General features: G+C 36.0%; 5 protein-coding genes and 2 long non-coding RNA genes across 9 annotated transcripts; 4 read left to right on the forward strand and 3 right to left on the reverse strand.

Annotated features, from left to right (window-relative positions):
- Nucleotides 1-18,178: 18,178 nt before the first annotated feature.
- Nucleotides 18,179-71,842, reverse strand: LOC136809741 (phosphatidylinositol 4-kinase alpha-like). The gene is made up of 39 exons (XM_067066287.1): nt 71,688-71,842; nt 71,266-71,466; nt 70,669-70,858; nt 69,749-69,960; nt 69,318-69,383; nt 66,809-66,911; nt 65,869-66,039; nt 63,882-64,026; nt 63,461-63,557; nt 61,826-61,926; nt 61,253-61,431; nt 60,440-60,540; nt 58,534-58,637; nt 50,904-51,060; nt 49,982-50,269; nt 49,443-49,653; nt 48,190-48,385; nt 44,241-44,325; nt 41,586-41,759; nt 40,770-40,979; nt 39,819-39,993; nt 39,051-39,178; nt 38,401-38,628; nt 36,955-37,166; nt 35,855-36,068; nt 35,013-35,237; nt 28,421-28,521; nt 27,400-27,658; nt 26,758-26,874; nt 25,114-25,301; nt 24,731-24,954; nt 23,613-23,704; nt 22,323-22,553; nt 21,631-21,751; nt 20,987-21,104; nt 20,778-20,819; nt 20,017-20,106; nt 19,543-19,626; nt 18,179-18,819 (listed from the first exon to the last, which is right to left on the reverse strand). Exons 1-39 carry the CDS (start codon nt 71,784-71,786, stop codon nt 18,768-18,770), a joined length of 5,991 nt encoding a protein of 1,996 aa, XP_066922388.1. The 5' UTR covers nt 71,787-71,842; the 3' UTR covers nt 18,179-18,767.
- On the forward strand, nt 30,680-34,637 carry LOC136809743 (Duffy receptor-like). Its single transcript, XM_067066288.1, has 3 exons — nt 30,680-30,763; nt 32,432-32,929; nt 33,158-34,637. Exons 1-3 carry the CDS (start codon nt 30,695-30,697, stop codon nt 34,577-34,579), a joined length of 1,989 nt encoding a protein of 662 aa, XP_066922389.1. The 5' UTR covers nt 30,680-30,694; the 3' UTR covers nt 34,580-34,637.
- A 2,238-nt stretch (nt 71,843-74,080) lies between the features above and the next one.
- Nucleotides 74,081-76,351, reverse strand: LOC136809748 (uncharacterized). Its single transcript, XR_010847018.1, has 2 exons — nt 76,126-76,351; nt 74,081-74,386 (listed from the first exon to the last, which is right to left on the reverse strand). It is a non-coding gene; the product is annotated as an uncharacterized lncRNA (long non-coding RNA).
- A 4,443-nt stretch (nt 76,352-80,794) lies between these two features.
- Nucleotides 80,795-85,061, forward strand: LOC136809744 (uncharacterized). The gene is made up of 3 exons (XR_010847017.1): nt 80,795-80,897; nt 81,139-81,255; nt 84,881-85,061. It is a non-coding gene; the product is annotated as an uncharacterized lncRNA (long non-coding RNA).
- Nucleotides 85,062-91,688: 6,627 nt separating this feature from the next.
- Nucleotides 91,689-114,414, forward strand: LOC136809745 (uncharacterized). 2 transcript variants are annotated; one of them, XM_067066289.1, is made up of 12 exons: nt 91,689-92,648; nt 93,682-93,912; nt 94,805-95,018; nt 95,201-95,341; nt 95,837-96,066; nt 97,929-98,088; nt 99,425-99,716; nt 100,731-100,854; nt 102,253-102,384; nt 103,001-103,054; nt 112,212-112,307; nt 112,953-114,414. In XM_067066289.1, the coding sequence occupies exons 1-12, from the start codon at nt 91,739-91,741 to the stop codon at nt 113,219-113,221; spliced, it is 2,853 nt and encodes a 950-aa protein (XP_066922390.1). In that variant the 5' UTR covers nt 91,689-91,738; the 3' UTR covers nt 113,222-114,414. The 2 variants fall into 2 exon arrangements, with proteins under 2 accessions (XP_066922390.1, XP_066922391.1); XM_067066290.1 differs by lacking the exon at nt 112,953-114,414 and adding an exon at nt 112,713-112,776.
- LOC136809746 (uncharacterized) lies at nt 104,415-107,230 on the reverse strand. Of its 2 annotated transcripts, none has more exons than XM_067066292.1 (4): nt 106,976-107,230; nt 106,612-106,660; nt 105,502-105,633; nt 104,415-104,841 (listed from the first exon to the last, which is right to left on the reverse strand). In XM_067066292.1, the coding sequence occupies exons 1-4, from the start codon at nt 107,054-107,056 to the stop codon at nt 104,492-104,494; spliced, it is 612 nt and encodes a 203-aa protein (XP_066922393.1). In that variant the 5' UTR covers nt 107,057-107,230; the 3' UTR covers nt 104,415-104,491. The 2 variants fall into 2 exon arrangements, with proteins under 2 accessions (XP_066922393.1, XP_066922394.1); XM_067066293.1 differs by having other exon boundaries at nt 105,502-105,627; nt 106,976-107,229.
- A 135-nt stretch (nt 114,415-114,549) lies between the features above and the next one.
- Nucleotides 114,550-125,108, forward strand: LOC136809747 (alpha-1,3/1,6-mannosyltransferase ALG2-like; the record flags this gene model as incomplete). Its single annotated transcript, XM_067066294.1, is given in 5 exon segments — nt 114,550-115,078; nt 116,371-116,685; nt 117,355-117,620; nt 119,607-119,768; nt 124,401-125,108. Coding segments are annotated over 5 exon segments (1,407 nt in total). The 5' UTR covers nt 114,550-114,606.
- Nucleotides 125,109-128,691: the final 3,583 nt, after the last annotated feature.

Genomic DNA, 128,691 nt, shown 5'->3' on the forward strand with positions numbered 1-128,691 from the left:
ATATAATGGACATTTCAAGGCATGGCAAGGCGTGCCTTGGTAGGTTTAATTTTGTTTTGCTCTGATTGTACAGATTGGGAGTGTGGAAAGACTATAAAAAGGGAATCTAAAGCTAAATACTATAGGGACTGAGTTAGGTCCTGTATGCACATCGGCGTATAGTCATTTTTTCTTTTGATCATGAAAGTATGGTTCTTGAAAAGTCAGAAAACGTGTGTGGCGTTATTTGGATCAGGCTCAAATTTCCATAATGGCGGATTTTGGACAATAGACTTACGGTGGTTACGGAAGGGTTTTCGAGTTTGCAACAAGACGTTATATCTTCTTTGTTGGCTCCTCCTAGGAAGATTTGCTTCGAGCCAACATAAGTATCCTTCATCCATTCTATGAATGCTTGTTGTAATTGCATTTCGTTGTTAATGGAGCCCCAAAAACTTTTCATGTCTACTGGGAGAACTTGTTTAACTGATGCTGGCTTCAAGATAAAGGTCAAATACAATATCTATACGTTCACATACCGAGGACAGTGTTTGGAAACTTGACCATAAATGCTGAAACAGTTCTTCGTAAGTGCGCAACCTCGATTTTTTGACTGGCACTCTACGACAAAATGCCATGAAGTCGAAGATAATTGCAGAACGTAAATCGTTATTTGTAATCATTTTGATAACATCACTTTTACATCGTTTTTGAAGTTCTTTCGCGAATTCAAACTTCTGAGGCTTTCTCAAAAAGCCATCTTTAAGAATATAAAACGATGTACTAGTAATTTCATTACTAAGTAAAGAACGAAAATCATAACCCCGAGCTCTTGCAATTTCAATGATACGTAAAAACATAGTTTCTTTTTTTAAATCAGGCATTTTCATTAACGCATGGGATTCATTGTTGGAAATTTTGACGTTCGAAATTCTATCTAATAGCTTAACTGTTTTTTCTTCTAACGCGTTGCGTTTTGAAAGTTGTGTATTCTTTTTCTCCGATACACACCTTAGCAAATTGTTGACTAAATTTTTCTCTAGTTTTTTTCCAGTTGACAGGTTGAGAGGTAATTCTTGAACATCTGTAAAGGGATTACTACGTTCCTTAATGTGCTTTATTAAGGTGTCTACAGCGGTAGTATCTTCCTTCGTTCGATTTTCATTGAATTCGTGATGTCGGGTATATTCATTGTCGTCAACAATCCCGCAGAACTTCTCAAGACTTGTCGTGTACTTTGCTTTTTCGTGTTTTAGACTCAACGGTCGTAAGGGACTCATTTTCGGTTTTTTCAAAACTGCATGTAACTAGAGATTCAAATTAAAAATTAAAAGCATTTTAAATTGAAACTGTTTTGATTGTTTGCTGATGTAAACATTTTTTCGATTTTGTTTTCCAATTTTCTAATTTGTTTCATTTGTATACGTCTCTGGTCGAAATTTGAGCTCGAAATCTTTTTTCTACCTGAACTTATTCAAGTTTTTCTGTCAATGACGTTATCAAAATGGTGGCTTTTTCAGAGATTTTCCCAATTTTTTCGAGTTTGGTGCATCATGGGACATCTGACAGGACACATTCATGACGGCTAAATTAAGCTTCTCCAAAAAAGCCCAAAAAAAGGTATGTTTATGAGGTGGAAGTACATGCAGTTTTGAAAAAAAACGAAAATGAGCCCCTTACGGGCGTTGAGGAATGTTCCATTTGCAAACAGCTTCTTTTCTACGTGAGAACCCAAGTACTCCCGGACGTACTTTTAGCTGGTTTATTATACAATTGCTCTAAACGCTTGGTCCATGGGCAATTTACTCCGTTTTCTGTTAGTTAGAGTGACTACAAATCCTCCCTTTGTGAAACTTTCGCATATCTTCGGATACTTTGTTGGAAGAGCAAGACAATCTTCCAGATAAAGTGGTGACCACCTTCTATGAGTGCACCTATTGAAGGCGAAAAACAGTGGAATCGCTTTACGTAAAGCGGCAACATGAAGGACCCAGTCTCCCTCTCTGTGCGATTTATTGAGGTCGATAAAAGAGACAACGTCCTGAAGAAAAACATTCCAAAACTTAAATTGGTTGTTCTTTGAACAGCCCTCTTTGACGAATATGTCTAACTGCTCCAAAATGTCTCCCAACTCGTTCTCGAAGAAAGACCAATTTTTGTGTTCATCACGACAATTTACAATTTCTTGAACACTGATAATACATTGATGGCTTTATCTCCACTGGGAAAGAAGGAGCTTAAACTGAACGCTTCAATCTGAAGTTGCTGGAGAGCTTCGCTTAGAAGCACCATCCCTCTCTTACCCCGGTCATAATTTCCTCCCGATAAGGCGGTCAAGACAACACCAGATCCATAAATTTCATTTTCTGCAAAGACTTTGTGTATCCCTGTTTCTTTGAGATAGACACCACAGCACGGGATATTAATACCTAAAGACCTAGTTATGACCTATTATGCATTGCAGTTTGAGCACTCTTGTGACTCCACAATGCAACCCACAAAATGTGTAACCGTACATCCTGTGCAACCAATCGCACAAAATGTGTAACCGTACATCCCATCCAACCAATTGCACTTTTGGATTGGGTGGAGAGTCTTCATTTAAGACGCTCACTATTTGCATTATGCATTTGCTCGCTGCTCGCAGTTTGAGCACTCTTGTGACTCCACAATGCAACCCACAAAATGCGTAACCGTACATCCTGTGCAACCAATCGCACAAAATGTGTAACCGTACATCCCATCCAACCAATTGCACTCTTGGATTGGGTGGAGAGTCTTCATTTAAGACGCTCACTATTTGCATTATGCATTGCTCGCTGCTCGCAGTTTGAGCACTCCTGTGACTCCACAATGCAACCCACAAAATGTGTAACCGTACATCCTGTGCAACCAATCGCACAAAATGTGTAACCGTACATCCCATCCAACCAATTGCACTCTTGGATTGGGTGGAGAGTCTTCATTTAAGACGCTCACTATTTGCATTATGCATTGCTCGCTGCTCGCAGTTTGAGCACTCTTGTGACTCCACAATGCAACCCACAAAATGTGTAACCGTACATCCTGTGCCCAAGTTCAGGAGTTGCCATAAAGCCATTATGGTAATAACCGGGAGGGCACATTGCTATACATTGTACCTAAAGACCTAAAAAGATATCATCAAATTGTGTAGGATTTAGAAGTTGTTACTCTTTTGCAACCTTGTAAACACCCTCGTCACACCATAGCGGGCCATAATCCTGATCCTTTTGTCTCAAAACATCTTGAAAATGGTGTCATATTCAGTGGCTGGATATGGAATAATCGGTGTAAATGCGACACGTGTAATAGGACCTGCTGGGTTAGTAAGCAAACTGTTAATGGAGACAAAGGAAGGGACATTGGCAGGTCCAAAAACTTTAGAGCGGGCTGCACTCCAGATTCGAATATACTCCGTCGTTGAAGTATCCAGTCGTATTGAAATCTGAAGCTATTTCTCCCCTCTTCCCTATGTTGGTTGCTTTTTCCAGTGTTTGACATGGAAGGACTTTTCCAGTGTTTGACATGGAAGGACATGGTCCAGGGCTTCAACGTTTCTCGAATCAGCAGGCAAACGGGGTCTTGGTTGATCAACTTTGCTTGTTTCGTTAGACGGGTTCTGAAATAAGACGAGCACTGTATCATGACTTCCATCCTTTCCTATGAAAAAAGTGACATTCAGTGATTGAATATCGAAACATTTGTCAAGAGCCTACGTCAATTAGAAGAATACTAGCCGGTGCCCGGCGTCGCACGCCGGTTTAGCTGTTTGCTGAACGCATTTAAAATCCTTTGAGATGTTGGGAAGGTGGCTTCAACACGATGAAATCAAAGTTTGACTCTATCCCTCCCGGGTGACGTATCTTTTAACCATATTTTGAAAAAGATTTTTGTGGCAAAAATGATCAGAAAACAGAAAGGGCGTCATTCCCAAATGACACCATACCGGCGACCAGCGACGTCCGAGACGGCTCTGCAATTAGATTTTTTTCTCGCTTCGCTCGTGTTATATTTGCCGTAGTTCTTGATGTTTAGGAAAACTTTGATGTCAAGATAAGCGGAGTGAAATAATAGACATGACGCACGCGATTCGTCGAAAAAAGGCAGCCCGGGGAAGAAAGGTATGGGTATGGGTATGTGCCGGCCTTAAGGGTGCTTTTTTTGAAACATGGCAGTTTGAAAAATCGGAAGATCAAACTTCAGTCCCACTAAGAATTGGAAAAATAGGAACATTTCAACTTTTTACCCCCAGAAAGATAGAAATTTGGTCAAATTAGTTCCAAAAAGTGAATTAAAATTCACACAATTTCCCTTCTTTCTTCTCTTTATTCTGCTAAGGGTCCGAGGGGCAGCTGGGGCAGGGCCGAAAGTCAGCTCGCAACCATAGTCTCCCCGGAAGGCAGCTAGGACAGGCAGAGAAAAAATCGTGATAGCGCAATTTTATGTTGCTTTTTATAAAATAACTTCGTCATAACTTCAATAATTTTTCAAATTCAACAATGACTTGGCTTTACAGCAAAATAATAATCGACATACATGTTTAAAGGTCCCTTTTTACGAAGTAAGAATTCTAGTTTTTACCGCCTTTCGAATGTATTTTTAATGTTGCTGTTGTTCTAACAAACTTGTCTTGTGATTCTTGTGTTTTATTTTACATTTGTTCTTTTCTTTAACAGATTCTGTTTAAAAGATTTCTTTTGTTTTGAAAAGAATTCGAATGTCTCAAATCAAACAAGGTCGTTAATTACATTCGAAAACATAAAACAAAAGAAAAGAAAGAAAAAAAAGAAAAAAGTCTAATCTATCAATCAAAACAAAGTTTTCATAAAACGGCGCGAATCTGATTCAACACATTTGTGGAGCAAGAAGCAAAAGTCATCTTTTAAAAGAACATTGCTTGCGAAAACGAAAGTGACACACAAAAAACAAACAAAAAACAAACCAACAAAAAACAAACTGACATACAGACTACGGCTATTAATATATAGATTTAGATATTTGCCATTAATAATGAAGTGTGAAAAATAGTTACCTGAAAGCGTATTTTCTTCATGATCAAAGTTATCCATTGCACCGTTAGTTAAGTCATCGGAGTCGATCGACTCATCGACAGGTACTTGGTACTCTCCAGCAGTTTTAATGATGCGGTTTGCAGTATTGACATCAATATTCTCCATTGCTTTATAATTTATGCATAACCCGAGTCGATTTAGAATCTCAATTAGTTTCTTTGATTTTGTTAGGTCATGTAAAGTTTCCGCAATGAGAATGCTAAGAGGTGAAACTTTTGATGAATTGTGGACGGCGTTATATAAAACTTGGAAAATAACATCACGTTTCAAGACTGCCTTTCTTGTAACTCTCTAAACTAATTTCGATGTCTTCGGCATTCTTGAAAGATCCTTCTAGATCTTTAAATTCATACTGCTTACACTCCTCCCTTAGTTTCTTAGCACAGCTTTTAATAGGATCACTATCATGTACTGTAGTGACAACATCAGTCTTTTTGATCGAATTTAAAAAGAAAACTTGAGATTTTCTTTTATTCTTGGGATAGGCGAAACAAATTTTGTCTCCACAAAGTACTCAATCAAGTGTGGTTCTTCAATGCTCTTTTTGATAACGTAATATATGCTAGTGATAAAAAGATTGATAACATAAAAGGATTAGTGGAAAAGACTAGGTACGGCTAGGCAAAAATTACAAAATTGGAATTATGAAAGTTTAAAGAAAAGCTTAAAAGTTAAACACCAGTTCTAACCATTACTGAGAAAGATTTTCAATACCTTTGCCAGATGGGCGGAATAGTTCATTGACGTTATCACAGACACTTGATAAAGAGTAAGCATTATTTGCAAAATCCAATCCGTCGAGAGTCTCGTTTAACAATTTTCCAGTGTCCGAATCGGTGATCTTTGAAAAGTCGCTTTCTAACAGTTTTTCCACATCACGCTTAAATTTTAGTAAATAGGAGCTGTAGCAATTCTTATGATAATGATAATACACATCCTCAGCAAAAACATCACCCGGTGATTCGAATAATATACATCTAGTGTGTACATCATCTTTGAAGAAATTAATGGCTTGCAAGAATTCAAGAGCTCTCTCAACCTCACAAATCCTATGGGTCTAAAAATTATCCTATCTGGAGATACGAAGTACTTTCGTTTTCTCAAAAAATTGACGATATTGACTAAAAAATAAAAATAACGGGATAATATTAGTTTGTATAAACGACTGGAAGAATCCGGTGTTTCGGCCTTATAGAATCCTCGGCCAGCTATGCAGAAGCTTGCGTAGCGAGAAAACAAAGGGTTTTTTCTGAAAACAAAAGAAAGCTTTTCTCGGACGGGGGTGCTTCCGTAAGAATTTGGCGCGCGAAAGGTAAGGAGAAATTAATTTTTGATCAAGCAACAACAAACTCTCAAAACAAAATGAAAGACGAAAAAAAAAAAATCAACTCACATTTTTTTTTCAAGAAAAGTTTTTTTTGAGCGGAGAAAAAAATTATAATTGCAATAACCATAGACATGACACTTTTCTTTTGTTTGGAGTTAGTTCAAAACAAACCAGAAAGATTTTTCGAGAGATAAAATTGTTGTGTGTTCTGATTTCTCCTTTTATGTGTTTCGACCAACGGTGTGCGTCTCGATTGTTTTTTCTAAACCAATCAAATCGATTTACGAAATCAAAACAAACCGTTTTTTTCCGAACAAGCCCCCTAGATTTTTTTTTCATTAACAATAGCAAACCAATATTAATATGAAGCTTTTGGCTTGCACAAAGGTTTCTAGACGACTAAAATTTGTTCCCTCCATTACTTTTTGTTTTATTTATACTATATCTGAATTAGTCGTCTAGCTTGCTAGACTAACAAGTGTTTGGAAAAACTGAATCATAAAACTTGTCTGAGATTTTTGTAACTGTGACCACCATGCTTCAATTCGCTGGTTGTTGTATGATGTTCCATATATATGAGCTTTCATGCCAGAAAACACATCATCATGATTCCGTCTTAAGTAAGACTGCATGGCGGCAGCAATAACATTCTCTGTACCGCAATCTGTTCGAAGACGCCAGGGAACGAATCCATTTTCATGAATTTTACCTACTAAAATAGAAGCTATTCGTATCGGGTCATTGTTCGATGGAAGTAACCTTAGCCAGATCAGCTTTCGACTGTAACCATCTATGCATCCGTGAATTGGGAAACCAAAAGGCTTCAATTTGTCATATCCATCGAAATGCCAGCAACCATTTGATCTCCACCTGTCACAAATCGCAAAAATAATGCAAGATCTTTTTTGCTTAGTGTGTTCAAATATTTTGTTAAAAAACCATACACACGAACTTTATCTGCATTATCCTGTATTGCCTTTAAAGAATTTATTGCCCGGTTGTTGGCATTGTTGTTTGGTGTCAAACGGAATTTTTTTGAACTTCTTCAAAACTTCCCCCAGGCAATTCGCAATGTATCTAGGCTTTTGGATAAGCTCAGCATGAGCTATTTCAGTTAAAAGTTCAATGACATTCTCAGATAGAGCTTTCTGTTACNATTCACGCTTCCTGTAACGCGACTTGATAAACAGTTTTCTTATATTAACCGCGGACTTTAAGTCAGTAAAATAAATCTAATGACACTAACGAATGATCCGGAAAAACAACTCCGGGTAGGCTAAAAACAAGCTGCGACAAAAAAGACTCCGGAGCATACCCTGCGAGTGCATGTTTTGCAGGGGTGTCGCACCGCCCCTGCGGTATGCATATGTTATGCATAACCATATGTTATGCTCGAACTCTATATTCGTATTCTAATGAAAAACCGAACGAGCTTTCATTTGATCGTGGAGACGTGTTAAAAATTATCGATAAACCTGTTAGCGATTCTATCCACGGCTGGTGGCTCGCAGTTGATGAAAGTGGGAGGGAAGGGTTCGTGTCAAATACTTTTGTTAGGGAACTTGATAGTGTTGAAACGAAAGCAATCGAGGTATGTTTTAACTGTAAAAACAATCTGAAAAGCCCTTCAAAAGTGAACACAGCAAAAAGCACACACTCATACACGAATCCTGATTTAGTTCTTCTTGACAAGGCCACTGAACTTGATGAAAATTATCAATACCCAAGCTGCCCAGATGATGTGTTTTTAGATGAAGTTAAAAATCGAAATCGTAAGAGTTTAACGTATGCTGCTGCTGCTAAAAACAGTGACAATCAAGATCAACAATATCAAGATCTCCGTTGAAGAGCCTGATAGAAGTGATTCTTCCACATGATATTTATCAAAGAAGCGAAAGAGAAATGCGGGAGAAATTAGAAGAATTCAGTGTAAATTTATAAATCGCACCTAAATTACAGAAAAACAAGACGACTTGAAGTTGAAAATTTCGCCTAGAATTTGAACTGCATGGAAAAAACAAGAAGTAGAGATTGAAGCTAATCTGAAATCTACTTTACATCGAGCCTTAATGAAACAATTTTACACGAACAACGAGGCTTAAAATTGCTAAAAAAATTAAGACCGATTTAAGAACAATTGTTGTTTAATTTTTAAGAACTCTTATAAAGTATATGCTTATAGGAAAAATAAAATATGTACATATTGTGCGCCATCCCTTGTGTACTTTGTAAGAACTAATTACCGAAAGGTAAATCACCATCTATCAAGACTTATTGATTTGATTCTTATAAAGTAAATGCTTATAAGAAAAATAAATATGCTCATATTGTGCGCCGTCCCTTGTTTACTTTGTAAGAACTTATTACCGAAAGGTATGTCACCGTCTATCAAGAGTATTGATTTGATTCTTATAAGTAAATGCTTATAAAAAAATAATATGCTCATATTGCGCCATATCTTGTTTACTTCGTTTAAAAAACTGTTTAACAAGAGGTATAGAGTTTGATGATTCTTATAAAGTATATGCTTCTAAAAAAATAATATGCTATCTATGTCCCCGTTACTTGTAAGAACTATTACGGAAAGTAGTCACTGTCTATCAAGAGTTATTTATTGATTTATAAAGTATATGCTTATTGTGCGCCATCCCGGGTTGACTTTTGAAGAACTAATTACTGAAAAGTTGTCCAAAGGTATTGATTTATAAAGTATATCTTATAGAAAAATAAATATGCTTATATTGTGCGCCATCCCTTGTTTACTTTATAAGAACTAATTACCGAAAAGTATGTCACTGTCTATCAAGAGTTATTGATTTAATTCTTATAAAGTATATGCTTATAAGAAAAATAATTATGCTCATAGTGTGGGCCATCCCTTGTTTATTTTGTAAGAACTAATTACCGAAAGGTATATCCCCATATATAAAGAGTTATTGATTTCATTCTTATAAAGTATATGCTTCTAAGAAAAATAAATATGCTCATATTGTGCATCATCCCTTGTTTACTTTGAAAGATCTAATTACCGAAAGGTATATCACCGTCTATCAAGAGTTATTGATTTGAATCTTATAAAGTATATGCTTATAAGAAAATAAAATCAAAACTGTGAAGCTAAAGACACAAAGATATATGACGAAATCCAAAGAAAACGCGCGAAAATCGTGCGTGGTTATACGAGCGTGTAATTTGTAAATTAAATTTAGTGAGTTCGTCCACCGTATCAAGTACTTTCGTTTTCTAATTTTTCGTCCGATGACACCGCCGCTGAATGCCTATCGTAATACTTTCGCTAAGGCGAAATTAACAAAGAAACAGGGAAGATTCCTATACGAAAATTGAGCCGCAAAGATGCTGAAGCGACACTTAATGAGGAGAAGGAAGGTTCATATGTGGTGCACCAAAGTGTAAGCATGGTAAGGTTTTACACCTGTTATAATGCTCCAAATTATCTTTTCAACGGTATATATTTTGTTAGCATTGGTTCAAAAATAGCAAGCAAAACAAAGATTAGAATTTAGTGAATGATAGTACAATAACTAAGTGTTTGAGCATTCTACACTACTAAGTTATCTGGAAAATTTAGTGTTTTTTCAAAAAAACAATGTCAGCTGTTTAAAAACAAAGCAAAGAAAACAGAAGTCCAACCTTACCTGAGCCCTCGGAGGAGGGGTACAAAGTTTGCGAGATGACGAGTATGTCCGAGCCAAAGTTCAAAAATCGACCCTTAGACTTAGAGGGACTGAATTTTGAAAATTTTGTCCATCTTTTGACGTTTTTGCCACCCTTAGGTTTCCCAAAAACTCCAGTCAAAATTTCCAAGAATTTTTGACTCTTTGAGGGACCCTTATGGTTCGCACATACCCAGCAACCATTTTGCCTAAGTACAGCTGGAAAGTTTCTTACACATATTCCCAAAGAGTTCTAAATTAATTTAAAACACTTTGTCATGGTGCAATCTTTTTATAGCCTGGTGATCTCACTCTCTCGATAAAGCGTCAGGAACATGTTGGTCACATCTGGATTGGAAAAGCAGAAGGCAAATTCATATACAGTACACCCCGACGATTCAAAAATATTGAACAGCTCATTGAAAGTCACCAAAAAAAGAATCTAATGACAAAAGGAGGAAAAACTGTTCGACTGTCCGTCAAAGATGAAGATATGGCGAGCGAGGAAGTCAAGCGTGAGTATGATTCGTTCAAGAAGAAATCGTATTACGCGGGAAAGCTATCGCGACAAGATAGTGTCAAAAGACTGATTAAGGGGGTAGTCAGATGAGATTTTGAAAATTGGTGAAAAATTTATCAATTTCGGGATTTAAGGCTTTTTAGTATCCTTTATCCTTCCTGAACATACCCTGAAAATTTCAAGGCCGTAGCATAAATATCTGCCGATATATAGGGTTTCTTATGAGCCCTGGTATACAATTTTCTCCTTAGCAACGGTAAATCGCATCCGTTGCTAGGGCCTCATTTCCGTATGGCTGCTCTAAACATAGCATCATAACATACCAAATGAAAGCTCTTTTTACACCCTTTTTGGGCGTCTAAGTCAATACCGCCTTATTTCCCCGGGATTTCTAAATATGACGTAATTAAAGATGGTAACCGAAGAAGTGGTATTTTCAAAAACATTCACATTTGGGAGGGCAGTCAGCTGTGTTTTGACATGGAAAAGAGCTTAGTATTTTTTGGATGAATTATATTATTGAAGTTCATTTCATTTTCTCACATCGGGAAAGCTTGGAAGCCTATAATTGGTGAAAGCACAATTTGATTCCGCGAACTGATGTTTTCGAGCAGTAAAACTTGTACACCGAAAAAACTTTTTGTGATGGACTATAGACTATGAACCATGGTATGAATAAAGTTTGAAACAAGGAAACACATTCAATGATGTCATTATGAGTCTTAAACCAGTGGAAATCAGTCTTTGATGAATCGTGGCACCATGGCGCCAGGAGGCGATCCGGAAATTGAGTAAAACTTATGCATGATTGACGTTCACCTGAAGACACGTTTCCCGAAGATCAACACTGAATTCAACTGTAAATGTATAAACAGATTTGAGGGAGCACAAGGATGATATTTTGTTGGCAATATGTTTTTTGACGAGAAATGCATTTTATTGACTTAAAGGCCATGTTTCGCATGTACGCAGAGTTGACGCAAAACTTGGAAATTCCCAGTCCCCGAGCACGTGGAAGGGCATTTTTTCAAAAAACGGACTATTTAATATATTTCTAGTAACTTTTCAACATTAAAATAATGTGTCAATCCATTTTGGTCAACCACAGCAAAATTTTTAAACGGTCTATGTATCGCAGAAAAAATTGAGAAAACCTCTATTTAACTTTCTGCGCCGTTTTCTCAAACCGTTTTAGGGGGTTTCCCGCACCTTGTCAGCCTTTCTCAGATTGAGAAAGCTATGACTTGAAATTTTCAGGGTAGTGTTCCATTAGGAAGCCTCAGATGAATGAAGCAGTTTTCAAAAAATCATTTTTGACTTTTAACTGAAAAGTAAAATTTAGTTCCAGCCCCGGCTTGAAATTTTGAAAAATTTTTCAACATTCTGGAGACTTTCATAATCTAACCTTCACCAAAAAATTTTTTGACTAGCTTCTTAGCTTTTTAAAGGTTGACACAATATTTACAAATTACACGCTCGTATAACCACGGAAGGTTTTCTTTGGATTACGTCATTATATCTTTGTGTCTTTAGCTTCACAGTTTTGATTTTTCTTTATTTTCTTATAAGCATATACTTTAATAAGAATCAATCAATAACTCTTGTAAAGCGGTGAAATACCTTTCGGTAATCAGTTCTTACAAAGTAAACAAGGGATGGGGCACAATATGAGCATATTTATTTTTCTTATAAGCATTTACTTTATAAGAATCAAATCAATAACTCTTGATAGACGGTGATATACCTTCCGGTAATTAGTTCTTACTAAGTAAAAAAGGGATGGCGCACAATATGACCATATTTATTTTTGTTATAAGCATTTACTTTATAAGAATCAAATCAATAACTCTTGATAGACGGTGATATACCTTCCGGTAATTAGTTCTTACTAAGTAAACAAGGGATGGTGCAAAATAAGAGCATATTTATTTTTCTTATAAGCATATACTTTATAAGAATCAAATCAATAACTCTTGATAGACGGTGATATACCTTCCGGTAATTACTTCTTACTAAGTAAACAAGGGATGGTGCAAAATAAGAGCATATTTATTTTTCTTATAAGCATATACTTTATAAGAATCAAATCAATAACTCTTGATAGACGGTGATATACCTTTCGGTAATTAGTTCTTACAAAGTAAACAAGGGACGGCGCACAATATGAGCATATTTATTTTTCTTAAAAGCATTTACTTTATAAGAATCAAATCAATAACTCTTGATAGATGGTGATTGCCTTCCGGTAATTAGTTCATACAAAGTAAACAAGGGACGGCACACAATATGACCATATTTATTTTTCTTATAAGCATATACTTTATAAGAATCAAATCAATAACTCTTGATAGACGGAGATATACCTTTCGGTAATTAGTTCTTACAAAGTAAACAAGGGATGGCGCAAAATAAGAGCATATTTATTTTTCTTAAAAGCATTTACTTTATAAGAATCAAATCAATAGCTCCTGAAAGACGGTGATTGCTCCCGAAGGGAGCCTATGTTGCTTCACGAGGCCGTGCTGGGGATCGAGCTGGCGAAAAATTGTTCAAGAAAAAAAACGGGACGATGTAACCTAGTGACCGCATCTACTAAAAGATTGCCGTGTGGTGAGCTTTTAAGCTAGCTCGACCGCGCGAACAGATATTTTGCGTTTTTGGCGCTCCAAAGTCATAGCTTGGAATACAACAACACCGCGTGAACAGAAATTTAGCGTCTTTAGCGCTCCAAAGTCATAGCTTGGAATACAACAACAAAAAGCAACGAAAGCAACTTGGGCATTGGGCAGTTGGTTTCAGAAAGTAGAAGGTATAATCCCATATACTGTTCTGCAACTTTGATAGTAAGTATAATACTATTTTATCAAAAGTAATGTTTCAGATAGGATGTATGATTGAAAATTATTTTAAAGAATTTCTTTTTGCTTTGTATCCTTGTTGTATAATCAGGCATCAGTTACTTTACTGTTACTTTTGGGTAATTATTATCAGAAATTGGAAAAAAGTTCGCATACCACCATTAACGAACCTTCTGTTTACTCTCGGGTACCTAATAGCCGGGGGGTTTGGAATAAGCGGGGGGGTTGGAAAAAATCTCAAAACTCAATAAGCGGGGGGGTTGGAATAAAAATGTCCTGGGTGGAAAATTTTTGAAAAAGAGGCTAATACAGCAGAATTAGGACAAAAGAGAGAACTTTCAAAAACATTTTCCCAAAAATTAATAAGCGGGGGGGTTGGAATAAGAATGTCCTGGGTGGAAAATTTTCGAAAAATTAATTAGCGGGGGGGACGGCTATTAGGTACCCGAGAGTATCTCCATGCGATGTCAATTGAATTCAATTGATCCAAATTTTCGTAATTGAACTATCAAATTTTATCAAACAGAATCAAACTATAGGTGTTTGGTTACTGAACCTGATCGAAGACGACCCTGTCGAACGAAAGAAATATTTCTATCCCCAGACAAACAAATTGCGCTGCCAGATAAGTGAACCACCCGGCTGGATAAGTGAACGTGTTGTCACGAGTTAACGCACGGTCGACTAAGTTCGCATGAAAGCGGGCAGAATAGGGATGGCCATCCATATGGTGAAATTGACGCCCATGTGTGATCGCCCAATTGTTTAAGTACGTCTCGCAGACCACACGTTCAGTCCGGGGTAAGTCTCAAAAAGTAATGTTAAAATCCTCGGACACGCAACAAGAAAATCCCTGGAGTCCGGGGAATCGGCAGGGTCGTTCGAACATTCAACTTTACCAGAATCTTTTAATTTCGTGACTGTTCGATTTGGTTGCGGTAATCTAACACCTATCGTTTGATAATGTTAGATTAGATTGGTGCCCGTGAAAAAGGGTAATTTGCATCATTTGAGGGAAACTTTACATTGCCTCCAAACTGAACTGCCAGTTACATCAAAATGCCTCGAAAATGTCAATATGAAAATTGCGTAATCAGAGAACGTATGTCTCGCTCATTATAAAAAGGCCGAGACAAACTTTCAATAATTGGATTGTAACATCGAGTTAAGTCTCTTTTGTTAAGTCACCAGGGGGTAAATAAAACAGACCTTGATACATTTATCGTTCGTTTCAACTTGACGATTCGTTTAAAACTCAGCCTCCTAAATATTTGGGGTAGGTAAAATATGTACAAAGAAATTCATACTTTTCCAACCAGGCAAATCTTTAAAAAAGAAGCAAACAATAAAATATAATTACCCTTTCCAAATAAACCTCTTCGGTGGCGAGCGTAGTCTACTCTGACGTAATTGTAAAATTTATGTAATGGGAGTTTGACATAGTAATGTAATGTTGTTTGGGGAATTATGAAGTTCTCTGGAATTTCGATTGCATTTATTCAGGTTGATTTTTTATGACTTCTAATGGTACTTTTTCTAACGAGTTTGATTACTCTGTTCTCACACTTATGTCTTTTTTTTCACGTCCTTTTCGGTGATTACTTTTATTTTTATTTTTAAAGACAGGTAAGAAGGCATATTGATGTAACTGACTGCAGACTTTTCTTGGTACCCTTTTTCACGGTAATCAAACAGTCTGATTGACATCACCTGGATATTTATTACAAATTATCTATTGACAGTTTCTTCTTCTCTATTCCTATTTCAGCTTTATGGTTTTGCCTTCCAGCCTTCGTTCATTCACCATGACAAATACCATATTAACCATTAAAGTAGTTTTACACGTTGGATGTACCGTCAACTGCTTTAAAGCCAGATTGACATTATATGTTTTTACGAGATCTGAATCGCTGCTTCAAATACGCTGAGTTTGCACAAAGATAGCAGTTGTTCAACCAATCATCAAACTTCATTTTAATATAACATTTTAATGACAAGAGAGGTTTGACTTCAAAATGTTGAACAAGAATTGGAATGAATTGTCTGCGTTTTTAATGGAGCTGTGCAATGTTTGTGCAATGGGACACCAAAACAGCAACCATTTTAACCGAACCTCCACAGAATCATCTTTTTTGTACTGTCCATTAAACATGGAAATCTGTTTGTTGTTGAAGAGGATGTGACGATAGAGAGAAAAAGCTGACCAGAAAGCAGTATGTCCCATGTTATCTCAAGTAATCCCATTTTAGAGCAGTTGACAGGACACAAACTTGACATTAACACTCCTTTTGTTGGGGAAATTCCTGAAGGATATTTCATGTTATGTTCCTGTTGTTTGGTTGTATTTTGAATCATTTTGGTTTTGGAATGCTTCTGTACAGTACCCACTGTATTCTTTACAAAACAATATTACATTACGATATAGACAACAACTTAGCTGAAAATTATATCATTGTCAAAATATAGTCTTGGAAATTATAAATTCATGTTTTGATATGTTTGTTATTTTTATTTTTGTTATTGTTATTTCAAAGAAAATGCTTTTGAGAAAAAAGTCATTCTAAATATTTCCTGAAGATTATTCCAAGACCCTGCCTATAAAACATGAAAAGCTTTGTAATTCAAGCTTTATAAGGTATCTATTAAAGGTGGCATGTTTAGTGCAAGCTATGGCTGAGAAAAATTGAATACTTCGCAATATCACTGTATTTCTGACAAAAATAAACACGGCATTTCGCCTTTTCTGAATTTCAATCAATCACTGTCAAATGCCTGTCATCGGGAGCATCATAGCGAAAGCTACTTGCTAGTATACCTTTCGGTAATTAGTTCTTACAAAGTAAACAAGGGACGGCACACAATATGACCATATTTATTTTTCTTATAAGCATATACTTTATAAGAATCAAATCAATAACTCTTGATAGACGGTGATATACAGTGCCGTAGGAAGCATTTTCATATTGGGGGGGCTGAAGTTTAGTGACACCGCGAGGGCCAACCATGGTTTGGCCCGAGGGGGAAAATTTTGAAAATTTGAGCTATAGATTGCTTAAAAATACACTCAAAACATGCACAATAAAGACAATTATGACAAATTAAAAAAGAAAAACTTTGCATTTTGCAAAATAACCATTTTTGAAAAAATTATTGGGGGGGCATAGCCCCCCCTTGCCCCCCCAGTTGCTACGGCACTGATATACCTTTCGGTAATTAGTTCTTACAAAGTAAACAAGGGACGGCGCACAATATGAGCATATTTATTTTTCTTAAAAGCATTTACTTTATAAGAATCAAATCAATAACTCTTGATAGATGGTGATTGCCTTCCGGTAATTAGTTCTTACAAAGTAAACAAGGGACGGCACTCAATATGACCATATTTATTTTTCTTATAAGCATATACTTTATAAGAATCAAATCAATAACTCTTGATAGACGGTGATATACCTTTCGGTAATTAGTTCTTACAAAGTAAACAAGGGATGGCGCAAAATAAGAGCATATTTATTTTTCTTATAAGCATTTACTTTATAAGAATCAAATCAATAGCTCCTGATAGACGGTGATATACCTTTCGGTAATTAGTTCTTACAAAGTAAACAAGGGACGGCGCACAATATGAGTATATTTATTTTTGTTATAAGCATTTACTTTATAAGAATCAAATCAATAACTCTTGATAGACGGTGATATACCTTTCGGTAATTAGTTCTTACAAGGTAAACAAGGATTGGGGTACAATATGAGCATATTTATTTTTGTTATAAGCATTTACTTTATAAGAATCAAATCAATAACTCTTGATAGACGGTGATATACCTTCCGGTAATTAGTTCTTACAAAGAAAACAAGGGACGGTGCACAATATGAGCATATTTATTTTTCTTATAAGCATTTACTTTATAAGAATCAAATCAATAACTCTTGATAGATGGTGATATACCTTTCGGTACTTAGTTCTTACAAAGTAAACAAGGGATGGCGTGCAATAAGAGCATATCAATTTTTTATAAGCATATACTTTATGAGAATTTTTAAAAATTAAACAGCAATTGTTCTTAAATTGGTCTTATTTTTTTAGCGATTTTAAGCCTCGTTGTTCTTGTTGTAAAATTGTTTCATCAAGGCTCGATGTAAAGTAGATTTCAGATTAGCTTCATCTACTTCTTGTTTTTCCCATGTAGTTCAAACTCTAGGCGAAATTTTCGACTTCAAGTCGTCTTGTTGATTTTACTACACTCTTCTCGAGATGCATAAATTTATTGTTGTCCTCGTTTTCAAACAGATTTCATTGCTATAAAATTACATATTCACAATGATAATTGTGTTGTTTACACCTCATGAGACATTTTGAATTTCAAGTACTTTAGTTTTAGAGTTAATGTTTGCCTTTTGGGAATTTAAATTGGTTTAAATGTATAATTTCATAGGAATGAGATCTTTTTGAAAACGAGGACAAAAATAAATTTATGCATCTCGAGATGTGTCTTGAACTTGCGTTGAGAAATTAGTTTGTTTTGCTCACTTTTTGATCATGTGATTAAATCTTAAACCGCAATCCCAAGAAGGAATACTTGGTAACGTGATCAAAAATCAAGCAAATCGATATTAACAAAGGAAAAAGGTAACAAAAAGTTAAAACAAAGCTCTCAGACCAGGGTTTTTATACGGATTATGATAGGGTTGATAAAAAAAGATGAGATTATTGGTGAGTCTACAGTATCTTGAATGGTAAATAATTATCTTCTAATTTTAGGAGGTGCATAATTTAATGAAATTACTCAAAAAAAAATTCTAAATTCTAAAATAAATTAAAAATCATTAGCTCACGATTTATACTTAAAAAACTAAAACCTAAACCGAATAAATCCATGAAATTACACAAAGGGCGTGAGTATGACAAAATTTGACCTTCTTTTCAAGAGCTAAATGATCAAAATACGATTGACATAGTACGAAATAACAATGGACAATTTCAATAAATTAATGAATCATATAATACAAAAACAGAAACTGAAAGTAAAAGTTTGCAATTTATTCAAACAAGGTCTCTGTACGCAAAGAATACTTGGTCTGTAAAATTGCCCTGCTTTCACAATGTTTTACTGAATCAAAATATTGAAGACTATTTATGATGTAGCTTTTCATACGGAAGTACCCAAAAAAGACAAGATGTTACAATAAGATGCTTCAATGTCATGAATATGATGTCAGCTTCTATGACGTTTTCTGGATTTACCACCACCAGATGACTTCGCACAAGAGGACTAAATCGATTTGTTTGTTGAATGTTGCCATGGTGTTACCATAACTTCAACATGGGATTTCGTTTTGAACAAGTTGAATAATATCATAAGCTCTTGCTCTGAAAAATGGATTAGAAGAAATGATAAACAGATTGTTGCTAGAGGATGAACTTTATTGGATGGACTTAATTTGGTTGTTATATTTTTGGACAGAAGTCAATATCAAATGAGCAAAAAATATGTGTTAAGTTCTGAAAAGGCACAAATTTAGAAAAATACACAAAATTAAATTTGGCCAAAAAAAAATAAATTCGCCAAATTTTCATCCCGCCAAAATTTATTCCTTTGAGGTACATACCACTTATAAAGCTTTGACATGAAATGTTCTGATCAGTGCATAATCTTATTCAAAATCGAACGGGGAATCTTATATTTGTTCGAATTACAGAGAGAAACGAATTATAGAATGTGTTTTAAGAGGGTTTCTCATTGCCGGTCCCTTGACGGGGACTGAGAACAAGTTCGAATTATAAAAAGGTTCGAATAAGCCAGAGTTTACTGTAAGTGTTCAACATAAAACCCGGTAAATCACAGTGGGGTAAATCATCCAAAATTTTTAATTTAAGTTCTCAGTTAAAGAAGGGTTGATATGACCTAGAGATCTGGTGATGAAGGAAAAGAGAGAGCGCAGGCGTACGGGAATAGCAAACACTGACAGCACAGCAGAATTTATTAAAATTCATATTTTGACACAGCCGACAGAAAAAAAGGATCATTTCACCATCAAACCCGTACACCTTTCCCCAAAGAGGGGGATAGAATAAGAGATATAACCATATTACCGTTTGTTGAGGTAGGAATCTTTGATGATTTGAATCATGTATTCTGATGCTTGGCGTTCAGTAAGAGTTGGTGCAAAACGTTGTCTGGCAATGGAAAGAAAGTAGGAAGAAAAATGTAAGAAAAAATCCATTGGGGGCTTGTACATTAGGATGTAAAATAGATCGAGCAATCACTATAAGTTGTTGTCTTTTTACGTTGAAGTTGTTTGTATAATACCTTAGTCTGAATCGCAAACCTTTGTGATATACTTCCTATGTAGGTCTGCTTAATTAGTGTATTGCTTGCCTGCTACGGTTGCTCATTATGGTGGCCGATTATTCTTTTTTGGCGAGTTGCAAATTTTTTGGTTTTAGAAATTCAATTTCTATGAAAAACCTTTTCGCTAGAGGATGAGCAGAAGCCTATAGAAGCTAATAATAATAATAGCTCTTCTAGACACTAAATCAACAGGGATGAGGGGTTGAACTTCATACCTGAGCCGTTTCAACGTCTCTCCTCTGAAGCATGGAAGTCCTGTATCCAACATCAATGCTACCAAAGATACAAAGGCTTCCGTGTATGGTCTGACAGAGAAAGTGAGTGATTGAAATATCTTTCCAACGAAGGGTAATCAATGTTAAAACAATAAGGTTTTTTAAGATAATGGGCTTTTCCAGAAAAAAACCGTATACCCCCTGTTGAGGAGGTCCATTTCCGTTCCAAGGGTTGATATGTGGCGGAATTTCATAGGGAGATACAAAAATCTGTCAAAAATAACTGGAATTCCAATAAGGTTTTTTAAGATAATGGGCTTTTCCAGAAAAAAGACGTATACCCCCTGTTGAGGAGGTCCATTTCCGTTCCAAGGGTTGATATGTGGCGGAATTCCATAGGGAGATACAAAAATCTGTCAAAAATAACTGGAATTCCATGGGGGTAGCTTTTAAATCCTACTAAAATTCAGAATTCCAGAGGGGTTTACACCTGAGATTGCCTGGAATTCCAGGGAGTTACAGTATTTCCAGCCACAGAGGGATGGACCTCCTCAATGATTTTTGCAGCTTTAAACGACATCATTTAACATATCTTTTACCATTTGCTTACACATCATTTTTAAAGAAAAAGCTTTCTTTGATTAAAAAATGAACAACTTTTCCGTTTTTCAGCGCCGCAGGAGCACAAATTAATCAATGTTAAAACAAGAAGATTTTAAAGATAACGAATGGGCGTGTAGAAAAAAAAACGAAACACTTACCGGACTGCAAGGTAAGCTCGGACACATAGCTCCATGAACCATCTAAAATAATAATAAAATATTTTACACTTCTTTACATGAGGCTCAAATCTAACAAATATAGTTTAATTCAAATAAATCAAAATATTTTTGAGATTTGGGATTTGAAATTTTCATGTGTGCATATATAGATTCTCTTTGCACGGAAAGAAATCCCAAAAAAAATCTACCTGAAACTAGGGGCGTCAAGATTTCCGCCAATCAGATTTACCCAATCGGGCGTTAACTTCATGTCTGGTTCGAAACCAAGGTTACCACCAGGCGATGATTCGAACATGAAACCGAAATCTGAAAAATGAAATCAGCCAGTATGAAATCCATTCAGTAAATTCAAAAAAAGTTATGATTTTGGGAATATTCAATAGTGAGGTTAAGTAAATCGGCAAAAATCACGACGACGAACGAAAATTTAACAGGCTAGTGAGTTTCAACCAATCAAATTTCGTATTTTTACAATCCTGTTACATTTTTCGTCCGTCGTCGTGATTATCCTGGTATGCTTAACCTCAGTAATGACCTTTACAAACCATTGACAAAGCTATATCCGCCATCTTTGATCACAATTTCTTTTTAAAAGTAGTATCCACAAAGAAGAACAAAAACATACAATTTCATAGAAAATTAGACCGAAATACTAACAAAGTGTTGAAAATAAAAACACTTCAAGTATATTTCATGCTTAAAAAAAACAACAAAAAGTTAAATACATTCAAAGGCTCAAGAACTTTTTGACGTTTTTTTAAAAAGGTGTATGGACATTATTAAAAATACGTCGTTTTAGCGTTCTGTGCAAGCCCCGTAAACAAAAACTCACCTATGTGAATGACGAACCCATCTTTATTGATCATGATATTTCCATTATGGCGATCTTTAATTTGTAACAAGAAGCTTATGACTGAATAAGCTGCCATGCTTCGTATGAAATTCTCCCTCGCCTAGTAAAAAAAAAAGAGAAAAATAAGAATGACTACAATGTGTCCCAAAGAAAAATGGACAAATTTTCATATAAAGTAAAATCGTCTCGTTATCTAAATTGGACACCACAAGCGATTATGCGTTATGCGTTCTGGTGATGACAGCAGTCTATGCTCGCTTACCAGAGCTGCACTGATGAGTCCTGGGAAGGACGAAACACGTGTCTGCAGATAGATAAACAATAACTAGAACAATAAATTGGCCTTTACAGTTTTCAAATCTGATTAACATGCACGAGTTTAATTTCGCGTTGAAAATAAAACTCACCAAATCGCATGATGTGGCTTACGTGAAATTAAATCCTCGCAAAATTTGTTAAAATCAGATTTCAGTTTAAATATAGTCCGTAAATATTTTATTACAGGGCTACTTCCAACAATTTTTTTCAATAAGCCGAATGGCAAAAATGAATCCAGTAAATTTCGCAATTTTCTCGGCGAAAATAAATCCAATTAAAATCGCCATTCAGTAGTAACAAAATCCGTTCTATTTTTGATAGTCTCCACTTTGAATGGCGGATAGGCATCTTACCTCTTGGAAAGGCAGAGTCCGTTCATCCCCATACGTGCTTTTAAAGTAAGCAAATAAATCCACTTCCGTTTGCCTTCCAAGCTGATCCCGTGATTTTGCATCAGGTACACATTCGATGACCCCACAACCCGGCGACGTCGCTACGACGCGGTACGGCGACAGATAAAGATCCACACCCACTTTATCGAATATTTTCTTGAATAGCGATATAACTTGAAGCGCGAGCATGTCCTGGAATATTGAAGAAGAGAATAAGTATTATCTATTTCTCTATTTCGAGCTAAACATTCTTATACCAGGAACTTTTGTGAGCTCTCTACAATCGGCGCCGAAATATTTGGCACAAAGTGCTTTGAAGTACGGTTTGAAAGTAGAGTTTTAACATTAGACATAAGACTCCCAAATCGAAAAAATCCCCTGAAAGAAAGTGGAAGTACTGAAACTGCAATTCTCACCCGATCTTTAAATTCTGAAAAACGTTAAAATTGCCAAAATTGCCAATATATTTCGGCGCCTATTGTAGTTTTATCTATATCTCGAACCAGAATCCAAGATAATCATTTCTCTTAGGCTTCTGTTCTTCCACTAGCAAAAAAAAGTTTCCTATAGAAATTGTGTCTATAGAGGTCTGCTATTCAGATTACATTCCTATTTGTATCTCGAGAAAAAAATAAAAGGAGATCGAATGTAATCCGTTATTACCTGTAGGTTTAGTAGTTAAAGTCTATTCACGATAAGTGCGCACTCTTTTTTCTTTTACCTATAACTTTTGAAGGAATTCTTCAATTTTTATAAATTTGGTATCGTTGGAGAGATATTTGTGAGTGGAACAATTTGAAATGAAAAAATCTTCAAAATAATTCCAAAAATAAAGATGAAAATGAAGAAAAAAAAATGAAGATCTTGTAGAAAAGTGGTGTAACTATAATTTTCACTGAAGTGAATCCTTGATCATCGAACGCCATCACTGTGAAAAATTTCTCAATAGTAATCATTCAGTCAAAAGATATCAAACAAAGTTTTAAGCTGATTGACGTCAAAAAAACCCTGTTTTCTGCTGTTTTCTGCTGTTTTTTTGGGTCAATCACTTATTAACACGTATCGTGAACAGACTTTAGATATCTCAACCTTTGCAACTAGCTGATTATCACTTTAATGTAAATCGAAAAGATTTTTAGGTTCGAGATAGATGGAAGCCGGAGCTGAGAAATCTGTAATCTTTAGCCGTCAGAAAATAATTTTTGAGTTCACTGGGTGGCTATGTAATAAAATAGAGAACGTGTTACCAACCTGCCTGACGTCATCGCCAACTTTGAAGATACAGCCGAGGGTGTATGTTTCACCGTGCTCCACATTCTGGTCTGATAAGTTATCCGTCTCGTCTGAAAATGAGGAAAACTACAAATTCAAGCATGGTAATGATAAGGAGAGAAAGTCAGAGTGGTCAAAGGCGTTAAAGATACAGTAGAGTCTCTTCAAACTCAAAACTCTTTAAATCGAGCAAGTTTTCTAGTCTCTTCAGTTAACAATCCCTTATAAACCTAACTCTATAACTCCACATTCTGGTCAGATAAGAGGTTATATCCGTTTCGTCTGAAAAAGGTGGAGGAATTTAAATCAAAAATTGCTATGAGAATGAGCAATAACCAAGTGGTCAAATTTGTTAAAAGCTCCAGAAAAAGAAAAAAAACGTTCCCGGTTCGAATCCCCGCTCCTTCAAATGATCCGTTGGGTTGATAGATAGTCGAGCCGGCTGGCCATGGCCAGAGTGCAAAGAAAAAAACTGTCTAAAAGTCCTTGATTAAGGCGAGAACAATTTAATTTGTTGTTCTACGGGCCCGACCGACCCTATTTTCGCCAAAATCAAAAAAACTATAATATTGAATTTCCACTACAATATATTTTAAACTACAAACTTATTTGTAAGAATCAAATTTGAATAAAGCTGAAAATTAAATCAAGAAATTGAAAAATTTAGAAAATCAAGCATTCCATACACTAAGATTTTATTATGATCTTCATCAAACATAAAAAAAAGTGAATTTTTGAACCAGATATTTTTTGGAAAACATTTTCGGTACTTTACCAACCCTGATAAATGAAAAATTTATTCTTATTTCACCGACCGACCGACGCATATTTTGCTAACGATCTGCCCGGAGAACAACAAATTAAATTGGTCTCGCCTAATTTGAAGTTTTTGGTTATCCCAACTCCATTGGTCTTGGGAACTATTGAAATTTCAAGATAATATTGTAATCTGTTGTAATGCCTCAATTTGTTCGTAAGATTAAACATCGAAAATGAAAGTTTCAAATTCGGTTGGAAATACAGGTTTTAAATTGTTCAAACCCTCAGTTATTCCAACTTCCTTAATTAACCGTAATCTAAGGATAAAAATAATTTACCAGACGTATTCAGATCCTCCAACTCTTGTATCCCGCATTTCCGGACTTGGAATCTCGCCAGGAATGGAGCCTTTGCTGCACTTTGCATCGGTATACCGGAGGTGTAATCTATACCGGTCACGGTTCCTTCCGGGTTACTCGGCAAATATACACCGGGTAGGACTTGGATTTTGCGGAGTGCTTCTTGGCACGCCTTTTTACGTTCGGCACCTTTCGGGTAGGGCCTGAGTAATAAAAAAAATGAATAAAAAATCACTAATCTATCATCGCTGATTTATATGTGCTTGTTCAGATAATTTTTCGAGTGGAAATTTAACACTGATATGTAATATTAATCTTAATCAAAACATATCAGAGGGGATGCGTGCAGCCTATTTACTAACCTGATTTCGCCGGAGATATTTGTGACACGATTAAAGAAATCGAATTCGCGTTCATAGAATTTGAGAGCTGGGCCTGATAGTGATGACGTAATCATTTCGATCAACTTCTCAAGTTTGTCACCGATCTGTGGGTCTTTGTTTTTAGAGTCTTCGTCAGTGAAAATGTTCGTTTTCATGTTCCAGATTATCTGAGAATAGAAAAGAAAGAAGATTTTCAAATTTAAATGTGAAAGATAGACTTCTTGAAAAATACTTAAATAATTTTGGTCATAAAAAGTTTTCCCGGACCTAATCCGCGTCCTCCCTCTCAAAAATATCTTGTAATATTCTGTTCTTTGGAATAGACTAAAAATGGCTAGGCCGTAAAAAAGATGTCACGGGACCCCAGGCTTGGCCCCCTACTAAAATGCTCAAGCTTAAAGAATATCGTGATATAGGAGTGGAGGTAGAGGGTCTATCACGATATTCTTTAAGCTTGAGCATTATAGTAGGGGGCCAAGCCTGGGGTCCCGTGACATCTTTTTTACGATATTCCCTAACACCCTCTCCAGAAGGGCTTGGGATTCGAACACAGTCCATTGCGGTACAAGTCAGTGATCGAAACTTTCACACTAACAATCAGCAGAATGTTAGTGAGACACAGTGATAGCCTTATCCAGATGGATAAAGTATCTTGATTTAAAAACTGACGTAACCCAGCTGGTAAACAGCGTTGTTTCAGCGTTTATCTAATGCTCACGACGTCCATATAACGTTAGATGAACGTTGGGACAACGCTGTGTGCCCGCTGTGTGCCAGCTGGGAAAGACAATAAGTACTAGTAATAACATGATTTGGAGTGTGATTTGGGATTTATGTCCCCGAAGTTCGTTAAAAATATCTCGAACATACTTCTATTCTTTTTCAATGAAACGAGGTGGTATTTGGTATCTAATAATATTCATGTCAGACATAAATAGGCATACTGCTCAAAACGTTCGGCTCTTTTGGTTCGAACAAAAAACGCAAGCTCTTCTCTACGGGAAATCTCGAAAACCCGCCGACCTGTCTAAGAGGACGGTCATGCAAAGATTTCTATGTCGAGGTGCACCAAATTGGTTTCGTCTGTTTGTTCCAAACTCTACCACCACTTTTTTTCCCGTAAACCGCCATGATGGCTGTAAAATCTGCACATGTTTTTTTCTCGCGTATACTATCCCTCTCCTCTAACGGACGATAGCATCATCTACGTCCGCTATGTTTAAAGGTGTTTTTACATAAGTGTTCCCCTTTCATATCAGACACATATTTTGTGTCAGGACAGTGTCTTCCTATTGTTGTTTATTAGGTTGATATAAGCAAAAAATGTTTTTCTTTTCCTCTTACTGGCCAATCTTGCTTCACCTCCGTGTCAATTCAATGTGAAAAAGCTTGCGAATTAAAAGTGATGAGTAAGCAAATAATATCACTTATTTAAAAACAAAGCCTTTAAAAATAGCGGACAAAAACGATGCTACCGTCCGTTAGAGGGGTAGTAAAAGCGAGAAGAAAATATGCGCAGATTTTACAGTCATCACGGCGGTTTACGGGAAAAAGCAGCGCTCGCAAGTGGATATTTAAGAACCCATTTTTAGCATGTAACCCACCTTGTTAAGCTGATCTTACCTGATGTGCAATAAGTTGGGATTGTTTGCACGCCCACAAGATATAATTCTCGACGTATCCAAGTTGATCGTAGCGCAATGCTTGCACCAATTGAGGGATATAGAATAACATCGTTGACTGAAAGAAAAATATGAAGTAAAAAAACGCTTAATGGGTTTTCACCGTAATTTTGGTCCCAAGAGCAAATTACAGTGGAGTCTCTATAACTCGAACCTCTATAACTCAAATGTCTCCTTAACTCGAACAATTCCGATGTTAACTTTACCTCATAAACCTTACTAGTTCATAACTCGTAGTATTTTTGAGTCTAAATCATAAAAAAAGAATTAGTTCTACCGTAAAACAAGAACCAGATACACCTTTACGACTGTAGTCGCGTGGTCTGGCGCGTGCCACTTAATTATTTAATTATCCCCCTAAATTAGATCCAATCCTTTTTTACATATTTTTCTATTGTCTATGGGTGCGAAAAAAGGACTGGGACGGTTTTAGTGGGATAAAGCGGACAAAAAATGTTTGAGCGGCAATCGGCGACTACGGTCGAAAAGGTGTATTGAAGGCAAAAAGGAGCAGTCGGACCTCAATAAAAAATTACTGGATTTTTTTAAAAGTCGAAGAAAGATAGAAACAACAGATCCTTACCGGCGAATAAGACTGTAATACGCGTACTGCATACTGCGCGGTCAGCGGGTGCGGTGGAAATTGTTGTGAGAAGAAGGAGATTGCTGTGACGGGCGGGACAAGAGCCCATGTCAGGATATGTGAAAGTTCTGGTTTATTTTGTTTGATGGTTGCTTCATCAATGAGGAATTGGAGTGCGTCCGGATCGTCCGATACAACGTGAGGATTTGAGTGCACTAGACGCGTCAATTCGCGCCATAGAATCGCCACTTCTCGGAACCTAAGAAAAAAGTTCTAAAAAGTTCAGCCAAAATGAAAGAGAAGCCCTGAGGGCTAAAAGTGAATCTCATAGGTAGGATTTGAAGCCATTAAATCCTACCTTAATTGTGTGGCATAGATTTAACTCAAATGCCGAATTAAAACTAAAATTTACCGCAAGATTTTCAAGAAAGTACCACTCGAAAATAAAGAAATCACTAGATTCAATCCGTCATAAAAAATACGGCGCACATTTTTCTTGCCTGAGAAAGGTTAAAGATTCGCTTTTAGCCCTTCGGCCTTCTATTTCATTGGTTCAGCGTCTATCTCTTTTGATCACTTTTTTTGAAAGGTTGAGAAAAAAGCTGTGTCTGTCTGGTACAAACAGGTAAGAAGGTTATGGACATGTTTTAAAACGTCGTCTGCTAATTCATGATATGTCCCATTGCAATGTCTTTCACGGACCCAACTGCTGATTGGTTGAAAGTGACGTATTGACTGATTTTACGTCACTCTTACAACCAAACAGCTATTGGGTCCGTGATGTAAAGTCAGAAGACATTGCAATGGTGCATACCATGAATTCCCTGAGTCACCAACTTCTATATTTTAAGAAGATTAGTTCGGCAGTTAAGGAAAATATAATCTTCCGAGGAAATTTTAGTTGTGGCACTCCAGCTCAGTATTCGATCTCCCAAGTCTAGCGCAACTAGAAAAAGGGATAGACTCCCCTGAACTTTTTTTAAGAAGCTATTGAAACCCCGATTGAGAATAAAGGAATTACCTGAGCGTTATATGAACAGCGGCGTGCGGACAAACAGACCACGCTGTACGTATACATTCCTTCCATGTTTTCTCCGACATCGGCATCTGTGTTAACCAACCCTGAACGTAAGGAAAATAAATGAGGTATTCCCATCCGGCACACAACGTTGTTTCAACGTTCATATAACGTTATATGGACGCTGTGAGCATTAGATAAACGTTAAAACAACCTTGTTTGCCAGATGGGTTGAGTCTCCTCAACTCAACTTCTATACTTTAGTCTAAGACGAATCACTATCTAAGAAAAAAAACCCCAAAGCCGAAGAAAATCCACAAAATATTTTTTTTTTGTCGAAAAAGGTTTACAGCCGGTAGAGTTTGCCAGTCATCGAAGCTCTTCCGCCTACCGCCATAACGGCTGTAAAATTTCGCGTGTTTTATATTTTCCCACCTTTACTATCACTGTAACGGACGATAACATCGTCTACTTCTATACAATTCGAATGTCTTCTTAGTTCGAACAAGTTCGCAGATCTCACCAGTTAAAAAAAACTTCTTAGACTGTAGTCGTTTAAAATCCGTGTAATCCAGTACACTTTTTTTAAAGAAACACACTTTTAAGAAACATGAGGCTCAGAATGCCTAAAAACTAAGAAACATCTAAGAAACATGCTGAAAATAACATTTTTTAATTTGTTTTTTTTTTAAGAACCTTCCTGTATAAACTTTATAATTATTTGCTACTACTTATTTTCTACTACCTTAATGGAAGAAATTTTGGCGGGAACTTAATTTATTCCGTCATCCGCCAAATTAAATTCCCGCAAAATTTAAATTGTTTTATTTATTTCTATTTAAATGTGTGTTATTTCAGGCTTTAAAAAAAGTTTTTCCTTTTTTAACGGCGTTTTTCGGACAAAAATGTCCTTCATCCGCCAAATCAAATTCCCGCCAAATTTAATTTTTCAAGTTAACCGCCAAATTAAATTCCCTCTGAAAAACTTTTTCGGCCATCCGCCAAATTAAAATCCCGCCAAATTTCTTCCTTTAATGTATGTCTTTATTGTTGTCGTCTAACATGCTAGACTACGAACTCTTTTAATCCAGCCTCCATAACTCGAATAAATTTGAGCTCTTTGTGCCTGTTCGAGTAATTCATGATATGCACCACTGCAATGTCTTCTGACATTACATCACGGAACCAATCGCTCATTGGTTGTAAGTGACGTAAATTCAGTCAATACGTCACTTTCAACCAATCAGCTATTGGGTGGAATGGAAGACATTGCAATGGTGCATATCATGAATAGAAACTCTACTGCAGTAAATTTGGACTGCAGTCGGAGATGTGCCGAAGGCGGGAAGGGCGCCACCAGTGCTCCGTTTTATTCATCGAAATTGAGACGGGTTGTGAAAATTGCGAATTAGAAAGCGGTAGTTAATCGACTCCGAAGGAAATAAAAGGAAGCAAATTTACATAGTAAAAAATTAACAAATTTGCTGGTGGAAATTGTTGTGAGAAGAAGGAGATTACTGTGACGGGTGGGAATTTGGAAGAAAGCGTTTCGGAAATTACTGCGAAATATTGTTGAATTTTGGGGCCAAATCAGAAGAGGCAAAGATTTCGAGGCTACCATTTTGATTTTTAAAAAAATCGAATAAATAATTGATTATATTAATTATTCAAATTATTTTAATAAATAATTAATAAAAAATCGAGGAGCATTGACGTCAAATATTTATGCCTCGTCATTTGGCGTCAGATATTTTGATGACGTCAATTAAAAGTTGACTACATGAGGACTTTAACAGAACATGGCATCTTAGTTCCAGATTCAAGCAATCAGAAAAAGGAAGTGTCAAATAACCAAGAAGTCTACGAGAAGCAAAAAAAGCAACCTTAGCAGATATCAACAATACGCAGCATCAACAGGCAGTTAGGAAAGTATATCTAGTTTAGCCAGCAAGTATCTTCGCCGTCAATACAAAATACAAAAAGAAGACATAGTAAGTAGGCAACAAGACTAAGATGTCTGCGGCCGAGGCAGACATCTCGAAAGAGGCTGTCGGCGAGTCGGGAAATTTACCAAATACCAAGATCGAAGCAAATGCGGTTGTTAAAGCAAGCGCTGCATCAATTAAGTCGTCTGCTGAGTTAGAAACGACAAGAGGAGCTTGCAAACCACACAAACTGGTAGAAAAGCCCCAAACTGGTAGAAGCAAACACCAGTTGAATGGAGGAACCAAACCCAAATCCTCAACATTGGAACTTCATAAAGCAATCTCTAAAAACATGAAGTCCAACAAGAAGCGCTTACCTAAGAACTTCAATTTTGAGAAAGGATACTTCGAACTTATGGAGGTATGAAAAACTTAGCGATAGCCCAGCTGGCACACAACGTTGTTTCAACGTTCATTTAACGTTATATGGGCGTTGTGAACATTAGATGGACGGTGAAACAACGTTGTGTGCCAGCTGGGAGCAAAGATTTTATTAGTTCATTTCTATTTCTATTTGGTTGAGTTGCAGAAGGCTTTGCAGCCTATTTTCTAAAACTCTAGACACTTTCAATGAGCGCGCCGTCCTGCCTTGGACTGACTACCCAATTCACTCCATATGGTATTGCTTGACCCCTTGCCCCAAGCGAGGGTTTGTTCACTGTCAAGTGAACCGTTGCGTCTGGGAATCGAACCGTTGTCGCCTGCCTAGCAAACAAGAATAATAACCAATATGCCGTAATACCTTGATAAAATTTGTTTATTATCACAACCATCTTTAAATTCTAGAATTCATGTAGCGTTCTGATAGAGAAAACTATTAAGTGTTACTTTACGAATCTTGTTAATCTATTACCAGGAATGATAAATGATAATACACGTTTTTTTTTTATTAGAACCTAGTTTATAAGAACATATAGGCTGAAATTCGTCGAAAAATTAAGAACATCTTAAGAACATGCCCAGCCTCAGTTTGGAAAAAAATGACAAGAAACTACAATGTTTTCCTCTTTTTAACCAGTTTTAACCGAATTTAGGGGTGGATCTTCAAAAGTCGAGAGTCAAATATTGTCCAAATTTTGCCAAATTTAAGTGCTCTTTATTTTGTATCATATTGTCGATTTAGAGTAGTCTGAAAAATTAAGAACGCATTTAAGAACATTTTAGGCTGAAAATTGCTAAAAAAATAAGCACATCCAGGCTCAGCCAAATTTTAGGTGTTCTAATAAAAAAAAAACGTGTAGCCAATTCGATTCCTGGGAAATTCCCCTAATTTCCAAGCAGATTCTGATTACTCCTTGTATAGCAATTATCAACTCTAAGGATGTGGCTCTGTAAGAGTGTCTGCCCACATTGACATTTTCCATGCAGATTTTGGATGAATATCAGTAAGTAAGTCTGCGGTCGCAGTCGGAGGCGACCAGAAGGGGCCTCTTTCGATAGTCATCTACCCGAAGGTAGAGGAAGGGCGCCACTCTTTCTCCCTAGACTATAAAGTGAGCTTTTGAACGTCAATGAAATTGAAATCTGATAACTTTTTCCTTTTCGTTCTCAACCAAAAAACAAACCCGGTTTGTCTAAGTACCCTAAACCCTATGGTGATCCTTGCTTGGGACTTTAAACTTGGTCTTTATTTAGACTTTCTGTCAAAAAAAAGAAGGCACAAAGCAGGAAGTCATTTTAGGGCTTAGGTTACCCCAGAAAATCTACTGATTTCTAATTATATTGGTTTTCTAGCAATATATTAGGTTAGGGCTTAGGTCACCTTGGAAAGTTTACTGACTTCTAATGATATTCTTTTTCTAGCAATATAATAGGCTAGGGCTTGTAGGTCATCCCGGAAAAATCCATTTCGAATCATGTTCTTTTTAGGGCGATTTGAAAGGCTAAGGCCTAGGATATAGGCCTTAGCCTTAGCCATCCCCAGAATAACCACTGATTTCTAATTATATTCTTTTTCTAGTAATATAATAGGCTATGGCTTAGGTCACCCCAGAAAATCCACTGATTTCTAATTATATTCTTTTTCTAGCAATTTAATATGAAGGAAAAAGAACACAAGTTCCTTTTGGAAACTGTGGGTCAGCTATCCTCAGAGAAGGAAGACCTGCAGGTAAACTCTCAGCTATTGGTCATCGCCAATAACCAATCTATTGATCGATTGAACGCGCTCACCGACGAACGACCGGAAGCTGAGAAAGTTGATAACTTAACCCGAATGCTCCAGGAGCGCGATTTCGTGATCCAAGAGCACGAGATTAAAAAAATCCAAGATGGAGAGGAAATCACGAAACTTCAAAAGGAGATCGGAATTTGCCGAAACACAATAGACCTCATCAAAGGCCAGAGTAAAGGTCGAGAGGCCGAACTCTTGACGAAAGATGCAAGAATTGCCGACTTAGAAGAACAGTTGGAAGAATACAAGCGTAACAGTCTGATTCGTTTGCGAGAATCAAATAATAAAACTTTAGGTTTGAGTATAACATTACAACACCTTGTAAAATCTCATGACGAAACCTTAGCAAAAAAGGTAAGCAAAACGATTCCTAAAGAGAGTGCCTAAAATCAAAAGTTTCTTTTCGCGCTAAGTCTCTACGTATTACAAACTCATTAGAAAAGCTAACGTTGAGTAGAATAACAGCGATATGTAATCGTTATTAAGAGGAACGTAAAACACAAAAACTAAACCTTTGTTTGTGTGACAAAACCTTCAAGCAAAATGCCTATACTTCTATGAAAATCTTTATCCTTTTTTTAGGATGTTCGCATGGCACAATTGAAAAATGTCAATGAAGAACTATCAACTTTAAAAACAGCGTTAACCAAGGAGAATGGAGTCTTAAAAGAGACAAACACCGAGTTGGAACACAAAATTTCCGAGTTGAACCGAGTTAACCGAAACTGTAATATTGAAATTACAGACAATCTGGAAACGATCGATATTCTCAAAAACGATGTTGTTCGATATAAAAACAAAACATTTGGGCGGAGAGTTAAAAGGTTGTTCAGTTGCCGTGGCTCGAGAGCGGAAAAGGCGGAATATTCCAATCGCCCTCTTAACAAATCTGGAGCTGACAGCGTTCCAGTGTCGTCAGGAAAAGATCCTTGTACTATACAAACGATTGCTTCTACAGCTGGTGTAACGACAGAAAAAGCTAGCCAGAGTGGTTGTGTTAAATCAAAAGATCCCATCAAGAAGAAGACAGATGTGAGTGCCGATAATAAGGGCGGGAATGGGTGTGTCGACGCTAAATTGACTGATAAGATTGACAATAACGTCAAGCAGCCAGCAGAGGCGAGTGGCCCTGAGGCCAAACTGCCAGCAGAGACGAGTGGTAATAATGATAATAAGTCGGCCGAGATGAGCGGCCCTAACGACAGACAGTCGACCCAGGGGAGTGGCCCTGGTGACAAAAAGTCGTCCAAGACGAGCGGCCCTGGTGACAAACAGTCAGCCAAGACGAGCGGCCCTGACGACAGACAGTCAGCCGAGGCGAGCGGCCCGAACGACAAAGAGTCGGTCAAGACGAGCGGCCCTAACGACGGACAGTCGGCCGAAGCGAGTGGCCTTAACAACAGACAGTCGGCCGCGGCGAGCGGCCCTAACGACAGACAGTCGGCCGAGGCGAGCGGCCCTAACGACAGACAGTCGGCCGAAGCGAGCGGCCCTAACGACAGACAGTCGGCCGAAGCGAGTGGCCTTAATAACAGACAGTCGGCAGAGGCGAGCGGCCCTAACGATAAACAGTCGGCTGAGACGAGTGGCACTGACACCAAGCATTCAGTAGAGGTGAGTGACACTACTGTTGATATCTCAATCAACGCAGCTTGTACTGACGCCAATAAACTAGCGGAAGTGATTGGTGGAGAAATCTATAAAGCAAGCGGCACCGATACTGACGAACAAGTCGAGCCAGATGTGGCCAGCTCTAGGCAATCCCAAACAGAAACAACAGGACCTAGTGAAACCGTTTCTGAATCAGAAACCAGTACTACAGATACTGAAACTATCAATAAGAAGAACCTTGATCCGTGCACACAACCAACAAGCGTTAAAAACGCCATCGCCTTGTTTGAACGTAACTCTGTGGTTGGAGAATTTGGTGAAAGCACTGGAATCGATGACCGGGCAGACCCTGGATCTGACGGACAAGCCGTGCTCCAACCACCGGATGTCTAAATTTCTGATTTTTGAGCAACTTTTGCAGTATATAACAGGGCCATTCTCTTCTTGGTTATTTTACACACTTATACATTTTCAATATTTATTTAAAAAATCGAAATAAAAAAAATAAAAAATTCAAATCTAAGTTTTCTTTTGATTTTCAAACTAACTAGCTTTGATGATCCGTAGGAAGAATGTTTCAATGGGGTAATCCAAGCAGAAGTTCTAGGGGGTCGGAGATATTTTTCTTTTTTCGAGGAGGTCAAAACTTATTACAGGGTGTAAAAGACTGATTTTAGTTTTTCCACCCTCACTTTAAAGTACGAAAAATAATTTTGCTATTTTCCAGGAGGTATCCACACATTCTCAGGAATTATTTTTAACTTGATTTGAAAAGGTTCGAAAACCCAATTAAAGAAAGAAAAAGCGAAACTAATAAACATCTTACCTGTACAATATCTTCTCCAGGGATTCGCAACTCAGTCAAATTCTTGGGATTCCGCCAAATGGAGAGGCGTTCAATTTCACGCCTCAGTACCGCCAAGATGAGTATACGCTTTTTCATCAGTTCCTTGGTGACGGCTCCGGAACCCTCCCGTTGACTTCCAGATCGCGGATAGGATTTTTTGGACACCCCTCCACCCATTGATGCTTTGTGAAGATTAAGCCAACCCTGTGTCAAAATAACAAAATGAAAATAGTTATTTCTTCCTAATTCGAACTTCTTTGATTAGAATCTTTCTGAAATCCGAAGTAAAACATTGGTCCCTACAGCTGACAAGTGGTATAAAAATTCATCTGTACGAATCTCGAAAGGGAAGTTCGAACCGCAGAGAGAGAGAGTCATTCAAATCATAGAGAGTATCTTGATAATAGAAGTTCGAATGAGCTTGAGTCAATTACATGTATAAAAGCAAACCCTATATAAGCTTCGCTCTCATTGATAGGGTTTTAACATTTGCTAGCCCCAGGTAGGTTTTCACTTAAAGGAAATGAAATCTTTTTCTTAAAATCTGTCAAGAAATTAAAAATTTGATAAAATTATTCAAAAAAATTTGTTAAAGGTTGCTAAATGAAATTACTGCCTTCTTCCCCCAATCAAAATTTTTAGCAACTAGGTTTTATGAATCTAAACGATAATCATAATCAATACTTGAATTTGTAGGTTATTTGACCAGGACCCTCTTACTGGAAGTTGCGTGTTTTTATCTTAACTGGACAGATTTCTGCCTACATACGGAAAAGTTGCAACACTGCATAAAAAGTGAAAAATAATGGAAGACTTCTCACATTAGTTATGGTGTCTCCGTACGAGCGATCAGCCGCTCCTCCGGTGAAGGCGGTCGCGCGTTCAGGTGTTTCTAGAACGCTATCCAAGGATGACGAAACAACGAATGACTTCAGGTGTTTTTTATCAGCATTGATGGTGTTCCAAAAGTTCACTAACACTGTAATGTCTTCACCAAGGGCATCGATCGAAGGTTTCGGCCAACCTGCTGGTACACTAGAAAGAATAGATCTTATCGGAGTTTTCTATTTTTCTAAAAAAAGCGCTGCATTGTGGGATTGTTTCGGAGTATTACAATAGAAATCTTATAGGAATTCCTCGAGGAAATTCTATTGTAATACTCCCGAAACAATCCCACAATGCATCGCTTTTTTTAGAAAAATAAAAAACTCCGATAAGATCTATTTGAAAGAAAGAAAGAAAGAAAGAAACGTTGCCTTTTTTACACCGGTGAAAGCTTAAACGATATCGCCAGCTTGTTTCGCAATATTTCAACGCAGCCAGAGGGATTATTTAAGAAAGTAGGTTCCTTTTATAATAGAACACCTTTTGCCTAATCCGTACAAAAAATATTGTATGGACCATTCAAATAACATTAGATGAATGTTAGAACAACATTGTGTACCGGTTGGGATCAGCTGATAAAAACTTCATATACACTTTTCTCGAAATGCATGAATATGATTGCGAGCCTCGTTCTCAAAGGCTTGTTGCTAAGATACTTCAACGACGTCAGACATAATTAATGTTTGCTCTTTTGGGAATACATGAACTAATCATTTGTAAACGAGGCTCGCAATGCTGTTGATTTATCTTGAGAAGTGTGTATTTGATCTAGGGCCTAGAAGTTTTTGAAAGGGACCAAGGACAAAGGGACCAAGCATTTGCTCTTGGGCCTGAAAAGCAAAATCTAGTATCAAACCAGTCCTTCATAGTCTGGGAAGAGAAAGGAGATAACAGGTGCCAAAAAAATTACATGACATGAAATTCTAACATTTCTTCAAAATTCTTATTTAGATCTCTGTGCAAAATTTCAGGGAGATAATTTTTATGCGCCTTAAATCATGTAAATTTTTTTCTCCCAAGCCACCCGGTATTTTACCTGAAGTAATCCAATACGCTATGATATATTTTCTCTCTTAAGCTACTTCTCACGATTGGTGGGATAACGTCAGAACTTTCTTGTAATATCGTTAACCCAAGGTCGACAAGTCTGAACCGGGTACGCATCCATACTATGTTGTGCGAGAGTTTACTGTCTTTACCGAGTGCACATGGCAACGAGTCTGTTAGCAACCCAACAAACATGGTAGCCTAATTAAAGAAATGGTATGAAACTGAGAGTTTGAACAACAGGTAGAGAATATATGAGAAATTCCATACTCTAAAAATTACACGTTTCTTTATAACAACAAACTATACATAAGGCTTCGACGGCCGAAATGTTAAGAACAACTTAAGAACATTTTAAGGCTTTGCAGACTCTAACACCCGAGTTCTTAGGAAAATGGACAAAAATGCTCGAAAATTTGTAAAAATAAGAACATGATAAGAACATTTTTAGGCTTAAAACTCAAAAAAGTTAAGGAGGCTTAAAAAAATTTTGGATGCTCTTATAAAAAAACGTATACATGAATTTTAATCTACAGTCAACTCTCTCTAAATCGAATCTCTATTATTCAAATATTTCTGTATAATTTGAATTCAAATATAAGACCATGTTCAGACGTTACAGTTCCGTTCCGTTCCGTTCCGAAACGAAACGGTTCATAAAGAAGTGTGAACGTCAAAATTCGAAACGTCAAAAAAGAAGACATTACAAAGCAAAACAGATCGAAACGGTTTCGCTCCACTTTTTTCATCAGAACGGAACTGCTCCATTTTCTTGCTCCGAAACGTTCCGAAACCAATATGAACACACTCGATCCATACCGGAGCGAAACGGAACAGTAACGTGTGAACATGGTCTAAGGGTCCTCTTAGTTGAAATGTGGTTTAATATATCCGTAATCTGAATTTTTTTTTAATTCGGAAAAAAACGCGGCCCCATGAATATCGAATTAGAGAAAGAGTCAATTGTATTTATATGTTAGCTTCGACTTTATTCTTCATTCAAAAGTAAATTAGAAATTTAGGAATTGGAAGAAGAACTGGACATTTTGGCTGTTCAATAGCAAAGAAACTCAACCCCCGGGGGGATTGTACTAGGGTTGCGAGTTGACGGTTATGTGCCGCCCGACTTTTGAACCTCGGACCCTTAGTGGGACTAAAAAGGAGAAAAATAGGAAAATTTTGCGATTTTTACGACCCTTATTGGGACTAATTTGACCAAATTTCGATCTTTCAAGGAGCAAAAAGTTGAAATTTTCCTTTTTTTCCAACCCTTAAAGGGACTAGGTCCCAAAAAGGCACCGTTAAGACGGCACATACCCGTACCCTTCACTTGCCTAAGTACCCCCCTCCCCCAGGGAACTCAACCTGATATCGCAAAACGTTACAATTTCTTTGACATCTTAAAGGCAGAGCATCACAGAGAAACAACTTTTACCTGTTCCTTGCTATAGTATCGGACAGCTTTGTATCTCTTGGTCAAAAACTGTAACCAAACATCTTGTAAAGTCTCTCCGTCGGAGGGCCCTGACTGTGTTTCACTCTCTCCTCCTTCGATGCTCTCGTCATTGGCCAGTAAAGGGTTGGAAGGTTTTTGATCGATTTGAAAAATACCGAGCTGATGGTTGACAGTGTACATCCAAGAAGCTATGATCTCATGCTGGATCTGAGTAAAGAAATGATGTCATATAAAAATTTCAGGACGGCCAAATTCTAGCAGCCAGATTTAATGAAGCTGAAATATGACACTTTAAGTTTCTGTATCTACTACACACTTTTTTATAAGAATGTACAGGTCAAAATTGGCCACAAAATTATTGAGAATATGCTAAGAATATCACCAACATGGAATTTAGCAACTGAATCATTACACCATTATAGCTAGTAAAGAAGGAGGGTGTCTTAGGCCGCCATCATCCCTTTGATTTGTTCTGTTATAAGGGATGCCTAAAAAAATCACATCCGCTTATCTAAGGATTTTTTTCCGGTGGACGTGGTGTAAACTGCAGTGAGAAAGTATTTTATGAATTACAAAAATTTGCTCATTGAAAATTCACTAAGCGTGCATAAGGTGTATTTAAGGCTAACTTTTTCCTCGATGTCTGTTCGCGTGGTCAACAACCATTCCCAGCATGCAATTGCAACTTCGATCGCTTTCTTCGTGAACAAACGAGCCGGTGTCCAAAACAAATCGTGTAAAAGAGATTGGTGACAACCTATAAGGTGTGAAAAAAACAAAAAGATATTTAGATTTCAAATGTCAACAAGCTAGATGCTGTATGGACCTACCTGATGATGAAAGTTAAATAGCAATAAGGATAAAGATAAAAACAAACAGTCAGAAAATATAGCGTGTAGCGAAAATGCATAACGGAGGGACGGACGGACGAACATCGGTTAATTTAAAGGACCTCCGAGGTAGGTCTAAAAAGGTCTTTGTCATTCTTATCCTGAAATTAGAGGTCAAGCTCGTTGTCCGGGGGGTTAAAATCCTTTGTCCGGATGTACTTCATACTCAAATCATGGTAAAGCACCAGAGGCTGGCCCCACAATTAGACAAACACATTCAGTGACAGCGTGAAAATATTATTCTTAAATTTACAGAACACCAGAAAAACCCGTTGATGGTTCTCTTTTTTTTTATAGATAGGCTGTTACTTTATCAGCTTTAGGGTCTTTAGAATTCTGACTCCCTGGATAAAGTATTTTCACTCTCCGGACAAAGAATCTTCCTCAGACAATACATCAACCACCCCCATGTAGGAGCTTTTTCTAGAAGAGCTCATTTACACTTTTCTGGGGGTAAAAAACCCTGAATACTAAAAATGGATGAAAAACTTCTCTCGAAAATCTTACCTTTCGAGGAAACAAGACAAGCAGCTGCTTTATGCATGACGTGGAAAAATTGATCTCCGTCCTGGACCACTGATTGTAATTCTTTACGAATATGCTGAATCAGCATTTTTTCGATGGCATTTTCGTCGTCGATGCCTGTCGCATAACTTTTCAAGGCTTCACGAAGACCATTGATCTGTGGTAAAGATAAATCATAGTCTGCGTCACAGATATCACATCATATTTTACACACTAGATAGGCTGACCACTCGCAGATTTCCCGTGGAAATGTGTCCAGATTTGAAGTAGGCTAGTCCGCCATGTTGCTTTTTGATTTACCTTAGTTTCCAAAGAAACGTTCGAATTTTAAAACATTCGAATCGCGTTGTTTACGACCAGAATGAAAAACAAGATGGCGGACAAGCCGGCACTAAAACTGGACAGTTTTCATTTTATATCGCCCAATCCAGTTAAGAAGCTAAACATCAGAGGTCTGCAGAAATTTAAAAAACCTCATTCGTTTATTAACAATTTAAGCCTTTATGAATTTTGTCCTTATGTATTACAATGAAGTGAGTAGTCGCTCTCATTTGGACCTTGTTTTTGCTATTTGTAATTGGACTTCAGAGAGGATAAGCAAAATAAAACGAACTACTAACTACATATTAAATTATACTTAAATTATATAATATCTATCAACCCTTTAATACAGCGTGGTCGATGAATTTACAAGAAATTTGTCAATTTTGTTTAACTCTAACAATAAAGTTCCATCTAGTGTTTTATATGAGATATCTGTGACTACGCATGTTATTTCATTCAAAACAATCGTCGAAAATAATTTTTTCTTGTATTTTCGTTACCAGTCCTTTCAAAAGCTGACCGCGCCGCTAAGGGTGGATAGGTGTTAATGCAATCAAAAAAATTTGACCGGGGTTGGGTCTCCTCAAGCTGACGGATGTACTCTCTTACCTCGCCTAGATATTTCGACCGTGTTTTAACACCAAAAGTAAATAAACTAGCTCCATCGACTTTTGGTGTTGAATCAGCATTCAGGCTAGTGAAAGATGGTGTCGTTGTTGCCAAGATACCATTGTTTGTTTCAGATTTGAGCAGCAGTTCGGTAAACAAGGCGATGCCATAATGGACGCAGGAGGTTTGCGATTTTTCTTCAAGGTATTCCTATGTTAAGTAAATGTAAATTATATTTTCTTCAAGTTGTAGAATCTTGCGCATCGTAACCTATAAAATTTTGAGGTATTTTACGAAAGTTTTTTTTACTTGGACCACAGAAACTGTAAAAACATTCATTTTAAATATGTCTCGCTTGCCCCTGAAGTGCTTTTGAATAATAAACTTTACTGAGACAAGATTTTGAGGTATTTTACGAAAAATCTTTTTACTTGAACCACAGAAACTGTAAAAACATTCATTTTAAATATGTCTCGCTTGCCCCTGACTAATTTAAGTGCTTTTGAATAATAAACTTTACTCAGACAAGATTTTGGGGTATTTTTACGAAAGTTTTTTTAACCTGAACCACAGAAACTGACTTTAAAAAAAAAGCTCCTTGCAAAAAGTCCATTCTAAATTCATTTGCCTCGCTTGCCCCTGTCGAATTTTAAGTGTCTTTGTAAACTTTACTTAGCTAAAAACTTTTTTTGCCTAAGGTACAAAAACTGTCGATGTTGGAGCCCATTTAAGAGCTCCTTGCAAAACGTCCATTTTAAATCTGTCTCGCTTGCCTTGACAAAATTTACAGGCATTTGTACGAAAATTTCTCTTTACCTGAAGCACAGAAACTGTAGATGTTGGAGCCCATTTAAGAGCTCCTTGCAAAACGTCCGTACATCTTGAAGTGAAATCTTTCACGATTTGTATCCGAGTATCCTTATCGTCGGAAAGCGTTAAAATGAAAGTAGTATTTGGGATACGGATTTCCGTGGATACGAGTTTGTTTTTCTAAAACGAAAAAAAACAAGTACATGAGACTTCTCTAATTCGATCTTCAAGAGACCAGGGATTTTCTTCTGATTAGAAAAAGATTTGAATTACAGAAAGTATTTCACGCTAATTTCTAGCTGAAGGGACAAATATTTTAGCTCGAATTATAAAAAGATAGACAACCTGTCCGGTTGTTCAGAGGATTAGTAGTGAATTGGTAGTGAATGTACAAGGAAAACTATAACCATATGAAATTACGAGCAGATTTTGAATACTCAACGCGTGGCTTTTATTCACTCTAAAGGTCATGGCTCCGTAGGAGAATCTGCTGGTGGACCACTTTGATTTTTCATTTATATTTAAAGCCAGCAAGTCGCTTTCGTTTTCGTTTTCGTTTTCGTTTTCGTTTTCGCTTTCGTTTTCGTTTTCAAGCAAAAAGTGACATGGTTTTAAATGTTTTGGCTGAACAACAAGGTCAGGTAGTCACACTCGCTACAACCATGAACATATAAACGAATGGACATCTATCTTTTATTGTCTCTTTGAAGCGAGCTTCGTTGCCGCCTGTATTTCAAAATTGGTATGAAAAATCCGACAATATTCCGTAATAATTTTATTTCTTTGAATTATTTAAGTAAAAGGATTGATAGAGCTTGAACATTACTCCTAATGCACAAAAAAATTATTTTCGAATTTTTTAACAAGTTTGCAATATATTTTATCAACATTTTCAACTCTGAAATGCAAAATTTCAACTGCGTGTATACTTTTGAATCCCTTTTGTCTCTCCAATAATTTTTTTTATGACTTGAAAAAAGTAGCTTGCCAAAGTTGAGAGCCTGTGTCATAAGAATATCTAAATTAGAATGTGACACTTTCTAAAATTATTAGACACTTTTAAGTCAAAATTTAGAAATATTAGTCGGAGTTTTGACAAGCTGACGATGATTTTGCCTCTGTTATCTTTGCTATGATATAGATAAAAGACTTGAGAAGAGTAGAACAAAAGAGACTTTTGTCGAAGTTTTGACGTTGTTAGCAAGGTATTCCCAAGTGGTATATCATCAAAATCTATTGTTTCATTTTATGCTTTTAACGAGGCGGCAACGAAGCTAGGAGCCCTTTCTACAAAAAGACAAAGGAGATAGATGTCCAGTCGTTTATATGTTCATGCTACAACTCTTTAGAGCAGAGCGTGATGTGAGCAAATTGGATGATCTGTTTTAAAATTAATTTTTTTCAAAGTTTCCGATAAGGAAAATTATACCAGGAGTTTAGCCTAGTTAACTAAGCCCGTATTCACAAGGCTAAGACACACGGCTAATGGCAATATAGCGTTTTCGGCGTTTAAAGATTTTTCATATTTACGGATTTTAAGTTTTCCTTTGAATACTGTTATTCAGTCACAACTTTTAACATCAGATTTATCCTAGTGACTGAATCAAACTAGCTTAGATTTCTAGGCTACCAGGAGTTGGCAGTTTTCAACCAATACTTAGAACCAAATTCACGTGAGAAAAGCAAATTCTCAGTGGGGGTATTACCAAGTTTTTGACCACAAAAAAATATTCAGTAGGCGTATCGATTTGAAATTTTTTTTGTGACCATATCACTACTAGGTAAAAAAACATTGATTAGGCCCATGTTCAATGTATTTCATCGACTGTCAATTGTAAATTATTGACAACAAATTGTTTGCATTGACCATCCATATTTCTTTTCTTACAGCCAATGATTTATATTGACTGTCAATATTGACAGCCAGTATATTCTTTTGGTTTTCAAGACAATTGATTGACAGTCAGTGTTAGGTAATTTTTGTCAATAATTTGATTTTGACAGTCAATAAAACTTGCTGACAGTCAATGAAAAGCATTGAACATAGGCCTAATCAATGTTTTTTGACCTAGTAGTGTATGGAAGTGTAGAGAGGTGATAAAAATTACCTGTTCCCGTGGCACATCCCTAGGACTTTATGTTCTATATACCAAAGTAGAGACATATCTAAAGTACATTTCAAATTAGCTGGCAGTAAATTTTCAATTGCGTATTACTTTTGATAGATTTCGAATTAGATAGCGATTTTATACTTTTTGGAAAGGCAATCCGGAGTGGAATATTATGCGTATAAAATTTTTCTAAAATTTTCAAACACGAAGATGAAAAACGAAAAAGGAAAAAAATCAGCTTTTCATCTAGCAATGCTATAACCACCATTATTGGACTTAAGAAACTTCAATCTTTGCAATTGAATTCGATAAAAAAAATTTAGTCAAGTAATATTGGACACGAAAGGAGGCTAGGTAGGCTTTTCCAACGTTTTCCACTCCGGATTGCCTTTCCAAAAAGTATAAAATCGCTATCTAATTCGAAATCTATCAAAAGTAATACGCAATTGAAAATGTACTGCCAGCTAATTTGAAATGTACTTTAACATACTTCGATGATGGAAATCATGAACAGATCTCCACTGAAATAATATTTGTTTCTTAAACTTACCATTTCGTTTGTTTTCGAGGTGAGAAGGTGGAGAATATCAAGCATGGTGATTAAAACTCGTTTGTTCCATAACAAGTGCCCAAACCTGTCAACAACAAAAGAAAAGTTGAACGAGCTGAAAAATAGTCTATCTGCTCGTGTATTTTGTAGAGTGCTTAACCAACCGGAATCAGGAGCATGATATGATAGTGAAAATTATTGTATCAATACTGACAGGTTCATGTTTTATTCAAACAATCCTCAGTTGCAAATAAAATTTCTAAGTATAAACTATACCTTCAACTCATTTCATGGTGCACTTCTGCACCGTGGAAAATATGGGAAATACGAATTAATAAGGGTTTCCTACCTGAAGAGACCAGAAGACCTTTAAGAATTAAAAATACATTCGATTTATAGAGGTTCGAGTTATGGAGACCCTTTCTCAGGCATATTTCCAATCTCAATCTTCAGTCGAGTTTTGAAACTCAAACTTCATGCCAATACGTTATCTGAGTAGAATTGTTTATTAATTTCGCATAGCGAAAGTATTAAGATAGTCTTTCTATGTGTGTGTGTGTGTGTGGCGAGAAAATTTTGGGGCGCAAATTATGGCGTGGGCGTTTGGCTGCGGGCGTACTACGGCCAATGTTCTAAAAGTGGACTCACTCACAAAAATAAAAAACGGCGCTTTTGTCAATAATCAAAATACGCTAGTGCAAGAAGTGTAACCAAGCCTTTGTAAACATTTATTTTTATCATGAGAATTTTTTAATGGCTGCTTGATTGCACGTATGATTTTGAAACTTGACCTGTATAAATTTTTATCATGTTTTCTGGTCTTTCGTAGAGTATTTAGAGGTTTATTATTCGTTTACTACTAAGTATTTTATGTTTGTGTAGTTAGTGAATACACCAATAAATTGATAATGCTCAGTAAGTAGTACAAAAAGAGTTAATTTTACACAACAACAACAACACTCACACATAAAACCCACTAAAACCCTCTTCTTTACTGAAACTACAAACAGCACAGGTCTTTTTTGATCTTTTTTTCCTTTTTTCACCAGATAGTTATGTGTTAAATATTAACCAGTTGTGACAAACAGTCTGGTTTAGCAAGTTTTTCCATGTATTTCCTAGACAAAATCAAACGATTTATTAGCTGTTCTTCGATTACTGAGCCTAATTTGGTAAGACAACTTTTTGATTAGTTTGATTATATAAGTTTGATGACAGTTTTTTATCTGATGAAGTTTGATTGTTTGATTGGTCTTAGATGAGTTTGGTTTACGTAAAGGTTCCAGCTTTTCCTCCAGGCGATGATCAGCCAAACCCTATCAAACCGATTTTGGTTTGGTAATTGAACCATTTCATCGAACAAAATCGAACGATAGGTGTTCGATTATCGAACCTAATCTAACAGTAATCGAACTTTACCTGAAAATCTTCAGTTTGATGTTTGATTAAAGTTTGATTACTTACATTGCAGTTCGATTTTTGCAGTGCAATGCAGTGTTTTTGTAGCTCAAATGATTCCAGTTATTGCTAGCGCAACAGCTCAATCAAACACATCGTACATCAATCAAACTAACCGGAATTTCTTGGTTCGATGACTGTTCGATTTGGTTCGGTAATCAAACAGTTCGATTGACATCGCTTGACCGATGGGATGATAGATATTGGCCTGCTCTTTAAGCTTTAGCGTGAGTGTCTACTAATAAGCCAACAGAGTGTAAAAAGAATGGGCAACCAAGGTAATAAATCAAACTAATTGAACTTCAATCAAACTTCATCGATCTTGATACCTCTTTGGCTAATCAGAATTTTCATTTTGAATCATTAAAAACTCCAGTGGTACCGTTGTTTTGTATGAGATTCCCATTTCCGCACTAAGATTCTTGATACTTTTCTGGAATCTCTCCTCTATATATATATTTTACGGGATAACCAGCAAGAGATTGGGGAAGGTTTGTTTTAATGAGATGCAGTTAGAGCATAAAGGATTCTTTGTTGTGATTTTCTAGAAGGGCCATTAATCAATTACGTATAATATTGATTCTTTTACTTTTTTTAGCACTTACTACTTTCACTGGTGTGTAAACATTTATTTTATGATTTTGAAAGATTTACCGTCAACCTAGAAATAATTAATTTTAAAGGTCTATTATAGCATCAGAAAATTATTGAAAATTGAAAATAATTGCATCACTTTTGGTTAGGTTTAGTCAATTTAGTATGTGGTGGGAAAATTTGAGTGACAGGTGGTTAATAAGCTCTAGTTTAGACGGCCGACTTTCTGCCCTGCCTATTCTAATTGTTAGAGTAGGCAAAAAGAGGGCACAAAGTTGGTTGTTAAAATCTTTGCTTGGAAAGGTTTGAAAGAAGACATTGCATTGACGTCAAAAGAGGGCTATGCATCACTTTAGACAGCGAACTAACTGCCCTCTTTAATTCATAATTAGAATAGGCAGGGCAAAAAGTGGGCCGTATAAACTAGAGCTAAATCCCCATATTCTATCTTGACCGAAGTCTGTATCCTTAGTTAATATATTTTTATATGGATTTTTGTGTTGAAATTTGGGAAAATTTTAATCTCAAGGAGTATTATTTCTTTAAAGCTTAAAGTTGGCTAGATTTTACCCTGCCATTTTCTAGTTCAGAAGCTTGATCTCGACTACTTAACTGCTTTTTGCCTTTAATGGCCTCTTCCAGAAAATGCCTATATATATGGGGGGGGGGGGTGTTTGGAGAATATAGTGTCCAGGGGGAGGGGGGTTAGTGAAAAATCTACAAATTTGCCTTGTCCGGTGGGTGGGTAAACTTGCTCTGTTTGGGGTAATTTTGCTCTGTTTCAGGGTAGTTTTGATTGTCCATGGAGTCAACTGATGCTTGTCAGAGGGTTAGACCTGCTGTCTGTGGGTCAAAAGTCACAGGGTAAATTTCAAAAAAATGTTATATCCTCCAACCCCCCCCCTACAATATTCTGCAATATTCAATTTTTTTTCTGGAAAAGCCCAATAATTTTGATGGTGGTGCGCCATCATACATACCAGAAAGCGAAGATAGTACACAACAGATTTTTCTGACTACTGTAGCTATTTTCTCAATTTTAGAAAATTCTTTTGTTTATAGAAAGAAGTTGATATAAACTTTGCGCAAGTGAAAGAATTTTAAGTCTTATCACAAACAAGTGACTTGTTATCAAAGCACAAAATGAAGTTTCTTTTTTTTTATTCTTCATTTTCAAAAAATTTTAAAATTATTTTTCTCAAGTATATTGCAGTTCTCTGATTTATTCTGAACCCAATTTTAAAAAGATCTTTTTTACGCTTATAAAAAGGAATTTTTTAGCCGCATTTTTTAGGAATCTTTTTGTTTAATGTAGTAAGATTTTTCATAAGAAAACAGGGTATCTACGACCTTTGTGTACAATACAATGTGTATATTTTGTGTAACGCTTTAAAATTCAAAATCCATAATGCTGCAGGAGTCACGTTTCACGCGTCTTCGTCGTTGATGTTCAAATATTATGCGAAATTTTCGATTTTAAGTCGTCTTGTTTTTTTTTAATTTGAGTAGTCTTTTATGTCTTTGAGTATACGATATTCTAGCGCTTTATTCTACAAGAAAGCAAAATTTTCTGCGACTTCACCTCCTATACCCCCACCAGTTCTCTGTCCTGGACACCACACAGACACCTAACTGCTTTTCATCGTGCCTACGGCACATTTGAAACTCAATCTTCTACTCAAAAACGGACAAGTCATTGCGTGGACATTTTGCAGACCCGAGTATGAATGGTGTAAATTACAGACCGAATTTTGGTTATTCAAAAGTCGTGATTCGCAAATAATCTCATATGTCTATGACAATGTAACGCTACTGGGGTGTGAAAGGAGATCCACGGCGGTGACAAAAACGGTGACAGCCACAAATCCTGGAAATTCGCCTGCTTCTGTTTACTTACTTATCGACCAACAGTGACAAATATTTGTCAGCCAATCGTCTGATTTTTTCTTGCATGTGATTGAATTTGACCAATAGGAATTGAGCATCTCGTTCCAGTTCTTTCTCTTTCTCAATGTCCAACGTCTTGGAGTCGACCAGGTTTAAAACTTTATTGAAAATGTTGTCGAACACGAATCGCATACAACGCCAAATATCTGAAGAAAAAAAACCCGAATCTATCGTCACTTTCAAGTCTTTCAAAGCCAAATTTCATTTTCTTTCAATAATCAATTTTTATCATTCTGTTTTTCTCATTCTCGTTCCCAATTTTGTTAAGTTACTATTCTGTTCTGTTTGTGGCCCTTCGTGGAAACAATTCCTCGACTTCTTAAAAGAAGCTGTTGAATTTTTCGAAGCATACTACGCAAAATATTTGTTATTAAGGTTTGATGGGCTAGTTTTGTTTGACAGTTTTCCAAGATGAAAAGTTTCTACAAGATTTTCTTGATTTTTAACTGCTTGTATTTCGTTCGTTTCGTTCTTTTAGTTCGCTTTCGACCACGAGTTAACTTGTAGTAGAGGGGGCAAAATACTGGTAGGACTTCAAAGGGTCTTAACATTTGATAAAGAAACTTTTTCTTGTCACAGGAGCCTCTGGAAATCAAAATTCGATGAAATTCCAAGAGATTAAATTAAATTTTTCGATTTCTGAAAAGGGATCGGCAGTGAACGTATGTTAATAGTAACAAGATTCGAACATTTCCAGGCTTGAAAGCTGTCAATACTCATAGTTTCGTAACGTAAGATTAAGCTTAAACCAGCCTTTCTTAACACATTAAGTGCGATCAAGCCGTAACTTCGCGTTTTCAAATATTTTTCATTTCAAATGCGCGTTCACAACTAAGAAAAAAGATGCCACTCTCGAATTTCATTTGATTTTATTAGACCGCGGGGTAAAAAATGGTATGCGGCACTCTTAGGTTCACATCTAAGTACAAGTACAAGACCGAAAAAATTGAACGATCTCATATATGATGTTAGTTGCACTTAATGGGTTAAAGTTGTTTTAGAGATCCGAGTCTCAAATCATTTTTGCCAATATCGTATGTACTAACCTTTTTTATCTTTCTGGATAGCTCTACAATACCGGTACAAGACCGAAAAAATGAGTGATCTCATTATTGGTTCCAGTGGTACTTAATGTTGTTTCTGAGATCTGAGTGTCAGATTTTCTTGATTTGTATTCGTAAAAAGCGTTTGAATCGTACTAACCATTTTTATCTTTCTGGATAGCTCTATCTTCTAAATAATAAAACAGCATCGGAATCAGATGAGTGTTTGACGTCAACCTCAAACTTTCCAATTGGTAAACACTATATAGATAAGCCATTGGTCCAAACAACATTTTGTTGATAAGAGGCAAGATGTCGTTAACCTGACCTAAGGTCTCAAGCAATGACATTCGAAGTTGATTCAAGTCAACCTATCATAAAAAAAGAAGTAATATACAAAAGACTCATATAACACTTTCCGGGGTGCTGAGAGCACAGGAATCACACAGAAATAGGGCAAAAACCGCGCCTTATAAATAGGTTTCATAGATCGCCGTAACCTCTAAAATAATTTTAAGATGTCCTTGCTTTCGGAAACAAAATCCCTTTTAGATGTATTTTTAGATTTTGAAAAAAAAGACCAGGAAAATTACTGGCGAACATTCAGCTAAGAAAGCAAGGATAAAACACAAAGCTGAAAAAGTTTTAGTGTGTCGACAACTAGCAAAAAGTTGATTGAAAGTAAACTTAAAACTATACCTGAGACACTTCATCGTTTTTCAAAGCCAATCCATACATCAACTCGCGGAGATGCTCTGAACTAAGGAGTGTCGGAGATTTAGTCGCAATATATCTCACAGCTTCAAACCAATCTTTGGGCCAGTAACTGGACCCTTCGACGCCAAAACCAAACAAGACCACATAGAGCCAGAAGTCACGGAATAGTTTTTGTAATCTTGCAGTAGGGTTTGAGATAAGATCGAAATGTTTCATAAGGGTTGCTATGACGGGTAGCAAAACCCCAAGATTACCGGCACTCGATGAAGCCTATAAAAATAAAATAATTGAAGTAAAATTTTACTTTCCTTTTCCTTTTTTGTAGGTTTGATATCAAGACAATGAGTCATTTTGTTTTTCAAAACTCTTTTGATAACTGAAAAGAGCAGGCGGTCAAGTGTTCGGATCAAGTATGTTGGTTTGCCGAATTCTTTTGATTATAGAAAGGAAGTAGAGGGTCAATAGCAACAAAGAAAGTCCATACACATCTTTATGGAGTCAGGAATTTAAGAATTCATAGAAGATTGATTTACTACATGTTTTGTGTTTTCACAGACCTGGTACCATTAAAAATTACAGCGAGTTTATATGTCTTCCCTTTGGAGGATAGGCAAGTGTGTGAAACGATTTGGAATAGTCCATAGTTTTGACCCGAGAAAGCTAGGACGGCAAAAGCGCTAATTTACTGTCGTCATAGACAGGATCAAAAGCTAACCGTCTATGACGCAGAAAACACGACATATTTAAACTCGCTCTTGATTAAAGACGTAAAACCTCTTTTCTTCTCTACAAAGGACAAGGGAAAATATCTTTATTGTAGAAATCAGGGTTGAAATTGTACTCTATAGGTCAACATTTTACGAGCTGATGATTTGAAAGATTTGTGTGTTGTGTGTTCACTGACCTTAGAATGTGTCTTTTCACTGATCTTACGAGCTTGCAATCCCAACTGAACGAAGATCTCCAACAAGTGAATCAAGAAATCATCTTTCAAAGGGTTATTAGAGTCCAGCTCCTCAGCTATCTTTTGCAGTGAATTAATGACGGCCAAGGATGAATGTCTAGAATAAATAAATAGTAGAAAGATATTGCCAATTAGTTTTGTTATTAAAGGTCACTTAAAGGTTTTTAAATAAAAGTGATGTCGTTTGCTTCATAGTGGGCAGCACCCCTCCAACCCCCACCTGAATAAAGTCACCCCCACCTGCATAGGGTAACCCCCACCTGAAAAATGCTACCGACCCAACCCCCACCTTCTTGGACCACCCCCACCTAAATTCTGAAAAGTTTCCAACCCCCACCTGAAAAAGGTTTTTGACTGTTTTAACAATTTTGAGGGTAAGCAAGGTTAATCACTTGAAAATAATTTCTATGCTTTTTATACTTCATACATCTTTTGTTATAATTATTAGACTTGGGAAGAAATAGATTTTTACTGTCAATGTATATGTTTATGATGAGCAGGGTTGAAAGAAAGTTTTTGAGTCAAAATAAGAAAACTAGTAAATAAACTCTCCAACCCCCACCTGAAAAAAGTCACCCCCACCTGTATAGGGTAACCCCCACCTAAGATTTGTGAGCAGGCTAACCCCCACCTGCTTAAATTTTTCTGAAAACCTCCAACCCCCCCCTAAAGTTAGGGGGGGGGTTCCTCATCAATTTTAATCATTCGATGATATTGAAAGTCTCTGAGTAAACTCTCATAAACGCCACTCTACTATTTGATACTCTCCTTTATTACCGACCCAAAAAAATATCAGCGTTTTGATTGGTCGAGAGCATCGAGATATTTGTGATAGTTCATATTTCTTTAGTCTGGAAATATGACCGCGTTGACTTTTGGGGGACTGGGTAAGCGGCGGGAGAAAAATAAAAACAAAACAGCCGAAAAGAACTGACTTTCGAAGAAACTGACTGGGGAATCAAACATCAAAGGGGGAAACGCAACAAAAATATGTTCAGATTAACTTTTACTTTGGAGTTCTTCCATAAAAGAAACTAAAATCAAATCTGATGAACTAAGAATTTATTATAGAACTACTTGACACCACCCAAATATTTTCAACTTGTGGCAAATTTGTCCGTGTGAAAACCAAACAGTTTTTTATCAATGCATACAAAAAAACTTGAGATTCTTGAATATTTGCCAATAAAATTTCTCATAACATAACAAGGAAAGTGTAATGTCTTGTATTTAACCAAATGGCGAGTGATTTTTATAAAAGTTCTCTCCTAATTCTCGTTCTCGACAAAAACATACGTCCTTGACTTTTCAACACAACAATCATTATACATCTTCCTTCTAAAATTCGAAACATTTAGAGCTTGACGATAATCAAGAAAGTATCCAAATTGTTTTGCTGTTGAAAAAATGTTGTTCTTTAACCATTTTTACAAGCATACATTTCCATCGTGGGACTCCTTTCCTCTGCTATTCTTTCCCATGGCCATGTCATCGAAACAAAAACATAGAAAAAGACTGAATGTTATCAGTCTGATTAGTCCAATGATGGAGGGTTTCTTCTCTGTCGAAACCATACTGTACATCATCTGCATTTTGAATTATCAATCTAGAAACTTTCAAATACATCTCTGAAAAATCTGCAACTCTTCAAAACAAAACTTCTGGATCGAAAATGATCGAAAAATGTTTCTCTATTTTGTTTTTGTGTGAATATTTTCGGCGGGAAGTTATCGAATGTTATTTTGTTCGAATCTAACGTTCGAATTAGATTTTCGAATAAAAACATTCGAAACTACACAGAAGCAGAAGAAGGCGGAAGTAAGTTTTAAAACAAAAAGAGGACATTTTTTTTGAGTCGACAATAAATTAGTTATCACATGACTTCTCGTGCAATACTCGATATTTTACTCGTTTCCAGATTTTACCGATATTTTTCCTCGCCTAAAGGCTCGAAAAAATATTACGGAAAAATCTCGGAACTCGTAAAATATTTCTCGTATTGCACTCGAAGTCATGCGATAACTAATTTATTGTCGACTCAAAAAAATTGTCCTCTTTTTGTTTTAAAACTTACTTCCGCCTTCTTCTGCTTCTGTGTACTTTCGAATGTTTTTATTCGAAAATCTAATTCGAACGTTTGATTCGAACAAAATAACATTCGATAACTTCCCGCCGAAAATATTCACACAAAAACAAAATAGAGAAACATTTTTCGATCATTTTCGATCCAGAAGTTTTGTTTTGAAGAGTTGCAGATTTTTCAGAGATGTATTTGAAAGTTTCTAGATTGATAATTCAAAATGCAGATGATGTACAGTATGGTTTCGACAGAGAAGAAACCCTCCATCATTGGATTAATCAGACTGATAACATTCAGTCTTTTTCTATGTTTTTGTTTCGATGACATGGCCATGGGAAAGAATAGCAGAGGAAAGGAGTCCCACGATGGAAATGTATGCTTGTAAAAATGGTTAAAGAACAACATTTTTTCAACAGCAAAACAATTTGGATACTTTCTTGATTATCGTCAAGCTCTAAATGTTTCGAATTTTAGAAGGAAGATGTATAATAATGATTGTTGTGTTGAAAAGTCAAGGACGTATGTTTTTGTCGAGAACGAGAATTAGGAGAGAACTTTTATAAAAATCACTCGCCATTTGGTTTAATACAAGACATTACACTTTCCCTGTTATGTTATGAGAAATTTTATTGGCAAATATTCAAGAATCTCAAGTTTTTTGTATGCATTGATAAAAAACTGTTTGGTTTTCACACGGACAAATTTGCCACAAGTTGGAAATATTTGGGTGGTGTCAAGTAGTTCTATAATTATTATTATAATGTAACAAAGTTCTAGGCGCACGAGGGCCTCTGGAACTGATCGTGATTATACGTATTTTACAATTGTCTTGTGTTGAATCTTTTCGGGTGTTTACTCCATGCAGTGTTGAGTCTTTCTTTGAAGACTTTGACTGTCTTTGCCTCAGCGACATCTTTTGGCAATTTATTCCAGGTTGGTATAGTTCGATAAAAGAAGGAATTCGTTTGTACACCACGGAGTCCATCGCTTCCAAAGTTTGGAATCATCTCAAAGTTGTGCCTTCTGTTTGGTCGCGTTCGACGGGCTATCTTGTTTGGGATGGTATCTTTTTCGTAATAGTTGATGTGCTTGTAAAGTTGGACCATGTCACAAAAGTGTCTTCTAAACTCGAGCGTAGGAAGATCTAATTCACGCAATCGTTCTTCATAAGACATATCACGACATTTTTGAACAAGTTTTGTTGCCCGTCTTTGTACTCCTTCAATCAGATTTACGTGTTTACGTAGAAACGGAGACCATACTGACTGAGCGTACTCCAGATGCGGGCGAACAAACGCACAATACAATGTTTTAAATGTACTTGTACTCATATTTACAAATCCTCGATTGATTATGCCAAGTATCGCGTTTGCTTTTTTGACTTGCTTTGCAATGTGTTCTTCAAATGTAAGTTCTGAGTCAATGAGGATTCCAAGATCTTTTTCTTCAAAGACGTGTTCCAATTGGCGTCCATCTAGGGAATATGGATGAGCATGTTTGATGTTTCCAAACTTTCCTAGCGTCAGAACGTGACACTTTTCAGGATGGAATAGTAATAGCCAGTCTTTCGACCATTCTACAAGTGTGTCTATATCATTCTGAAGGGAAACAGAGTCTTCGATGCAATTGACTTCTTTGAAGATTTTGGTATCATCAGCAAACAGTAGGATCAATGAGATGACCTTTTCAGGAAGATCATTGATGTATAGCACGAACAGCATTGGTCCCAGTACACTACCCTGTGGAATACCACTCACTACAGGGTCTGTAGTCGAGAAGGACTGGTTCACTTTTACTGATTGAGTTCGACCTGTTAGAAATGACGTTATCCATTTTAAGATTGAACCGTTGATGCCATATGCTGATAGTTTCTTGCATAGTCGACGGTGGGGTACAGTGTCGAAAGCCTTCGCAAAATCGAAGTAGACACTATCAACAACGTTTCCTTTAGAGATGCTCTCATAAAATTTATCCAGATAGTACAAAAGCTGTGTCACGGTTGAACGGTTGTTAATGAAGCCATATTGTTTGTTCGATAAAAGATTATGATCAGAAAGGTGCTTCATGATATGTTTCCTCAGTATTGATTCCATTAATTTGCACACTACTGATGTCAAACTAACAGGTCGATAATTGACTGCCAAATTCTGAGGTCCCTTGCTTTTGTAAATAGGTGTGACATGTGCTACCTTCCAATCTTGTGGTAATGAGCCTTCAACTAAAGATTTGTTCATGATTACAGCCAAGGGTAGAGACAGATAGTCAGATAATTCCGCTAGTATCCTAGGGTGTATTTCGTCTGGACCGAATGACTTATTATGGTTGAGCTCTTTCAATCGATTCTGTACCATCTCCTCAGAGATATGAATATCTCTGATGGATGAATCAGTTCTCTTTTCAAATGCAGGAAGCTCACCTACTGCTTCTTTTGTGAATACACTGCAGAACTGTCGTTGAAGTATATTAGCTTTTTCGTGATCTTCATGCTTTAATGAGGTTTTGACATTTGGTGATTCAAGTAGTGATGAAACTGTACTAGAAGATTTCATCTTGTTACGCACATGTGACCAGAAGATCTTCGGTTTGGTCTTTGCGTTATCACAAATTCTTTGTTCGTAGTTCCTGTGAGCTTGTCTCATCAATTTGCTCACTCTGTTTCTTACAGGGGTGTATTTTGCTCGATTGTATTCTTTTTCTTCGGGCGATGATTTCATCCATTTCCGATGGAGGCGTCTCTTCTCTGCTATTTCTTTCCGAAGTTGAACTCCAATAGGTATTTTACCTTTCTTCTTCCAGTTTTGACCACCGATGATCTTTATGGGTACAAAACGGTTTCGTATATCCAAAATCTTCTTTCGGAAAAGCTGCCAAAGCTCCTCGGTTGACTTAGAATCAGCCATCTCCGGGAATTGCTTGTACCAATCATCAGAGTTGAGATCTTGTTTCATTGCTTCAAAGTCTGCGTCCTCGTACTTGTATCTTTCTGATTTAGGTTTCAATACAGCATCACATTTGATAGTGAAGGTCAAGCAACTATGATCGCTTAAACACAAAGGACTGAGATACTCTAGACATAGAGCTTGGTTAGCTTCACCTGTTAGAATGAGATCGACTAAAGATGGGTCGTCAGTCCCACGGCACCTGGTTGGCTTCTTCTACACTTTGGTGGAGAAAGGAGTCGCGAAGGGCATCAAGAAATTTTTCTTCTTTACTTTCCTCGAGATGTGGCGTCGTCCAATTTTTCCAATTGATTGTTGGGAAGTTAAAGTCCCCGACAAAGCATTTATGAGAGTATTTGTTGTTTGATGCGATATCTTTGATTAGATGATTCAACTTGTTGTTATTTTCAGCTGACGTGTCATTGTTCGTAGGGGAGCGATAGATACAGGAGAAGACCAGGAGATCGTTTCCGGATAGACGAATTTCGATTGTGGATACTTCATTGAAATTGACTTGGTTCATTGATTGGTTGACATCGGTGACCAAATGTTTGATCGATGAATGAGCAAGAATAATTATCCCGCGACCGATGCCAGTGGTCATGTTCGTATGACTGACACATTTATAATGTTTAAGCTCGTGTTCGTGTAGCTCTCGCAGTCCACCGTGCTTTGGTTTCACCTCACATATCGCAATGATGTGGGGATGATGTTTCTCTACATCAAGCACCAGTTGTCGCTTCTTCTCAGGTGTTAGCGTGTCGGCGTTGCAATAAATGATCCTGATTTCGTTGATCTTTATTTCAACATCATCTACTTGATTTACGTTATGGTTTTCTTGAATTATTGTTCTCCGATTGTTTTCGTTTGAGCAAGATTCTTGGCGAATACTACATTCTTCGTGTCTGTCTTCTTTGTTTGGGATCTGATTTTGACCTTGATGATGTCGAATCCGTTTTTTGAGTCCCCTCGAACTCTCCATTTATAGATATCAGAGTTATCATTCTCATTTCTAGTTTTAGCTTTGAACGATAGTTCCCTTACGTTCTTTCTTTCATCTGGTGTTAGATCTTCAGTTATACTCGTTGTCTTGTATTTTTGGATGCCCTTGAGAGAAGGAAGGTTCCGAGAAGTGAAAATTTTTCCTTTTCGCTAGATAGACAGATTAATAAAGGGCGCTTCTTTTCCTGGGATGGTTTTCCGAGGCGACTGACACGTTTGATAGTAGCGAGTGTGTGAGTGTCTTTAACAAGACCTTCGGCCCATGAACTGTCATCTTCTTGTTCTTGTTCTGCTAAGCCATGGATGACGACGTTGCGAGATCTTTTGATTTTGTCATTTTCTTCTGCTTCTTCTACACGCCATGCATCCCTAATAGCTTCTCTGATAGTTGTTTGCTTGGCAGATACCTCAGAGGTCTTTGTAGCGTCAGCGTAAGACTTTTCCGACAATGTCTTCATTTCTGTTTTGATAAGTTCTTGCATGCTGTGCTTGAATTTCTCCATGTTTATTTCAATCTTTTGTTCAACGTATTCCAAAGTGTGGAGTGCTGGATTGTTAATAAATAATAAATTCTTAGTTCATCAGATTTGATTTTAGTGTCTTTTATGGAAGAATTCCAAAGTAAAAGTTAATCTGAACATATTTTTGTTGCGTTTCCCCCTTTGATGTTTGATTCCCCAGTCAGTTTCTTCGAAAGTCAGTTCTTTTCGGCTGTTTTTTTTTTATTTTTCTCCCGCCGCTTACCCAGTCCCCCAAAAGTCAACGCGGTCATATTTCCAGACTAAAGAAATATGAAATATCGCAAATATCTCGATGCTCTCGACCAATCAAAACGCTGATATTTTTTTGGGTCGACAATAAATTAGTTATCGCATGACTTCGAGTGCAATACTCGATATTTTACTCGTTCGCAGATTTTACCGATATTTTTTCTCGCCTAAAGGCTCGAAAAAATATTACGGAAAAATCTCGGAACTCGTAAAATATTTCTCGTATTGCACTCGAAGTCAGGCGAGAAAAAATATCGGTAAAATCTCGGAACTCGTAAAATATTTCTCGTATTGCACTCGAAGTCATGCGATAACTAGTACATATTCGATAAAAATCCAAATTTCTCTTGAAAATGATCAAATTAGAGAGCGTCACCTGTATTTGTTATTGCTACAAAATAGAGAATATCTTTAAAGGTTTTGTTTTTAAATAAGAGTGATGTCGTTTGCTTACTCATCAATTTTAATTTACAAGCCTTTTGATATTGGATTGACACGGATGTGGAGCAAGATTGGTCAGATAGAGTAACACATTTATTTCCTTATATCAGCATAATATAACAATAGGCAGACATTGATACGAAATTTGTGTCTGATATGAAACGGGAATACTTATGTAAAAATAAATCCTTAAAGTTGTCATTCATTCCAATAGGAACACTTTCATATATTTGCAAATCGGGGAAAACGGACATAAATCTATCAACAAAGTAAGTAAAGACAGCAATTGATTCTCCGAAATCGAAAATATTTTCGGGGAAATCGGGTAAAATACTAACTTGTAGGTTTGCTCATAGTCGGTACTTCCAACAGAGTAAGTGACTGCGCTTGATTCCCTTGTGATTTTTACAAACATGTCCATGATCGGTTGGTACGTGTTGTTCTAGAATCAAAAAAGTCAGAGGTCTTATTTTAGCCCGGCAAATGCCGAATTTCACGGGTCCAAACCACAAGAAATATTATAATTCGCAAGTCAGCGCTAGTCTAAAAATCCATATTCGCCCTAATCGATACTTGCTAAGAATTCGCCGGCCTAGGATCTAGAATTTGCCAGAGTTAACTTTTCATTCACTATCCTGTCAAAAACAAAGCAAAACCCATGTAAGTTACTGTATTTCTGTATAGTCTACACAAAAGACAGCTCCAGGCTTTTAAGCCTAAATCTTGGTCTATAGGCACTGCTATAGGCGGACACTAGTAACCCCCACCGGGAATCGCTTATTAATAGGTTTAAACATTATAGACAATTTTCACATAAGATGTTTATCAATAGGGCTCTATAAAATAAAAACACAGCTGATTGGCTTAGGTTTCGAAACTCTCTATTGTATCATTAAAACCTCAGTGCGCATGCGATTTATCCAGAGAATTTCAATATTCAAAGAGCAGTGCTCATATCCCGAAGAGTAGGAGTTTTACGCTCGAAATGAAGGAAGGTATGACGTAGCCTAGTATTTCTGGCGCTCTTAAAAAAACAAAACAAAAAACACCATATTCGCACAAGGAATCACCTCTTCCATTATGGCAAATAAGTCTGGAAAACCTCAATTACACCATAATTGGTAACGCTCGATTTTGATCTGTTTTGACAAGCCAATCTTGTCGGCAAAAAGGGTTTTTTGAAAATTAGGGATTTTTCAGGCATTTCATGTCAAATTACTCAAAAAATTCCCAAAACTCAGGGAATAGCGGTAATTTTCAAACTTGACGATTGAAAAACCATTCGAAAGACGGCTAAAAGCTTAGGTGTAAACTCTTTTTTTCTTTTTGATTTTTGTCACCAACAAAATTTTGTTTTCTTTTTTACTATATACTAGCCGGTACCCGGCGTCGCACGCCGGTTAAGCTGTAGCTGAACGCACTAAAAGTCCTTTGGATGTTGAAGCTGGCTTAAAAAAATGATCAAATGAACAAAAAGATATCTTCAAAGTTTGACTCTAACCCTCCCCAGGAGATCTTTTTCTCGCTTCGCTCGCATTAAATACGCCGTCCAGTTTTCGACAACTTGAGAAAATGTCATGGTAAAGAGGAGTGAAATGTAAAAATGACAATTCTTTAGGAAAAAGCGGGGAAGCCACAAAGAATAGTGCAACTTTGTTTTTATCCCCGTTTTTATCAGATTTGAAAAGATAAATAAGTCAATTCTAAATTACTTTTTTTAAACCCTTGTCATAACTTTTCGAATTTAAACATGCAATAAAATGACGTACACAGTTTTTAACAGTATCAACCACTTGAATGTTTTTATATGAAGAAAGAGATGGACTTATTTCTTCTCTTGCTTTTTATCGCCCTTTGAATGCTGTTATTGTTCGAACGGACAAACTTTTTAATTTTTATGTTTTGATTTACATTTGAAATGTTCTTTTCTATAATAAAAAAAACTTGTTTTGTTTTGAAAAGAATTCGAATGTCATTAATAAATACGATCGTTAAATACATTCGAAAACATTTCAAACAAAAGAAAAGAGAAAAACAGGATCAGGCAAAGCTGGGCAGAAATTAAAATTACTAAATGTAGATGGGCCTTAAATTTCAAAACAAAGGCTGAATAAAGTCTAAACCAGGCTCTATCCGATCTGTCAATCAAAACAAATAGAGAACAAAATGACATATGCGTTATACTAATAATATATAGATTAGTAAAAGTTGAAGTCTACAAAAAATATCCTTTTAAGCACTTACCACACCAGTGAGAAGAATGTCAGCAAATTGACCAGCGATGATAGCATCTAATGGAGATGGTGGATGATGAAATCGTTGTTGGAGAATCGTCAAAGCTGAACCTGAAAACAAAAACAATAAGTTTTATATATTGAAATCATTACATCACGGACCTAACAGCTGATTGGTTGTAAGTGACGTAAAATCAGTCAATACGTCACTTTCAACCAATCAGCTGTTGGGTCCGTGGAAAATATTGCATAAGTGCATATCATGAAAACCTTATCGTTAGAAAAATTGTTAACAAAAAAATTCGCCGACTTTAAAAATTCGTCGGTGAAAAATTCCGCCACCAAGTGATTTTTTCTTCACTTTTTTACCGACCAATTTTCTACCGATGAGGTATCCCGCAATTGCGGTAAATAAAATCAAAATAGACTAACTTTCGAAACAATACACAATATTTTGTGAAAGGAGTTTACAACAATGATAAACAGAGTCTAACAAAGAAACTGGCAATTGATGGAGCATTGGTTCAAATTATCGCAATTCAAATATTTCGTTCAGTTCACAAATGACTGAGCTGGCTTGCCGTGCACCCAGTGTAAAAAATGAAAAAGTGTAAACAATAAAAAGTGTAAACAATGAAAAAGTGTAAATAATAAAAAAAATGTAAACAATAAAAAAGTGTAAACAATGAAAAAGTGTAAACAATAAAAAAGTGTAAACAATGGAAAAGTGTAAACAATAAAAAAGTCCTAAACGAGTGGCCTATACGCGTAGAAGATCGACTGTATTTTGCTCTATAACATCAAAAGTTTATCAGAAAATTACCTGAAACTTCTTCTACTTCTTTCAAAGAGCACGCGACGTGTCCGATTGCTTGAACGGCGTTCTTTTGTCGTAGCTCATCATATTGGTCTGAAGAATTTTTTTGATAAAGCATGTTCGCCATTGAGTTCAGAAAAGCATTGATCAGATTCGAGTCAAGTCGGTAACCACTGCGCAAACACCTGAAATTGGAAGAAATAATGGAAATCTACCAGAAAAATCTGTACTCAATAAAAAGAGGAAATGATTTGATAGCGTATTTTCCACTAGAGTTTGGAAAAGGGTTGATCAAACACCTTGAGTTGGAGGGAAAGACAGGGTCAATTTTTCGAGAAAAGAAATGGACAAAAACCTAACAAAATAAACTCTGATAAAGCTAATGAGTAGAAGCAGGCCAGATTTTAAAAAGGCAAGGCAGCGTTCGTTGGTGGCCAAAAAGGGCACTTTTTCCAGTGCTTTTCCTCTAAAAAGGCTGTTTATACCAATATTTTAGTAATTTCAAAAGGGGCAGCGTCCGATAACCGGCCGCTTAAAGGGTATGAAAAATGGCCTGAGAAGACAGAAAGTAACATTTACCTGACGCAATTTTTGAGAGCTACCATAACAATTTCATCACAGACGGAACTTGTAATTGTGTTGTCTTTTCTATCAGAGGTATTCAACGGCGATGAGAAGACCTGAAAAAAAAACACAACCAATATCAAGGACCTTCATACACTTCACACACAATATATACTATGGCCAGCTCGATTCACAAGGGTGATTGTTCACAGAAAAACAACATTGTCGAATATTGATTGCTAATAATATTGCATAGTCTAAGTAGTCCTTTAAGCTGACACGACATTAGAACTACTATCCATTAGAATGATTCAGGTTTACCAGGACTCAAACTAAAATTGTGCTCAATTTCACCGTTTAGAGATGCAATTTATATATATCATAGTGTCAGCCTGGGTTTAGGTCCTACGCAAAATTTAGGTAGTCTCAGTTGAGTTTTTAGTAGTCCCCCCCCAAACATTCATGACATTTTTGATAGCCCCCAGGGCTTTCGACCCTGGACACTTTTAAAATTTTGTTCCGCGAAAAAGGGTTATTCAATGTAAATTGTGTTGCAGTTCGAAGGTTAAGATAAAATATTTAGCTTATTTTTTAATGTTTTCAGCTTCATGAGCTTTAACCCAAAAAATTAAAACTTTTGATAACTTTTGAAATCTTTATTTAATTGACTTGAAATTTTGAAAGTCTGCACCAAATTATGAATTGCTGTCATCAAGATTTCGGCATCATTCGTCATCGTCTTTTGAAAATGCCAGGTTGAAAGTGACGTATTGACTGATTTTACGTCACTTACAACCAATGAGCTATTGGGTGGAATGGAAGACATTGCAGTGGTGCATATCATGTATAGGACCCCCTCTAAATTTTCTTCACTTTTTTTTTGCTCAAATTTTGTGAAGCAACTCCACATGACATGTATTTTTGGGGCAGAGGGTCAATTTTTTTTGCCACCTGTTGGTACCGTGTATTTTACAGACCAGCCCTAAATTGCCCTTTCTTGCTTATAAAGCCCTAGGATACTGTATCTAGTGATTGGAAATGCAATTGACATGAAATTTTGACAAATGTTAGGTATTGATAATACAAGCTTGCAGCCAAAATTTCAGCAAAATCGGACGAGTGGTTATCCTGAAAGTGAGCATTTTAGGTAAAAGACAAACCGGTCTTAAAATACCAACCACTCACGTGGCTAAATTGAAATTTTGCACACTGTCTTAAATGGCAGGTGGTCAACGTGTATTTTACAGACCAGTCTGCAAAGTACAAAATACTAATGGGAACGAATTTTTCCTGTTACTTATGTCTCTTTTATTTGACAAAACAGCCTTCCGGAACAAATTTCAGTCAATATTATATACATGATTTTTGTCAAGTTTTCATTCTGGTCTGCAAAGTACCAAATACTTAGGGGAACGAAATTTTGTAAATCATATTTGATTATCCATATCTACCACTGGTCAATTTCAAGGTCGTAGCACTTGTCAATCTTGAAGCTAACCCACCTTTTTGGGGCTTTTTAGAGGGTGTAACCCCTCCCCCCCCAACTATTAGGGGGGGGGCTAACGCTATGTTAATTTAAAGAAAACACATTGTCTACATGTAGCAAGACTTTCTTACCAAAGAAAGGCAACAACTGTTTCAATCTTATACCTTGTTATACATTTGCTGTCGATCTTTGAACTGATGAAATCCTCTCAAAACATGTGATGGTTTCGTTAGAAAGTTCATCAATAACTCCAAGACTTGACTGAAAAAAATATAAAATGAAAAATATGATGAGCAAAAGACAATGCTATTCTAAAATATTTTTTTATGCGAATATCCAAGTTTTTTGAAGTCTTCGAATGATGTTCTTAACTTTTTGAGATTTTTTTTTTATTAATGTTCTTATTTTCACCTTTTTACAATAATTTTTGTGCGATTCCCTAAGAAATAGGATGTTGTAGAGTCCATAAAGCCTTATATTATCATAAAAAAAAACACGGGTATCATCGTTCGTGACAATCGTTTAAGTCCAGGAAGTCAATTCTTACCCAAACGAAGATACTGAAATCAACTACAAGCAACTTACCTTGAAGCGAAAGGGAATCTTTCAGCAATGGTTCCCAGGCCTTCCAAACAGCAAGTAACCAGGGGAGTATAGGAGTACAAGAGCTTTGCATCTTCCTTTAAGGCACTGATTTGATCAATGAAAAACTGACATGTCTTGTCTGCCTCTGTTTAACAAAAATGATAAAAGTCAGAAAAGCTAAGGAGTGTACAAGGGGACCAAGTGCAGTGCTCAGCAGTGGCAATATACGTTACCTCGAGGGTAAAGCTCGAAATTTAAATCCGTTTTACAGTAGTACAAGTGCGAAACTGATCAGAAACTTATGTTTCAACTCAACATACCCTTTAACTATCTAAGTGATAACAATTTCTCCAAACCCCTCCATAGGAAGCACACCCACTAAGCTTAAGTCTTTTATAGACGCTAGGCATAGTAGCTAGGCTTCTTTGTAGGTGTCACTTTAAAAAAAACAAGCTAGATGCTGAATGGACCTACCTGATGATGAAAGTTAGATAGCAATGCAAGGAGAAAAATGAAAAAAAATCAGTCAGAAAACACTAGCGTTTAGCGAAAATGCATAACGCAAGAAATTCATCATTGATTGATGGTAGGGGGAGAGGGAAGGGTTGTAGGGAAAAAATAAATAGAAAGTTCTGGTCGCAAAAATCAGTTTTATTGACAATTTAATCATGCTTGATGGTGAGCATTGTTATCAATAATGTTTTTGTGTGAAAAACATAGAATTATAAGGTGATTTCCGGAATTTTCAACCGGAAAAAATTTTTTCTCAAAAATCGAACTCGGCCATGTTTTGAGCATTGCGAATACGCATCTTTCTGCAAAAAATCAGAAAAATTGAAAATAAATATTCGAGAAAATGTCAAAAAACCGGTTTTCCGGCATATTTCCGGCATTTTCGGCCGGAAAAAAATGTTTTTCGAAAATCGGGCTCCGTCACATTTTAGGTATTGTCATATTGCGTCAGTGTGCAAAATTTCATAAAAAAATATAAAGTACAGCTCGAGAAATTCAAGAAATACTGTCTTTCCGGCGAAAATAGGTTGTTCCGGCGACTTTTAAAATAGTTCCGGCTTCAAAAATCAATTTTATTGAAAATTGAAACATGCTTGATGGTGGGCATTGTTATTAGTAATGTTTTTAAATGAAAAAACAACCAATTTTAAGGAAAAAGTCCAATGAAAATCAAGAAAAACGGCGATTTCCGGCATATTTCAGGCATTTTCTGCCGGGAAATTTTTTTTCTCAAAAATCGGACTCGTCCATGTTTTGGACATTGTTAATACGCATCTTTGAGCAAAAAATCAGAAAAAACTAATGATAAAATCTCGAGAAAATGCCAAAAAAACAGTTTTTCCGGCATATTTCCGGGATTTTCGGCCGAAAATGAATTTTTTTCGAAAATCGGGCTTCGTCACAATATAGGTATTGACATTTTGCATCAGTGTGCAAAATTTCATGAAAAAATTTAAAGTACAGCTCAAGAAATTCAAGAAATACCGTTTTTCCGGCGAAAATCGGCTGTTCCGGCGATTTTTAGAAAGTTCCGACTTCAAAAATCAGTTTTATTGACAATTGAATCAAGCTTGATCGTGGACATTGCTATTGATAATGTTTTTGTGTGAAAAAACAACGAAATATAAGGAAAAAGTCCGATGAAAATCTGCAAAAACGGCGATTTCCGGCATATTTCCGGCATTTTCAACCGAAAAAGATTTTTTCTCAAAAATCAGACTCAGTCAAGTTTTGGGCATTGCTAATACGCATCTTTGTGCAAAAAATCAGAAAAAACTAATGAGCCAATTTCGAGAAAAGCTGGTAACGGACGGACGGACGGACGGACGGACGAACAGACAGAGGTTAATTCATAGGACCTCCACCAGGGCACCCGGAGGTAGGTCCAAAAAGATGATAAGATGGCGGATGAAGCTTTGTTTGGGGCTTATATAAAGTTCAGTGGCCACATTAAGAAATCTGTAATAACATTTACCAGAATCATCAACGACAGACCATGCCATCGTGTCGCAAGCAGCAACCAAAGTATTCCAACTTTCCACATCATCTTGTTTAGGATCTACTTTCAAGTTATTGTAACAGCTACCAAACATTTCCTTGCTCCACATGTAAATTTGTTGCAGTTCCTTGTTCAATTTGCCTGAGTCTGAAATGGAGAAACAAGACCGTAGCTTATTGGGACAGTTTTAAGCAGTAAAATCGTTATTTTCCTTTCGACAGAAAATGTACTTTAAAGATCAGCACAAATACTTAAGACTCAATTGCAATTTGCTAAATTTGGAAGTAGATAATTGGAAAATACACCTAAACTTCATTGAGACGCATGGATGGATGGATGTCAAAAACACGTAATCGATTTACACTGTCTTTTGAAAGTTAACCATTTAAAATTAACAATTTGGAGTACATTAAAAATGAGACCGGTCTTAATGCGGACAGATCGATAAAATGTGCGGCAAAAAGATTACCATGCGGTAAAATGATACCTTTGTATCGACCAGAAATTATACAAAAATCTTTCCTAAAAATTCCATTCAAACGCACTTGATCGGTCACTAAAGAGCACTGATTAGAATAAGTGCGGTATTCAGTGTGGTGCATGATGCAGACATTTTGTTGTTGTTGTTTTGCTTGTTTGAACTCGAGACTGAAATTCTTACAGCAACCGAAAGAAGTATAAACAAACGGCGGGGACCACACCATTGTCCGCTTTCGTCGGTGTTTTGTCCACACGGACCATACGGTGCTTTTTCAGTTTTTAGTCGCACAATTAACCAGTCCAAAAGCGGCGGAAGCACGACCGCACCAATACTAGTCTCATTTTAAATTTACTCCAAATCATTTGGGAAGTGTCACATAATATGCAAATATATGTAAACTTTTTCATTCAAAATTCAGATGGAAATTCTACTTACCAGAGTCAACACTTTTGACGATTCTTCTTATGATGTTGACAGCTCCACTGGACATATTGCTCATCCAAAACTTCAAGTATTTTGTATGCTGGATGACGTGTTCCTTTAATTGATTAACAAGTGATACTTTTATAGACCTACCTGGTTATGCATTTAACACATATATAATTGATATCTACATAAGCGTGACCATTAAACAATCATTAAGAACACAAATAGTGACGATCTATTAAAATTAGTCGTTTGTTTCTTATAAAAAAACACGTTTAGAAACCAAAATTTCATGCTCTTGAAATAAACTTTCATATTCAAGACTTCGAGAGCAAAAAAACATATCTTTTTACAAAAATCTGCTTGAGCCATCTTTTACCTACTTTCATGCAAAAAGTCCAAAAAACCCTTTTTTAGCCGTTTTTTAGCTGAAATTTACCCCAAAATTGTTTTTCCAAAAATCGAGCTCCGTCACATTCGAGGGTTTATAGTTATACATCTTTGTGCAAAAAATCATAAAGAATGAAAGAGCCAATCTCGAGAAAAGCTAATACCTAAGTAATTGATAGTGTGCTTATAAAAAAATATCGAATTTGGCCAGTTTTTCTATAAAAATAAGACAAGCAACCAAAATTTCTTTAAAAGTAAGCCCTCATGAGCAAAAAAACATCTATTTCATAAAAAAAATTGAGTAATTTGACTATGAACATTGATGTATGCTTATTAATAGTCGAACGTGCGCAACGCACTGGGCTCAACTTCAGTGGCTTCAAATTATTCATAGGCCCAATTGTAGACCAGATATTCACCCAAGGAACAAGTGTGCAAAAGTTCAGCCAAATCAAACAATTTTTAAAGTCTCCAGGCTGCCCTAGAGTTTTTGTGACAGACAGACAGACAGACAGACAGACATTGTCAGATTGTAGCTCAACTGAAGTTGAGAATAGTGATTCTTATAGATAAACATGCGTTTTTTTGAGCCAACAAAATTTTTTCGCGAAAATCTGCTTGAACCATCTTTAACCTATGATGGTACCTTACTTTCCTGCAAAAAATCAGAAAAAGTTAATGATCCAATTTTTCACAAAGTCCAAAAAACCCATTTTTTAGCCGTTTTTTGGCCCAAATTTGCCAAAATTAAATCGGGCTCCGTCACATGCATCTTTGTTCAAAAAATGGTAAAGAATGAAAGAGCCAATCTCGAGAAAAGCTAATACCTAAGTAATTGATAAAGTGCTTATAAAAAAATATCGAATTTAGCCAGTTTTTCTATTAAAATACGCCAAGCAACCAAAATTTCATGTCGAAACACATATTCTTTAAAAGTAAGCCCTCCTGAGCAAAAAAAAACATCTCATAAAAAAATTGAGTAATTTGACTAAGAACATTGATGTATGCTTAATAATAGTGATTCTTATAGATAAACATGCGTTTTTTGAGCCAACAAAATTTTTTTGCAAAAATCTGCTTAAGCCATCTTTTACCTACGATGGTACCCTACTTTCATGCAAAAAATCAGAAAAAATTAACGACCTAATTTTTCACAAAGTCCAAAAAACCCGTTTTTTAGCCGTTTTTTGGCACAAATTTGCCCCAGAATTTTTTTTTTTTGAAAATCCGTCACATTCGAGGGTTTATAGTTATGCATCTATGTGCAAAAAATCAGAAAAAACTAACGAGCCAATCATGAGGAAAGCTAATAACGAACGAAGGAACGAATGGACGAACGGACAAAGGTTAATTTATAGGACCTCCACCGGGGTAAGTCCAAAAATCAAACATTAGGCGAGGCGAGGCCAATTCAATTTTTTATTTTACTGGCCAAACTACCCACAAAAGAGGGTCGGTTGGTTGGCGAAAAAATTAAAGTAAAAGACAGCAAAAACTACTACATTTACATCTAGACAAAAATTCGAAATAGAAAATAAAAACACACAAAATTCTCGAATCATGGATAAAATGAAAAATTGAACATAAAATTCTCCTTGGAAAAACTACCAAAATTTTTAAAATCTGGCAGTCTGTAAAGTAATCAAAATAAAAATGTACTGATTTTGTTTTTTCTTCAATTTTTGGAATAATTTGGTCGGGTCCATAAAACAACTAATGAAATTGATCTCGCCTTAACAGCATAAATTTTTGCCCATTGCATATTGCATTCCAGTTAAACCTGTCTCACAGCCCTTTTGTAACTTTTTTCTTGGAGAGGATGAAAGTTTCTATAAATTTATTTTAATGGAATAGAACCGTAGAGTAATTTCCCAGTGGGGTGGAAATTTTAGGGTATTCTTTTCACCAGGAAAAAATTTTGGCCAATTTTTCTGGTAGGGCTAGGGGTCCATTTGTATCTTTTTCTTTCAGATCAATAGACAAGAATTTATTCCAACTTTTTCTGTGATTATTAAAGCTAAAAAATAAGCAATTCCTTAGACAATATCCCAAATAATTTAGATAGTAATTTCACAATAACAGAAGTTAATAAGTCTATAAAAAATGAGTCAATAAAAAGCAGACTTACAGAAACTAGATCATGTTTTCGTTTGTCAATAGCATTCAAACAAGCCAATGATACTGATGAAGAGACCTAGAGAAAACAAAGCGAGAATGAAAATTACAAACCCTCGGAAAAAAGACTTTATGTATATGACTGAAGTAGAATCTACTATTTTTCTTTATCAAATTTATCAGTTTTGCAAATTGTCCCCATTCTTTATTAAGAATTACATTTGGAATTAAGTCAGTCAAATGTATAAATTTCTTATCTGGGACAAAAATTTCGTTGAAACCCGAAAAAAAATCCCTAAAAATAAATTGAAGAAATTAAAGGAAGCAAAAATAAGTCAAGTAAAAAATACTCCATAATTAAGTAACTTAGGGTTGCTAGGTTGACATATCTGAGAAATCTTTAATTCTTTTTTTTTGTAATAAGATAAATAAAGACATTTTTACCATTTGGAAAACTTTCAACATCTGTTCGTTAGTCATATCTAAGACAACTTCATTCTTCATTAGCACAGAAATATCAACATCATCTTTTTTTGAATGTCTCTTGCAAGAGGTTCGCGGAACCAAGAATTCTGTCAGCTGTTTCTCGTCCAGGGTGCAACAGAAGGCTTTCAGAAACCCCATCATACTTGGAAGAGTGTTGTGGAAAAATAGCACTAAAAGAAAGAAAAGAAAGGAAATGCGTATAGAAAGAAACTATATTTTGGAGATTACACCTAACAAGTGTACACTCAAAGGGTATTTGCTTTGAGTTGCATATGATGTTAAAACGTCTTTATCTTTGTGTAGGATAATGTAATGCCTTAAGACTGCAAAGACTGCAAAGCATTATCCATAGGTTATCGGGGTGATCCATTTAATTGTCTACCCAAATATTGTGCTAGAACATTAGCAGCCTCTAGATCTTTATGACGGAATTGTGCCAATCAAAAGGCTGAATATACATGGCTAGATTATGAAATGTTAGATTTGCTTTTGATTGCTGTGTATTGGACAAAAAGAAAAGATACTGGAATCAAAAAAGACTTATGTATGTTTGACATAATATTGGATTTCTGAATTGCTCCAGCCAAATTATACATTATTTGAAGAAGTAAAATTAAACGTTTTTCTTATTATAAAAACATCCAAAATTTTTCAATTATTCAAATGTAAAATTAACTTTTTGAGCTTTAACAAGCCTAAAATTTTCCTAAAAACGTTCTTATTTCACCATTTGGTGAGTATTTTTGTGTGGTTTCCTGAAAATCTTTTTGTTTTAAAATGACCATGAAGCCTGAAATATGTTTTACATAACTTTGTTCTTAAAATATTTTGGCCATCGAAGCCTCAATCAAAGCTTGTTGTTATAAAAAAACGTGTACCAGTCTCATTCTCAGGTAAATCATTGAAAGAATTCAGTTCCTCCACCATCAGTCCAATCATTTGGATTTGGAATTCCACTATCTCATTTTTCTTCAACTCAATTTTGTTGCCGATGAATGAGATGACCGATGTGAGAAGATAAATGAATTTCTGGATTTCTTGCTCCTGAGCTGTGTCACGCTCATCAGGCTGCAAAACAAAATAGAATATGTGACGGTATTAATTAGGTTTTTAAAAGAAATAATCATATGGTTTGAGGTTTTTTGCCATAATCCTGAGCAAAACCTCCCAATCCAGTCAAGATATTCAATGAACAAATTTATGACTGTTAGCAAGAAAACAATATAATTTTAACGTGACGTGAGAACTGTGTTAGAACCTGTTAGAACCTATTTTAAAAGATTTCAAATTGTCATATTTTAACTTTATAAAAGAATTTGACAAAAATATTCGGACGAAGGTAATTTCTGAAATGCTAATTTTCCTTCAACTTTACATCACTATTACACACTATTGTTGAAAAAAAAAATCTCCCTTGTGAATTCCTCACAAGCCAACTGATCTGTTTTTAATAAGGATTGATAAGAGTGTAATACCTTAAGATGCCACTTGACAGAGGTTAAGCTCATCTTCAACACATCCAAAAGATATGGTAAAATCTGATCTAAATGTTGCTGATTTGATTTTAATAGATAATAACATAAACATAAGACAGCATCCGAACCACGATGATTGATAGATAATTTTTCTGTTGGGTTGGATGGAACCGCAGGGCAAAAATGTAGCAGCTTTTGAACCTAAAAAAATGGGTGCATACTTTAGAGATGAGGATCTCTATGGATTGGGTTGTCACATTTGGTAATTTTAAAAATATAAAGAGATTTCAATTAGTAAAACAAATGAAATATATACATTGGTGTACGCTTTATAGCTTTATAAGTGCAACAATTATTTATCATGTTGAAGAAATTATCGAAAATACAAACATGAATATTTTCACGAAATGACTGCAACGTACCTTTTCCCAAGGTTGCTTTTGTAAGGACAAAACTCTTGCTAACGACAACAATGTCATAGAAGAAGAGTTATTACGCGGGGTCCAGCTGTAATCAGTCATGTTTGTCTCTTTGTTTACAGATATTCTCTAGTACAAAATTAATCAATGAGTTGCCTATCTAATTTTAACATATGAAGCATCAAAAACTATGAACAGTGTCAGTTTGCAGTGGTCAAACCAAAGTTGTTTTATCTCAGACCAGCTCAGAAAGAAATGGACTTTCAACAACATATTAAATAAAACAGATTCTTCAAATTTTGCAGAACTTGAAGACAAAAGAACAAAAAAAGCCTCTTTGTGTATCTTGTCGAGACAGAAAAACTATGTGTACTGAGTTTGACACAAAAATAAATATTGCCAGATATTTAATCAATCGCTATAAAGATTAGAGAGGAATGAAACAGCTATAAAAAAACCTTTAATCTTTGCCAAATTAGATCTTTTGCCAGTCAGGATGTCATGTTGAATAATTAAAAACTCCAGCATAATAACAACAATATAAAAAAGTTAATGCACTCTTTTTATTAATAATTAACAACAAGTATTTGACCAATAAAGGTTTCCAAGTCTCTCTAAAAACACACTTAGGATGACGTTCAACTTTAAGTTCACCTCTTTTCATGCTAATGAAACAATGGTCACTGAGACCAATCATGAACTTGGCAGTTTTTTAAAGCATGATCGCTATTGAACACAATCAGATCAATCAAAGTGGCAGATGTTTTAGTGATTCTTGTAGGAACTTCAACGAATTGGAAGAGATCCCTGGCTTTACATAGATCATTGATATTATCAAAGTAAGAGTCTATTTTTTGTAACATATTACAATTGAAATCACCAAGAATGAAAATCTCAGAATTTTTTGGTAATTTGTTGCTACATGACGTTAAAGGGCCATTAAAGTAGTAAAATGTAAACATTGCGCGAACCACATGTCATTAAAGAGAACAATTAAAATCGTGTGTCCAAAACAAACTTGTAAAACAATTTAACAATCAAAATTAGCCATATTTGGTTTGATTTTTTATTTTTACATGTGACATTTGTTTTGATTTTGTATTCGCTGCATACAGTTTGCTTACAAATTTTGCAAGTACTGTTATGTCCCTTTAAAAAAGATTTCTATATCGTTCAACGACATCAAGATTCTGTCATCTGACAGATGGACAATACACAGCACAAACTTGGACTTTTTCCTTTTAATCTCTACCCAGAGAGTTGTGTTTGATTTCTTTGAGACATGCAAGGCAAGAGTTTCTTCCTCAGAAGGTGGTTGCCAGCAAAAAAAAAAAGGACTCCTCTGCCATGGCTAGTTCAATCTTGCCTGTATATGACATATCCAGGTATAAGAAAGTCGGGAACCATGGAATCAATTTTGGTCTCATTAAGACACATAATGTCAAATTTGTGCTGAAAAAATCTCTAAAGAAGGTTGTTGAAATTAGAAGAGGGATGTCGACATTAGACCAACTTATGGTAAATGGTAACTGAGCGCTAACACAACTTTGGCACATGAAAGGGACCCTATTCTATTGCTATATTTTGATTGAAGCAATCATATTGAACTTTTGTAATGTCTGTGTGAGTCAGATGATACCTATTCAACACACATTACGAGATGCTGGTATTTTAGTAATTACACAAAAACCAGTGGGAAACAAGCCCGAATGCTTTCCCCTCTAGAATTTATGTTACCAATGACATGTTTCAGAAACTGACTGAATATAATGTTAAATTGCTTAATAAGAGCCTAGGGAACTGTCATCATTGACAATAAAACAAACGATTTTCTGTCAAGAGCCTTGTAAACATTCCAACAACTTCCATCAAAATGATCAATCACAGCTCAGTCTACCATTTTTAGCGTGGTCCAAGGATTGAGCCGAGAACCCTCGCAAAACGCCTGGGAGCTCCCGTGTGGATGAAAAACTTGTATTTTTTACTGCCCTATTCACATACTGAATTTGAAAGATCTTTTATGTGGCGTTTTTTTGCAAACTTCAAAAAACTTATTTTTGTCTGGCGTTTGCAGGACTTTCGCTTAAACAGTGTTGCTCGAATCCCTCAGATCCTTGGTTAGAAAAAGCTATACCTGTTTACTTTTTTCTTGCCAGATTCAACAAGCCATCAACCAAAAAAATTAATACTGACATCAAAGAATTCGCACAACCTTTCCACTAGACACTTCTAAATTATCTGCCATATGAAGATGTTCTGAAATTAACCAATCGGGTTTACAATCGGGTTTACAATCGGAATTCCTCTGGGAGTTAGTGAGTTGGGAAATGTAAAGTTACGTAATAGGTAATACATAATTTTTCCGGGGGTTAAACGTATAAATAAAATTGAAATGGTTTGTTTTTTTCTTCCTTATATATTTAAGTTTCCATTATCAAAATTCTAGAAATGCTAGTTTGTAGACCATATTTTAGAAAATGGTTATATATTTTGCAAAATAAACACTTACAAAAGCTATTACTCACTATTTTTACCCCCGCTTTTTAAACAGCGTCTTCTGTGGGCGTGATATCAGGCGGAGACAAAACGCCCTCATCGTAAGATTCTCGGGTCGTCTTATTGTTTGTTCCTTTTGTCGAGTCTCTTGGTCCTATTGTTCATGCTAAATCCATACACGATGACGTCAACGTTTGGCGGCATACCTGAAAATAAAAACAAAAAGATTATCATATTATTTTTGCATGAATTACGCTACCTTATACGTCATTATAAAATTATACAAAACGAAAGCAAATCTAGGCCGCCCGCCTAGAGCACAGGCCCTAATATTTTTTTCTCTTGCGGTCTTCAGGGGAAAACGAAAGTGATCGATATTCTTTAAAGGAAGAATTTGCCAAACAAACCCCAAGACAAAAAGATGTATTTTGAGGTTGGGAATGGATCCTGCGAAGATGAAAAAATTTTTACTAGGCGTTTTTTTGGCAAAGCCAAAAACTCTAATTTTTTTCTTCCCTCAAGCTGAAAAGGTTACGGGTTTTGGGCAATGGAGGCAAAAATCAGCAAAAAGCTGGTCTTTTCCGAAATCTGAGAATCGCGATAAGATCCTCACTGTTAAGTGCTTGCGTGCAGCATAGGGTACAAAGTCTCCAAACATGCGTTTCCCGTAATTTTTACATGAAAGAGTTAGGTCCATACTGCCAGAAGTTTGTTATTGTATGACTTTTCTGGGTTCAAAGTCGTTCAGTCGCCAACTAGACCAGTCACCAACTAGACCGGTCGCCAACTGGGCAGGGGACTCTATTTCAGGAGTATTATCATTAATATTTGACCTCCTCAAACAGAAACAGCCCCCCCCCCCGCCACCCCCACCCCTAGAGTACGAATAGGGCTGGTTTAGTTTCACTTTCCTAATAAGAAAAATTTTCTTTATTAAAACTTTCCTAATTAGGCAAAAACTCCTGACTGACATGTTGTTTTTTCTGAAGAAAGCTTGATTTATTTCCTATTAGTAGTGTGACTAATAAACTGGTGGCATCGTCCTCTCTGAAGTCTAAAGTGATGTGGATGGGATTGGAAAGTAGGACAGCATCTTTTGAGGTTTAATAGGCTTTTTTTCCAAATACAAACAACCAACACCAAAAGAATCAAACAACTAAACAGAAGCGGCTAAATCCTGAGTTGACGCAGCTCTTGATTTCCCCGAATTTCCCGATTTCCCTATTTGCGTCATCTCAGGATTTAGGTATAGTACGGGTGTAACGTTAAATTAAATTATGAGGTGATGCATCGGTTATCATCAGTTAGGGTCAGGGTTGGAGCTCGAGAGTCACAATAAAGGACCAAAGGTCCTCATAGGGGCACTTGTACCCTGTGACTTAACTTAGGATCCTGAAGGGATCCTTCTTGTAGCACAAGTGTTACGCGAAAGCCAAATCGCGTATCACGAACAACTTCTAAATTGCCGGGTACAGGAGAAAAAAAATCAAAATTCAAAATGGCGGCCAAGCCCAAGCTGATAACTATCAAAAATCTTTGTTTTTCAATCAGCTATTGCAACTCACTAAATCAATGAAATAACTTGAAATAAAAAGTAAACAAACTTTGAACCTTTCATGAATCCAAATAATAAAGTATTCATCAAAAGTGAAGATTACATTTCAAAATAAAACGATTTCCAAACCAATCTAAAGTCAGTGCCTGCCAAGTAAAAATTTCTCTGCGGAGTCACTGGCAAGGAGTTACGACTTCAGACTTTAGATTCTAATTCTTATATACATAGGCTGCAACTACACTCCCAAATGATCTGTATTACAAATACTTCCAAATGGGTCAATAAGTTAAGAAAATGAAATTATCATCTAGCACGGGGGTTTTGTTTTTAAAAACAAACTTCAAAATAAAACTGTTAATGAACTTGTTACTTAAAATATCACTTACTTACATAATTTAGTTATGTTATAACACCCCTTTCTTAAGTAAATGGCCTCAAAGTCTTTTATGTTTGCCGCAAGAAAGGAGAAACATTTAATTTGACCCCGGGTTTCTTCTCTCTTTTTCTAGCTAATTCCCGCGTGTTAGTGTAGACACAACTTTAATCCGGGGAAATGAAGCATTCTCATTGGTCTAAAATCACGGATGGTCACGTGACCAGAATTTTTATCCAGGGAAATACTAGGGTGCGCACTCGTCGGGATTTTTTGCGCGGAACGAGGAAGAATTTCAAAAAATAAACTTCAATGCATTAGTACTTACCTTTAAATCATCCAAATCTGTTTATTCTTTTTTTTAAATCAATCAGGAATTATCAGGGAAACAAGTAAAAAAAACTGCATCCAGGTATCTATTTTCTTTCCAAAGATATTCATGTTTTTCGACGTCAAGGTGAAAACGCGATTTAGCGCTGACCACGACGGCACCGGAAAATTCTCGACCCACATTGAAACAAATGGCTGTCGCTATTGAGCTGGTTTATCTTTTCAATCGCGTTTTTTTTAGTAAACCCAGGGTAAGATTAGGCTACAATCTATCACAAAGTGCTTTATTTGAAAATCTACAGGTCGTCTGGAATTTCGAAAAATAAGAATAAGAAGAAATTGCAATACCCGATGAAAGTTCCCATTTCTCAATGCTCTTTATTTCTACTTGGCCTTCACATCCCTATCTCATCAAATGGAAATTTAAGGTAGTTAAAAGGCTAACTGTACCGAAATTCTCACGTCCATTTTAAGTAAAAATTACATCAAAATGTAAAAACATCGAAACATTATAAAGATATTTTTTACAACTTGAACTCAAAGGAAAATCAAACTAAACTCGCTAAAAAGTGGAAAGTTTCACCCCTTTACCCGGTGGTAATAAGCGTCACTGAGACAATATGAGACAATATGATGTACCGTTTCCCCGCTCTTCCCGTATTCATTAAAAACTCTTTAACAGACATACGGGACATTGAGACAGGGGTGTGTTTTTTTCGTAAAAGTAGCCAAAAACTATATCATCGTATAGGCCAATAAAAGCCATAAATAAAAAGTCTCACCTGTCGTTCATAATGGACATAATTCTGTAACTTTTTTGTTACATTGTCTTAATTGATTTTTAGTTCATTTATTCCCAAGATAATTACTTCGCACTTTTAACGACTTTAAAATCAACAATCATCGTTCGTTACAATTCATTGCACATCGTGTCTTAGACGATTCCAATTTCAGATAACTTGAGCTCCACCGCACAGGGCTCGAAATAACAATATTTAGGTGGTCGGACACATTGTCTGATCAAAAATTGATTTGGGTCGGACATGTCCTAAGGCTTTTAAAGTAAATTGGGTCGGACATGTCCTAAGGCTTTTAAAGTAAATTGGGTCGGACATGTCCGATTGATTTTTATGTGGGGTCGGACATTCGTCTTTCAACTTAAAAGCAAAAGGTTTCTGTACGTAGCTAGTATAATGAATCATCTCAGGCATAATTGAATTTAAAGAGCCATTTTTTTTTTAAATCTTCAGAATAAAGAAAGTCTGATACCTCTTAGATTTTGCTGAAATTTAGACCAAATGATCTATCACACTAGAAAATAGGACTCTGAAAATTTCACCTTGATATCTCAAGTAGTTTTGCAGATACAGTGTCTCAAAGATAGGCTACTAAGCGAAAATTGACCCCTAAAAATCATGAACTCTTGTGGGGAGCAGATTTTGAAAGCCAATGAATTTTTATTCAAGTACATTAGAGAGCTGAATTACAGTGGATTTCAAGAACTTTTTGTAGGGAATCAGAAAAGATCAAATTGAGTCTCCAAAATTTTCCCCGAAAATCTCTAGCACCTCCTGTAGAGGGCTTCAAACTTTGCGTAATCTGGGTTTGGAAGCACTTTTAGCTGGCTGCTGATGGTCCTTGGGACTTTTTTGAAGCAAACTTTTGACCCGGAGTGGTTTACTGGTGGGTTTTGGCCACAAAAATAACATTTTCAGGATTTCCAACTTTGCGTAACCGTCAAAAATGGCCGAAAAAATTGCTATTTTGGCAGACCTGGAGCAAAATTCAAGATGGCGTATCTTTTTAAGGCAACACTAAATTTTTTTGGACAGTCTAAAGCTAATCACAACTCTTGTGGGGAGCAGATTTTGAAAGCCAATGAATATTTATTCAAGTACATTAGAAAGCTGAATTACAGTGGATTTCAAGAACTTTTTGTAGGGAATCAGAAAAAATCAAATTGAGTCTTTCAAATTTTCCCCGAAAATCTCTAGCTCCTCCTGTAGAGGGCTTCAAACTTTGCGTAATCTGGGTTTGGAAGCACTTTTAGCTGGCTGCTGATGGTCCTTGGGACTTTTTTGAAGTAAACTTTTGACCCGGAGTGGTTTACTGGTGGGTTTTGGCCACAAAAATAACATTTTCAGGATTTCCATCTTTGCGTAACCGTCAAAAATGGCCGAAAAAATTGCTATTTTGGCAGACCTGGAGTTAAATTCAAGATGGCGTATCTTTTGCTTCCAAACCCAGATTACGCAAAATCAATTCATGATTTTTAGGGGTCAATTTTCGCTTAGTAGCCTATCTTTGAGACGCTGTATCTTCAAAACTACTTGAGATATCAAGGTGAAATTTTCAGGGTCTTATTTTCTTGTGTGATAGATCATTTGGTCTAAATTTCAGCAAAATCCAAGAGGGTGAGGTATCACACCCTGAAGAAGACTCTTACAAAAACCATGATCGTGATCATATAAATACTCAAGAATGCTTGAAATACTAAATTTCCTTATAAGGAAAATCAAACAAACGATCGCGATTTATTTGAGTGAAAAAGGAAAAAAGCAGGTGCCCTATTTTGTTTTTGTGAGCTTGAGTAATCTTTACTTGAATGAAAATACACCTGACAGACTGCACTTACTTCCGAATCTATATACTTCAAGTCTAACACAAGCTTCTGATAGAATTTCACATTGATTACAAAGCTAAACAAATGCCAATTAATGGTCAGAAGCTTATGGTTTTTACTTGAAGCATGCTTTCATCTTGTTGAGAAAAAGCATCACACAAAATGAATATCTAACACTAATGATCGCAACTTTGGGAGTTTTTGTGTGTAAATAAAGAGGTTACTAATTCTATGTTAATTAACGACCCTGCCTATGCCCCGGACAGTCCGGGGCAAATGTCTGGGGTCTGAAAAAAATAACTTTTTCCCCGGAACTACGTCCCCGGGGCTCCAATTTTTGCGCCATAAATTTACCCCGGACGTAAAGAAAAAAGCCCGCGCGGTCAGCGATTCTATAAAAAGCGACCGCGCGGGCTGTCTGGGGCATCCGGGGTAGTCTCTCAAAAACAAATAATACGGACCCCGGGCACGCATCAAAAAAACCCCGGACTGTCCGGGGCATAGGCAGGGTCGTGTTAATTATAATTACTTTTGGAAATTTCACAACGCATCTGACAAATTTTTTGAAGGCACCAAAAGTAATTGGGTCGGACATGATGTCCGACTAGAATCGATTTGGGTGGGACATTTCAGCAATTGGGTCGGACGTGTAATGTCCGATGTCCGACCGTTATTTCGAGCCCTGCCGCAGATGATTGAAAAAGCCAATTCTTCGAGTGCTTCAACTTCACAAACTTCGCCAATCCTGGTGGTCATAAAATTTACATGAGAGAGATCGTCACGAAAAGCGCGAATAACTTATCGAAAAATGGAGATTCCCAAGATTGGCGAAGGTATCTTAAATCTTAGTCTAAAAAAATCTCTTTGATCTTTCTATTTTTTCTTTTGTTAATTGCTTACGTCATTGATGACTTGCGAGATATTTCTCATAATGAAAACACACGGATTTTACCAAGCTGCTAGAATAAATACCGTGGCGGCAATGTTTTGCTTTAGTGAGATTGACCATATTGTTATTTTGATTTGAGCGGGCGAAACTTTTGTACAAACCAAAATATGGCTTCGTTGGAATACTGGTTGAAACACTTGTGGTAGGGGCACCGCCACCGGTTGACCGGTAGCGGTAGGGTTGGGGAGTTTCGTCTATAGATATAATAAAGAGATTTGTCCGTTCAAAGTTCTTTTAAATTGCGGAATCTGGCATGCGACGATGGCTCAGTGAATAGAGTGCTGGCTTCCGGATCTGAAGGTCTTTATTTGGCGAGGGTTCGAACCCCCCTACGCTACGCCCTACCTACCTTACGGCGGTGCGATGATTTGATTGAACGAAAAATATGATTGACAGATCAAAACTTAGAAAACTTAGATAGTTAGAAAATAAGAAACGAAGTCTCAGACAGTCAGAAAGCGAAAGTAAAAGTAAAAGGTGCGTCAACTCAGGATTTAGCCGCTTCTCAAGGTCCACCGCCTGACCGCTTCTCAACTAAACTTCTATAAACTTGAACCTCCCAAAATTCTTGTGCCCATTTTGCCTGCTTTCGCTGCAAGTGTCTAGCATCTTGAATCTCAATTGTAGTCCGCTTGCTTGCGCTCACTCTGTTAAAGCCGTAAAGTCTGATCTACATGATGGAGAGAAATTACCTAGCGAAAATAAGGTAAAACTTCACTGCTAGTGAAGATACAGCTTTTACTATGAAAAGAACAACAGACAAGCAGACAGCGAGATAAATTTTCCAAGAAAACATGGCATGCATAGCTCATATCATCCATTTAATCATGTTTAAATCATCCAGTCATCGTGATATACGTTTGAACTTTCTTATCAGCTTATGAACTGTATGTCTTGGATATTTTAACTTATTTAAATTCTTTAAAAATTATACAGCATACATACTGTATTACAACAGGTGAAATTTTCCCTTTCTGACACAGTTTTTATCATTTATTATTGTCACAATAGAGGAAATCAAGCTTCAGAAAAAACAACACCAGGTCATCAGATCGTCTAAACTTAAACTCCTATATCAGGATTAGAAACTAGGCTAGTCTTACCGCTCTTTTATCTTTTCCTTTACAGGGACATTCATCTGATTTTCCTGGAGAAGACTAACTTCAACAAAATGAAAAATGTCCACAAAAAGTAACAATCTCAAACTGGATTGCCCCTTGATCTCCAATCTCACGTAAGAACATCGTAAGAATACTTTATACTTGTTTTTAATTTTCTCATATTTTCCTATTTTCTCATATTTTCTTTTATTTTACATTTGACTTTAATTTAAGGCCCTTGTATGTATTACTGCTCTGTCTGCCACAAGCCTGTAAGCGACAACTCAAATTCTATACAATGTGATGTCTGCAATCTCTGGGTCCATCATAAAAAGTGCTCTGGCCTAAGTCGTGAAGAATTCCTAACTCTGTGTGAACCAAACAATAATGACAACTGGTACTGCCCATGCTGTATCAATAATGCTCTCCCCCTACCCCCTGATGAAAATCCTCAAAATCCTGATAATACTGGCTCTAATCTCAATGAAAATATTAAATCTATCCTTTCTGATCTCAACAACATAGTTTCAGATTTAACAACCAATGATGACGACGAAAACTTTGATGAAATACAATTTCAATCTAATTCCTGCTCTTATGTAACTTGTGAAGAATTTAATTCACTTCTCTCTCCTAAATCTGAAGGTCTCTCTGCTTTCCATCTTAACATCTCCTCCATGTCTAAACACTATGATGCGCTCCATATACACTTTTAAATCAACTTAAGATTGACTTTAATTTTATAGGTATCTCAGAATCTAGAAACACAATCGACGAGGAGAACCTCGCTCCCTCTACCGAGAGGGAACAAGATTTTCCACTAACAAATTACAAAAAATTCTTTACTCCAACTGAATCCTCAGCTGGTGGAGTGTCTTTATATATTTCTAAATCTCTCGTTCCTATACCAAGAAAGGATCTAGATAGCATCTGCTATCTAGCAAAGAATCTTGAATCTATTTTTGTTGAAATTCCCAGACCAGCCGAAACAAACCTAGTTGTTGGTACCATTTACCGACATCCATGCATGTCGATAGACTCTTTTAACGCTGACTTTCTGAAGCCTCTCATCCACAAACTCTCGAAAGAAAAAAAACAAATCCTTCTCCTTGGTGACTTCAATATCAACCTTTTGAAATGTGACGAAGAACCAGTAAACTCTTTCTTTGATATTCTTGGCTCTAGCCTTTTACTTCCTCAAATTCTACTTCCCACAAGAGTGACAAATCAATCTAAAACCCTTATTGACAACATTCTCTCAGGCCCTGCCACTTCTATGACTATCTCTGGTAACCTTTGCTATTCTATTTCTGACCATTTACCCCAGTTTTGTCTTTTCCCCGAACTCAACTACAACAAAATCAAGGATTCTGGTCCTTTTTTTAAACAAAACTGGTCTAAATTTGATAAAGATAACTTTATCAAAGATTACACCTCAATCAACTGGGATTCCCTATTCGATAGGTTTGACTTGGATCCTAACACATGCTTCAATATTTTCAATGATAAAATGAAGGTACTTGTAGATCGACACGTTCCCACAGTCAGGCTTACCAAGAGAGAGGTTGAATCTAAACTTAAGCCTTGGATAACGCCTGGCATAGTTAAATCAATGTCAAAGAGGGACTTCTTTCAGAGGAAATCTCTCAAATCAAAAAATCAAGCAACTGCAAATCACTTTGGCAGCCTTTACAGGACCTACCGAAACCAAATAGTCAATCTATCCAAATTAAGCAAGAAAAATTACTACACAAGCTTTTTTCAAAGATATTCCAATAATATGAAAAAAGTCTGGTCCGGGATCCGTGACATTATTTCATCAAAAACTCAAACTAATTCCAATATCTCCATATCAATCGATGGTCAGATTCAATCGAAGCCTGACAAAGTTGCTAACCATTTTAACAATTTTTTCACTTCCATTGCTGATGACATCAGGGAGAAGATCCCCCCCTCTTATCAACACTTCTCTTCTTTCCTCAAACACAAAAATCAAAACTCCATTTTTCTCAGACCCACATCACCTGATGAAGTCGCAAAAATAATTGGATCATTTTCCTCCTCAAAGTCATCTGGACCAAACAGTATCCCCATAAAAATCCTCAAAATCCTTCAAGATAAGATCTCAAAACCCCTTTCGATTCTAATCAATCAATCCTATCATACAGGGGTATTTCCTGAAGTACTAAAAATCTCGAAGGTTATTCCAGTCTTCAAAAACAAAGGCTCCCCGCTCGATGTCTCAAACTATCGCCCAATTTCTCTCTTATCTAATATAGAAAAGATCTATGAAAAAATTATGTATTCGCGGGTCGTGGAATTTTTAAACCAGTTCAATCAAATTTACTCTAGACAATTTGGTTTTCGTAAAGGTCATTCAACAACACATACCCTCATGAACATCTTAGAACGTATTAGAGAACACCTTGATGATGGTGGGGTTGCTTGTGGTGTATTTGTCGATCTACAAAAGGCCTTTGACACTGTGGATCATGAAATACTAATATCTAAGCTAGACCACTATGGCATCCGAGGAAACACTAAAGCCTGGTTCAAGTCATATCTCTCGGGTAGGTCCCAATATGTTTCAATCTCGGGAACAAAATCAAAACATCAATTAATCAAACACAGTGTACCCCAGGGCTCTGTCCTGGGTCCATTATTATTTCTTGTATACATTAATGATCTCCATTACTGTATTAAAACTTCAGAAACCTACCACTTTGCCGACGACACTCATCTACTAAATCTCTCCCAAACTGTCTGTTCTCTGTGCGGAAGAGTGAACTCTGACCTCAGAGTTCTTGTCAGCTGGCTGAATGCTAACAAAATATCGCTTAACGCTAGTAAGACCGAATTTATCATCTTTAGGTCCAATAGGCGCCGTCTTGATACAATTCAAAAAATCAAAATCTCGGGTAAGCGCTTAACCCCAAGTAAAACCATTAAATATTTAGGTGTCTATCTTGATGAACACCTCTCTTGGAAACAACATGTTGCTGTTGTTGCTGTAAAACTTCGTCGTGCAAATGGGGCTCTAAACTCCGTCACTATCTCCCTCTTCCAAACCTTATCAATGTCTACCATGCTATCTTCTCCTCTCACATTCGCTATGCTTGTCAAACTTGGGGCCTCTGTGATAACACTGTCACTCACAGAATCCAAGTCCTACAAAACACTGCCATCAGGATTATGACTTTCCAAGAACCAAGGGCTTCTGTCACTCCCACCTATAATGAACTTAAAATCTTAAAATTCTTTGATCTCGTTGAAACACTCAACATTATGTTCATATACCTGAACAGATACCTTCCTTCTGACTGTCTTTCTACTTTTACCTTTTCTACAATTCCTCATGACATTGGGACTAGAGCCAACCATATCAGCCTCTTTGTCAGGAACGTCAATACAACCACCTTTGGCCTCCACTCTCTCACACAGCTAGCTTCACGTCAATGGAATAATTTACAAGAGCATCTTGATGACAAAAATCTACAAATCATTGAACCACTAGATTTATTATCACATATTCAAAAATTTTACCTCAACAAATACACCCCTCAGGAACCCCCTCGGCAACAGTAATTTCATACCAGAGTCTTATTATTGTTTTTAACTGTATATATTTCATGAAAAAAAAAATGTGAATACAAAAAGATTTATTTAGGATATATATGATACTTTAAAACTTTATTACTGTGTTATTCTATCATGTTATATTTTATATTATTTTATTTTATTTTACTTAAAACTTTTCATTTTTTTATTAGGTTGCACCATTTGTAATTAGGCTTCTAAACTTGGTGTCCCTTCCTTCGGGTAAATATATGTTTTGAATTGAATTGAATTGAAATTGACAATGCTGACAAGTTGACACAACACATGCAGACATGTGTACATGTACCAACATTTTTATTTAACTCATTTTCATTTATATTTTTTTGTTTTAAATGTTTTAATATGTAGGGAGAACAAACATGTATGTTTTGTTACTACTTAAATATATATAGATAGATAGATAGATAGACCGTGAGAATGGGTAAACTTGCATATCAGTCAGTTACACCAATATGCCAAAAACATTTTGTTCAACCACCTTCACTTCAAGATAGGCCACCATAGAATGAACTTTCTTTTATAGGATGAACCATATTCATGTGGCTTTCAGCCTTGCACTCCATCACAGAGGTTAATCAATTTTAATGACTTTTTTGACTAATGACCAAGCCAAGGCGGCAATCTAGAATATGTTCCGTTCGCGTCGCCCGACCGACTCACCTTCAAAACATAAATCCTGAGTCAGACAAGTTGGAAAAATGTCGGAAAAAGTTTTTGATAGCTAAGCACTTCTTTGAATCATCATTCGCTAAGAGTTTTTGTTTACTTAACCCTGATTGAGTCCCGTTTGAGTTTTTTCATGTACCCTTATTGAAATTTTCAAGTCGAAATTCGGCGACGCGGTAGGGCCATTACCCCCGAGAGCCAAAAATAAGATCCGCTTTTAAGGTTCACACATGTGCGCGCACATTTAATTTGGCAAATCAAAGATGGCGGCAAGAGATTTTGTTGATTGCCAACTTGATTCTTCGGGATTTATTAGATTTTAAAAACCCGACAAAATTTACTACCGACCGACCGACCGACCGACCGACCGACCGACCGACTGGATTTGAAAATGTTTTATGACGCGAACAGAACATATTTTAGATAGTCGCCCAAGTTAAACATTTTAAATTTTTTTATATTTGAGTATTAAAAAGGCATGCATTCAAATAATAAAGGGTTTAAAATTTTTCTCTGGGCTAGTTAGTAAAATATCTCAAATAGGCTCTGTGATGGAGTGCAAGGCTGAAAGCCACATGAATATGGTTCATCCTATAAAAGGAAGTTCATGCTACGGTGGCGCCTATCTTGAAGTGAAGGTGGTTGAACAAAATGTTTTTGGCATATTGATGTAACTTTCAGTGGAGGCTAACATGCATAGCCCTCAAATGAAAGACCTGGCTGGTCATTAAAATACAAAATTAAATCAAAACAAAAATGGTAAAGTAGAGCTGCGAGCGGAGCTGCGTAGTTGTATATTAATGACCAGCCAGGTCTTTCATTTGAGGGCTATACATGTTAGCCTCCACTGATGCAAGTTACCCAATCTCGCGGTACATTGACAAGTAATCCCTGAGAGAAGTTTTTATAGAAATCTGTGACAAAAACGAAAGTGGTCTCTTCTACTGATTGCTTCCCAGCGCTCCTTCGCAGCTGTTTATCCAATTTCCACCCAATGAGGTTGCCTCATTTCAAACGGCCCTTCATTTTGGCACTCGTGGCCTTTCAGTGCCTTGCACCATTAATCGTGCAATCGTGCATTAATCGAAATGAGGGATTTGAAAAATTTTCTATGTTCTAAGATGTTGGCTTGAAATCGAAAATGAAACCACTCAAAATGAAAGTAAAATTGGCCCGTACTCGAAATCCCGTAATCTTGATATACGAGTTTAAGTCTATACTGTCAGAAGAGTCATCTACGACCATATAGTTGAGTTGTTTTGAAATTTTGCTGCTTTGATTGGTCAGTCAGTCCACTGATGCAAGTTACCTAACTTCAGGCCGACCCTAAAAGACTTTTCGTTTCCGGTCCACCAGCCGGGTGAAATTTTTTTTCGCCGTCAATTGGCCGCATTTATTTTCATAAGAACCAAATAGATAACAGATGAAACTTTCTTCTTAAAAACCTTTACTCATGACTCATTCAAACTGTTACATCGTTCCTATATAACACTCTTCAAGAAGTTTGTTTATTTAACATGCTTTCTGGACGTTAAGGATCAAATAAATAGTGTTATGCATATTAAATCAATTTATTAGAATGAAAATTTAGTTGATTCTTAGAAAAAAAATCGCTAAGTACAGATTTCTTTCAGTGAAAGAGAGAAAAAATATAAAGACAGAATGTGGGGCAACACTAACAGCCAGAGAGATGATTTTTTTCTTCCTAATTTTTGGACCTACCCCGGTGGGGTGTAGGTCCTATAAATTCACCTCTGTCCGTCTGTCCGTTCGTTACCAGCTTTTCTCGAGATTGAATCATAGGAATCATTTGATTTTTGGTACAAAGGTGCAAAACGGTGGTGGCCAAAATGTGACGGAGCCTGATTTTCAAAAACAAATCTTTTTGGGCAAATTTGGGCCAAAAAACAGCCAAAAAAAGGTTTTTTGGACATTGTGAAATATTGGATTGTTTTTTTTTTTCTGATTTTTTGCATGAAAGTAGGTAAAAGATGGGTCAAGCAGATTTTTGTAAAAAAACTTTTCAGCTCAAAAAACGCATCTTTATCTATAAGAATCACTATTAATAAGCATACATCAATGTTCTTAGCGAAATTACTCAATTTTTTGATGAAATACATAATGTCCTCCCCCCCCTGGATTCAGGGGGGGGGAATGGGTTTTGAGGTCAAAAGGACGTATAGGGGGGAAAGAATTTTTTTGAAGCCAGGGGGGGGGGGAAACAAGGGAGGGGGGAATGGAAAATTTTTTAGGCATGGGGGGGAACTCACCAAAATCAATTCAAAATTGGGGGGGGGCAGAAAAATTTTTGGAGGCAGGGTGGGGAAAAATGAGGGGGGGGGATGGAAAATTTTCATTCTAGGCATGGGGGGGAAGAGACCCTGAAGGACACTATGAAATAGATGTCTTTTTATGCTCACGAAGTCTTGAATATGAAAGAATATTTCAAGAGCATGAAATTTTGGTTTCTAAACGTTTTTTTATAAGAAACAAACGACTAATTTTAATAAATTGTCACTATTTGTGTTAGCTGAATGATTGTTTAACGTTCATGCTCACGTAGATATCAATTATATATGTGTTAAATGCATAACCAGGTAGGTCCATAAAAGTAAGTACAGATTTCTTTCAGTGAAAGAGAGAGAAAAATATAAAGACAGAATGTGGGGCAACACTAACAGCCAGAGAGATGATTTTTTCTTCCTAATTTTTTTATTAGAAATCATGAAAAGGACCAAAGAAAAATTTTTCCTGGCCACCCGCATGATTTTTTTTTTGTCACCCGATGGACCGGAAACGAAAAAAGTTTTTAGGGTCGGCCTCACAATAATACTGTATCCATTGATGATCCGCGGTACTATCGTAAAGCTAGAATTGCTTCGTGTAAATGATTGACAGATTGAAGTTTTTCTCTTGCGCGGGAGCTCGCGGGCATCCTCGGACCACGCTAAAAATGGTAGACTGAACTGTGATAGATCATTTCGATGGAAGTTGTTGGAATGTTTACAAGGCTCTTGACAGGAAATCGTTTGTTTTATTGTCAATGTTGACAGTGCGGTTATTAATTTTGTTAAATCTGACAAATTGATGTTTGTAAGTGCACTTTATAGTTTTGATTCTTATTGAAGAATCATATTCTAGTTTTCATGTTATTAGATGCTGTTTTAGAGCTTTAGAGCTAGCCTGTTTTAAGAGGGGGGTTGAGCTAAAAGAAGGGTAGCCTGGATATCCAGACCGTAAACTATTTCACCGTCTAGTTATTTATTATCTTGTCTATGGTTTACGGTCTGGTCCAACTAATTCCTCTGCAGGGATATCTGTCCATATGCGAGTGTCTGTAATTGGTCAGTAACTCGCCAAGTCAGAAATTTTCACGGTGTTTTCGATATTTTTCTATGCGCACATAATTTATGGCAAAACTGACATAACAGTAGAGGGCATTTTGTAAAATCGCTCGACTGTTTTATTAGAAGCACTTGTTATACATTTTTGGAAAGCTAAGGGGTAGGGGAATCGAAATTACTATGTTTCCAATTTTTTTTGGACACTTTGGTGTGATTTTCGGACAAATATGACGGTCTCAGGCAAAAATCATAGGGTTAAAAATTAATGAAAATTTTAGCTCAAGAAAACGGATACCTGTTGTATATTTTTGGAAAGCTCTCAAAAAATTAGGATTAGAGATATATTGCAAGTATAGGTGATTTCAGTACCTAACTCGAGATATTGAGCTTCAAAAAGCGCAAAAACTGGACAAAATAGCTGTTTCTGGCTGAAAAACACAGTTTTCAAGGGTTAATATCTCGAGTTAGGTACAGAAATCACCTATACAAATTGCAATATATCTCTAATCTTAATTTTTTGAGAGCTTTCCAAAAATATACAACAGGTCTCCGTTTTCTCGAGCTAAAATTTTGATTTATTTTTAACCCTATGATTTTTGCCTGAGACCGTCATATTTGTCCGAAAATCACACCAAAGTGTCCGAAAAAAAATTGGAAACATAGTAATTTCGATTCTCCTACCCCCTAGCTTTCCAAAAATGTATAACAAGTGCTTCTAACAAAACAGTCAAGCGATTCCAAAAAATCGAACAAAATCCCCCCTACTATAATATAAACAAAAATGAAAATTAAAACATAGGTTCATTTCTAAACAAAATGGCCGCTGGATAGGAGCCTTTATAAATGTGGCTGGTGTTTTGATATAGTTTAAAGTAGTTTTGAAAGTTTATTGAGTTTGTATAAAAGAGGTTTTATGGTAAGTTAATTTAATTATGTGTGTCTGAAGTTTTGATAGTCTGTCAACAAGGGTTCAGTCACATACAGTATTTAATCAAAACTGTATCAGACTTTTTTATTTGCACCAGACTCTAAAATTTTAGAAACTTTGTATGTATGTAGAGGTAAGAATTTTTTTTCTGAAATTTTGAGTCTGGATACCCAGGCTAAAAGAAGCGGTGCCATTTTTAACCCCCCCCCTTTAAAATACCCCTCTGCGCACTATGACGATGTATTTGAAAGAAAATTTTTGACCCCCGTCGGACGACGTGCATTTTTTAATCTTTTCTATGTCTCAAAAAAGTTTTTTTTTTCTGCCAATAAAAACATGATAAATTATCTTGTCTCTAGGTAACTGCTGTTGAGTAATTAGTCATTCAAAAGACTGTCGTAACAAGCAACAAGGATGAGAGTTGCACGAATCAAGTTCAAGATCCCAGGATAATTAATTAAAACTTGAAATGAAACAAAATGACCAATTGCTAAACATGCATCAGCCAATCAACCAACCAAATTTTGTCATTCAATTCCTGAGACAGCGCTTCAATTTGCTAGCTAGGCTTTGATTATACGCTCATAAAGTAAAAATTATTCCACACATGTAAATGGGCCATTGTTTGAGGTCCAATAAAATTCTTAGGAAATAGCCTATTCAGCGATGCGCGGATCTGGGTGGGTTTCTTCTCCATAGATCTTTCTCTTGGGAAGTTGTTCTTTAAATTAGTTTTCAAGGTTGGCTTGGTTCAAATTTTTTCATCTATGCCTCAATATTTAGGTAATTTTAAAGGTTTTTTAAAATGTTAATTTCATTAATAAAAAGCACCAATTTATTTTTTCATGAATCGCTTTAGAATTTTCGGCACATTCTTTTGATTGCGAGTGAAGTAAATGATTAACACTTTTGCAGCATTAATCTTTGATACAAATTTCGGCGGGACACTAGTGTGACTAACTGTCCTAAATTTGTGAAGCTTGGATTTAGATGTAGAATTTGTTAGCTAGCTAGACGTATAGAATTTTTTAATTGATGATTACTTCATATAGTTGATTTGCCTTTAAAAAAACAGCCGTTACCTAGGTACCGTGAATTGGGTAACTTGCATCAGCGGAGGGAAACTTGCATAGCCCTCAATTGCCTGACCAACCAAAGCAGCAAATTTGAAAACAATGTAACATTGCAAGATCTACTACGGGGCTCTGCTTGCAGCTCTACTCTACCATTTTAGAATCTCATATTTGCCATGCGAGTAGATGCAAGTATTTTTGGCAAGTTACTGGCTAACAGAATGGTGGGTTAATAAATAGCGTTGTTGGCTAATAAAAAATCATACTAGATCATAAATTTTAAGATGGTAAAATCCTGATGTTTCTCAATGGCTGCTGGACATGTAATCTCAAATTTGATAATAGTTATAATTATTATAATAATTTTCAGGATTTGAGGTGAAGATTGAGTTTCAAATGTGCCAGGTATGATGATGAAAAGCAGTTAGGTGTCTGTGTGGGTCCAGGGCAGAGATCTAGTGGGGGTATAGAGGATTAAAATGCTTTAATATTGTAAACTCGAAGACATTTTACCTAAGAATATATAACAAGACTATGCAAGTTTCCTTTCACTGATGCAAGTTACCCGACTTCATACAAGATAATTTATCCCGTTTTACTGGCTGGAGTAATTTGTTATTCAATAGATCGTCTCTATTTTCTTAATCTAAAATTTCCATTAAATTTGGACACTATGATTTTTGCCTGAGACTAACATATGTGTCCGAAAAACACCAAAGTGTCCAAAAAAAATTGGCCCCCATGTTATTTTGATTTTGTTATTTTTATACCCCTTAGCTTTCCAACAATGTATAACAAGTGCTTTGACTAAAAAAATCGCACGACCTCAAAAATCTAAACAAATTTCCCTACTACTAATTCCTCCTGGTCTTTTACACCTGCAACTTTCTTTGTATCATTATTGCTGCTTGGATGGTTACAGAACGTAGTAGAGTATTATATATATTTTTGAACTCAAATAATTCAACCTTTTTACCAAATATAAAACAGAATCAAAAAATGATGAGTTCAACACAAAATTACAGAGCTCTCGTTGAATTTCATTCAATGAATAAGAACTATGCTCCCCCAATGTACCATCTTCAACAAGATTCAATGGAGTTGCCATGCAATTATTTTTGCTCATTGGTAGTCTGCGATAAAACATTTTCAACAAGTCAAGCTTTCCCTTCACCAGATGCTGCAGAAACAGAAGCTGCAAAATTAGCTTGTCGAGAGTTTCAACTTTTAGAATCGCAACCTCCGATCAACCAAAAGAGTTTTGTACAAGATGAGGATTATGACAAATATTACCAACAACAAAAAGGAAACAATGATTTTTTTCAAGGAAATGGGTTTCATAACGAACAAAGAGGGTATCACCGTGATAAACCAAGATATGAACCTTACCAAAATAAACAGATTAGAACTAAATCTTTTGACAACCAAGTAAATCACAAACCAAAAAGCAAGATCCAACAACAAAACAAATCTCAATATCAAATTGATTCCGCAACAAAATCAAAGTCTCAAGTACATCATAAATCACCAAGCCAACCTTACCAAAGAAATGATGATTACCAGCAATCAAACCAACCTCAGCCAACACATCAGAAACAAGCACAGCAAAAACCAGAGAAAAAAGTGTATCCTGATTTACGCCATCGTCTTAAAACCCTTCCTGTTGATTCTTCATTAGCTATCTATCATTCAGATCCTATCAAAGTCTCAACCATTGGGGAGGTTTGGAAATACATGCATGGTGATGTCTTGGCAAACGCTTTCAAAACGATCTTAACTATGGTTGCACAAGAAGAAAAAACTGAGGCTTTGCCACGATGGAGTCATACTCAAATAGAAGAACGTGTCAACAACCACAATCTCTATGCAGGAGAGTGCACCTTCAAGAATCAAACTTTCAAATCTATAGGTATGTCTCAAAATATAACTTATACCGGGTCTCCCAGAAAAAAGTTCCGCTCTTTGAAATGAATTTTCTCCAGTTCTATAAATTTCTAAACAATCAATCCTTTTGCATTGGAAAGAGGAAGGATAAAATTAAATTTTGAGGGGTCATTTGTCAAATTTAGTCAACTGGATCAAAAGTTAAGCCAAAATGAATAAAAAATTCTTTTTTTTGTAATTGCTCAAAAACGTTGAAAAGCGACCTATCAAATTGTTATAAAAGAATAATTGCATGGATCATGATTTTCATTGTTGAAGCAATAAAAACCTAATGGAAGTATCTTTTTATGAAAAACGAAGTAAGATTTTAAGTGAAACAAAGAAATTTATCTGAAAAACTGAAAAATTTGATAATTCCAACCGATATGGCCCTTAAGCCAAAAATTCAAGCTGAATTCCATAGAAAATAATTTGAAATGACCTAAATGAAATTTTTTAGTCCTTTAGAGAATTATTTCAAGCATTTTTTGTTTTCATGTCCACTTTAAACTCTTTATTCCTGCAAAAAAGTAATAATTAGGTTATAAAATTTGATAGGTCGATTTTCAACGTTTTTGAGCCTTTTCAAAATGTGAAATTTTTATTCATTTCAGCATAATTTTTGATCTAGTTGACCAAATTTGATAAATGCCCCTCAAAATTTAAGTTTATCTTTCCTCTTGCAAAAGGATTGATCTTTTAAAAATTCATAGAACTCCAGAAAACTTCAAAGAGCAGAACTTTTTTATGGGACACCCGGTACCTATATATTTATATCTTAGTATGTCTTGTCTGTCCTTTTCTTTAAATTTACTTTTCTTTCTTAACATTGTTACTATACATAGCTATTTTATATAACCTCGAATCTAGAACAACTGAATAAAAAAAATAAGAAATTTTCACTTAGCAAAATTCACTAGCGAGAGGAAAATTTAATAATGTACAGTAATTTTACTGACAAATTATAATTGAAAGTCTTTTTAACAACTAAATTAAATTTACTTTTCCCTACTCTTTAGCACCAATGATGAGCAAAAAACAAGCTGAGTTGAGTGCAACAGAAGATTGCCTACGTAAATTGGGTTACTTTCAAGAATTGCCTACATCTGAGTATACAATCCAGCCATACAAGGGTGGGCGTGTGATGTACAGCAACCAAAAACAGATCGGTCCACTGGCAGTTTTGAACAATATCAACATAATGTTTTGTTTTGCCAACAGTGGGTCAATTAGAACAAAGAAAATCAAAGGTGAAATAAATCTTGGTGAAAGTGTTGTTATGCAAAAACCTAGACGAGTGCCACCTACCCCTTTTCATCTGATTTACCTAAATTAACACCCAACTGTAAGGTTCCATCTTAGATTTCTTTAAGGTGATTCTCACGAGTTCCTGAAAATTATTTTTTGTCACTCTTCCGGCCAAGGGAAAATATCTAAAAGTCCAGGCCATTTTTTATGCCCTTTTAGCGTCCGGTGACCGGACGCTGCTCCTCCGGAAATCACTATAATTTTGGTAAAAACAGCCTTTTTAGTGGAAAAACACTAGAAAAAGTGCCCTTTTCGGCCACCAACGGACGCTGCCCTGCCTTTCTAAAATATGGCCTGAAGTCTAGAAACTAAAATTTTCAAAAAGTTGTTCTCAAAATAATTCCAAACCTCTGAGATGGTTTGAGATGTTTGGTATGTAGGTTTCTTTTATTTTCCTGAGCAGTACTTGAGAATGTTTTTGCCTAACTATTTTCCAAAGTTGAGATTGATCAAGTTCAAGTTTTGAGTTTTAATAAGCAAACAAATAGATTTTCAACGTAAGAACCATGAAGAATCCATTTTAAGAATTTCAAACTGTGAAAATAACTAGACAAAAAATGTTTGGAGCTTTCACTCAGGACCACATACAAAGGGTTTCTACAGGACCAATATCTCAAACTATCTTTATTATCCCTAAGAGGTTTCAGAGTTTTTGGATTACGTTGAGAATAACTTTTGGAAAAATTTAATTTCTGGACTTATTTTTAATTTTGGCGGAAGAGTGACAAAAAATAAATTTCAAGAATTTTATGGAAACCTTCAAATAAAGAAATCTAAAGTGGGACCTTCAAAAACTCAACAATTTTACCACCCTTTATCATCAACAACCTTTAGATTCATCTGGTGAATTCAAGTACCAAGCTTTCTACACACTGGATGATCAGCTTTTTGTATCACAACCAACTCATTCTGGTTATTATGAAGCAAAATCTCAAGTGTTTAGGATGGTATTGAAACGATACAATATCACGCTTGATTCACAATTGAAGTCTCAATATGTTTTTGCTGGACTTAACAGAGACTTTTTTCAAGCCAAATACTGGCAGAGGTAAAAAAACTTTTTAGTACACTATTGCCGACTTGGAATGTTTGCAATGTTTTTTTCCCCGCATTCATTCTTCTTTAACTGATTGTTCGTTTGGTAAATCCTCAGTCATCATCATCATCAATTTCAAAGAAGAAATTATACTTGCTTGCTACTGCATTATATCTTTTACTGTTTTCCTTTAGAAATTGTCCAAATTCTAGAACGCCAAGCCAGAACAAAGGTTGGCTTCATAGAAGCTATATAGATCCAGCATTTGCATATGATGGTCAACAAGTGGATATCAAAGCTCTCAAAGATGCGATGGGTGCAATATTTGTCCTTGGGTACGTTTTTAAAGCAAAATCTATTTTTCAGGCTGGGAGAACAATAACGAGACTTTTTTATTTTGCCCTATTTTACATGTAAATAAAAGTAATTTTGAATTTATTTTATTTTATGATGACAAACATTGAAAGTTGAAATCTAGCAACATTTAATAATATTATTAAGATGAGACTAGCGTCATAGTAGGACGGGTCCCAAAATGATACATGCCATCCGAATGTGATACATTACATGTCATCCCAATAATAGCCGGTCAGGAGTTGTGATAACAGAGGTTATAGGATTATGAGTAAAGTGTTAGTGGGTCGAATTTTGTCAAAACAAACTGAGTGTAAAAGTATTAAATTTGCGTGAATTCCTACCTAGGCTTTGATGTCAAAGTTGTCGTTCTCATAATTTTGAACCCTCTTCGGATATGAATATTGTTTTGAAGCATGCTTTGGAAGTTTTAAGAAAAAATATATGTAAGCATATTCATGATCTTTCTAATTCAGTGCCAAAACCGAAGTGAATTCACATGAATATTTTATCAAACAACCACCTGCACTTCAATGTCAACCTCTCCAAGAGATTCAAGATTTGATGGTCTGCCATGTTGGAAGCAATTCTGATTTCTTGCCAAATGCTGCACTCCTTGGCAATAAAGATTTCTCCGTCCCCTTGTATGTGCAAGATGAAAAACTGTTTTGTAAGAAGCGAGGTTGTGAAGTAAAACTTTTACCAGGTATAATGATTTTCTGTATTTTACAAAATTACAAATTTGTTCTGAAATACTTTGTTTGAAATTGGAATTATGTTCTATTCACAATTTGCTTCACAGTACTTTTTAAGAACATGAAACTGAAAGTACTGTGAAGCAAAATTGTGTATTTATTTTGTGGAAATTGTATCATGCTCCTTCACCTTGTAGTGCACTCTCTTAGGTTCAGCCCCCCCTTATTTTTTTTTTTTGGGGGGGGGGGGGCTAAGAAATATTTTGGCCTTTAAAGAGCCTGGGGGCTAAAATTACCAAAATATTTGGGGGGACCAAGATTGTTGGGGGAGCCTAGATGATCTAAGTGAGACTGTTCAGCTGTTCAGCTAAATTCAAAAGATATCTTATCTTACTATTAAATCAAATATAAAAAGCAAAAGACTTGTAAACATAAATATTAAAACAATTAAAATTTAGTTTTCATTTATCAGTACTCGCATATATTTTTTATTGACTTCTCTCTACGGGGGCGGGAGAACAATGTTTTTGTTTTTGTTTATCTTGGGACCTGAAGTGTTAGGGGACCTTTGGGGGGAGCTAAATTGATTTGGGGGACCTTACTTTGTTGGGGGGAGCTAGAAACCTGGCTGAAGCTATGACTCTTGAAGCATCGCTTAAACTTTAATACATAATTATGCTCTATAATTCTATTCATGATATGCACCACTGGAGAGCCTTCTGAGAACTTTAAAAAATTTCGACCCAATACGTCACTTAAACAATAGAAAAAGTGAGTAAAAGAAAAAGCAGAAAAGTTACATAATTTCGTGTAGTCATTCGTGCATATCATCATGACTACATATTAAAAATACTTTCAGTTAAAAGTTAAGAACATTCGAAAACTTGAATATTTGAATATTCTTATAAGGAGAACGTTTATGCTCAAGGAAAATTGTTACATTCTCTAAATTAAAATCAATAAATATTTTTTTATACATTCGACTTCTACCTTCATTTAAGTCATAATGGGCATAATGTTTACTTTATAATCATAAACAATAAGGCAAAATTCCTGTACTACATTTCCCAGCTTTGTGTTACAGGTCATATATCAGACATAGTTTGGACCCACACCCCTTCTTAAGGGGGGGGGGTGATATGTACCATCCGGAAAAATGGGGGGGGTCAGAAATTTTCATGAAAAAAGGGGTAGGGGCTTATATATATATTGTAGATTATTTTCAAGCACTGTTATGAAATATGGTCTTCATGAATTGAAAGGGAGTTTTCTGTTAGAGTAGTCTGAGTCAAAAAGAAGAAAGAAGTTTATTATTTTACTTTATCTCTAAAGATATTTCACATGTATTTGTTAGCTATTTTTGTCCAAAATCCTTGGGGATAGGCATTTTTAAAGGTTGGGGGATGCCAAGAAGGGGGAATCAGACCCCTTTCTGCACAATGTATCAGGTTTGGAAAGCGAATACATAGTCTCTCCAACGAATAATGTGCAATGATTTGTTCTTTCCAAATCACATCTAACCAACCCTCTTTATAAATGAAAATTTATTTTCCAACTTTTTACAGGTCACAACATAATCAGGTTTGGAAAGCGAATACATAGTCTCTCCAACAAATGATGTGTATTTGAAAGCAATATCATGCAATGATTTGTTCTTTCCAAATCACATCTAACCAACTTTCTTTATAAATGAGAATTCCTATTCCAACTTTTTACAGGTCACAACATATCAGGTTTGAAAAGAAGCAAATACATAGTCTCCCCAACAAATGATGCGTATTTGAAAGCAATATCATGCAATGATTTTTTCTTTCCAAATCACATCTAACCAACCCTCTTTATAAATAAAAATTTATTTTCCAACTTTTTACAGGTCACAACATATCAGGTTTGGAAAGCGAATACATAGTCTCTCCAACAAATGATGTGTATTTGAAAGCAATATCATGCAATGATTTGTTCTTTCCAAATCACATTCAACCTGTTGTCAGATCATGTTGTGTGATTTTAATCATGCATGATCCACTAGCTGGGTAAGCAAAAATCGTTGAAAAATAATGCTCAATTTTGTTTGTCTGCATTATTTTTCATGATTTTTCGTTACTTATAATTCGCACTGACCTTTATATATCCCTGGACTAAGCTATATCCGCCATCTTTGATCGAAGTTTTTTTGAAAGTTGGTACCTGAAAAGAAGCCATTGTAGTGTTTGAACTTTTGTCTAACGACAAACGGCGCTACATGATTTATGTACACGCGAAACTAGACCTAGCGCTCTCTCCGCGTGTACCAATTTCAAAAAAAACTCCGATCATACTAGCTTTGAGTAACTTGATCCAGGGATATATAAAGGTCAGTGATTATTCGTTGTTTTTTGTTTTTGAAATTACAGTTGACTTGCTCCCCTATTTGATTAAAGTTCATTTGCCCTTAAAAATCGAATAAGAGAGTGTCAACTGTATACTATTGTTGATCATCGCTAATTCAAACGTAAAAACAAATTCTAATTTCTTTCGAATTACAAAGAGATTCGAATTTTACGTGGATGTTAAATCTATATTGAATAAAGAAAGTGACTGGTTTATTTCGAATTATAGAAATATTCAAATGAAATAAGTTCGCCGTAGCTAAAGCGCACTATATTCAAAATTATATCATTTTTTTATGTGGAAAACCTACAAAAGGACGAACTATCCTTACTATGAGATAAAAAATATATATTCGTATTTTTAGTTTTCACCTTTATTACGAATGAAATACGCGCAAAACACTTTTCGATATTGTTGCGTAATTTTGCGAGACTTTTATTTTCGTACACGTTTTCTGCGCGATAATAAAGGGCGCGCGAAAATTATGGGGTTAAGGAGTCGCTCTAATTCTTCACATACCGAATTCAATTAAAAAGCTTCAAAACAATTTTGTAAAAATAATCCCGCAGTTTGCTTGTAAAATAGCTCTCTGTCTCTAAATTTTACATTCAAACAGTTTTTTTGAAATGCTGAAAACTTCATTCAAATCGATATATTTAGCTGGTGAACTTCAAGGTCTTATTAAAAGAAAAATGTTAAAATAATACTGGGAGTTTGACTTAATCTTCCAATTTAGACTTTTTTTTGGCGTCCCAATACACAGGTTGCAAAATTAAAGTCTGAAAACAAATCATGCTTTTACTGTAAGTTGTAAAACAAGTAACATAGGGATAAAATCACGTGAACTCTTTCGAGTAATCACATGTTTTGTCTACATTGATATAATTTTGCAACCCGATTATTCTTTGAATACGGGGGGGGGTTGCTTTAAAAGAATATTTGAGTAAACGTTATTTGGCAAATAAATTTTTCAATACCTTTTTCTTATACAACTTTCAGTGATCTTCCCTACGTGTTGTTCATGCGCTCGGCCGCCAACACTGGATTTGCATCCAAGACACAATACCTCTCCGACTATTTGACTCAACTCATCAAAGGGAATTCACAAGCAGCACTAGACATCACCAGTTTAACGGAGAACATTGGATTGTGGACAGATCCTGAATTGGAGTGTCTTTCTGTCATGTCTATGGACTCGATGTTCGAACTTTTTTCTAATTTCGGACGATATGATTCCCGTTGGAATGAAGTATTCATGCAGCCTCCTACTGAAGACCTTCAAAGCCTCATGGTAAGAGTTACTCTTTGCCAGAGTGTATCTCACGTTTATCGCTTCTGTGCACATTGTCTGTTTAATAAAAAAATTACCGTTCGGAGACCTCTGCGATGAAGTATAATATATGACTAGCAACACTTCCCTCATCGTATCCCCTCTCTCACCAACACTCCATCGCAGCGGTTGGTTTGAAAAATCTCAAATGAGAAAAGACAATGACATCAGACAATGTAAGGGAAGATAATGGGATTAGACATTTTTTTTTCCAAGTTTTTTCCGTTTCAAACGAATTTCAATCTCAGTAAAGCATAAATTGATATTTTACATAGATAGCCCAGAAAGCCAGGATTTTCAGACAGTCTTTCGATCGTTTTCGCGGGATAAGAAGTGGCATTTCGACGAACTTTGAAGAATTTGGCATCGTCTATTTTCTGTTTGAAACAAAATATCTCTTTGGACAATGTATAAAGTTGATGTCTTTTACCTAGTAATTTAGTCTAGCAAGCTAGACGACTAATTCATACATAGTAGAAATAAAGCAAAAAGTAATAAAGAGAACAATTTTAGTCGTCTAGAAACCTTTGTGCACTAACTTCAAGCAAAAGAAAAGTGTCAATATTTTGCAATTATAAGTTTTTCCCGCTCAAAATAATTCTTGAGAAAAACATGTGTGTGGATTTGTGTATTGAAAGTTTTTCATTTGAGTTGATTTTGTTTTGAGAGTTTGTTATTGCTTGATAAATTGTTTTCTCGCTACGCAAGTTTCTGCGTAGCTAGCCCCTGTATCTATAAGGCTGGAACACCGGATTCTTCCAGTCGTTTATACAAACTAAATCCCGTATTATTATTATTAGTATTGGTATTATTAGTATTACACGCATTATAAACGACTCCAGTCTACTAGTAATTAGACATTTGAAAAGTCGTTGAATTGATTTCACGGGGTCTTCGGGCAGCCAGTTCGCCTACCTTTCCATTGAAAATTTTCCTTATTAGTTTTAATTCTTTTTTTAAATCTTTTTATAATAGGAACGATGCAAAAAGGAATTGAAAAGTAGAAAAAGTTCAAAGAAGAAGACACCAAAGAAAAAGGAGCCAGAATTACCATGGGAATTACCTCGCTACAAGTTCAAATCACGTCTCCATACTCAAGGTACGTTACGTAGTTACGGTATCTTTAGTGTTGCAATGGTTCCGTATGTACCGTCATTCTTCTAATTTAATCCGTCCTCTAATTAGTACGAATTAATTATTTTGGCAAAATGAAATAATTTATCTAACTCTAATTATTAGTACGAGTCCATGATGACGAATTTCTGATTTTCCTCTAATTTAGTACGATAAAGGTCAAATTTTCCTCTAATTATAGTACGAATAGTAAAAATAAACGTGCCTAAATTTCTCTCGCAACTGGTATTCTTTTTTCTTAATACGAAGGCACGTTATCGATAAAGGTAACAGGAGAGCGAAGATTCTCGTTCGATCTTCCACAAGGTCAAAAAAAATCACAAAATTTTTACTTCAATCAAGGCATGAAAGATATTTTAACAAACTTGGAAAATAATTGAGATATTTAACTCTTGAACGGTCCTTAATAAGACGAACCCAGTAAAATGGTATCAAAAATGAGGAATTCAGTGAAAAAATTGCCAACTTTGGCACTTTTAGGGGTGGTATACACCAATTTTGAGGGTAAAATCAGTTAGTACACTATGGAATAACTGCAAGGGTGGTGGTGTCTGTAGAAAATGTCCAAAATTGCAGTTACTCCACATAGTGTCAAGGAGTAACTGCAAGACCCCCCCCCCCCTGAAGGAACTGGAAACTTTTGAAGAAAAGAGAAAAGTTGGTCAAAATAAGAGTTTGAAAAAGAAAGAAAAAATAAATAAAAAGTACCAAAAAGTGTGTTTTTAATTTTTCAACCCCTAATTTAATACGATTTGATATCTCTTTTACTCTAATTATTAGTACGACAATCAACGTCAATTTCCAAGGTATTTTATTTCCTCTTATTATTAGTACGACCCCTTCAAAATAATTATTTTTTCCGGAGGATTAAATTAGAAGAATGACGGCCGTATGTAGACGGAAATCCGTCAAGTTGGTATTTTTCACTGACATTTCCGTCCCGATTCTAAGACATGTGCGTGCCTGATATGAAACGAGAACACTTATGTAAAACTTTAATTTGATATATTTTATTTTATATCAGTTGGTGTTAATTTGACAATATATATTTTTAACCAGAAAGAACCGTTCATCGAAGATACCGTAATGTGTGCACAACGGTATTTCAGAAGCCTTGACTATACTTTGGGCGTACAAACTTTGGCGGGCAGAAACTTTTGCGAGGTCCAAAAATCGCGAAATTCACGACATTTACTTTCGCGAATTCGAAGAAAAAATGTTTTTCGCGAGCATAAATTTTCGCGAATCAATACATAAAAAGGAGAGACTTCTTTTAAAATACTGAAACAAAGCCTGTTGTCTTTTCAATCCAAAGCCATCTATCAGTTGGTTTTAATTTGACTATATATTTTTAACCGCAAAGGCCCGTTCATCGAAGATACCGTACTGTGTGCACAACGAGGTTTCCGCAACATGACCGGTATCCATCTGAAGCAAGGCGATTTCACCAATATGCCGTTCGTAGATGTTCCAGTTGAACAGCAATTTACAAGAGGTAAGGATTTTCCGGAAATAGGGGGGGGGGGCGTACGGGGTTCGCTATTACCGAAATACCGAACAATTTTGCTAAAATTTCTGAAATTCTGTAATAATTTGAACCTAAGCAAGTTTAGCAAATTACACCCCTTTCTCACAGCCCTAGTGGAACTTTTTTTCCTCAGTGGGAGTTCTATTGTTCCAAGGTTAAAAAATCCAGTGGAGATGGTTTTGGAGTGCAATTTTTAGACAGGGCATTTTCCCACCGGGACGAAATTTTGTCGAAATTTTCCAGTGTGGTTGGGGTCCCAATGGGTCTGTGACACAGGGGTGTCAAATTCAAGTCATTTTGAAATCAAATTCACTATACTCTGTTACCTTACAGTTCACAGTATTTTTTGTTAAGGGGGCACCAGCGGTTTGCGCGAATGAGCTTTTTTTCATTTTTCACTTGCGTGAACAGAAATTACGTGTTTTGATAAAAAAATGTGTTAGTGCGTGAATTTGGACAAAAATTGCGTCATTACCTGAAAGAATTGAATGTCCGCTGGGGGGGTTGTTAAAGCATCTTTCAGCTTGTTAAAGGGTTTCACTCTCAGAAATGCAAATGTAATAAATGTTTTATTTTTTTATAGGGGCGTTTGATCGATATTATGTTTGGGCGCGTTCTTTTAATTACGCCGAGAAAGGTTTGTCTATTCCCAGCTGGCACACAACGTTGTTTCAACGTTCATCTAACGTTATATGGACGTTGTAAACGTTAGATAAACGTCGAAAAAACGTTGTGTGCCAGCTGGGTTGTTCATTTGTTTATATTTTTATTTAATTTCGGTTTGTGATGTCTGGATATCGTTAACGGGCTACTTGGACTACACAATATATTGACGAACAATATTCGACAATATGGCTTGCGGACCGTAATGTACGATGTAAACAACTGGTACTCTATTATCAAAAGCAATTTTCTTTCTTTAAACAGTTACCCCATATTGTTGGAATATTACAAATCGAGCTAACAATATATTGCGAACATTTTTTCCATATATTGCCGGCACTTAGCAATATATCGTCAATATAATTGCTTGACAACATATTGTGTAGTGTATGTAACCCTTAAGTTAGGCGATCTATTTTTTCAAAATCGTTAGTTCATATCTTTCTTTGAAGTTTTGCCATTCTAAAAGTTAATTTAAAGAACAAAGTTTTATTTTAAAATTGAGCAAAAGCTTTCCGATTTAAAATCATCTTCAGTGCTCTATAAATTAATGTATCGATGATTTTTAGGTCATATCTTTCTTCTTTTTGAGTGCAAAAATCTCCTATTCTTCGGGATATTGAAAACAGAATTTTTGTTCCTACCTGGAGGTCCTGTAAATTAACCGTTGTCCGTTCGTTGGTTCGTCCGTTCGTTGGTTCGTCCGTTCGTCTATTACAAGTTTTTCTCAAGATTGGCTCGTTAGTTTTGATTTTTGTCACAAAGATGCAAAATAGCTATGCCTAAAATGTGACAGTGCCCGATTTTTGATGAATATGCTTTTCATTTCTTGAAATTGCCGGAAATAATGCCTGAAAAACTGGTTTTTCTATTTTCTCAAGATTTCATCATAAGTTTTTTTCTGATATTTTGCACAAAGATGCGTACATAGCAAATGCCAAAAACATGACCGAGTCCGATTTTCGAGAAAAAAATCTTCTTTTTTTTTACAGTGTTCTTTTTACTATGCAATAATATTAATAATAATTAAATATTAAATTAAAACGTTACAATATATAAATAGCTTAAAATACATAGAGCTAGGAAATGGAATTCAAAGTTAAATAAAAAATTGAAATCACGACACAAATGAATATAGTGAAAACTGAATCGCAATCCTGTCGAAATAGCACAACCTTTCGGGTCAGACCAGCCCAAAAAGTATAAGCAAAAGCAATGGAAAATACGGTGAAAATATTAAAAACAAGAACTATGAGAAGCACTAAAATCTATGAAAAGCTAAGATTTCAAAATATTGTTATTAAACAAATCAATTTCATCAAACCTAAGGTTTGGCATTAAAAATTATTTTCTGTCGGTCAAATGTAAGAAGGTTTCGAATTCTGTTTAAGCTCCAAATTTTCTTTGCATTTTACAAAAAATTGGTCACTGCTAGATAGCTGATAGTGACCCCACCACAAAAGGCTGCTTGTGGCATACCTGTGTACATCTTGACATCATAAAATTGCTTGGCTTGGTAGTTATCTTTGGTCATTACAATTTCTCCATTCACGACGATCGTGAATACGTATACTCCCGATCCTTTGTATCTGTGCCGGAACTCGACGTCGTAATCGTAATTCAACTTTGGCGAATAAACGCCATACCAGTGGTTCCAGACGCCATCCACTGACGAACTAAGTTCGATATGTTGATTTCCTTGTTGTTGTTTTAACATGACCAATGGGAGTCTGTGACCATAGACTACCCCAACTCCGTCACCTAAAAGAATAATATATATTTGGTAAAAGTCCAATTAATTTTCGTCCAACTATCTTCTTTCAAAAGATTGGGTGACAGAGCAGGTTTATACCTTTTGTCCTTATTGGGGCTAATCAGCACTGCGTACTGCACCCTATTTGGTGACAATAAAAACCTGAAAGAACTTTTCTTATCTGTTCTTATGTATTGTGTTTTCTCGATGAAATGTGATTCTCTTTTATGCCGGCCTTTTGGTACGAAATCGGTAGTCCTTATCATCACTTTAGCATGTCGAAAAATAATAACCTACATAGGGGTGCAAGATTACTACTATTCAACCAGGGGGTTGGAAATTGTTCCTCTATAAGCCCCAGTCCACAATAAGGTAATTCATGATATGCACCACTGCAATGACTTCACGAAATTATGTAACTTTTGTTCCACCCAATACGTCACTTTTTCTATTGTTTAAGTGACGTATTGGGTGGAAAATTTTAAAAGTTCTCTGAAGACTCTCCAGTGGTGCATATCATGAATGATATATTTAAACCAGGCTGTTTAGAGCAATTCAGCTTTTGAAAGCTGAAATATTTTTTTTTTTAAATAAAAGATAAATAAACGGGGTGGTCTTAATTAAGACGGGAGAGGGGGGGTTGGCAAATTAAACCTTTAATTTCAAACCTTTAAAGAATTGGAGTATTGCACACCATTCGATATTCGTCCATTGGTTGATACGAAATTTGATGTGGACGATGTTCTCTGGTGATAAGACGGGGATGATACCTCTCAAAACGTTCCCACTCACTTCTTCGTCTGTCATATAAAAAAAATTGAATTACATGTTCATGATATGAACCATTGCAACGTCTTCAACGGACCCAACAGCTGATTGGTTGAAAGTGCCGAATTGACTGATTTTACGTCATTTACAACCAATCAGCTGTCGGGTCCGTGATTCAATGTCAGAAGACATTGCAATGGTGCATATCATGAACTATAAATTCGGCTGTCATTACTCCGGAGGGAGGGGGTACCTAAGGCAAGAGGAGGGCGCGACACCTTAAGGGAGCCTTTTTAGACCTGGAAACAGGGACTTCGAAGGTTCGAAAAATCAGAAAACAGTCCTACTGAGTAGGCCGAAAATAGTGGTTTGTTTTGAACATCTTTGAAATGGGCTATTCAAGAAATAGTCTGTACTCCCTATGTTGAGGAGGTGTGACGTACAGGGTGGTCTGGAAAATAAAAAATCCAGAGTGGTCTGGTTTTTTGAATGATAAAATCCAGGGTGGTCAGTAAAATCGGGTTGAAAATCCAAGGGAGTCTTAAAAAATTGGAAAATAATCCAGGGGTCACCTTTTTTTAAAAAGATCTCCTCAACATATGGGGTACAAACCTTTTCTGGAATAGCCCAATGTTGGTCAAATTTTTGTCTGGAGGCATTTCTGAAACTGTTAGTCATGTCATGTATATCTCTTGGTAATGAGTTGAACAGCATTGGGCTAGTGTCTGAACGACACTAGGAGAGCGATGCTCACGCGAGAACAAACCTTATGAGTGCCACGGCACGTCACAATGTCTGTCTAACCTACCCACACTCCTATATGAGAGTAATGGTACCTAATTCCCCTCACATAGCATGGGTTGACCAAGTGAATCGTAGAGACACGGTGAGTATCGAACTCGGGCCTCCCAGGTGGGAGTCAAGGATGATAACCACTATACCACTACGCCTTTTTGATTATTTTGAAAAGTGTATCTATAAATGTGTTGTATAAAGAATTGTACCCATACCTTTATCAATGACAACTAATGGGGAGACACCATGGTAATTCTGTGGCACCTAAAATACAAGAAATTAGGCTTTGATTACCCAGTTGCAAAAACAAAGTATAATAGCCCCGCAATGGGGCTTTCTGGATTATGATTGCAAAAAAAAATTCTTGGACAAAGAAAGAAATGTGAACAATTTTTTTTAACTTTTCCAAAAAGTGTATTGGATCAAACATAACACGCCAAAGAAAGATTATTTTTCGGTAGAAATCTTTTCCTTTGATCTATTTCAAATAAATTTTTTATTTATTCTGGTTTATAAAGCTCGTACATTTTCGACCACACTCGGAGGAGAACTATTTACCCGAGAAGTTTTTTAACTTACCTTTTTAAAGCATTTTTCAGCACCAATTCGAATGAGAGTAAATTTTAAAATACCAATCAGCACCAACAGTTTCCACGGCATCTTGGTCGTATAATTATCGAGACAATTCTAGACGATTCTATCATCTACACGCATGGTCACTAATTATATTATATAATCTTTTATAAAAGAGAATACACGCTTTTTTATAAGAATAGTGTACTTTGGATGAGGGTCAAGTATTCTTATGAAAGTGCCTAAATTGAGGATGAAATATTCTTAACGTATTCTTAAGGTATTATTTCTTATACTTGACTTGACTTTTTTACAAACATGAGAAATGATCAATTTGAGAGTTTTGGACTTTTGAGTGAACATTTGGGTTAAAATTACATTTCTTCCTCTAAGCTTCAATTTATCTCAAAGGAAGCAGTTTTTTCTGTTAACCAAATACAAAATGACTGTATTCTTAATTGAAATGTGAAATTCACCGTAGAGGGTATTCTTAGGCTATTCTTACCATTTGGCCAATTTTCACCCTGATATTCTTATAGAAGATATTCTTATAAAAAAGCGTGTAATTTAGGATGAGGGAAAAATAGAAGCCTCCCCCATTGAAGGGGTGAAAGAAAAATGTGCAATTTTGTATTACAAGAAGGACTTCTCATTCACCAAATCGTAAAAATTCTAAAATCAAGATGTTTATATTTTGGTGCCATATAAAGATTGTAGACCAGAGGGGATGTGATGTAAACAAAGATGCAGGCTACCGTTGTAAAATGTGTGAAAACTTTTTGATCTTTTTTTTTTTGGAACAAATAGCCGCCTGGGCTTACGCTGTAAGCGCACAGAGCTTTACTGGAGCCTTAGTTAAGCTTATTCAGAGCTCCATACAGGGCTGAGCTGGTTCCCAATGGTCGTAAACCTCGTGGGACACTCCCTTGCAATGGATTAGACCCATTGAAGTCCAGCGAAGGGGGCAGAACCGAAGAATTTATTTTTTTTTGGAACAAATACGGTAGTAATAGCGAATTTATGTGTTCGAGATAAATCGAGGGGGGGGCGGTATGAAACAAAGTTGACATGTCTCCAAAATTGCTGCCCACTTTGTTCGACGACACCAAAATACCGTCGTCTGTTTTTAGGTGAGCAAAGGCGATATAGAGCCGTACATCAACTATCGACTTTGTTTTGTACCATTTCACTTACCGTCGCCCTCGATATCCTCCGATACATAAACTCGGTAATACGCCTGGCCCGGGTAGCTTAGTATTATCCTTGTAATCTAATGGTTGTGGGATTGATCCCCGGTCACTGCTTACTCGGCGAATTAGCAGCTTTGATTGGGTAACCAAATCTAGGCTGTAAGTTACTGGGAGCTGAAAGTGGGTGTATTGCTCCAACTCAGTATTCGACCTCACAGATCTAGTGCAAATAGAAAAGGGGATAGACTCTCGGCTCCTTCGACATCTACCCGACGGACATACTACTCTTAGGTTCCAAATAAACGCCCCCCCCTGCTTGTTAATTTTTCGAAAATTTTCCAACCCCCCGGACCTTATTAGGACCCCCCCCCGTTTATTAACTTTTAAGAATATTTTCAGTCGGCAAAAAGAAGTTCCCTTATTTTGCTCCAAAAAGCCTAATTTTAGCCTATATTTACTTTATTTTTGGGTTTTCAAAAATACAATTTTCAATCCCCACCTTATTAGGTCCCCCACACCTTAAACTCCCCCCTTTATTTGGAACCTAAGAGTACTTGCTTAATAGTAGTATTATGTTAAAGAAAAACACTGGAGTTTTAAATCTCATATTTATACTTCTTATGAATGACTTTCTACATGCTGGACATACTCTAACCTTGCTACTTGATAATTCCTCCCAAGTTTTCAAAAGTTTTCTATCCAAATTCTACATGATAAAACTTCTGGGGCACAAGATATATCAAATCTTCCTATAATTGGAGCTAATTTTCAGTCCCCGTTCAGAAAAAATCTTCCCGAAAAAAAAGCCAAAAATTTTTTTAACCCGTACTTATATCCCTAATTAAAAAATCTAAATTTATTTCATAGTACAAGCTTTTCGGCTACGTCATCGTCAGTCCAAATATAGAATGGTAGAAAATCACAAATTTTCTATCAAAAAATGCTGAAAAATTGCCTAATAATCTACAAATAAACAATTTCATTCTTAAAAAAATAAAGAAGTCCAAATACTCCAAAGCGAAGAAAAAACTCTTTCATTGAAATTTTTTATTAAGGTATTTGTAAAAAATAAGCAAAAAGAAGTATAGAATATTAATTTTCGAAACCAGAGATTTGAGTATGCTATACATCAATTTTCATTTTAGTCTATGAATAGTGGTTATTGAATAACTAGTTTCTAATAGCATTGATTGATTATTCAAACAACAAAGTCCCAATAGACCTTTTCAAAAATTACGTCACGAACTATGGCGCGCCAAAGCGGAAATAAATACTATCTCTTTAAAACAATACTATCTTCGTTTAAAACATACTATCTTTTTAAAAAAATACCATTTTCGATTAAAACATACTATTTTCGTTCAAAAAATACTATTTTCGTTGAAAAAATACTATTTCCGTTTGAAAAAATACTATTCTCGTTTAAAACATACTATCTTCGTTTAAAAACATACTATCTTTTGTAATGATACTATCTTTTTTTAAACAATACTATCTATTTTAAAACGATACTATCTTTTTTAAAACATACTATCTTTTCGAAAACAGTCTGGAAACGAGGCTGGCACGTCTTGCCTCGCTCATTTTAAAGTTTGCATGCATGACACACGCTGCCGTTTGACTTTGATGCTTTTTGATAATAAAGCACCTGTGATCATCCGTTCTCCAGAGTTCTAAGATGTCCTGAATGATGTTGTCAAGTTCATAATCGTTAATTACATCATATGTTAAAATATCTTGAGTAAATTCCTTTCTTCGCGTTCTAAGTGTCCTATCCGAGACTCCAATAAGATCAGCAATTTCCTTCCATTTGAACCCTATTGTTTTTAGTGCAAGGACTTGGTCTTCGTTGATATCTTTCAATGGTCTGCCACGAGTAGCCATTTTACTGTCAGTCAGGTCAGATCTTGTAGGGAGCCGGAAGCCATCTTGTTATGTTGGTCCTGATGTGGGCGGATGAGGCCATATAAAATAAACACGAAAAACCAACGCCCATTACACGCCCCTCAAAATGAAAATTACACAAATTTGAATAATCGAGGCAACCTATATTCGAAAAAAGATAGTATTTTTTAAAAAGATAGTATTTTTTTAAAAGATAGTATTTTTTAAACGAAGATAGTATGTTTACAACAAAGATAGTATTGTTTTAAAAAGATAGTATGAAAGATAGTAAAAATAGTATTCTTTTTTAAAGATACTATGTTTTAAACGAAAATAGTATTTTTTAAGCAAAAAATAGTATGTTTTAAAAAAGATAGTATGTTTTAAACGAAGATAGTATGTTTTAAACGAAGATAGTATTGTTTTAAAAAGATAGTATTTATTTCCGCTTTGGCGCGCCATAACGAACATCACTTGCCTCGTATTCAAACAATCACCATGGTGATTATGTCCCTTGATACATTAAATGATTTATTAATGAATAGAAACTACACGCTTTTTTTTATAAGAATACACCTTATAAGAATGTCCATGATGAAAATGGCCAAGAAATTAAGAATATGGTAAGAATATCACCATCATGGAATTTAGCAACTGAACCTAAGAATGCCATTTTTAATGCATTTTAACCTGTAGATTGCCAGTTTCGAACTTAACTTAAGAATACCGTAAGAATATTTTTGGATGATTTTCGCCAAAAAGTTAAGAATATCCATGATGAAATGAAAAACACCATTCTTATATAAAAAAAAGCGTGTAGTTTTATTAAAATTCGCTGTGAGTTAATCACCATAGCAACTTTTTCAAAACGAGGCAAGTGATGAGGTAAGCTGTAGTAGTTGTAAAAATTAAGAACAAAAAATTTAATTTCGTGAAGAAATGTGTCGTAAGAGCCATTTCACAGTTCAGAAATATTAAATAAATTGAAAGATATAGGTCAAAGTTTATCACTAATTAATCATCACTAACTCATTTTTAAGGGCAGAAACTTGCGTGATTTTCGCAAATTTCGCCCTTTTTCGTGAAAGTTTCCGCCAAGTAAGAAATTACACGAGAAATTCGCGAAAGTTTTTTCCGCGAAAACTACACTTTTTTTGCTATTTTTTACTAATTTTTCAGTTTTTGTGCATTTTTATCGCTTTTTTGCCTGTAAAATGAAATAACGACTGAATAATTTAGCAATTTTATCATATATCACACTCCTCGTTTTCATCGATGAGTACTCTTCTCCTCAATTACCACATTTATCTTGAAACCAGGGTCGTCTTTTTATGTGCCTACGTTCGTAGTCATCTAGTGTTCAACTGTGACAACTGGGTTATAACGGCGGAGCAATCAAGAAAAATTGATTCGCTCTGGTGTTACTTTTTGCGTAGAATGGTTCGTGGTGGGTTTCGTCGACAAGATCCGGATGATGAAGAGAATGTCAGACTTTATTACACTAACAATGAAATTCATGGTATTTGTAAAACCGAAAATGTTTCGAACTTTGTGCGCATTAAACAGATAAAATATACATCTCATTTGGTCAGATCTAGAATTTGTATGACCAAAATGTTGTTATTTTAAGAGGACAAATGCAAAAAGCGTGGTTAGAAATACTACCAACACATTGCTTAAACAGGTCCTCGTGAACATTGGCTTGAATAAACAAAAATGTATAGAATTGTCTAGCAATAGGGCATTTCGAACCGGCAAATTCTGCTTTTTCCCGGACACACTGTACATCTGAAAGATTACCTTTTTTGAGAGAGAGCCCTATACTAGACTGGAATTGGTTATTATATTATCAAAAGTGATCGATGATATCTAAGAGCTGTTTACGTTGTGAGTAATGGGACTAGTGTAGTTTTTGGGAGACCCAGAATTCCCGAGTTACGAAAAAACCGAGTTATCCCGAGTTATGACGTCATTTTTGGAATTTAGTGACGTCATTTTACATTTCATAACTCGGTTTAATTTGCTTCCTTTAACTTTCCGAGTTCCGAATTTTCTTTCCGGGTCTCAGTTTTTGGTATTTAAAGCTTTCATGCGGTCTGTATAAACGGCAATCATCAGCCTCAAATAAAATACGTTAAATACAAAATTTATCTCTATTTCATCTTCAGACAATTACTTCGACACTACTTGCATCGCCTTGAATTCTGAAGAATGGCTTGAAAACTGTGAAGAAATGAAAATGAAGAAAACCAAAACATCCAACAGTAATACATATTTTTTAATATAAAATTTTAACCCCACTGTTGAGGATGTTGATTTTTCAAAGTATCGAACCCCCTGGATATTCTACTTAATTAGTAAAGACCCCTGGCTATCCACTCTTATAAAGATGCTTTAAACCCCTGGATATCGTATTTTTTACTTGAAAAGACACTTTACCCCCTGGATATCGGCTCCCTTGTAGATGTTTAACCCCCTGGATATCCACTTTTGAATAAAAATCGTTAACCCCCTGGATATCTGCTATCCTCAACAGGGGGCACGGACTATTTCTGGAAAAGCCCATTCTACAAGAGCCAGTACAAAGTAGGGTCAGTCCGTAAAAAAAAACCTCGGTCTGTAAGCCTTTTGTTTCTTTTCATTGTTTCTTACTTGAACTTGCGTTTGAGAAATGATGAAATCTTCAACCAATCCCAGGAGGAATACTTGGTAACGTGAAAACTGAGCAAATATATTTTTATCATTTGATATTAACAAAGGAAAAAGCTAACAAAAGGTTAAAACAATAAGAATCAAAGGTTAAAGGTATTCACTTATGTAAAAACAAAACCTTTAACCATAAGTATTATTATACCTAGTATACTGTATTGTTGACAGATTTTTTTAAATTTTATGATTATTTCTAATAGAATCAAAACAGGATGAGAACAACCTTCCAGAACAAGAGGGTGATCGAAAAACTAGCCAATCAGGTGAAGATGCTGCTCAAAATAAACCAATCACAAACGATCAAGATGATGACGGGGTAGACATCGATGACAAACTTGATTACGTCAATATTGAATGTCGTTGGTTTCTCTTGACTGAAGCTCCGAAGATTAATGATGGTTTCAGGAAATTGATCGAATCTCATGCCTTTACAGATGTCATGGAGAATATTAAGAAATTGTCCGGATGAGGGTATTTTTTACGGACGGAATCCGGAGCATCTACGACCATGTTCGCACGTAACGGTTCCGTTTCGCTCTGAAACGAAATGAAGCCATTCTATTGGTTAGAAGTGACATAAAACTTGAATTTAACCAATAGAATGGTTTCATTTCGCTTCGGAGTGGAACGGAACCGTAGCGTGTGAACGTAGTCTAAAACAGATCATCTCGTGCACCGTAGGATGGCTAAGCTTTCTTGTTCCCGGGGAACCGTTCTTTACGCATTTTCGGAATCTTTCCGCTGGTTTTCCGGGCATCCCGGCAAAAATGCTGCGTACAGATGCGTAAACAACACACAACGGCCTTGAGATTGATCGTCTTACAAGTTGATACTAATTTTGAACCTACTCAGAGTGTCGGTCTTTTTCCATTTTAAAGTGGCAAATTAAACAGTAAAGTAAGGAAGTCTGCGACCGCAGTCGGAGGCGACCCGAAGGCTCCTCTTTCGATAGCTATCTACCCGAAGGTAGGGGAGGGCGCCACTCTTTCTCCCTGGATTTCTCCACTTACCCTTGATCCTTCTCTTAGTTGCTGAGCATCAAGCAGAGAGGCGTCAAGTACCATTTTGGGAATCTTTGGTATGACCCGGCTGGGGGTTGAACCCACAACCTTGCAAACCGTAGCCGGATGCTCTACCACTGTACTACGGTCGCTAAACAGTAGCGTAGACAAGGTGGGCGCAAAACTTGTGTAGGAGAGTCAGATTTTTATGACACACTAATTATATTTTTCATAGTATGAATAGATAATTACAGTATCACAAAAATCTGCTGCTCCTGTCTACGCTACTGTTAAAGTTTCCCCGGGAAAATTTAGCCATCCTTCGGTATTAAACATAACACGATGACCAGCCATAACTGGAGTTTGTCTGACGACGGTTTGAACACCTGTGGGAGATGTATGGACCTAACGTGAGAATTGCATTGTTTCGCTATCCATTGTTCTAGAAGCATTGATTCTCATTTCTCTTTTGATATTAATTTACGGGCATCTTTATGGATCTACGTTTAAGTTTGAAACAATAACATTACGTTTCGCACGCCAGCTATGGTTGACTTGGCTCTTAACATATGACATTATAGTGGTCTTTATACTGAAAAATGCCAAGCTTCTTAATTGTATCATATCTTTGTTTTTACGCAGAAAAGATTTTTATGCTTTATCTTTTTTTCGTCTTTTTTTTTAAGATCCATAAACTACGTAATTAAAAAAACATGAAACCCTCTATATGACTTCGGATGACTAAAATAATGAACCTTGACATAATATTCATTCCGTTTTTATTTTACAGTAAAAAGAAAGAAATAGAAAATAAATAATCATACTAAAGATGGGAAACTGAGGCAAAAAAATAATGACAAAAGAGAAATTAAACATTGCATTTGTTCATCCGGACCTTGGTATCGGTGGCGCCGAGCGTCTTGTATGTGATGCCGCATTAGCCCTTCAATCGAAAGGCCATACTGTAAAACTCTACACGTCACATCACGATCCGTCACATTGTTTCAAAGAAACGGCTGACGGCACTTTGTCGGTAACGGCAGTCGGAGATTGGCTTCCGAGGCATACTTTCAAGAGGTTTTACGCATTTTGGGCATACACTCGAACCATTTACGTGGCTCTTTACTTAGCGTTTCGTGCTGATTTTACACCAGATGTTGTCATATGCGACCAAGTATCCGCTTGTATTCCTTTTCTCAGACTTTGTAGAAATGCACGAATTTTATTTTACTGTCATTTCCCTGATATGTTGCTAACTCAGAGGAAATCTTTTCTGAAGAGACTTTACCGGTTGCCGATTGATTGGCTTGAAGAGAGCACAACTGGTATGGAATTTTTTTTGTTTCCCGTTCGTAATACACGTTTTCTTTATAAGAACAAACATTTTTAAACTTTCGGATGTTCTTATAAGTATTTTCACCAATTTGCAAGTATCCTTTCTCCTAAGAAATCAGGTGGTTTAGAGGCCGTAAAGCTTTAAAATGTTTTTAAGTTGCTCTTATATTTTAGTCATGCTAGCCTTATGTTCTTATACAGTTTGCTCTTATAAGAAAGATGAAAATTCCAAGCACTTTTTTGTGGACGTTATACGCCCAAAATACTCAATTTTGAATTGAGTCTCAAAACTCAATAGTGAAAAATTTCGTGTCAAATATTTCAAAAAGATAAAGATAGTGAGCAAAATCAGAATGTCATTCAATTCAATTCAATTCAATTCGATACTTTCCTTTTTTTCGCAAATAGCATGCTTACTCTCGGGTACCTAATAGCCGGGGGGTTTGGAATAAGCAGGGGGGCTGGAAAAAATCTCGAAAATCAATAAGCGGGGGGGTTGGAATAAAAATGTCCTGGGTGGAAAATTTTCGAAAAAGAGGCTAATACAGCAGAATTAGGGCAAAAGAGAGAACTTTCAAAAAAAATTTCCCGAAAATCAATAAACGGGGGGGTTGGAATAAGAATGTCCTGGGTGGAAAATTTTCGAAAAATTAGTTAGCGGCCCCCCCCCTCCCGGCTATTAGGTACCCGAGAGTAATACCTGAAAATAAACCCTTCATAAGTGGCCTAGAGGGGGGTTTGAAAAGATTTTAGCGCCTACAGCGCGTATCAACCACCCACAATGGTTACTCTGAAGGCCAAAACTCAATTTCTAAGTCAAAAAACGGCAAGTGACCAAAGTGCTTGGAATTTTGCTTGCTGAGTTGACTCTTTCTAATTCGAGCTACAAGGGATCAATTGTCTTCGAATTGGAGAATTACGGGTAGTATTTTACACCACTTTCCAGCTGAGAGGACCAACGTTTTAGTTCGAATTACAGTCAGCTCTCTCTCTAATTCGAACATTTCTGTAATTCGAATCTTTCTATAATTCGAAATAAGATATTGGCCCTTTCAGCTAGAAATTAGTATAAAATACTTTTTGTAATTTGAATGTTTCACTAATTCGAAGAAAATCTTTAGTCCCTTGATGAAAATTAGCTTTTCTGTTCATTAGACGGAAGGTCGTTCCAGAGAAATCGGCAGTCCGCCGTACATTTTGTCCTGATATGAAATATGTGTCTGATATGAAACTTATGCAAAAATAAAACCTTTAAAAGTATAATATTCTTTCAATTTTTCAGGACTTGCTGATTCAATTTTGGTTAATAGCAAATTCACGGCTCAAATATTTCGTGATACCTTTACTTCGCTTTCACATATCGAACCTGTTGTTTTGTACCCAAGCCTCAATTTCGACGCCTTCAAGAAAGAAATTCCTTCCCATGTTCGCGAACGTATATTAAAAGATCAAATACCTAGTGGCAGATCTCATTTCTTCTTATCCATCAATCGCTACGAACGAAAGAAGAATTTAGGACTTGCACTCAATGCATTTAAAGCAGTGAAGGACAAGTGCACTACAAGTCAGTGGGGCAGTGTTCATCTTATTATGGCAGGTACAAGTCATTCATATTAATTATACCCTACAGCTGGAATTTTCGGCTATCTTCTTTAGTTTGCTGTTGCAAAAGTCAAATATGACTGCTCCTTTATTTCGAACCTTATTTTTCAAGAAATTTTATCAAGAAATCCTGTTCAGTTGACGCTCTCTAATTCGACGTTCTATTATTTGATACGCTCCATTATTCGATAATTTTGAAATCCACTGCCAACATGAAAGTCATAATTGACGCTCTACTTTTCGATAAGCTCCCTTATTCGATGAAAATCTGACTCTCTTTGAGAATCGAATTAGAGAGCGGCAACTGTTTATAACTGTATAATTGTACATGTTTTATACTCTATAATAGAATATTTTGTTTCTCCGTAATTCTTAGCTTACAGTTTCATTCATAAGTTTGAGAACCGATCCTAAAGGCCGGTCTCCACTTGGGCGCGTCGCGATCACACTTTCTCGAGCAAAGCTTCCACGCTATTGGTCAAAAGAAAAATGAAGCAATTCCATTGGCGCGATCTGACGTAGCGCGCGCTACATTTTTATGACCTAATCTCTTTTTCCAAGCAAAAAGTATTGAAGCCAAAAGGTGCGGTTGCAGCGCGCGCAAGTGGAGACCGACCCTAATACTTATGTATTCTTATTGTTCTTTAACCTTTGTTCCTTTTAGGAGGCTACGATGAACGTGTTATCGAAAACAAGGAATATTACTTAGAGCTCCAATCGTTAGCTTTGAATCTCGGCATTAAAGAGCACATCACTTTCCTACGCTCTTTCTCTGATGATGAGAAACTAGCTCTGTTGGAGTTAGCCACTTGTCTATTATACACCCCTTCGAATGAACACTTTGGTATTGTTCCTATTGAATCAATGTTCATGATGTGTCCAGTGATTGCATGCAATAGTGGCGGCCCATTGGAAACGGTTAAAGACGAGGTAAGGATCATTGAGTTTAAGGCCCGAGCGGCTAGAGTAGAGTTTCTAACTTTTCCTAGGCAAGAAAAAGTGAAGCCATCTATTTCCCATTCAAAACGCGCCTAGAACGCGCCGTAGTCATGATGACGGATTGTTTCTAGCGGTTCCTTTGTTTTTGAGGACTGCATCTAGCGATAGATTTTAGTTTCAATCCGCGGGCGTTCTGGATGGGAAATAAGTTGTTTCATTTCCCATTCAGGAGTCTCGAGTCTTTAAATAGTCTCGAGAATAAATTTCCTGATATCTTTGGGTACTTGTTTTTTAATAAGTCGGTGTTTTTTTAGAATGTACCAAATTGTCTTTGTCTTTTCCGTTTGAGTATCTCCTGTTTAAGGCAACCATTCTTAATGAAAACCTTTACATGAGTATTTCAATTTATTTTGAGAAAAAGAGAAAATATGAAATATTACGATTTTTTTAGTCCGGCTTTAATTGGATGAGTTGAACAGCTACAATTTAAGGACAAAATTAGGAGTAATCTAGGATGAAAGCTTTCTTATGTGCGGATGGATGAAAAATTCCACAGTCAATTACTCCTCATCTATGAAAGATTCCGTCTTGAAATTATACTCTCAAATAGTGTACCATATAAGTTATTAGAAAATGTAAGCAAAATGATGAAAGGAGTAGAAAAGGATGGGATATTCCAAAAATATTGATAAAAAACGGATTGTCGAAAAGAATGCTTTATAAACTAATGGATATTATTTTGAGGATGAAAATTACACGAGTGTAATAGTAAAGAGTGTATCTTTCAGAAAATAGCAATATATTTACCGAAAGAGTGACATAGGATGAAATATTCCACTTTTTATGTCACCCGAAATCGAATATTGTGGAATTCTTCATCCTTTTCTACTCCTTAAATTTAAATTTGAAAATTTATGGTATCAACAAAATAGATTTCCGAAGATAATTTTAAAAAATTGCTATAGTAAAAATCAGAAAATCTTGATTTTCTGGAATATTTCATCCCAAATTACCCCGAAATCTATATCATTGGAATCCTCATGGAAAAATAAGTCCTTTCTGAAATAAGGTCCCAAAATTCCTAACGTCAAAAAAGATATCGCGAAAAAGATGATTTTAAAGATCTCTCAAAAGTCCATCAGGTACATTCTAAAAAAAACACCGACAAAAGCATATTATTTATGGAAAACAGACTCGCTTATGCATAAGCTATTATATTTTGGAATCAAGCTCAAATTATGCTTTTGATATGCTTAATTTTCCGACAAAAATTGGTTCATTAAAAATAGAAAAGAAAAATTAACCTTTCCAACCAAGTACAAAACCCGGAACATTGACCAATGACCAAAGCTCACTGACATGCTAAAGGTATGCTTATTTTTCACGAAATCCAGGGATTAATAAGCTTATGAGAATGAAACATGTATTTCAAGATTATGGTATAGCGTACACGTTTTTTATAAGATCAAACTGTATAGGAACATAAGGCTTCAAGAGCCAAAATATTAAAAATATGCTAAGAACTTTTTAAGGCTTTTTTGACTCTAAAACTTTTAGATTTTTAGGAAATCACACAAAAATACTCACAAAACGGTGAAAAAGTACGTAAAGAATAAAGGCATAAATAGGTTTTGTTGTTCTTATAAAAAACGTATAGTGTTTTTGTATTTAAGTAGTAAGTCTGCGACCGCAGTCGGAGGCGACCCGAAGGCTCCTCTTTCGATAGCTTTCTACTCGAGGGTAGGGGAGGGCGCCACTCTTTCTCCTTGGATTGCTCCACTTACCCTTGATCCGTCTCTTTAATTGCTGAGCATCAAGCAGAGAAGCATCAAGTACCATTTTGAGAATCTTTGGTATGACCCGACTGAGGGTTGAACTCACAACCTTGCGAACCGTAGCCGGATGATCTACCACTGCACTACGGTTCTGTATTTGATTCATCTACTGGACACAATTTACACAATCTTTTCATCTCAGGTAACTGGATATCTATCTCCTCCAAAAGCTGATGAGTTTGCTTCAAGAATGATGAAATTTGTGAACGACGAAACGCTAAAGAAATCGTTAGGAGCGAACGGACGCGAAAGAGTGCTTCAGCATTTCTCGTTTGAAGCTTTCACAGGAAACTTAGATGAAACAGTATGTTGGTTGTTTTTTTTTTGCTTCCTTTTTGGACCTACCCCGGTGGGGTGGAGGTCCTATAAATTAACCCATGTTCGTTAGTTAGTTAGTGTGTTACCAGCTTTTCTCGAGATTGGCTCATTAGTTTTTTCTGATTTTTAGCACAAAGGTGCATGACCATAAACCCTCGAATGTGACGGAGCCCGATTTTCGAAAAAAGAATTGGGGGGGGGGTAAATTTGGGCCAAAAAACGGCTTAAAATCGGGTTTTTTGGACTTTGTGAAAAATTGGATCATTAAATTTTTCTGATTTTTAGCATGAAAGTAGGGTACAATCATAGGTAAAAGATGGCTCAAGCAGATTTTTTGAAAAAAAAATTTTTGACTCAAAAATCGCATTTTTATCTATAAGAACCGCTTTTAATAAGAATACATCAATGTTCTAAGCCATATTATTATTATTATTTTTATTAGTTTTTTTTAAGATGAAAATGTCACGGTAGAGGGTAATGATTTGAGTTTTCTGTAAACACTTATTATTTTTTTGGCTGAAAAACGAATCTTTATCTATAAGAATCACTATTTATGAACATAGATCAATGTTATTAGCCAAATTTTTTTTTTATTATTATCTTTTCTAACAGAAGAAAATGTCACGGTAGAGTGCGACGGTTTGAGTTTTCTGGAAACCTTATTTATTAAGCTGTGCATTTTTCTGATAGTGGTTTTTATAAAGAAAAGCGCTTAATAGCTTTTTTATTTCTTTTACGTGAAAAAAGCTGAAAAAGGAGAAAAATTCGTGTTAATTTCAGATCATGCAAATTTCAAGGCCGTTGATTACTTGCCTAGTAATATTCGTGTAATAAGGTACTTTAGGCGTACAAACTTTCGCGAGCAAAAACTTTCGCGATTTTCGTGAATTTTGGCCCTTTTCGCGAAAGTAAATGTCTTTAAAAATTCTAGGAAGGACCATTTGCGAAAGTTTATGCTCGCGAAAAACTCTTGACAAAATAGAAAATCTGTAAAACTTCAAACTTTGAATAAAGTGTAACTTTTATGGCACTTTTTAGCCTGCTAAACGACGAATAAGTCAAGAGACAAATGTTTCAAGCCAATCCAAGAAGTATTCTCAATTTTACGTCTTGATTCGCGAAAGGGTATACTCGCGAAAAATATTTTTTCTGTTAAAGTCGCGAAAGTAAATGTCGTGAATTTCGCAATTTTTTTTTGTACGCCTGTAGTAGTCTGAGACCAGGTTCACAAGTAACGGTTCCGTTTGGCTGCGAAACGAAATGAAGCCATTCTATTGGTTAGAAGTTACTTTATTAGCGAGTTACTTCATTAGTGAGTTTATGTATTTGCGCTTTCGAGGACGGCGAAGTGACTGAAGCGATTTGGAATAACTCGCGCAGTTTTAACCCGAAAAATCGAGGACGGTAATTTACCTTCATCCTCAGTTGATCAGGATCTAGACAAATTAGAAGCTTACCGTCTCCGTCACAGATCCATAAACTCGCTTTTTCTTTTCGGATCGAAACGGAACCGTAGCGTGTGAACATGGTCTGAATTACATACCTCTACAAAACCTCAGGTATTTGAGGGGGGGGGGGTGAAATCGCTAGTGTATGTCAGCAGCCTAATACACCTTTTCGACCGCAGTCGAGCGGTGTCACTTAATTATTTAACTATCCGCTAAACTCGATTCAATCCTTTTTTGGACCTACCCCGGTGGGGTGGAGGTCCTATAAATTAACCCGTGTTCGTTAGTTAGTTAGTTCGTTCGTTAGTTACAAACTTTTCTCGAGATTGGCTCATTCAATTTTTCTGATTTTTTGCACAAAGGTGCATTACTATAAACCCTCGAATGTGACGGAGCCCGATTTTCGAAAAAAAAATTTTTCCGGCCGGTAGAACCGGAAATGTCCCGAAAAAAGCGGTTTTTTGAGATTTTCTCGAGATTTTATCATTAGTTTTTTGCGATTTTTTGCACATAGATGCACATTAGTACTGCCGAAAAGGTGTCGAAACCGTTTGCCGAAAAAAAATTTTTTCCGTCTGTAGAACCGGAAATGTGCCGGAATCGTCGTTTTTTCACATTTCCGTCACATTTTTTTCAACTTATTTAATGTTTCTCTTTACAGAAAAATGTTCTTTATGATGATGCCCAAAACTTAGCATCGTTTGATTTCCAAAAATCATCCTTTAAATCCGGAACTCCTTAAAAATCGCCGGAACAGCCGAAAACCGGCGTAAAAAACGGTTTTCCTTCATTTTTTCAACTTATACTACCTCGACAGATTTTCATGATTTTTTTGCACAATGATGTAAAATGGCAATGCCCAAAATGTGACAGAGCCAATTTTCGAAAAGAAATTTTTCGGCCGCTAGATCCGGAAATGTCCCGAAAAAAAGCGGTTTTTTTGAGATTTTCTCATTAGTTTTTTTGCGATTTTTTGCACATAGATGCACATTAGTACTGCCGAAAAGGTGTCGAAAACCGTTTGTCGAAAAAGTTTTTTTCCGTCTGTAGAACCGGAAATGTGCCGGAAATCGTCGTTTTTTTTCACATTTCCGTCACATTTTTCAACTTATTTAATTGTTTCTTTACAGAAAATGTTCTTTATGATGATGCCCAAAACTTAGCAATGTTTGATTTCCAAAAAATCATCCTTTGAATCCTCCGAACTCTTAAAAATCGCCGGAATAGGCGAAAACCGGCGTAAAACGGTTTTCCTTCATTTTTTCAACTTATACTCGACAAATTTTCATGATTTTTCGCACAATGATGTAAAATGGCAATGCCCAAAATGTGACGGAGCCGAGTCTGATTCCTTTAAAACGGAATTTTCCGGGCGGAAATATAATCAATCTGTGAAATAATGAAAACTGAAAACTAAATGTTTTTTTTACTTCAGTTTTAATTTTCTCTGAATGATTGATTAAAGTGTCGATATTATTTTTCTTTCACCGTTAAACATCGATGCGTTTCTTAATTGCTTTCTCCGTTCCAATAGATATATAAATCGAAATTTAAAATTATACATTACTTCCATTAAATTCTAATTATTCGTTTTATAAATAGGTAGGTCCATTAAAGTATTACTTGTTGATACATTTTTCTACTGTCTATAGGTGCGAAAAAAGGACTGGGACGGTTTAGTTGGATAAAAGCGGGCAAGAAAATGCCCGCGTGGCAATTGGCGGCTACGGTCGAAAAGGTGTATTCTAACCTTTTTACAACCCATTCATCACGCTCTGTATTTGAAAAGAATAATACCTAGTTATTTCGGACACTCTCCATGTCAAAACGAGGCTAAAACTTATCTAGCACCCAGATGGTGAAATTTTCATCCGACATGCTAAAGCTCTGATGGTCGGGAAAATTTTCAACATCTGGAAGGTTTACATTACGGAATTTTGCGAGACTGCGTCAAGAATTTTGCAGCGGGAGGTCTGGTAACCCAGCCCTCGTTTTCAGGGAATTGGCGGGTCCAACCGAAATATTTCTAGCTTTACGGGCAAGGGCTGTTGAACCCGACTGGGGGCGGCACATCAAAGGCCGACTATCATTCCTCTCCGATGGAAAATTGGCCCGTCGGAATATTAAGACTAAAACCTTTGTTTACGCAGCCACGAGACTTCAAGAATAGTCGGATTTGGCAAAGATTTGTTGCTCTTGTTCCTTTGTTTGGGTGAATACCTTGGGGTCTTCCTTTTAATCTTACAACAATCTAATCTAATAAACTTATAACGGGATTTTCCAGAAAAAAAAATTTGAATATGGGTGTTGAGGATATAACATTTTTTGGAAATTTACCCACGGACATGTGACTTTTGACCTGCCGGACAACAGGTTTTACCCCCCGGACAAGCATCAGTTGACCCCACTGGACATTCAAAATTACTCTCAAACAGGGCGAAATTACCCCCAAACAGAGAAAATTTACCCCCATGCAAGGTAAATTTTCACTCCCCCCCCCCCCCTGACACTATATCATCCACCCGCCATGTACGGACATTTTCTGGAAGAGCCCAATCCTAGCTTTTTTAAGAAAAATGGATCCAAATAATGTTACGGCCAATGGCGGTCAATTGACTTTGATATGATTTGATGTGAACAAATAAAAAATCCAAAATAAAATCAGCCCAATTCATGATATTCATGATGTAATATTTTATACAGAAGCACCCGAAATAGCCCGGGCGTTTGCCACTAGTTTTATTTGCAACTTTATCGTACTTTACCCATAACGCTTTTTCTGAGCACTGATTGGTTCATTCAGGCCAATTACATCATAATTTTGAGTTTCAACCAATCAGATCGATTTGATTGTTAAGGGTAAGTAGGGTAGTTGCAAACACCCACACCTTGTTTTTGCTGTTTCCGTATAAAACATTACGTCATGAATTCATGATTTACATGTTTTTTTTATATGAGAACATCCAATACTTTTCAAGTCTTTGAATGTTCTTTACTTTTTGAGTTTAAGCCTAAACAGGTTCTTAACATGTTCTTATTTTCACCATTCTGTGATTATTTTAGTCCATTTTCTTAAGAAGTTGAGTGTTTTAAGAGTCCACAAAGCCTTAAAATGTTCTTATATAGTTTGTTCTTATAAAAAAAGCATGTAATTTTCATATACTTTTCAGGCCCGCGAACTGGTCAACGAAGAATCAGCTTATGAAACAGGAGTTTCTGACATTATTTTACGTTATGGTACTTTACTTTATATATTTTTACTATTTCTAGGTATTTTCTATTATATTATCATTTTTCTGGTAGGAAATATTGTTGATTTGCACTTAGTTCTGTCTGACTACAATCATGGTCGTAATATTTGAGAAAAAAGGGAAATTCCCACAAAATCTTGTAGCCACAATCGATTTGGAAGCGCTCTAAATTAGTTTTAATTCTGAGTTTTAACGCTTAGGAGCTTAGGAACTGAGTAACTAAAAGTCCAAAAATGGTCCAATAGGGCTCAGAATATAGCCTGGAAGTCTATAAACCCGTGCCAAATTGAAATATCCGATTAAATTTAAGAGATGGCCCAAAATCTACTTTCTCGCCCGAACTCCAAAATTCGAAAAACGAGGAAATAAGCTTCATTCTCAATAGATTTCGACCATGATTATAGATAGATTTAAGGACAAAATTGAACAGTCTGACTCAATATAATCTACAGCGAAAAAAAAGTTTGTAACTTTTGATACTCGAATATTCGAATTAGATAGTTTTTTTTACTCGTTGAAAAGATATTTACAATTGTAATTTAAATGGAAGTTAATTTGAAAAATACATGTGCTAATGTTTTAAAAATTTTATACAACCCTGAAATTTAAGGTTAGCTTTTGCATTTTGTGTCCTGTGTGTAGCAACTATTGCGAAGAGAGATTTTTTATAAGATCCTTTATAATTGGTAATTTGAAGTAGGAAAATGACGCGTTCTTTAGAAAAAGTAACAAAATTGTTTTATACGGTTAACTAGACTATGCNATTACCTTAAGTGGATAAATTTTGGCGTGGATTTGATTTGGCGATTGGCCAAAATACGATTTTTGGCGGGGATTTAATTTGGCGAATTGGAAATTTTGTCACACTGAAATGGATGAAAATTACTAAAAAATATACAAAAAAGTTGTGATTTTTCACATAATTCTCTTTTTGTTAAATTTGGCGGGGATTTAATTTGGAGAATGGCAGATTTTGGAAATTTTGGGGACGATTTAATTTGGTGAATTTTGGCAAGATTCGCCAAATTCAATCCCCGCCAAAATTTATCCACTTAAGGTAATCGATACTTTTGAGGATTGGAAAAAGAAAACTTTTTCTATCATTTTTCACTTTTCATATTCAGATATTTATATCTCACCTCACATTTACAAAGCTTTCAAAAGTGCATTTTATAAATAAAAATGATTTAAATAGCGGGTACTATAATTACTAAAATACAGTAAAATAAAACTATTTTAATCATATCAGTAAAGTATCTGCCTATTGTTATTATTTTGCTGAATAAACAAAAAAAAGTTTCTTTTTTCTCTCTGACCAATCTTGCTCCACATTCTTGTCAATTCAATGTGAAAAAGCTTGTTAATTAGGATGATGAGTAAGCAAACAATATTACTCTTATTTAAAAACAAAACCTTTAATAGAGCAATGACGATGTCAACAATTTTATAATTTGGTCGTAGGCCGTTGTCTATACCGTGGGTTCATACTCCACATTCTCTTAAATATGAGTACATTAAAGGAAGAAAATTTTGGCGGGAATTTAATTTGGCGGGAATTTAATTTGGCGGATGGCCGAAAAAGTTTTTTTCAGAGGGATTTTAATTTGGCGGTTAACTAACTTGAAAAATTTAATTTGGCAGGAGTTAAATTTGGCGGACGAAGGACATTTTTGTCGAAAAAACGCCAATAAAAAGGAAAAACTTGTTTCAAAGCCTGAAATAGCACACATTTGGGGGAATAAATAGAGCAACTTAAATTTGGCGGGAATTTAATTTGGCGGATGACGGAAAAAATTAAATTTGGCGGAAACTTAATTTGGCGGATTTGGTCAAAAAAATCAACATTGCACTTATAGAAGGCGCAATAAACTTGTCAAAGGGCGCCAAATCACCCAAATAAACATGAACAAAATTTTGGCGCCCCCTCGAAAAACTCTTTTGGCGCCCCTTTCTTTCAGATCTTTCTGGGTGGTGCACTGCACACCCTGCACCCCCTGCCAGGCCGCCACTGACTACTTGGTCACATTTTTTTACTTGTTAAAAATGTTCAAAACTGAGACCAAAAACATCAAACACTACTTATTCACACCTTTTTACTCATTAAAAATGTTAAAAACTCGAACCAAAAACACCAAACCCTATTCAGTCACGCTTTATTACTCATTAGAAATGTTCATATTTCGGACCAAAGACACCAAACACTACTTGGTCACACCTCTCAACCTATCAAAAATGCCCATAGCTTGACTGAAAACACAAAACACTACTTGGTCTGGTCACACCTTTCTACTCATCAAAAATGTCCATAGTTTGGACTGATAACACCAAACACTACTTGGTCACACCTTTCTACTTATCAAAAATGTCCATAGTTTGGACTGATAACACCAAACACTACTTGGGCACACCTTTCTACTTATCAAAAATGTCCATAGTTTGGACTAATAACACCAAACACTACTTGTTCACACCTTTCTACTTATGAAAAATGTCCATAGTTTAGACAAAAAACACAAAACCCTACCTGGTCACGCTTTTTTACTCAATAGAAATGTTCACAACTCGGACCAAAGACACTATAAACACTACTTGGTCATACCTTTTTGCTCGTTAAAAATGTCCTTGATTTGGACCAAAAACACCAAACTCTACTTGGTCACGCTTTTTTACTTATTAGAAATGTTCACAACTCAGACTTATGAAGATACTAAAGACTATACTTTGTCACACTTTTTTACTCATTAGGGATGTCCTTATTTTGGACCAAAAACACAAAACACTACTTTGTCACGCCTTTTTTATTCATTAAAAATGTTCACAACTCGGACTAAAAACACTAAACACTACTTGGCCACGTCTTTTTGCTCATTAAAAATGTCTTTAATTTGGACCAAAAACACCAAACCCTACTTAGTCACGCTCCCGGGGGGGGGGTGTGCATAGCACTACTTCGTCACATATCCTTACTTCGTCTCCTATTGTTATTTTCTCTTTTACGTCATAATATATGCATGAATAATCGCATACATTATTTCTGATTGATCTTGAGATTAGAGGTGGTTTCTACTTGCTTTTTTTTTAATTGTATTGTCCTGTAACACCTTTATAGCTGTTGAAATTAAACAAGAAAATTGTTCTTTCATGTGAAGGTGTTAATAAACAAATGAAACAATAAATAGTCTATGGTTGATCTCTCTCTTTGCTTAAAGGTGTTAACAAACTATTAAAGTGAATGGAAGATCGCTTTCTTGTTCCGTCTAGCAAAAAGTAATGGTTGAAATCTCAATGTCAAAAACTTTATAAAGAATACGGCTTCTAAGAAGCGGCACAAGAAAATTTATAAAATAATGGAATCGAATTTGACTTTATTTTTTAAATAATTTTAAATAAATTAGTTTTCACAGATCACTATCTGTGTAGCGTTTCTTTAGTATCTCTAAAAGTAATGATAAAGTCTCCTTATGACAAGTCAAAATGTAGAAGAAAGAAGTTTTTTGATACATACATCAACCAGGTCACAATTTCTGGGACACTTTCGTTTTCGACAGATCACTCTATCCTATCCTGATCACGGTTGGGATCCCTTAAAATCGGTCATACCGGTTAAAGATCGCCGTAAAAATTTCAATAATATTTTTAGGGTTAAGATTCAAAAGAAAGAACACCCTAAAGCTTAAAAAAAATTGAATATTCTTAACAAATCTCAATAGAAAAAGGTATATCTCTTTCTGTCTCGTCGGGTGTTTCGGCCGCAAATGTACTAAAAGTGCAAGTTAGCAACTCCTCTTCACCTGAACTTTCAATATGTCGTAAAATTCTTTAAATATCGAAGAAATTTTTGGACGAATAATGGAAGTGAGGAAAGCTTTTAATGAAAGATATGATTAAGTAACGTTTGGTGGGGTTTTTATGTGAAAAATATCTCAATGTTTAAGGAGTGAAGAGTCGCGACCAAGTAGTGTTGGTGTTTTTGATCCAAACTATGAACATTTCTGATGAGGAAAAACGCGCGACGGAGTAGTGTTTGGTTTGTTTGATCAAAATTATGAACATTTCTTATGAGTGAATTGGCGAGACAAAGCAGTGTTTGGTCTTTTTGGTCCAAACTATGAACATTTCAAATGAGAAAAAAGACGTAAACCAAGTAGTGTTTGATGTCTTTAGACCAAACTATGAACATTTTTTATGAGTGAAAAGGCGTGGTTTATGG

The sequence above is a fragment of the Clytia hemisphaerica genome, unplaced genomic scaffold, assembly GCF_902728285.1.
Source record: "Clytia hemisphaerica strain Z4C2 unplaced genomic scaffold, Clytia hemisphaerica genome assembly, whole genome shotgun sequence".
In the NCBI taxonomy this organism is placed as follows: domain Eukaryota; kingdom Metazoa; phylum Cnidaria; class Hydrozoa; order Leptothecata; family Clytiidae; genus Clytia; species Clytia hemisphaerica.

Coding starts and splice junctions, on each gene's coding strand:
- LOC136809743 (XM_067066288.1), top strand. CDS start 30,695: ATGAAGTCCAACAAGAAGCGCTTACCTAAGAACTTCAATTTTGAGAAA. Junction 30,764..32,431: donor GATACTTCGAACTTATGGAG/GTATGAAAAACT, acceptor TTCTTTTTCTAG/CAATTTAATATGAAGGAAAA. Junction 32,930..33,157: donor ACGAAACCTTAGCAAAAAAG/GTAAGCAAAACG, acceptor TCCTTTTTTTAG/GATGTTCGCATGGCACAATT.
- LOC136809741 (XM_067066287.1), bottom strand. CDS start 71,786: ATGACTGATTACAGCTGGACCCCGCGTAATAACTCTTCTTCTATGACA. Junction 71,467..71,687: donor AAAAGCAACCTTGGGAAAAG/GTACGTTGCAGT, acceptor CCATTTTTTTAG/GTTCAAAAGCTGCTACATTT. Junction 27,659..28,420: donor GCTGTTCATATAACGCTCAG/GTAATTCCTTTA, acceptor CTTTTTTCTTAG/GTTCCGAGAAGTGGCGATTC.
- LOC136809745 (XM_067066289.1), top strand. CDS start 91,739: ATGATGAGTTCAACACAAAATTACAGAGCTCTCGTTGAATTTCATTCA. Junction 103,055..112,211: donor TTTTAATTACGCCGAGAAAG/GTTTGTCTATTC, acceptor TTTCATCTTCAG/ACAATTACTTCGACACTACT. Junction 112,308..112,952: donor GAAAACCAAAACATCCAACA/GTAATACATATT, acceptor TATTTCTAATAG/AATCAAAACAGGATGAGAAC.
- LOC136809746 (XM_067066292.1), bottom strand. CDS start 107,056: ATGCCGTGGAAACTGTTGGTGCTGATTGGTATTTTAAAATTTACTCTC. Junction 105,634..106,611: donor ATTAGTTGTCATTGATAAAG/GTATGGGTACAA, acceptor TTTATATGACAG/ACGAAGAAGTGAGTGGGAAC. Junction 104,842..105,501: donor AATACTCCAATTCTTTAAAG/GTTTGAAATTAA, acceptor TTATTCTTTTAG/GTGACGGAGTTGGGGTAGTC.